General features: G+C 38.7%; 2 protein-coding genes, 1 long non-coding RNA gene and 1 other non-coding gene across 5 annotated transcripts; 2 read left to right on the top strand and 2 right to left on the bottom strand.

Annotated features, from left to right (window-relative positions):
* Positions 1–33,575: 33,575 nt before the first annotated feature.
* Positions 33,576–115,220, top strand: MAP3K1 (mitogen-activated protein kinase kinase kinase 1). 2 transcript variants are annotated; one of them, XM_060009474.1, is made up of 21 exons: positions 53,488–53,522; positions 54,979–55,060; positions 74,337–74,487; positions 75,133–75,333; positions 79,037–79,237; positions 79,660–79,776; positions 80,159–80,307; positions 89,662–89,783; positions 90,380–90,461; positions 90,576–90,759; positions 92,602–92,880; positions 102,447–102,568; positions 104,196–104,287; positions 104,559–104,748; positions 105,060–106,341; positions 106,715–106,867; positions 107,975–108,137; positions 109,281–109,412; positions 110,433–110,575; positions 111,192–111,323; positions 112,623–115,220. In XM_060009474.1, the coding sequence occupies exons 2-21, from the start codon at positions 55,011–55,013 to the stop codon at positions 112,770–112,772; spliced, it is 4,095 nt and encodes a 1,364-aa protein (XP_059865457.1). In that variant the 5' UTR covers positions 53,488–53,522; positions 54,979–55,010; the 3' UTR covers positions 112,773–115,220. The 2 variants fall into 2 exon arrangements, with proteins under 2 accessions (XP_059865456.1, XP_059865457.1); XM_060009473.1 differs by lacking the exons at positions 53,488–53,522; positions 54,979–55,060 and adding an exon at positions 33,576–34,065.
* On the bottom strand, positions 78,422–133,794 carry LOC132423573 (uncharacterized). Its single transcript, XR_009519005.2, has 4 exons — positions 133,706–133,794; positions 130,199–130,267; positions 112,044–112,185; positions 78,422–79,103 (listed from the first exon to the last, which is right to left on the bottom strand). It is a non-coding gene; the product is annotated as an uncharacterized lncRNA (long non-coding RNA).
* Positions 124,754–124,915, bottom strand: LOC132423778 (U1 spliceosomal RNA). The gene has a single exon (XR_009519086.2). It is a non-coding gene; the product is annotated as a U1 spliceosomal RNA (small nuclear RNA).
* A 116-nt stretch (positions 133,795–133,910) lies between the features above and the next one.
* SETD9 (SET domain containing 9) lies at positions 133,911–140,829 on the top strand. The gene is made up of 6 exons (XM_060009475.2): positions 133,911–134,014; positions 135,616–135,983; positions 137,198–137,321; positions 137,545–137,660; positions 138,375–138,480; positions 140,463–140,829. The coding sequence occupies exons 1-6, from the start codon at positions 133,917–133,919 to the stop codon at positions 140,548–140,550; spliced, it is 900 nt and encodes a 299-aa protein (XP_059865458.1). The 5' UTR covers positions 133,911–133,916; the 3' UTR covers positions 140,551–140,829.
* Positions 140,830–144,179: the final 3,350 nt, after the last annotated feature.

The following is a 144,179-nucleotide window of genomic DNA, read 5'->3' as shown; positions in this document are numbered from 1 at the left end:
CCTCTTCAAGGGTGTAAGGTAGGATTGACTCTTCAAGTTATTTCCTCTGGTATACCTGTCTGTACCACTCAGTTCGGTTCACTTGGACTTGGCAAGAATCAGGAGCTGATGAAAAGTACATAGTTACTAATATGCTTAGGATCTTCTTGGCACTTGAGGTAATTTATGTAAAGCATATATTATAAATTGTAAATTACAATTCTCTTCCGTATACAAGAATGTCATATACTTCAGTAATGCAATTATTTCTAAGCTTTTGATTGAGTACCAGCAAAAAGAAATTAACATTTACCCCCAAATCTATATGTGTGTTTAGTCATTCATTAATAAACTATACATGTATAATCTCTAATAATATATTATATATTATAAGACAAAAAATAGAAGTTGAAAATGGATAAGAAAATAAATAGGAATAGTTGCTCTAGTATTTTCTTCCTTCTTTCAATGGATAATCTTTGGAGACTACTGCTCTAATGGAATGTTAAATCTATCTTGAAAATAAGGGGTGATAACTATAATTAGCATTTAACATAGTGTAAGTAAATACTGCAAAAAATCATTAATTCTCATGCTTTATGTATATTAACTTGTTTTATCTTGGTATGAGCCTTATGCAAGCGGTATAATTATTATCTTCACTTCCCAAATGATGAAACTGAGCACAGACTTGTCACCTAACTTGCCTGTGGCCAAATAATTACAAAGTAAGAGGATGCGATTTTAACCCAGGCAGTCTAGAGCTAGATTCTAGCTGAAACTGAAGACCTGGCAAGTTATTATCATTCTAACCAGTGAGTGATAGAGGCCCCAATGCATTAATTTCCATAATACCTGCATAATGGCATGTATCCTACCATATTAAAATTGTTCTTTTGAGTGTTTCTCTCTCCCACTAGAATAGAAACTTCTTGAGTCTGGTGACTGAAGCATTTTTATATTTGTATCACAGCACTGAGCACAGTGCCTGATATCTAGAAAGCACTTGGTATAGACACTTGTTGAATGGATGGCTGGATGAAAGAAGAAAAGATTTTAAAAATGGATGGATCAAGGGGTAGATTTACCTAAAGCTACTAGATATCCACTGAAATTTTTTTTTTCTTTTCCTTTTTTTTTTTTTTCCTGCGGTACGCAGGCCTCTCACTGTTGTGGCCTCTCCTGTTGCGGAGCACAGGCTCCGGACGTGCAGGCTCAGCGGCCCTGGCTCACAGGCCCAGCCGCTCCGCGGCATGTGGGATCTTCCCGGACCGGGGCACGAACCCGTGTCCCCTGCATCAGCAGGTGGACTCTCAACCACTGTGCCACCAGGGAAGCCCTCCACTGAAATTTGGATGTCCTTGAAATAGGGACAGGAAGCTATCCTGCCAACAAAGATATTCTCAGACTTTCTTCTTAATGGGATATTGCTCCATTGCTAAACCAACACATAGGAAAAAAATATCTGCTGATGTTATCCAAACCCCTTCAGATAGGAGTATTGTCCCACCCATGAGCTTTCCAACTCTTGACCCTAGAGAAACTGAAAAGATGAAAGAAGAAAAGATGGGAATGTTGTTTATGGAAATAATATGTCTCTCAGGAGCCTTATTCACAGTTTCTCTCATGAAAAGAACAAAACAACAAGCAAATCTGCCCTCATGCTCTGGAGACAACAGGAAACTATTTCATTACAAACTTAGCCTGGATACCACTGGTGGGGGGGTAGGGCCATGTTGGGGGATGCATGGGTGAATGAATGAATGATGGGCTTGCTTCCTAAGAAATGGAATCCACATATCTAGGTCTCAATCCAGTCTCAGTCCAGCATATATGGTTATACTTCCTTTAGCAATATGTTTTGTCATAACACGAGCTACCCAAGCTGCAAACTGACATTTATCCTCAAACCATGGGAGTTAGTGTATTTCCTTCCCTTCATTTTGAGTGGCACAAATCAGCACCAGAATGTGTCAGCCAAGCCTTGAAAAGTTCCTTCTTATATTTGAAGCTGGAAAAACTTCAAGGCACTTTGACCCAAATGCACTTTCTAGTAAAACGTGTGTTTCTTTCACACCAGTTACTCTGTACATAGCTTAAAGCACAAAGGTCTCTGAATCAAAACAATGACTATGGAACTGCTTCAACAAATCAAACAATGTACATAATGTAATGTGATGGGTTCCATCTAAGTACTATATAATCTTGTCTGTTTTCCATTGTTTTATATTCTTTCAAAGGAAATGCAGTTTCATGTCAGTTGAATTCTGGACCTTCTTTGTTACAATTATATATATTGTATATATTAATTATTGAATATATAACATATTTTCTATATAATATATATTTTATTTAGGCTCATTAGTGTTGCTCTTTGGACCTTTCTTTTGTTTGAAGCAATCAGATACAACTATCACTGTTCTAAAACACTGCCAGTCAAACTCATCATTTCACTCTGAGAGCTGTGCCTGCCTGTCTTTATTCTTCCCTCCTCAGGACAATGTCCAGCACACCGATAAATTTTTATTGAACTGAGTAACTGTTGAACTACTTAGCAAAGGTAGCATTTTTCAAAGATGTTCATTTTAATGAGTAGGGAGGGAGTAGAGTCCTGCTAAAGTGTGGTTAAGAGGACCAGCAAAGCAGCATCAGTGTCACCTAAGAGCTTCTTAGGAATGCAGAATCTCAAAAACTCTCTTTCGTGTGCATTTGAACCAACTGGGGATTGTCGTAAAAAGCAGGTTCTGACCCCAAGAGTTGGGGTGCGGCCCAAGATCCCGCAGTTCAGTGAATTCCCAGGTGATGCCTATACAGCTAGTCCTCAGACCACACTAAATGGGAGGTGTAGGTAAGAAGCCCAGGAAGACACTGCACCCACCAGGTCTTCCGACAAAAACAAAAAGATTTAATGGGACAAGTAAGTAGTTGATAAATAAGGATTCACTTAGTATTGATATACAGTCTCTGACTAGACCTTTTATGACTGAGTTGCTATTTGACTTTAGTTAGACCATAAGATTTCTCTGCTTATTATCTCTATGTATTTAATGAAAGTAGGGCTTCAATTTGTTTTCTGATAATGTTTACATTTGTCCTTTGGATTCACTTTATGCATGCTATTCGTTGATACTACCAAGACCAGCTAATTTTTTTTTTTTTTTTTGGCGGTGCGCGGGCCTCTCACTGTTGTGGCCCCTCCCCTTGCGGAGCACAGGCTCCGGACGCGCAGGCTTAGCGGCCATGGCTCACGGGCCCAGCTGCTCCGCGGCATGTGGGATCTTCCCGGACCGGGGCACGAACCCGTGTCCCCTGCATCGGCAGGCAGACTCTCAACCACTGCGCCACCAGGGAAGCCCAGACCAGCTAATTTTTATTTATAGAAGAAATAATATAAAGATATAATTTTCAAGTAAAAAAGAGGACTGATCTGTTAAAAATCTTTTCAATCTTGTTATGATTTAATCTTAATTAAAAGTTGTGGCAACAAAAACCAAGAAATCTCAGGGTTCCCCAGGTCTATTTTGTTAGTACAAACCTCAGAAAATCATCTAATTGATTTCCACACTAGATTCCTCATCTATAAAATAGGTTTAAAGTTAAGTTTTCTCAAAGCATTAACGCTGAAAGATGCTAAGAAAATATATTGATTCCTCTACATAAGTGGGTCTCAGAGAGTGGTCCCAGGTGATGCCTACACAGCTAGTATGACTCCAAGGTCAGCGGCCCCAGCATCACCTGAGAACTTATTTGAGAAACAAATTCTCAGAGCCCACCCAAGACCTACTGAATCAAAAACTCTGGGGACGGGGCCTGGGAATCTATGATTTTAACAAGCTCTTGTGTGAATCTGATATATGCTAAAATTTTTAAAACCCCCGCTCTCTCTATAAAGTGTAACAATGATCATTCTTAGTCAGATTTTCCCAATTTTTAAAGGACTTTTATATTTAGTTACATAAGTTCATAGGGTTGCGTGGTACAAAGATTTTATTTCTCTTTTTAATTGATAAATTTATTTTTGGCTACATTGGGTCTTCGTTGCTGCACACAGGCTTTCTCTAGAGTTGCGGCAAGCAGGGGCTACTCTTCGTGAGGTGCGCAGGCTTCTCATTACGGTGGCTTCTCTTGCGGAGCACGGGCTCTAGGCGCATGGGCTTCAGTAGTTGTGGCACATGGGCTCAGTAGTTGTGGCTCGCAGGCTCTAGAGCGCAGGCTCAGTAGTTGTGGCGCATGGGCTTAGCTGCTCCGTGGCATGTGGGATCATCCCAGACCGGTGCTCGAACCCGTGTCCCCAGCATTGGCAGGAGGATTCTTAACCACTGTACCACCAGGGAAGTCCCCAGAGATTTTGTTTAACAGTATAAAAGCAATGTAAACTGGTTCCAAGAACATGGAAGACTGGGGTACTGGAGAATCTCTCATATCACAGCATATAGAAATGTATAATACAAAACTAAGCTCCAAAGAAATAATAGGAAATCTCAAGATGAAAAAAAGTGATGTGGGAACCCACAGGCAGAACAGTAAGCAAGGACGACAGAGTGTCCCAGGGGATGGGGTTTATTACCCACAAGGGAACAGAGATGTGGCCTGGGCCCAATGAAGTCAGGGACCTAAAATTAAGACTTCTTCAGAAAGCTGAGACACACACCCCCTCCCATATTGAAAGGATTAGAAAAACTCTGCTCTCTGCCCAAGGAAGCTTGTCTTTTCCTCAGGCTCTGAGGAGAAAAAAGAAAGATTATGTGGGAGACTTCAATCCCCAATGGGCCGTGTGTGAATGTGGAGACTGATTTAACACTGCAGGATGTGGAAATCCCAAAGTGAAATACCTGAAACTCCCGGGACCAGCGGAAGCAAAAATGAAACCTCCTTGCAGGAATGTTTCCACAGCCCAGAATAGCAGGCAAAAATGAAACCTCCTTGCAGGAATGTTTCCACAGCCCAGGATAGCAGACTGTCACGAGAAGACAGAGAGAGAAAAGGTAAGTGTAAAAAGAAAAAGACATTTTCAAACAAGGAAAGTCTACCATCCAAAAACCTTGGCCAAAGGAGCCACTAAAGATTGTACTTCAGTGCAAAGAAAAATGAACCCAGAAAGAATTTCTTACAATTCCACAATAAAAAGACAACCCAGTTTAAAAATGAGTAAAGAATTGGAATAGACATTTCTTCAAAGAAGATAAATGAGTGACCAATAAGCATAAGAAAAGATGCTCAACATCATTAGCCATTAGAGAAATGTAAACCAAAATCACAATGAAATACCAATTCATGCTCACTAGGACAGCTACAATTTTAAAAACCGATAGCAGTAAATGTTGGCAAAGGTGTGGAAAATTAGACCCCTCGTACATTTCAAGTGTGAATGTAAAATAATGCAACCATTTTGGAAAATAGTTTGGCAGTTCCTCAAAATGCTAAACGTATAGTTGTCATGTGACTTCACAACTCCATTCCCAGGTATCTACCTATGAGAACTGAAACATGTTCACATAAAAACTTGTACATGAATATTCATAACAGCACTATTCGTAATAGCCAAAGGTGGAACAACTCAAATGTTCATCAACTGGCGAATGGATAAATAAAGTGTGATGCATCTATACAATGAAATATTATTTAATAGTAAAAAAGGAATGAAGTACTGCTACATGCTACAACATGGATGAACCTTGAAAACATTACAGTAAGTGAAAGAAGGCCATCCCAAAACTTGGGAAAATGTCTAAAATCTTTATGGAGGAAATTATAAACATTTATTCCAGACAAAAATGAAGACTTAAATATTTGGTGGAAATCTCCCACCGTATTTTTCTGTAGTAACTTTCCCTGTAGTAACACTTTAGGCCTTGCTTCCCACTTCTTGAGTTTTTAGTAGAGAGTTTGTCTGACCTCCATGGGTCCCATTTTCTCTATTGGATGCAGCTAATCTATTAAATTGCTCCAAGCAGTGCAGATTCTCCGTCTCTGTCGTCCCTCTTCACTCTATCTGACCTTAAGTAACAAAGCTGGTTGGAGTGTTTACTTTGCAAGCCCAAACTTTCCCTAAATCCCAAGGTCTCCAAGACTGACTGGGGAAGAGAGTAGAGGAAACTATGTCTTCACAGATCTAAAGCACATTCCCTAACCACTTTTATCAACAATAAAAGCAATACTTTGATCACCATTTATCCATCTCTGCTAGAGCAATTTGGGAGGGAAAGGGGGGAATTATTTAATGATCTCCGAAAACCCCAACACGACATCATCATGTTGAAGGCTTACTATGTGCTGTACCCTATTCTAAGTGTGCTTTGTGAGTTAGCATTCTTAAGCCCCACCAAACTCTGAAATAAGCACTACTGTTAGCCTTTTTGCATATGAGGAGAGTGGGACACACTGAGTAAAAGGATGTATCACCTCATGAATGGAAAGATCCAATAAAATAAAGAGGTCAGTTCTCTCCCAAATGATCCTGTAAATCCAGTGCAAACTACAATCAAAATTGCAACAGGTATTTTCACTAAACTTGAAAGTGGATCCTAAAATACACATAGAAGAGGAGAAACAAGAATAAAAAGCAAGAATATTCAAGATTTTGAAGAAGAGTGGGGAGAGGGAGGTTAATCCTTCCAGATATTAAACTTAAGATAAATCAATGTGGTTGGTAGATAAATAGATCACCAATGGAGATTAACAAGTCCAGAAACAGAGCCAGTGTCCACGAGAACTTGGCGTGTGACAGAAGAAGCTTCACAAATCAGTGGAGAAAAGGGTGTGCTCATCTAATTAGCTGTCCATATAGAGCAATAAACTAGGCCTCACCTCACAAGAACATAGATTTATTTATTTTTTTATTTATTTTTGCTGTGTTGGGTCTTCGTTTCTGTGCGAGGGCTTTCTCCAGTTGTGGCAAGCGGGGGCCACTCTTCATTGTGGTGCGCGGGCCTCTCACTATCGCGGCCTCTCTTCTTGCAGATCAGAGGCTCCAAACGTGCAGGCTCAGTAGTTGTGGCTCACGGGCCTAGTTGCTCCGTGGCATGTGGGATCCTCCCAGACCAGGGCTCGAACCTGTGTCCCCTGCATTAGCAGGCAGATTCTCAACCACTGCGCCACCAGGGAAGCCCAAGAACATGGGTTTAAATCAACACTTATTAAAGATATATGTATGAAAAATAAAACATTTAAAACTTTAAAAAATTTTTAATACATTAAAATTAAGTGTCTAGACAACAAGAGACACAACATACAAAATTAAGACAACTACTAAGAGAAGATACATCCAATGTAAACTTCTTAAAATCCAGTAGCCCTAGTATAAATTTCTTAGAACTTTACAAATCAATTTGAAAAACACTATCCTTTTTTTTTCAAATGGGCAAAAGATAACAGCTAGTTCACATAAGAATGATCAATAAATATGTGAAAAGATTCTCATCAGCAGTCAATGAAACACAAAGGAAAAGAACATGGAATTCTATTTCTTACACAAAGGATTGGCAGGAGATCAAGTCTAATAATATAAACATTAAGGAGTTGGCAGAAAATCAAAAGTCTAATAATGTAAACATTGAGGGGTATGTGGGGAAGCAAGCACCCTAAGTGTAAATTATAAAATTTGGCAATATCTAGTAAAACTGAAAATGTACATATCCTACAAACTAGCAATTCTACTTCTAGGAACTAACCTAGAGGCTCTCTTTCACATTTTCACTGGAAAGCTATACAAGGATATTCCAGGTAGCATCCTTTATCTTAGGGAAAAACTGGAAGTAATCTAAATGTTCAATGATAGGCCAATAGATTAAAATAAAATTGAAGAATATTTACACCTAAGTGTCCATCAACACAGTGGAACACTATAGAGTCTTAAAATACATAAGATAGTTCTACATGCATGAAGGTGATTAAATCTCAAAAACATTTCAAGATAGATTCATATAAATTTTTACAAACCACGAAACAATATTATATTTTGTTTATGGATACAAACACATAGTAAGAGCATGAAAATATGGAACAATTTCAGGATGGTGATTACTTTTGGGGTTCAGGGAAGGGAATAGGAAAAGGAAGATTTCATCCTTATCTGTCATACTGTTTTATTTCTGCAAAACAATATTTGAAGCAAGAGCAGTGAAATATCAGCGCACATTAAAACTGGTTAGTGAGTATCTAACTCTTTACTACTGCCAGCAATTTTTGTAATTTTATATGGTTTAATAATTTAAGAAACAAAATATAAGCTTCATTTATTTCTGTGTTCCTCAAATTTTTTCTGTGCTCCTCAAATTTTTCTAAGTCATCAGCTACCTTTACGTCTCCTTAACTACATATGAGAAACATTAGCTTAAAAAACTAATAAAAAAGTAACAAACTTCATTTTTATCGATTGTCACTATGATATCAAATATCTATAAAATTGTGAAGAAAACAAAAATATATATACAAATAAAACCTTTCTAGTTGGTTTTGGAGTAGGGAAAATGCCAAAGTAGAGAATTTTCTGCATCTTTATGTGGTGTAGAAATGGACTTGAAGGCTATAAGGAAAAAATCAAGACCATAATTTATTCCCATGAATCCATCTAGAATGCACTGCTTGAATGAAGGAAAAAGTAGCTGTTTACCAATCCAAAAATGGGCAGAAGACCTAAATAGACATTTCTCCAAAGAAGATACACAGATTGCCAACAAACACATGAAAGGATGCTCAACATCACTAATCATTAGAGAAATGCAAATCAAAACTACAATGGGGTATCACCTCACACCAGTCAGAATGGCCATCATCAAAAAATCTACAAACAATAAATGCTGGAGAGGGTGTGGAGAAAAGGGAATCCTCTTGCACTGTTGGTGGGAATGTAAATTGATACAGCCACTGCGAAGAACAGTATGGAGGTTCCCTATAAACTAAAAATAGAACTACCATACGACCCAGCAATCCCACTACTGGGCATATACTCTGAGAAAACCATAATGCAAAAAGAGTCATGTACCACAATGTTCATTGCAGCTCTATTTACAATAGCCAGGTCATGGAAGCAACCTAAGTGTCCATCAACATATGAATGGATAAAGAAGATATGGCACATATATACAATGGAATATTACTCAGCCATAAAAGGAAACAAAATTGAGTTATTTGTAGTGAGGTGGATGGACCCAGAGTCTGTTATACAGAGTGAAGTAAGTCAGAAAGAGAAAAACAAATACCGTATGCTAACACATATATATGGAATCCAAAAAAGAAAAAAAATCATTCTGAAGAACATAGGGGCAGGACAGGAATAAAGACGAAGACATAGAGAATGGACCTGAGGACACGGGGAGGGAGAAGGGTAAGCTGAGATGAAGTGAGAGAGTGGCATGGACATATATATACTACCAAATGTAAAGTAGATAGATAGTGGGAAGCAGCCGCATAGCACAGGGAGATCAACTTGGTGCTTTGTGACCACCTAGAGGGGTGGGATAGGGAGGGTGGGAGGGAGACGCAAGAGGGAGGAGATATGGGGATATATGTATATGTATAGCTGATCCACTTTGTTATAAAGCAGAAGCTAACACACCATTGTAAAGCAATTATACTCCAATAAAGATGTTAAAAAAAAAGTGGCTGTTTAGTGCTTAGGGGCTTTTTTAGAGGATTTAAGAGACTTATTAGATGCTTAGATATTTGAAACAGGATAACCAGCTTTCAGGCACAGGTGGGCCTTAATTCCAGTTGGTTTCCTTCTGGTAGGACAAAGTTTCCATATGCCCAGCTTCTAAAATGTTATCTCAATTTTACCTGCAAAAATTAGGTTATCCAATTTATGTGTGGGGAGTTAGAGAATTGTCACTTGATTTTGTACATATAGGGTGTGGCTTCTCACAGCCAGGGCCCTTTGGAGACCACAAACACTGAAAAGATTATGGAGTCCTCTCACCCAATTGGTAATTCAAATTTCTATTTTGACACAAGACTTTCATGCATGCTGAAATTAAAAGAATCCCTCTCTCCATTTTTGAGTGTGAAATTCTAGAAAACTATGTCAAAGTTAACTTGTTTATTTGTAGAGGGAGGATGCCCTTGCTTTTCTGGTGCTCTGAACACATCGTAATCTATGGAGTAGTCCTGCACTGTCTCAGCTATCTGTAAAGCTAAAGGGCTCTTTAAGGCAACCCATTATTTTAAACCTTAGAAGTGACTAGAAAAAGCTACTAGAAGCTGTAAGTTTTCTCACTGGTTTCAGGACTCAGATTCTAGTCTGAAAAAGCAAACACTCTAGTAGTTGAATGAGTAAGTACCACAGGGTTGAAGCCTAATGTTGAGATAGATGTTCATTTACACTCTCCCGTCCTCTGCCACAAAACGAGAATGTAAGACATCAGTGGAATTTGGACCTAAAACCTTATGAATATGCTACGTGAACACTTTTTGAAAAAGGTATACACTTTAGCTTCAGGACTTCTTTTGTTGTGTTTGATAGAGTGCAATTACTGGAATAAGATTGCCAAAATGCCTTTCCCAACCAATGCTACAGACTTCTGCAAATAAAGGTCATGTAGACATGCTCTTTTAGGTTTCAAAAATAAGGTTAATTGTAACAGTAGGTATAGCTTTAAGCCAATTAATTTTAAGCCCATGCAATCTTACCAAAGAGCTTTATATTTTTATAAACTTGTTTCAGCAAACTTATTGAGAGCCGGGTCTGTCTATCTGTGACATTCTGCTCAGTGCCCAGTAAGGCGATGGGTAAAATGTCTAGTTGTTACATTACAAATCATAAGTCACCTGTTTTCAAGTTATGTAAAGACATTCAAAAGTATATGAGTTAGGGACTTCCCTGGTGGCACAGTGCATAAGACTCTGCACTCCCAATACTGGGGGCCTGGGTTTGATCCCCAGTCAGGGAACTAGATCTCACATGCATGCTGCAACTAAGAGTTCACATGTCACAGCTAAGGAGCTGGTGAGCTGCAACTAAGGGGCCTGCCTGCCACAACTAAGACCCAGAACAACCAAACAAACAAATAAGTAAATACTCTTTTAAAAATAAATAAATAAAATTTAAATAAATTTTTTAAAAAAGTACATGAGTTAAAATTCACATTAATCTAAAAATTTAACTTTTAAAAACACATTCGTGGAACTGTAGTAGGAAATACCACCTGAGACCTTTTTGTAAAAAGTCCTTTTTTTGTGTGAGTCTCCAAATCAGTTTAGTAAATCCAAGAACACCACCAATCAATCTGTCAATTAATCAATGTTCTTGAGTCCTTGTTATACGAAAAGAATCACAACAGTTGCTGTGTGGAATTTTTTTTTTTTAAGTATAAAGGGTTTGCCCTTAAGAGATTTATAATTTGGTCAGGAAGAAAAGGCTTAAGTGCATTAAAACATAAATTACCACATAAGAAAACAACACAAAAGCAGACAAAGGCAATGTATGATCAGTTGTCCAATCTAAATAAATGTGATTCTTTCATAAAAGGAAGAAATCATTGTGAACAAAATTTGGTATGTGAAAATTTCACTATTTAACCAAGAAATGCTAAAGGACAGGCCAGTCACAGACCAGTTGAGCAAGAGGGCTCCCTTGCTCCAATGTTAAGACCAAACTAGGTCAAAACTATTGGGTATTTACATGTCTTTAAGGTTGTGAACTGAGATTGTAAACAGGGGAAAGATTAGAATAGCAAGCTGAGGTTGGAGAACCAAAATGCTGAGAGCTCCTTGCGCACCTCCTGGGAACCCTTCTGGTCAGCAATTCTGACACATCTGACGTGTTTAATGTGGATGGTTACATTTGCGTGTGATCTCACAAAATGGATAGTATTGTTTTAACTGCAGTCAACTGTAACTCAACCTTAATGAGATATAGTTCACATACCATACAGTTCACTCATTTAAAGTGGACAATTCATTGGTTTTTAGTACATTCACAAAGTTGTGCAACCATCACCACAATAAATTTTACTATATTATCTTCCCACAAAGAAACTCTGTACCCCCTGATGAGTCACTACCTATTTCCCTCTGCCCAGCCCTTGGCAACCATGAATCTGCTTTCTGTCCCTATGGATTTGCCTCTTCAGGACATCTTGCATACGTGGAATCAGACAATATATGGCCTTTTGTGTCTCACTTCTTCCACTTAACATAACAAGGTTTATCCATGTTGCAGCACAAATCAGTACATACTTCATTCCTTTTTATGGCTATATAATATTTCACTCTATGAATTTACCATACTTTGTTTTATCCACTCATCAGTTGAATGGATAACATTTGGGCTATTATGAATAATGCTGCTATGAACATTCATGCACAAGTTTTTGTGTGAACATATGTTTTCAATTCTCTTGGGTATAAACCCAAGAATGGAATTGCTGCATCATATGGTATGTCCATCTTTAGCATGTTGAGGAACCACCAAACTTTTTCAAAGTAGCTGCATGATTTTATATTCCCATAAGCAATTTCTCCACAATCTCACAACACTTGTTATTATTTGTCTTTTTTTTGCGGCACGCGGGCCTCTCCCATTGCGGAGCACAGACTCCGGACACGCAGGCTCAGCGGCCATGGCTCACGGGCTCAGCCGCTCCGCGGCATGTGGGATCTTCCCAGGCCAGGGCACGAACCTATGTCCCCTGCATCGGCAGGCGGACTCTCAACCCCTGCGCCACCAGGGAAGCCCTATTTGTCTTTTTTTATTATAACCATCATAGTGGGTGTAAAGTGGTATTTCAGTGTGCTTCTGATTTTCATTTCCCTGATAGTTAATGACATTAGGCATCTTTTCATGTGCTCATTGACCACTTGTATATCCTCCTTGGAGAAATGTCTATTTCAATCTTTTCCCCCCTTTTTAATATAATTAATTAATTAATTTTTATTTTTGGCTGCATTGGGTGTTCGTTGCTGCTCACGGGCTTTCTCTAGTTGCGGTGAGTGGGGCTACTCTTCATTGCGGTGTGCCGGTTTCTCATTAAGGTGGCTTTTCTTGTTGCAGAGCATGGGCTCTAGGCGTGCAGGCTTCAGCAGTTGTGGCACGCAGGCTCTAGAGCACAGGCTCAGTAGTAGTGGTTCACGGGCTTAGTTGCTTCGCAGCATGTGAGATCTTCCCGGACCAGGGCTCAAACCCGTGTCCCCTGCATTGGCAGGCAGATTCTTAACCACTGAGTCACCAGGGAAGTCCTGCCCCTTTTTAAATCAGGTTATCTGTCTTTTTATTATTGAGCTGGAAGAATTCTTCATATGTATTCTAGATACAAGTTCTTTATCAGGGTTGCGTTTTCAATTCCTTAATAGTGTCCTACGAAACACAAAAGTTTTTCATTTTGGTGAAGTCCACTTTGTCTATTTTTCTTTTGTCTCTTGTGCTTTTGGTGTCACATCTAAGAAATGATTATGAAACACAGGTCACAAAGATTTACCTCTATGTTTTCTTCCAAGAGTTTTATAAGTTTAACTCTTACATTTAGCCCTTTGATCCAATTTGAGTTAATTTTTGTATATGCTATGAGGTAGGGATTCCACTTCATTCTTTTGCATATGGTTATCTCATCCCAGAATCATTTGTTGAAAATACTATTCTTTACCCATTTAATTTTCTTAGCACTCTTGTCAAAAATCAACTGACTCTAAATGTGAGGGTTTATTTCTGGATTCTCAATTCATTCTATTGATCTAGATGCCTGTCCTTATGCTAGTACCTCAATGTTTTGATTACTGTTGCTTTTTAAAATGTTTTGAAATGTTTGACTCTTTCAATTTTGTTATTTTTCAAGACTGCATATATTTTTTTATTTATAACATATTTCATTTTTTATCCACATATCCCTTTTATAGTTGATTTTGAAACAAAGTCCTAGTGATAATTTACATAAAATCTGTCTTTTCCTCTTTGTGGAGATGTCTTGTCATTCTCTTCTTTGGGTTGATGTTAAACATCAAGGCTCCTCTTGCTGGAACTGACTGAGGCAAAGCTCCTGAACAAAAGCCTTCTGTGAAGGTGGCAGTTCTTCCTTCTTCCTCAAAGTTCCTTCTTAAACCAGATCTTGTCTCTTTGCATTGTTTTTTTAAACTCTTTAGACCTTCAGGACAATTGCTCTATCTCTGATAATTGCAGTTGAACTGCCCAAACTGAAACTGAGTGAGTGAATGCCTTAATAATAGGCTTTTTAACCACACTATAAACTTCTTTGCTTTATACCTCTTTCAAATGCCCTCTTGGTTCCACATAGCTAGGGATATAATAGATTCTCTATAAACAATCCAAATAATCCATGGTTAATTGACGATGTTAGGCGAAACAATGCCAGCTTTAAATGTTGATAGCAGTTAGTGAAAAGAAATCCAAATCTATAATTTCTAAATTTCTTTACCTGTAACTACTTCATATATGTTGTTTTATATAGAAGTATAATAACTAACACTTATGTAGTACTCTCTGTGTTCCAGGCACTATTTAAGTGCTTTTCCTATTTTAACTCATTCATTCCTCTCACTGACACCACAAGTTTGGTACTACTATTAGTCCCATCTTACAGATGAGGAAAACAATGCACATGGAGATTAAGTAATTTGTTCAAGATTACATGACTATTAAGTTGCAGAGTCAAGTTCAAACCTGGACAGTCTTGCTCCAAAGTTTGTGTGTGTGTGTGTGTGTGTGTGTGTGTGTCAGTCAACATGGTATGATACCATTATGTGGTAGAGGTAATTAGAGAATAGCATGCCATACCATAATGTACAGTGTGGTTCAGAGAGAGAATGTAAAAGGGATCAGAGAAGAGAGAGGTCCTTATGCATAGAAATGACTGGAAAAGAATTTCCTAAGTAGAGAAGATATGAGTAGGCCTTAGGTCCGTTTGCTCTAAGTCAATTTACCAAATGATCAATTTGCCAAATGACAAATTAGCTAAAATTTGTCAGAAAATTCATTGCAGCTATGTTACTACAAGAGCCATCCACATGGCCAAGAGCAGAAAGGGACAGAGCTATCTAAGTTGCAAGACTGATAGCCAAAACTGATAGTCACTTGACAAGTCTAACAAGTCGCTATCTACAGAATCATTCAGTTTCCTTAAAGCTGAAGGAAACTGAAATGTGGGAAAAGTCCCCATTAAGGCAATGAATTGATGATTCAGCACATTAATCATTTGTGGAACTGATTTTTGGTGAACTGGCTTGTGGCAAATTCACTGTCAATGAGTTGATTTTTGCTGCATGTGCCTGATTCAGCATCTAGAACTGTAACGTATAAACGTTGGTTTGATCTTACAATCCCCAACCCAATGACCTTGAACCCTTTTTTACTGCAACCTACAGTAAGGAATACACTTTTACACTTTACAGTGTGACCACACACACACACACACAAGATTCACATTGCCCTTACCTCAGGCAATGCACTCTGGTATTTTCTATTCTATTCTATTTCTTTTTTTCCCCAATACTGATTACAACCCAATAACATGATTTCATCATCACTCAGTTGGTTATGACCTGCAGTTTAGAAAACCTCCTAACAGAAAACCTGTTGTAACTTTGAATATACAGTACAAGGCTAACAGTCCTATAGCACCAAACTAACATGTGTAATACTATTTTGGAGATAATAATGGATATAATTCCAATTCAGTGTTTCAGGATACAGTTCTCCACTTACAATGAAACCGGGAACATTCTGTCTACTCTAAATCCTGCTGTGGGGCTGTAGGGAGATCTTGCAGATCCAAATAGCTTGTATGGCTGCCATGGCCTGGTGGGTAGAGGTAGAGCTAGTTAAGGGGCTGGGGGGCATATGCCTTGACCACCAGATGCCTCACTAGTGGGGCCATTTTTTTCCCTCTACCAAACCTGCAAGTCTCACTTTCCACTGCTAGAACTTGCTATCTGGTGCCCATAGAAATTGCTCTTTCCCTTGTTCCACTAATAAACCAAACAGCATCTTTCAAGTCCTGGAATCAAGTCATCAACCCTTTGAGATTTTCTAGGGGGATATAGTGCTGGTGATAAGAAGGTAGAGATGGGATGGAAGTTTTCTGCTGTGTTTGCCTCATCCTTTTCTTTTTCCCTTGGGCCATGTAGGAACAACAGAATTGCACATAGATTCTTGTGGTGGGTTGTCAAGTACAGTAACATTGATTCATCATCATTTCAAGAAAAACCAGACTTGGGCGGGTCTGACTGGGCTTTCAGATCGTCTGGCTAAAATCACTATTTTATGATATTATTTCTAATTCAGTGACATATGTTAGAGGGAACAATAATTTTAATAAGTACGCCATGTGCTATTTTATAATGTCCTTTCATTTAGCCATGCATTTAAACAAGTTAGATGCTGATTATACTTCAAGTGTAAAATGCTGAAGGCCTATTCTGCTCTTTTGAGTCCAATTAAAATTTTAATTACTTGGTAAAGTGAAACACTTCAGGAAGGAGAGGTGACATTTCACCCAAAGATTTTTCTAAAGTTAAGGGTTGAAAAACAATATTTTTATGTGCTATTGTTCACTGATGACCAACCAGTGCTTTTCTTATGAGCTCATTTTGTTCAATTTTAACTCTCTCCATTTGTTCATCTCCAGTGGATTTGTATCAACGCTACTGAATGCTAATAGAAAAGATTCGAGTCAAAGACAAAGAATAAGGAAAATATCTGGGATTTGCAAATCTCTGGGATTACATACTTTGCAGCTGGAACTTCCCATATTGGCATCAACCCAAACTTAATTTAGAGAGAAAATTTGATTAGCATTCCTTCAGTTATGAGGACTTTATAAAGCAAAATGTTTTCTTGCCACTTTTGTTAGATTTTTTTTCCTTCTTCATCCACGTGAGTATCTTTAGAAGAAGAAGGAGAAAAAAGAGCTGCCCTTTGAAACAGACTTAAGAAGATGAATGTGGGGACCCCCTGGTGGTCCAGTGGGTAAGACTCCGTGCTCCCAATGCAGGGGGCCTGGGTTTGATCCCTAGTCGGGAAACTAGATCCCACACGCATGCCGCAACTAAGACTTTGCATGCCGCAACTGAGTCCACATGTCGCAATTAAGAGTCCACATGCCGCAACTAAGAAGCCCGCACGCTGCAACTAAAAAAAAGATCCCACATGCTGCAAGAAAGACGTGGCACAGCCAAAATAAATAAATAAATAATATAAATAAATAAGGAAAATGTGAAGTACTCAATTTGCAAAACTGAGAAAATACAAAACTGAGAGTATCACATTGGCATTTGAGTATCTCGAATGCCTACTGTGCGTGTTGGATGATCCTAGTGAATGCATGTGAATCTGTTGTGCAACTTCGGTCCCACGTTCTCTGGTGTGGCCCTGCTACCTCTGTGAATTAAAGTATAATGCTAATGAGGTGACATGGCAGGCATGGTCCCTGTTTGAGTTACTCAGCATCATTCAGAGAAATTTTACTTTTATCACCAGCTAAACTTCTAACTCCAGTGAACTGCTGGGACATTTTGTGCTACTACTGACAATAGCACTGGCCGAGGACTGTGAGTGATAACGCTATCGATACTCAAGAAATCTTCAAGTGCCTGGTACCTCATAGGCACTCGATAAATATTTGTTGACTGATTAAGTGGTGCCTGATTGTTATACGAAGAATACATTTATTCTTCCTGGAAGCAGTGATGTAGAGTGGGAAGAATACCAAATATAGGGTTAGCAGCCTACCCTGCCAATTTGCCAGCTAAGTAATTTGGGGCAGCATAAAAAAAAAAAAAATCTCCCTGAGGCTCCATTTCCAAGTCTGTAAAATGGGGGGAAGAACTCTGTCTCGAAAAAGAGTTGTGGGAGAATTAAATGGGGTGACAGAATGCAAAAACACCTGACACACAGGGGGGAACCTCAGTAAATGCTGGTTGAATCAAATCCAAAATTACTCATTCTCATGAATGAATTTGTCCCTAATTTTAGTCTTTCCACCAATAACTTTTATCTATATATTTATTTTGTTCTCTGCGTTATTTAGTATTCCTCCTCCCTTAAAAATAATCAACTCATTTTTGGCAAAGTACAGATGCAGGCAAAAATAATAAAAATATTAAATATTACAATGTCAATAAAAAAAGATTAAGACCTTCTTTGAGATATTAGTAAGCTCACAGAGCAGGCTCCTAAGTGTACATTAGTAAGGGAAGCAATGAATCCAACAGTAAATTCCCTGGGTAAAAACAACTGTGCTCTTCACAGAGAACCCAACCGATTGTAATTTTATGCCATCCTCTCATCAAGGATGGCCTCTTGGCAGTTACCTAAGCTGGCATTATTATTAGGTTAATATGAAAATTTATGACAGATGCTGAGATACTTCCCTTCAAATAAAATGAAAATAGCGTCCAAGGAAGAAGAAAGACATACATGTGAAGGGGCCAAAAATCAGCTGAATTAGAAAGGGGCCACTCTGAAGCTATGCTCTGCCTAATAGGAGACTGACAGCTCCAGTCTGTGACAGGCCAGACTGCTTGGGAGCTGCCTCTTCTCTTCCAGACCAGACCAGATGATAATCAGTAACTGTCACATGAATAGGCAGAGCTGGGCCTGGGCCTGAAACTGCAGTGAGGAACACCAGTTCCAGCCAACAAGCCTGCAAAGCAGTTGGGAAATAGGAAAATGCAAATGTCCTGGGTCTCCTCAGCCTTCAACGCAGAATCTAAGTACCACCCAACATACTGTCGGCTGTTTCAGGAACATAAAGAATTTCTTTTAGGGACTTCCCTGGTGGCACAGTGGTTAAGAATCAGCCTGCCAATGCAGGGGACACAGGTTCAAGCCCTGGTGCAGGAAGATCCCACATGCCATGAAGCAAGTAAGCATGTGTGCACAACTACTCAGCCTACACTCTAGAGCCTGTGAGCCGCAACTACTGAGCCCGAACGCCTAGAGCTCATGTTCCGCAACAAGAGAAACCACTTCAGTGAGAAGCCCATGCACCACAACGAGGAGTAGTCCCCGCTCGCCGCAACTAGAGAAAACCTGCCCACAGCAATGAAGACCCAACACAGCCAAAAATAAATAAATAAATAAATTTATTTAACAAAAAGAAAAGAATTACTTTTAGGAAAAGATGGCAATTTAAAATTGGCTTTGAAATGTCCTTAATTTCAGAAGCATTTGATTTCCAACGATATTCCCATATAATTTCCATCCCTGCAAATTTTAGTGTTTGAAAAGTTAAAAAACCTAAACCTTCTTGGAATTAGTTCAATTTACTTTGTCAGTATCTATTTCTAAAGAAGGAGATGACTCTTTTAAAACAAATTTTTGAGACCTTCTGAGATATCAAGTGATTTGAATAAGAGGAAGTGTTTATTTACATGGTCTCATTCTGCCTAGTCCACTGTTTTCTTATCTTAAAAGGAGTTGGCATTCCAATGTTTTCATATGTACTAATGAGCTATAACAACAATTGCCCACCCACTTAAATGAATCTATTTAGTAATAAAGAAGATAGTCTTGTGGTTTCCCCACCATTAGGAGCACTTCCCAAAGAAAAGCCGTTCTTAGTTTACCTTTGCCTCCTCTCTCAGACTGGGATAGGATACAACTTGCTTTGTAGACTACAAAGTTGAGGAGAGTAAATGCTCCTTTTTAAGCTTCCACATTTTGCCATATTCTCCTACAACCGGTCCTGCAGGCTCTCTGCCCACTAAATCATCTGAAGCAACAGATGCATTCTGCAATTGCCAGTAAATATGTGTGAGGGGAGGGCTGTCTGTAGGCGTTACCTGTGGTTTAGAGCCATTACTACATTGACACTTTTACTTTTTCATCTTAGAAATTATTTTTCTTTATAATTTAATTACAGATGGAAGTCAATGATAGGTGTCCTCTTAGGAAAGACAGAGCAGTACTAAACCAAGTCCCCAGATCAAGACTGTTTCCCCCACCTCATGAGTTGTATTTCTTTTTTACTTTGGTTTCTTTTTTTGTAACTTGGCAAAACCACTTTAATTACTTAATGTACTGAAGAACATACTGTGTCCACAACGTGCACTGAATATATAGCAAGGATCAGTCTCTCTGTGTTGTAATTTCAGACTGAAATGCAAAGTCTTCATAACCAATTCAAATGTTCACCACTAAGGTTTGGGGAAAATAAGTAAATAAAATCAGTTGTAAAGTTTATACTTCCAGAAGAGAACCTGGCATTCTAGCATTTATTTATATATATATATATATATATATTCTATTTATTTATTTGGCTGTGTCGGGTCTTCGTGGCTGCATGCAGGCTTTCTCTAGTTGCGGCAAGCGGGGCTACTCTTCGTTGCGGTGCGAGGGCTTCTCATTGCAGTGGCTTCTCTTGTTGTGGAGCATGGTCTCTAGGCGCGCGGGCTTCAGTAGTTGCAGCACGCAGGCTCAGTAGTTGTGGCGCACAGGCTTAGTTGCTCCATGGCATGTGGGATCTTCCTGGACCAGGGCTCAACCCCGTGTCCTCTGCATTGGCAGGTGGATTCTTAACCACTGCGCCACCAGGGAAGCCCATTCTAGCATTTAATGTCACCCTGGTTATTTCCTAAAATGTAAACTTTGTAATGTATGTAAATTGGGGGATTCGTTATAGAAACACTTATTTTCAAAAGTTAGGCAAGTTATATCAATCTAACTAAAACTTAGCCAAAACAATATCACTGATAATCAGGAACACTTTTTGGAAATATTTATTATGTTATGTTTATACATATTATTTAAATGTATTATTATTTATTATTGAAAAACTGATATATGTCTGTTTTAAAATGTACAAATAACACAGAAGTAAAAAGTGAAAATTCCTCCATCCAACTCCCAAGAGTACTATTAACCATCTTACATGTATTTGAAATACATTTTTAAAAATTTTATCATATCATATTAGCATTATATATAATATACATATATATAATAATATATGTATAGATTTTACAAAACTGGAATTATATAATGTTCTGCTGCTTGCTTTTCCACTTAACTACATTTCAGATACCTTTCTTTCTGCGTCAATACGATAAATAGGCAGAATGAGCTATTTCACTCTTCTTTATTACTGAATATTGATTCAGTTTGCATAATTTTTTTAATCTAGCCACTACTTATTGACATTTGGCTTATTGTTACTCTTTAATGAATATAAACACTGCCCTAAAGGACATTCTTGGTTTCTGTAGAATAGAAATTATTCTCTGCAGAGTAGAAATGCTGCTTCAGAGGATAGGTTTATTTCAATTTTTGAACAATATTTCACATTGGCCTTTAACTATGGGACTATATTGGATGCCTCTTGTGCCCACCTCACCTCTCGGCCCACCGTTTACTTCCACTATTGCTGCAGCTTGGTGCAGCTGTCTGCAGCCTGACAGCACCTCACTCCAGCCTCACCTCGTCTCTAACCTCTGTTCCAGGTTTCTTAGGCTGTGTGGAGGGTGCCTGTGGGACCCTGATCAGCTTTGGCACTTGCGTAAACCTTGGAATGTGAAAGGCTGACATCTCCTGGTGCAACCCTTGTCCAATGAGGACAGGAGCTTGTGGGGAAATGGTCCCCTCCCCTCTCCCATTCTTTAAGAGGGCAATTGGGAGGCCAGATCTACATAGCTCCTCAGTAGGTCCTGGAAAAATCCAGCCCTGATTGCCCACAAGGGTGGTGACCAGCTGGAAGAGGGTCCCCTGGACTGGTTTTTCTCTCACTTTTTACTCCCCTACTCCTGTTCCCCTGTCTCAGGCTCTACTTTCTGGGGGAACCTCAGCTAACACAGGAACAGATTAAATCTTACCACTGATGACTGGTTCTTCTTGTCCTCAGCCACAGCAGGCACTAGCTTCGTTTTTAAATATTGTCTAGCTGATAGGAAATCTCACTGTTTTAATTTGCATGTCTGATTAACAGTAAGTTAAACATAAAACATGTGTTTAAAAATCAGCAAGTGAACCACAATCAAGAATCAGTCATTTCGTCTAACATTAAAACCCTAAGGAAAAACACTTTGTTGCCTCCCTCCCTCCCCATCAGGGTAGTACTTTCTGATTTTCACATAATCATTGATATAACAAAGGCAATAGCAAGGAAACAACATGACCAGAAGTCTTTTCTTACTGCCTTATAGCCCTTGAAATGTTAAAAGAGGACCGGCAAATGATAACTATTTAATTTGAATTGGAGCTTTTGTCCATATGTGTTAGACTTTCATAAAATGTTAGAGCTACAATAGATGTTAAATGTCCTCTGGTTCAGGATCCTTACTTTGCAAATGGAGGCACTAAGACCCAGGGAAGGGAAGTGCCTGAACGACTCACCCTATATGACACAGACAGAGGTAGCAACAACTTGGGACTCATGGCCCTTGGTTTGGCACTTTTTCTACTAAATCATAATGCCCTCTCCTCGGAAACTGATCATTTGGCTTTTCCAAAACATCCTCAGTTCTGGTATCTGTTAGGACCCCATTTACTTTTGTTTTTTTTGTTTTTCTTTTAATTAATTAATTAATTAATTTATTCATTTATTTGGCTGTGTTGGGTCTTCGTTACTGCACGTGGGCTTTCTCTAGTTGTGGCGAGCAGGGGCTACTCTTCGTTGTGGTGCGTGGGCTTCTCATTGCAGTGGCTTCTCTTGTTGTGGAGCACGGACTTGAGGCATGTGGGCTTCAGTAGTTGTGGCTCTCGGGCTCTAGAGCGTAGGCTCAGTGGTTGTGGCACATGGGCTTAGGTGCTCTGCAGCATGTGGGATCTTCCCGGAGCAGGGGTCAAACCCATGTCCGCTGCATTGGCAGGCAGATTCTTAACCACTGTGCTACCAGGGAAGTCCCAAGACCCCATTTATTTTGAAATAAGAAATGTTATTCATACTTTCACCATAAAGACACCACAAAGGACTATTTTTAAAGAAAAATATCCAGAGAGGTTATATCTTTGTAAGCAACTTTGTAACAGTGACCTCATGAAAGAGCTTTCCGGTGGCTCCAAAATTGTGATTTATTCCTAGGATACTGGGATCCCGGCATACATCACTGTTCCAAGTTGACATAAAAATATGAGGTCAACACAAATCTCTAAAATAAAAAACAAAATAAAACGAAACTGACAATTGCTAAGGAAACATCAAGATCAATTAGAGGTCAGAGGCCTTAAATTTATTAGAAGCCTATAGCTACCAGCAATGTAAAGGGAAACTGGAGATCTGTATCTTGCAAGAGTAGATTCCAGAGTTAACTTTGTCTCTTTGGATGTATTAGAGATTTACCTTGAATTTTCATATGTGTAATTTTTATTTATTATGGTAAAACTCTATTTAAAATAATGAAAGTTTTAAAAAGTCATTGGAAGTGATTCATGTATTTGGGCAATTGAGTTTTTAATGCATACTTTCAATTCCTATTATGGTTAACTAACCTATAATAACTCTGCTGAGTTTGCTTTAGCCATATAGTATTTCAGCACAGGGAAGAGGTAATATTTGCGGTGCACCTACTAAGTGCTATGTACTTTGCATGATTTCAACTTCATTGCTAGACCCTGTCCTAGTTTGAGTTCCCATAAAAGCAGACCTTGAGACAAGATTCTAATGCAAATAGTTGTTTGGGAGGTGAAGGCAGAGTAGTGAAGAAGTGATACAGGGAAGGCAGCTAATAAAGGTTTATTTCCAAGCTGGCTACTACTATGAGTAACTGGAGCTTAGTCTTGCTGGGAAAAAATCAAGAAATCATTGTAGAACACACTCCTGGGTTATCCCACATCGAGGGTAAGAAAGCTGGTATGTTGGTCAATGTTTAACAAACAGCTCCGGGAGAGGGTGGGAGAGTTTTGATTTGTAGTATTTGTTTATTCCCGTGGTGTAAATACTCCCATCATGGCCAATTTTAAGCTGTCAACGTGACATCACTGAACTTGGAGTTGGGAAGACATGTGCATTCCAGGTTCTCATAAGTTGGTGCAAACCACCTGTAGTAGTATACCACTGCAACTTCCAACATTGGTTAAGGACCGCTCAGGATTGAAAATTGGGGCCCACTTCCAGCTGGCCACATGGTCAGCAAAGTGAGCTTCAGAGGCCAGAGAGATGCAGTGGCCAGCATGGCAATCTGGCTGCTGTGTTCCAAAGTAGTGGTAAGGGTGAGCGGAAAAGGGCGAGGTTCCAACAGTATAGCCCCGTATTGATGATGACTGAAGTGTGTACAGCTTGCCAAAGGTCACACAGCTAATAATGGAAGAGCAGAGATTCAAACAGAGACCTGGTTAATACTAGAGCCCTCTTGTCTCTATGGCATGCTGCTTCTCCTATAGAAAGCTGTAAGTATTACAATGCATTAGTGAACAAAGAAAATTATACTGTGTTACTTAGGGTAGATTAAACTGCTATAACAAATAGGTCTAAACAAGTACACTAGAATTCTATTCCTTGGTCAGCAAAATAGATTTTTTTTTCCCCTGGGAAGGAATTCAGGAGGTTGTCTAATGGGGCTGTCCTCTACCTAATCATTTGGGGACCCTTTTATTCTGTGGCTCTGCCATCCCATGGGGCATTATAGTCATCTGTATCCAGACAGTGCCATGGCGCATATCCTACTGGTGAGAACAAGTTGCATGGCCATACCTAGCTGCAAGGCAGGCTGGGAAACATAGTCCCTGGCTGGGTAGCTGCTTCCCAACTACAACTATATGGTAATGGATGGAGAGAGGGAATTTGGTGGGCAGCTAACTGTCTCTAACACATCTTTCCAGAGAATATTTAGGCTAGATATTAATTTCCATTTCTTTGTATAATAAATTTAAAGATCTATAGTAATTCAAAGGTAATTTTTATGTTTGATAGACAATGATTTTTTTCAAATATAAGATTTGAAACAGCTTGGAACTTTGGGTTAAAAAATAATACAGAGTATAATATCCTTTTTCCCATTCAAAGGGATGTGTTAGTAAAGATCCCCATGGTAAAATTTTCACTTGAGATGCTTAAATCATTGGGGAATAAAAATTCCCCATTCTCACTGAGGCAAGAACTCTGAAAGATCTCATGAATATTTTTATGGTCACTAAGAGAATGATATCTAACCAGTGAAAATCAACAAATATATTTAATATGTTATATTAGTATATATATTCAATATCTATAATGGATATATATTGCACTTTTAAGATTTGAAGAACAGGCTGTGCAGCCAGAGCATATAAGTTCAAACCCCACCTCCACCACTTCCTGGCTGAGTAAACTTGGTTAAGTTGCTTAACCTTTCCGTGGTTCAGTTTCATCTGGAAAATGCAAATGATGATAGTGCCTACTTCATAGGGTTATTGTGTACATTAAATAAGTTAACATATATGAAGCACTTATCACCATACTGGCATATAGTAAATGCTCAATAAATCATTTATAACTATAAACTTTCTAGGATCCTGTTACTACAAACTTTCAGATTTGTTTCATGTGTTACAGATATGGCTCCTTTTCTGCCATTCTCTTCTTCTGCATTTTAGATTCCCACTCCTCAGTTCTCTCTCATTTTCTCTCTGTCTCTCCCTTCTCTCCTTATGTCCCTCCTTCTCTCTCTCCCTCCCTCCCTCTCAATTATCCCCAATAAGAGACAATTAGAATGCATATAGAAATAAATTCTCACCTTCTTCTAAAGAAAGTGCAAAATTATATTTGCAGATGCATTCATATTCTTTTAAGGAAAGAGAACTTTTCCCCCATTAGGGATGGAATGTTGTGATTGAAGCTCAAATCCTAAGGAGTCTTGGACAGTTTGTGTTTTGTAACAACTGGAGTCAACTCCTTTTAATTGAGCATCTACTACATGAAAGGCACTGAGCTAGGGGCTCTGGGGAGACAAGGATGATGAAGAGGAGATGGTTCCTCTCTCCAGGGTCTCATGAGCTGGTGGAAAATGCAGACACGGACAAAAGTGGCTCTCCCACAAGGGCAGCCTCTGGAAGTTCTCTGAGGGAAAGGGCATCATCTCACTTTCTCTACTCCCAGCACCTGGAACAGGGCCTGCTCATTAGCAGGTGCTTAGCAGTACCTCCCTCAGACCTGGGCAGGAGAATACAGTGCACCATGCATCACAAATCTGAAAAACAAATGTATTAAAGAACACACAGCTACCCTGGTCACTCAGATCTGGTGTGCAGTGGTGGCTTAGCATGACCCATAACCCTAAACATCTGCTCTAGAGACCAGTACCTTTCAGGCCCCAGGGAAACACTGCTTCACATGTCTTGTCCCATGACCTTGACGTGTCGAGAAGGTCTGTGGTTGTGCTCCTGCCGATGTTGGACATCAACATTAATTTGCAGTCGGGGAGAATTTCACTAGTTGAAGTGTTCAGTAAGAGAAGAGATAAGCTAACTTGTCAAATCTGCCCCTCTGATAACAGGAATGCAATAGATTCCTGTATAACAACGTGTCATATCCTCTTCGTCTGAGTGCTCCTGTTCTTGCTTCTCTTTTTTTTTTTTTTTTTTTTTTTTTTGCGGTACGCGGGCCTCTTACTGTTGTGGCCTCTCCCGTTGCGGAGCACAGGCTCCGGATGCGCAGGCTCAGCGGCCATGGCTCACGGGCCCAGCCGCTCCGCGGCATGCGGGATCCTCCCGGACCGGGGCACGAACCCGTGTCCTCTGCATCGGCAGGCGGACTCTCAACCACTGCGCCACAAGGGAAGCCTTTGCTTCTCTTTTTGACCTATTTCATAGGTCCTGAGCTAGTCACCCATTAGGCCAGTATTCACAACAGTTGCTCACAAATGCTGAGAAAAAGTTTGCAGTATTAAGCAATATGTATGACTTAGACTTGTATTTATGGAGGTATAAATAAAACATGTGAAGTATGTTGCTATTCCTTACATTGACAACTGTATGGATGTTGAATGCTAGGACTGCAAATAGTTTTATCCTAATAAAATATTTGATGACATTTAATTAAATTTTCAGAGTTAAAGGCTCAGCTTTATTTGAATAATTTTTATTTAACATTTTGATATTCATCAAATTTGTAGTTTAAAATAGAATTTTGCCTTTTAATAATAACAGATAATTGGATTGTCTCAAGTGATCAAATGCCAATTATGTGAAAATCCCAATTATAACAACATAATTAGTAATTTTGTTGAAATAAAAGTAGGAAGTTAATGTATGTCTTTATTTTAGTCCTCATCCAAACACTCTCAGCCCATCAATGGAACACCAGATATAAATACAATAGTCTTTAATATTTTGTTGCCAGTCATATAAAAATCACAACTTTACATGTAACATTCAAATTTGTCTTTATATATATCCAGGTAGGAGCCTAGAACATATTTTATTTACTGTTGGTTTACAATTTGACTTTTAACTAATTTAAAATGTTGTATGGGGCCTTCATGTGTACTCACCCTGGCCCTCCAAATGTTAGGAATGGGCCAGGCCCAGGGGTAGTGGTGTCCAGACTTTGGGGGTGGGGTGGATATAAGGAAGTGTTTTCAGAAGAAGAGGGCTCATGGGTGAAAGCATGGAGGAAAGAGAGCATGATCTGTTCCTAATCTGTGGCTGGAGCCCAGGCGCAGGACAGGGTGAGCTGTGTTGAGAACTGAACAGTCAATGGTGGAGGCAGAGGGACGTGGTAGACTGGGAGTGTGATAAGGGCAGATGGTAGGTCTACTCTGATCTCTGTGACATCCCTCGGCCTTGCATGGTGCCCAGCACATAGGAGCTAATGCATTTAATACTCACTGAATGAATGAAAGAAGGAATTTGGACCCTATACTGTATGTAATGTAGAACCACTAAAGAGTTTGAGGAGATGGGACAGAATCAGAACCATAGTTTGGAAAGATAGCTGACAATGGTGCCTGAAATTTGTTTGAAAGTTTAGCTGCTGGAAGTAGAAAGATTAATATACTTAGTTATAACTAAGACTATACTTAGTCTTAGTTAAAGACTAATATACTTAGTTAACTAATATATTAGTTATATGTTACCAATTTATATCTATTGTGATTCTTTATCTCCTGAACATATAAATGTGGATATTTAAAATTATACACTAATCTGGCCTAACCAGACATTTAATGGTCCATGAAACTCCTAAGTCTTAGGTACAACGGCTCTAGGGCTGTGCTGTCTGATAACACTGGCCACTATCTACATGTGCTCTTTTGAGCACCTGAAATGTGGCTCAAATGATGTTCAAGATGTTCAGATTTCAAAGATCTAGTACAAAAAGAAATGGTAAAAGATCTCATTAGTAATATTTTACAATGTTGATTACATATTGAAATAGTAATATTTTGGATATATTGTGTAAAATAAAATATATTATTGAAATTAATTTCACTTGTTTCTTTTTAGTTTTTTTTAATGTGGCTACTAGAAAAATTTTAATTACATATGTGCCTTGCATTTGTAGCTTGCGTTATAGTTTATCAGGCGGCACTGTTCTAGTGGATGCCAATTTTGTATACATCTTTAGCAGTTTGGACCCCAAAACAATGCACATCAATTGCAAACTGAAGGTGCAAATGTTGCAAAAGATGCAGAAGTTGACTAAGCCACAGGAAGTGGTACTAAACTTCCCAGATTACATGTAAAGTCTTGTCAGCATAGGATTTAGCAGAGTTGGATCAGTGGACCACAAAGGAAGAGAAAACCAACAAGGACACTGATTCAAAGAAAGAAATTGAATATTACAGGAGGACCTTGGGGAAACACAGGAAGTCTTCAAATATTTTTTTGCAAAAATGATAGTCATGATTAAGACACAAAAGTTAAATGGAAAAAGAATATCTCATCATACATCAAAAAAAAGCAAGCAACAGGGCTCATGCAAAGAATTCAAAGAATCAGCGCAGAGTTGTAAAGGTAAGCAGAATTTTGCTAACTGTGAGACAAATGAAACTTCATTAGTTGTAGTTGTATTTTTAAATAAAAATCCCAATTCAACTGGCTTTCATTATTTACCATAAAATTAGTTTCTGATTTTAAATACAAGTAAATACATGCAAAATGTTTAGATGGCTGGTTAATAAAAAGGAATCTCATATATATGCATATATGTATATATAATATAAAATATTTTCTTTTAGCCTAAAACATAAATAACAGGGTTTTGTTTTGTATAGTTGGGGGGTTTTAACCAGTATTTGGCTGTAGGGCCTTGGTCTTTTGAGTGTGGGTCCACTATTCAGAGCCCTATGTATCTTTCTCCCATATCTCGTTGACAATTTTCACTTTTAATCTCTTTCAAGCAAAGTGAAAACTGATAGATACGTGCCAAGTTCTTACAGATTTGAATGCTTTTTTCCCCAATCTTTCACAATCATCATACCCACAACTAATGTGACAGAGATTCTTCTGTGTCTCAACTTCATTCATTCTTTCAAAGCATTTAACTTAGTTTTCATTGGAACACCTTTCATTTTGCACTTACATACTCATGTTTAATAGTATTTAATTAAATTCCATAAGGATAGTTATAACAGGTATAGTCAGATTTGTGAAAAAATATGATGGATTCTCTTGGGGTCCATAACTCACCTGGTGTGCAGGTGTCATGAGCATTCATTGTGCTGTGGCATCCCTCTGCCTGCTGCACACCACACCAGGAATGACAGGTATCTGTTACTGGATGAGTCAGCTAAGTGGAGGCTTGTTAAGAAACTTTTTACTATAATGTCACCTACAGTGTACTTGTAGAGGGACAACTATCCCATAAATGACAAGATTTCCTGACTTAGGACATCTGGAAATACCTGGGAATTATGGTGTCTGGAAAGAGCACAGAGAAACCAAGTTCCAGCCCCAATTCTCCTGCAAGTATTCCATAATAATATTGATAACTCTGATAGGACACCAGCTTTTCCTCTGTTCTCAAGGTTATCTTCTTACTCTCTATGACTACCTAAGACATAGATCTCACAGAGGAGTGAAACCACACACACTGTTGGATCTGAAATTCTATCAGAGTCAGCCTGATAAATGCCCACTAATAAAAATACTTGCAGATGGGAATGTTTTATTTATTTACTTTTATAAATATGAAAAACAACCAACAATATCCCCAGAGAAGAAGAAAACTTCTTGCATGTGCGTAATAGGTGTTTAATAAACACATGATGAATGATACATGGGCTGAAATATTTCTGACAGTGCATATTAACTCCATTCATTCTAATATCAGTGATGTTTATGCACGATGAGGAAATGCACCAATATTAAACTGGATCCTCCAAATGAATGTGATGTAGGAACTGAAGTGTGACTTAGGGATCCCAGAAGCACTATGTGGAAGCAGTGATCTGTAAAGCACTGGCGTAAAGGTTACCATAGCTGTCATGGCATAAATGAAATCACTGCAACATGTGTACCTGAGTGAGGATAGAAACAAAGAAAATGAAATCACTGCAACATTTGTATCTGAGTGAGGATAGAAATAAAGAGCTTGGAAATAGGAACCGAAATTTTCAGTGTACAAGCAACCTTGGAAGAGACACCATTATGTCATTAAAGAAATCAAATTAAGGCAATTTGACATATGCCTTTATGCATTAATATAAAGCAGGCTCCTACAGCACCAAACTAGAACTAGAATCTTAACCATGCTTAAGCTGCAAAAACTATGGTAGCAATTCGGTGGGTTAAAATCTCTTCAAAAATACGTTGTATCAACATATGGCAAGAACACCCTTTTCAGTCAAGCATGTCCTTTGATTATTTTTCTACCTTAAAAAAATGTCTGGGGCTTCCCTGGTGGCCGCAGTGGTTGAGAGTCCGCCTGCTGAGGCAGGGGACACGGGTTCGTGCCCGGTTTGGGAGGATCCCACATGCCGCGGAGTGGCTGGGCCCGGGAGCCATAGCCGCTGAGCCTGCGAGTCCGGAGCCTGTGCTCCGCAACGGGAGAGGCCCCAACAGTGAGAGGCCCGCGTACAAAAAAAAAAAAAGTTTGTCGGTGTATAGATGCATGATGACAACATGAATATTTACATAAAAGATTAAGGGGAAGGGCTTCCCTTGTGTCCCAGTGGTTAACAATCCGCCTGCCAATGCAAGGGACACGGGCTCGAGCCTTGGTCCGGGAAGATCCCACATGCCGCGGAGCAACTAAGCCCGGGCGCCACAACTACTGAGCCTGCGCTCTAGAGCCTGCGAGCCACAACTACTGAAGCCCGTGCACCTAGAGCTCGTGCTCCGCAACAAGAGAAGCCGCCACAATGAGAAGCCCGCGCACCGCACCGAAGAGTAGCCCCCACTCGCCACATCTAGAGAAAGCCCGCTCGCAGCAACTAAGACCCAACATAGCCAGAAATAAATAAACAAATTTTTTAAAAAAGATTGGGCTTCCCTGGTGGCGCAGTGGTTTAGAGTCCGCCTGCCGATGCAGGGGACACGGGTTCGTGCCCCGGTCCGGGAAGATCCCACATGCCACGGAGCGGCTAGGCCCGTGAGCCATGGCCACTGAGCCTGTGTGTCCGGAGCCTGTGCTCCGCAACGGGAGAGGCCACAACAGTGAGAGGCCCACGTACCGCAAAAAAAAAAAAAAAAAAAGATTAAGGGGAAAATGACTCAAAGTACCAAAAGCTAGATGAAAGACCAGCACTTAAGGTTTCTCCATAGTGGTGTGATGGATGGAGGTCAGAGAACTGTGGCTAGTTGATAGTGTTGTATTTGGTGCTCCTCTCACTTGGTTCCATTTTCATCACTGTACAAATGAAGAGGCAAAAGTAAATGTTTTGCTGGAATTCCATTTCCACTTTTCTACTCTGGCCAAACTTCAAAACTGGAACAAGTTTGAAAAGCTGAAGGCGTCTACTTACTTTTCTCATTTACAGTTAACTAAATATGTGTGTGCAAATTTAAAGGTTTTCTGATCTAAATAGGAAAGAAAAAAGTTTATCCTTTCCAATGTAGGATTTGGTGGGTGTGGCAATCCGGGAAGACCTGGGAAATAACTACTGTTTTCCTTGGATGATACACTTGGCTACCGTTAAAAGAGTGTATAATTATAGCCTAAATGTAGACTTAAACTTTTAACAGATTTATCTAAAGTTTCAAAATTTGTGCCATTGGATGTAATTATCTAAAACTATCTTATGGCAGATGTTGCAGTACTCAAAACACTGAGCTAATATGAAATCTGAACCCGCTTTAAAAATCCCTCGGATATCACCATCCTCCTCAGTTACCATTTATAGCCAGGAAGGAGGTTTTCATTTTATCTATTTCCAAAAAAATCAAAGGAATTATTTTGTAGACAGTTTAGACTCCTGTCGAAATATATGAATACTGACAGGATACCGCTCTCCTTTCTGTTCCTGAGGAGCCCTCTGCCTCCCCCCCCAACCCAGCCCCCGCCTTAATTCCTGTTTCACAAAATAAATCTAGGGACTCTGCTCCCGGGTTGTGGGAGATTTCTCATCACAGACAAACTGGCTGGAGGAAGAGAAGGGAGGGGAGAAATAAACGCGACACGGAAGCCTGAAGAAAGGTCGAAAATCATTAACATGTAAATGGTGCTTTTTCCATTCCAAAGCACCTTATCGCCAGACGCCCCCAGGGACTGGAAGGGTTCGGAACTCCGCGTTAGGCAGCTCGGGCACTGCAGGGGCGGGGGCGGAGGGAACCCGGACGGCGGCCCGACCCTGCTGGGAAGAGGGACGTGCAGCTAAAAGCATAGGATTCGGGGAGGGCCAGAACCTGGCCGAGGATGACAATAGCAAACACTTCCTGGTTCCTTCCCCAAACGTGCTCTCTGTGGTCCTGTATATCGCTGCCTTCCCCAAAGACACCGGAGGAAAAAATAGAAATCTGTAGAGATCCCCCGGACCCCCGCCGCCCGCTCCTGTCTCTCTCTAGCCGGGGGCGGGATAGAGGGTGAGAAGAGTGTCCCAATCGGTGACTTCAGGTTTTGAACAAGATATTCCAGGAAACTTTTATTTGTAGCATGATTTGGGGGGTGGGGGGTGGGCAAAAGATGAGGAAAGCTTTTATAAAACTTGTTTTTTTTGGTGCGCGGAACTAGGGCCGCTGAACGTTGGGTTTCTTTCGCTTTGCAGCAGGCGACACCCCTGGGCGCCACCTGCGCGCCCCGTACGGAGTGGAGGCGGGGTCGGGGGTGGGTTGGTCCGCGCCCGGGTTCTCCGACGCCCACTGCAACAGGCAATGCGAATGACAGGCTGCAGACCCTCTCGCCTGCGTCCTCTTCAACGGCCCATACACCGAAGTTCGAACTGCGGCTCCCGTGAGGCGAGCCCCGGCCAAGCCGGGCCGAGATTGCGGCGGAGAGGAAGCGGCGCTCCTCCACCGAAGCTCCTCCTCTCGCCGGTGCAGCCCGGGACTACCTGGCGGCGCGGCGGGTGCGGCGCGCAAACCGCAGCGCGCCCCCACGGCGGCCACCTCGGAGCCCACCTTGCTGGCCGGCGCGCAGGACGGAGCGCACAGCCGGCCCCCCACCAACCTGCAGCCGGCTGTCCTCCCTCCACTGAACGCCGCGCGCTCGCGCGTCAGTCCCTGCCGGGCGCCCAGAGGGCCGCGCTCACGCAGTTGGCGCAGGCGGCCTTACGCTAGAGGCGCAGCGCCCGCCCGTCCGCCCGCCCCCTGCACTCTCCCCGCCCCCTCCCTCCCTCGCAGGGGCCAAGCGAATGTAGCCCGCGAGAGAAAATGGCGGCGGCGGCGGGGAATCGCGCCTCGTCCTCGGGATTCCCGGGCGCCGGGGCGGCGAGCCCCGAAGCGGGCGGCGGCGGAGGGGCCCTCAAGGCAAGCAGCACGCCCACGGCAGCCGCGGGGCTGCTGCGGGAGGCGGGCAGTGGGGGCCGCGAACGGGCGGACTGGCGGCGGCGGCAGCTGCGCAAAGTGCGGAGTGTGGAGCTGGACCAGCTGCCCGAGCCGCCGCTTTTCCTCACCGCCTCGCCGCCGTCGTCCTCCACTTCCCCGTCGCCGGAGCCCGCGGACGCGGCCGCTGGCGGGAGCGGTTTCCAGCCTGTGGTGGTGCCGCCGCCCCACGGAGCCGCGAGCCGCAGCGGCGCCCACCCTACAGAACCGGCGGCCGCACCGGACAGCGGCGCCCCGAGCCCCGCGGGGGCCGAGCCCGGGGAGAAGCGGACGCCCGCCGCCGAGCCGCCTCTTGCGGCGGCCCCAGCCGGGTGAGCAGCGCGGCCGGGGGCGCGATGGGGACTTGGGGGGCGGGCGGGCGAGGGCAATGAATGAACCCCGGGCACTGCGCAGGGCGTCCCGGGGATCCGCGCAGCGAGGCTGCACGCCGCTCGCCGGGAGCCCTCTGGCACCCCCTTTGACCCTTCCGGCGTCGGGCGGCGCCCCGGACCTGGCCTGGGGTACGGGACGGGACGGGGGCCCGGGGCGGGGACATGCGGGAGAGTTTGTTATTGTTTGCAGACATGTGACAGGCGTGCGAGCCGCGCTGCGGGTACCGGTTGAGATAAGGTGTGGGGGCCCGGGCTGGCTTTTGGGGGCTCCCGGAATCGGAACTCTCCGAGGAGCCCCGGAGCGGGACCCTGGCGTTGCCCTCCGGGTCGGGTTGGGAGGCGGGCAGCCGTGCAGCGGCGGCGACCTCGGACAAGAGTCCTCGGGGGCGCCGGGGTGAGGCCCGACCCTGCAGGCGGGCGGTGTAGGTGGGCGGGGTAGGTGGGGAACCCTGCCCGAGGCCGGGGGTGGGGGGGCCAGAGCGCGGCGGAGAAAGCGGTGGGGTCCCCGCGGCTGTGACAGGCAGAGTCTCTCGGCAGGTACCGGGGGCCGGGCTGGGACGAAGGCTGCGCGCCCGGAGCGCGGCCGCAGGGGGCTCCGGGTGGACGGCTCCGTAACGTCTGTCAAAGCGGTGTGGGCTGATCGGCTGCAAATGCTCGGGGGCTTGCGGTCTTTTAGGACGTGGGGTTTTCTGATTGCGTCCCCCAATGTCCTTGGGAATGAAGACTGCACCACTAAGACTTGAGTGACTTCTGTTTGGAGTTTGAATTTGGCCTTTGAGGTTTGCATTTGGCGGAGTGGTGTAAGAGCCAGGACCGGATGTGTCAGCCATTCAGTTTCAAAGCGGTGGTGACTGCTCCCCGCAGCCTCTCCGGCGTGGTTGGGGACCGCGGCGCGAGTGCGGTACTTCCTGCTCCGTGCAGCTGCGCGGGCCGCCGCCGACTGCCGGCTTCCAGGGGACACAGTGCTGTGACTCCGGCTCCGTAAGAGCCGTACTGCCTGTGCGCTACGGTGTTTGTAAGGTAACTCAGACCAGCCGTTCCTGGCCTGACCCTTTTTGGCAACTGGAAATTTTTATGTTTAAGGAAGTTCTTTTGACTGTGACAGCCATCATCCTTGTTTTTAAAAGAATCTGACTAGTGTATGCAAAGCACAAGTTTGAGAGGTATTTTGAGTTGCTGGAAATGTTTTTGTGATAGTCACCCGTTTCCCTATAGGGTTTCCTGACCTTTATTCTGAGTATTTTAAAGACTGCCTTAGGTTTGTTTCCCTTGTGAAACGAATTTGACAGTAGGACTCATTGGCTTTGGTTAATTATCTAAAGTGATTTTGGGGGGAACTTGATTGTTTAAAACCACAGTTCGTTGATTCCTTGGAAGTTGCCCCTTTCCCTCTCCCCGCCTCAACCCTCCCCCCCCCCAAAAAAAACCAACTAAAAATATGGTCAGCACTGTGCCATGGCAGTATTGATAGGAAAGATTTGTGACTGTGGTAGTTTTCTGTGTGCTCTTGTCCATGTAACTTAGTCTTACAGGGTTATTCCTCTACACTACTGCTCCTGGGAAGATTGGATTAAAACTTGACTAGGATAATTCGTTGTAGGCAATTGTTACTACAAGTGAGCTCCAGATAAAAATGTTAAACCCAAAATTTGAGAGATTAATTTTGTCTGTTCTCATGAGACCGAATTTTTGGATACAGTAAATAGTTTAGCAAGTGTCAGCATTCTAGTCATCTTAATGAGCTATTGAATATAGCAGAAGAGGAACTACTGTAAAATTAACATATAGATGTTGTTTAGTGTTGTCTCCACACAAAATAAGAGGACGAAGGTGTAAGCAGATAGAATTCAGGTACTGAGTAATCCATGCTTAATTTTTGCATTTTGTAACCTAGGTTTTTCCCCTCTTTTGTTTAAGGGGTGGATAATAATTGCACAGTATATGAAATTATGGGCTAATCAGCATAATCATTTTTTAAAATGAATGTCACTAGCCAGAATGCTGTTTGTTCATCCCAAATCTTATACCTAAACATTTCATTTATAGTAAAATGTTGATTCCTTCTCCTCTTGAAATAGTGATTTTTTTTTTTTTTTTTACAATTTCCTTGTTAATGGGGTTGAAATTCATTTGATTCTATTGGTATAAACACTTTGATTGTAAGCAGTTAGTAAAATCTCAGTTGAACTTTACTTTTTTGACAGTAGTTGCATTCATACTTTCAGGAGGAAAATCTAACATTGAGATTTTGAAATATTTTTGTTTCAGTGGTACTATAGGTCTGGAGACCCCTTCTGTTTAAAGACTTATTGTATTCTTTTAAAGAGAATTCTGTGAGATTTTTAATTTCATAATTTCCTCCAATTTTTGATCTTCGGATGTAGAAATTTAAATTGTAGAAAATACATTTTTGTAGTATAACTTATATAAAGAATACTCATATTAAAACAGAAGATTTTAAGTACATCCCTCTTTTACAGATTAGTAACTGAAATCAGTGGAAGTTTTTTGCCTGTAAGTGGCGCCCAAGGGTTTGGGATTTTTCCTTATATTACAGAATTAGGGGCTTTTTCTTCCTATTTACGGTCTTTGAAGAGAAATTACAGTGTTACTCTCCATTGAACAGGCTATTGTGAGTTGGTAGATATAATTACTCCATTCTATTTTTGTAACTTAAAAAAAAACAACTATCAATTTGCTGGCCCCATGAAAGAACAAGATATGCTGTACTTGTTAATGTTAGTTTTTGTGTAAAAACTAAAGCTATTTCATAGGCTGCTTTTATATCCTCATAGAGCCCTTAGCTTTCACTTCCTTTTAGAAGCTGCTAGACTATAAATATAACTTAGTGAATTTTTACTAGAGGAGGTATAGGAACATTATTACCTAAAAACAAGTTCTTAAAAAAGTTAAGTTGGTGATTTTATAAAACAATAGAGGTAGTTACATAAGTTAGTCTTACATGAATTTGTAAGTTTTGTAATTATGAATTGTCTCCAAGTTCTGTTTTAAATTAGGTAAGGAAATTAATGCATTCTTCAAAGACTAACCTTATTAAATATAATTCTGAAAAAGAAATATCAGAACTAGAATTGTTGCCAACTTTTGTTGTCTTTTCATATCTGATTTTGGCAAGGGTGACTGGTTAACCAACATTCCTTAATATATTATCCCCAATACACTATAATAACTCCGTTTTGTTAGATACAAAAAACAGGAAGTAGCTCTGTTCATCTATATTCTTTCACATCTCCTGTAGCACCTCAAGCATATGTTGCATGTTTTAGAAATGGTCACGGACTTATTGACATAAAGATTCCAAAATATGGAATGAAAGGAGTGTTCTTTGCTTTCAACAAGAACAGAAGAACCAGCTACAGCTTGCCTAGGCTGTCTGCTGATCAGCCCTTGACAGTTGCTGTGAGCATTCCAGAAGAAGAAATGATGGGGTGGCAAGGCAGTTAATGGGGAGTGGATTCCCCTGAGGAAGAATGTGGGGCATTCAGAAGTGCTCTGAGTTAGAAGGCACAACTTTTGCATTTTGTACCCTATTTTCTTGGGTTGAGAGTTATTTCTTTATGAAGAAGGCAATAGGAGAACGTGGCATGGAAAAGTAATAGTCTCCAGAGGCTACTTAAGAGCTGCAGTATATTGCACTTCTAACCTTGAAATGCCTTGCTATATCAGATATACCAAGTATATTCCTTAGACTTGGTTGTTTTCCTCAGTCTTGGCCTCCTTTTATATCCTGAGTCAAAAATTAGAGCTACTTTAAAATGTAAACGGGTAAAAGATTAATGTGAGGAAATGTGCAGTATTAGGAATCAACCCAAGTTGTTTTTAAGAAATAATTTAAGAACATTTTTAAACACGAAAGAAATAATCAGGAACAGAATTAAATGTTCATTTACAAATGCTCATTGCAAAGCAGTGAGATGAGTTGGGTGTTCTTATTGCAAGAATATAAGAGGTTTTTTGCTGTGGCTAAACATGTACATTGAGCATAGAGATGTATTTAGATACCTTTTATATAGTCACTTTTTTTGCCTTCTGTGTGTCAGGCAAGTTATATATATTATCTCATTTCATCATCGCTGCAGCCTTCCAGTGCATTGTAGTTTCTGTTTTCAAGAGGTGGAAACTCATGTGCAATGCTAAAGCCCCATTATCACACAACTAGAAGACAGGCTAGGATTCAAACCCAAGTTAGTCCCACTCCACAGTCCATTTCTTTTCACCACTCTAACGTCTCCATTTTCTTTTTCAAGTTAATAATCAGATTAACTAATGATTTTGAAGGAGAAAGTTGTTCTTCAAGAGTCAATAAGCAATTGATAGGTTTCTACCCAGTGCCATTGCTAATACATTTGTCTCCTGATGTGTATGTAATGCATAGCTTTCTGTAACCTGGCCTCATCCATGTAATACAAGTAAGCTGTGCTTAGATCACCTTATCATGTTAGGCAGGGAGAATAATTGATTAGTGTTGAGTGTTTCTTAGGTTCCTTGATTTGTGCTGTTTACATCGTAAGTGGAAGGAAATAAAGAAGCTGAAATAATATCACATATTTATTTTTAATCATCACACATGGAGACAAGCTGTTGCAGTATAGCTAGACCCTATCCCTTTGTACTTGTTTTAGATTTCATGCATCCAGCATTTATGAACCTCTGCAAGGTGATGTTCTGGGTGGTAGAGAAAAATATCATCAACGCACAGCCTCTGTTTCTGTTGGCAGATTGTAGTATGAACATGTTTCACACCACCATGTTAAGCGTTGTAAGAGATAGGAATAGAGAGGGGCATCCAGATTAAAGAGTAGTGCTGTGAATCTCACCCATGACATTCCACACTGTATTCCTGCAGTGAATACAGTAGTACCTCACTAACTTTCTGAGGAATTAATTGACCTTCTAGGTTTGTGGTTAAGGGTGGTAGCTTTGTTCTGCTTTCTGCTTGTACATTTGGTCTGCTAGTTTTTGCTCTTTCTCTTTGGTCTCTTTACCTTTTCTTCGGACAGATATATGCTGTAGCTTTTCCATTTCCACAGCAATGGCAACAGGAATTCAGATACAGATTAGTTTCAAACTATTTCTGCCTACTCTTAGGAGGTATATGTATGGAACTGCAAGTTCAGACATGATTTTTTTCTTTCTTGAAAGAGAAAATTAAAATGGGGGTATAGGAGCAAGAAACCGAGTATCTACCAATGCTGGCTTTAGAATTCAGACTTTATTATTAGTAACAGCAACTCTGCTAGTTAAGAAAACAACATTGGGAAATGTAAAATATGCTCTAGGATGTAAGATAATCAAGAAGATACCCTTGTCTTCATTTACTCTGTGACATATCATGGTTGGTTCAGGTATGTTTGGTATGGAGAGGAGCTCTGTACTGTTAGTGATTGAGTCCTTTGAAATACTAGTCTGGTTAGTTTTGGTTTAATAGATTGAGATGTTGTAGACTGCCAAGAACTCTTCAGGTTCTTAAAACCCACCAAGCGTGTGTTTCTGTGAGTACAGTCTGTCACCTGGGAATTATTGATGAGACAGTCAGACTTCTTGAAGACTAGAGGAAGTGCCCGGAGCTCACACAGTGCTGTAGTTAGTGTGTTTACTAAGTTTATCACATGTAAGCATGATGATGATGAATATATGCGGAGCAAGGAGAGGGTAGATACTGGGCGGTGGGTGGAGGTGGTACTCTTGACAGATAAGATGTGATTATTACCTTTCTTTATTGCTAAATAGCCATTCGACTGATATAGCATCAAATAATCTTCAAACTGGTCTTACAGTGTTCTGAATACTAAATATCAACTGCTAACAGACAAGGAGCTCTGTCTTATTCTTTGTCATTGCTCAGCACCTAGGCTAATGTCTAGCACCCATGAATATTGGATGCACATGAGTGTTAGGATGAATTCATTTTCCCAAAGTGGTTATTTTTACATAAGTGTATAAGAAGATACACTGACTCATGACTTACTGTGATGTGATGTGATTTGAATCATAATCTAGCTTGAGGCAGGTTTTGAAGGCAGGAACTATTTCTTATGAGTTTTTGTGCATTGCTTGGTATTTTGTAGCAGTGGTTGGTATTTAGCAAGCAGTAGTTAATAATAATGACCAGTTTTATATAATGTAAACCAAACAGTAATTAGTTCAATAACTAAGTGTAGTTACAAAATAATTGGAGCCATGTATAAACTGTCAGATATTGAGAAAATTGAGTTTCTGGTATTTGAGTGTCTAGTTATTTGGGCTGATAGGTAAGCCCTGCTGATTTTCTTCTTAACCCTGTGACAACCCTTCCTGAATGGTGTCTCCTCATCTTCTTGAACATTAATATTAGAACATACTCAGGCCCAGGCCTTCTGTCATTCCCTGTCTTCCACCCCCCACCCCAGGCTCATTAATGCATTTAGATCAATTTTTGGCCATTCACGAATGATTGCAGAGTTTATTTTCCTAGCCATGATCTCTCCTAAATGCCACACCTATCTACATGACACATCCATACTCAGATATCTAAAACCAAATTTAGGATTTTCCCTGTACCTTGCCCTACTAATACATTCCCTGCTCATGAAATGGCAGAACCAGAACCTAGGGTTGTCCTTGACAACTTCTGGTCTTCAGGTGATTTCATCTATTATCACATCCCTAGTCCACCTTCCGTGATCTCTCATTTGGACTAATGTAATAGTAAGTAGCCTTCTAACTTGCTCACTCTCTCCTACTTTCTCCCTTCCAGTTGGTTCTCCATATTACGTGGCCAGAGTGATCATTTTACAATGTAAATCTTATTATAACAATTTTCCTCTAGAGAAGTAAATTAAATTGAATTTTAAAACTTTCAAATGCTTTCCATTTGGATAAAGACCACAGAATCCTTAACATGCCCCACAGAGTCCCTGCCTGGTTTAGCCCGTGCCTGCCTCTCCAGGCCCATCTCTGATCACGCTGGCCCTTGTTCTCTGCAGGATTGCCGTAAGTTCCTCAGACTCAGCACACCGCCTCCTGCCATAGGGCCTTTGCACGCACCGCATGCGCCCTCTGCCAGGAGCACTGTGCCTAGTCCCGAGCCAGCTCCTCAGTGTTCAGGTCTTAGCTCACTGATGCTTCCTCAGGGAAGCCTTCCTTCCCTGATCTCCCAGACTGGCTTTGTAGCTCAGTGTCCCTACTGTCAGTGTTGTGATTTTATATTTGTTATGTCATTTGGTGAATGGCTGCCTTCCCTGGAAGACTGTAAAATCTGAGTGGGCAGAGCCTTTGGCTGGTAGCAACCCAGCACCTAGCAAAATGCCTGGCACAGAGTAGACCCTCGATAAATATTTGTTGACTAAATGGATGAGGGTAATAATGACATGGCAAGTTCAACCTAGTCTATGGATTGTCTGTTCTTCCCCTTTGTCAGATGCAGTCTGGGACCTAGCTAAGACGAGGTTGAATGGCAAAAGCCTTGTCGGTTTGTGATAGATTCATTAGGCCGTATCTGGACTATTAAACCCAGTGCCTCAGGTGAAGTAGGACAGCTTAATGTGGTACAGAGGAAATAGCTATACTGCATGATTATATGCTGTAGGAAGAAGTGTTTGCTATGTGTATTTAGTTCTCCTGCTCTTACCAGGGAGTTGAGAGAGAGAGTATATGTGTGGGCTCATGTGTGTGTGCATATATATGAATAAATATACACCTGAAGGTGTTATGCATTAATATAATGATTCCTTCTTCCGAGTTCTCAGTGTTATCTAAACTTAGGGTACCACTTTTAGGATTTTTGTGCCAATAACCCTGCTTCATCCAAAATTTAATTTGTTATTGATAATAATTCAACTTGGGATAAATAGTTCACATTTGCATTAAAGAAGAGGTTTGCTAGACAAGTACTATATGAGATTTCAGGAGCCAAGAACCCACGTAACAGAAAACGATTTACCGGTGGTAACTAAACCTGGCAGCCTCCCTTATCTAGAACATGGTTTAGCACTAAGAAGTAAGTAAAAAAGGCTCTGAGCTGCCAAAGGGCCTGTAACAAAATCTGCACTTTGAAGTTCTTTGATTTTACACTTAGAAGAGTTCCAAGGGCATTCACTCAGAATTCACTGACATTTATTTAAGTTATTATTCTTGCAGTCTTGTCCATTTGGTGTCCCTAACATGCAGCAATTAAAAGCAGCCAATTAGAAGGCGAGTAGTGTGAGCAAGAGACAGGTTCCCTGAAGGCAGCATATAAGCAGAGACCTGACAGGTGAGGAGAGAGAAGGGAGGAGAAAGGGAGAGATAAGAGGACATTAAAACATTGCAGTTGGGGCCACCTGGTGTTTGAACGTTAGGTTCCACATACCTGGATTGCCTCTAAGATTATAAATTTATTAAATCACAGCACTTTCCAACATTACTTTTTGGGCATCAGCTTCCTTATTTGTAAAATGAGAGTGATCAAGGTTATATGATTGGCTTTGTTTTTTGTAATGCTGATTACTGTGGCTCATTATTGCAAGGTTGTTGTGTTTATAGTTTAGAAAGTATTTTGATCCTGAGTGGTAAACATCTAAATTATCTGGAAGGGGTCGTCCTGTAGCCTTGATGATGCTGGATAAATACAGTGCTGTTTGGAATTACATGAAATTGGATGCTGCTCATTACAAATGTCTTGTGGATTGGCTTTGTGGGAAAATCGTTTTGCTTTATTTGTTGGCCTGAGTCATTTTATATCCTGCAGTTTTTAAAAAATGCTTGATAGTTAACCACCACCACCAGTATGTACTGCCCTTTCTCCTAGCTAGACTTTGAGAAGTCAGGCAGTAAGCGCCAGCTTTGCAATGTTGACCAAGTTATTTAGTTACTGCAAGGACTTTGGTTTAATAAGATGGCTACTTGTGAAAGGATTCTTGATGTTCACATGCTCTTAAGATGCTTAGTGTTTTGAAAAAGACATTTCACAATTCTTTTTTTCTCTTTCAAAATAATTAATTGGCTCTACCTGTTATTTATGGTCTGGATTTTATTGGTATTCTTAAATTCTTCTTGGGTAATAAATAAAATTATTTTCACTGAACCTTAGATTTTAAAAAAGATGTGACATATTAATGTAGATGTTCATATTCCTGGAGAAGGTTTAGTGTCTTAATATAAATTTATTTTGAATTTTGAAAATATATTTCAGTTATTCTGGTACACTGGCACCTCCACACTGTTATACAAGGTCCTTATGATTTCTCTGGGATTCAGAATTTATAGAATTAAACTTCATTAATAAAATGATTAGACAGTCCTTTTGAAAGCAACAGAAGAATTTATTTTTTTACTTTATTTATCTTTTAACAAAAGAACAGTATTATGTAGACTGCTATATAGTTTGCTTTTTTCTTAATAGTATTTTGTTCATTATCTTAATGATGAACATAGAGCTGTCATTTTCCATGACTGCGTAGATTCTATCATTTGCCTGTCTCATTAACCAGTTTCCTAGTTTTAGACATTTATATTGTTTTGTTGTTATATCTAGCTGTAGTGACTACCATTGTACCTACATTTTCATATGTTTGTGCATTTGATTTTGTAAAATAAATATTCAGAAGTGAAATTGCTGAGTCAAAGGACATGTATATTTAAAAATTTTATCATATAGCCAAATTGCCCTGTAAAACACTGCCAGTTTACATTTTTCTCATGGTGAGAGTGCGCATTTGCCCCACGTTCTTGCCAGCGTTGGATATTATCAGTCTTTCATTTTTGCCAATGTGGTGGATGAAAGATGTTTTCTTATTTTAATTTGCATTTCTTAGCTTTTTAGCATCATAGTACAACTTGTGTTTATTAACAATTTCCTACTTCTTTTGTGTATTTCCTTTCACACATGGGAGAGAATTGTTTGTTTTTTCTTACTGATTTTTAAGCATCCTTTGTATATTAGAATATTAGCTCTGACATTTATTGGAATTGTTTTCTTCTACTTTTGTGTTATGAATTTCAATTATAGTATTTTTCTATAAAGCTTTAAATATTCCTTCAAATTTCAATCCCTTCCTTCCTTCCTCCCTCCCCCTCCTCTCCTCCCTCCCCCTCCTCCCTCCCCCTCCCCCTCCTCCCTCCCCCTCCTCCCTCCCCCCTCCTCCCTCCCCCCTCTCCTCCCTCCCTCCCCCTCTCCTCCCTCCCTCCCTTCCTTCCTCCCTCCCCCCTCCTCTCCTCCCTCCCCCTTCCTCCCTCCCTCTCTCCCCCCTCTCCTCCCTCCTTCCCTCCCCCCTCTCCTCCCTCCTTCCCTCCCCCCTCTCCTCCCTCCTTCCCTCCCCCCTCTCCTCCCTCCTTCCCTCCCCCCTCTCCTCCCTCCTTCCCTCCCCCCTCTCCTCCCTCCCCCCTCCCTCCCTCCCTCCCTTCCTTGCCTTCTAGAGAGGGTAGGTTGTGTAGTGGTTCAGAGTACAGATGCCTGAGTTCTAGTCAGAGTTTCACCACTATCAAGTAGTGTATCTGGGAAGCTACTTAACTTCTTTGCACTTAAGTTTCCTCAACTATAAAATGAAGATACTACTTCAGAGTTGTTGTGAGGACAAAGTGTTTGTATAGTTCTTAAAACAGTGCTTGGTGCATGGCAAACACTGTATAGGTAATAGCTATTATTATTCCCTACTGCAAGATTATAAAAATTCACCAGTCTTTTCTAATACTATTTTTCTAGGTTTTTTTAAAAAAATCTCTTATCTGTATGAAGTTTAAGGGGTGACACAGGGCCCTAACTTAATTTTCTCCAAATGATTGGCTAGGTGTCCCAGCACTGCTTATTGATTAAAAGTTTCCCCTTTATCATATACTAGATTTTCAAATATTTCAAAGTTCCCAAATACATTTCTTTAGATCTTGTTCTTGCACCAAGGGCCTAAATTCCTATATAACCACATTTCAAGTTTTGTACGAAGATTCTAAAAGAATGTCTTTGACTAGAGAGAAGAAGATCTATCAGAAGACTATTAGCTGTATCTTTGCTGAATCGTTCTTATTAATATTTTGGTGCCTAAAATATCTTGGCTTCAATGACAGAGCCTCTGGGATAGCTTCACCAGGAGGTACAGCTCTGCCAGGCACTGCAGCCGGCACAGTGTCCGAATTGAATCCCTGTCTTCCGCAGCCTCTCTGTCTTCCCCTTCAGATCTCCTGGTCCTTTGCGGTGCCGATGGTAATTCCTGTCACCATCTCCCTCATCACCGTGCTCTTACTCCTCTGGCTTTCTCACCCTCAGCTTCCAGTCAGTGTCCAGTTCTATTGTTGCCAGTTGTCTGCTAGCCCTGGAATCCACCCACGCAGCTGCTAACCCAGGGTCAGGCCTCTGTCACCTTGTCCCAGTTCTTGCAAACCTTCTTCCTAACTAGCCTCTGGCTTTTGGACATGTTCTCCTCAGTCATTTCTCTACACTGCAGGTAGAGTGAGGCTTCTATGATGCAAGTCTGATCTTGACACTTCAGTAGACAAAAATCTAATCTAGTCTTCTCATTTTAAAAATGAGGAAACTGAAACACAGGCTTAAACAGCTCAGATAGCTAATCAGTGGTAAAGCTGGGAAATCCCAAGTCCATCAGAAATAATTGGCACTTTTTCTGGCATTCAAAAATAATTTCTTTTCAAATATATGCATAATAGATTTTGCACCTTGTGAGTGGTGGATAATTTATGTGATTTGAATTGCTGGTGTTCAGCATGCCTTCTACACACAAACTGAGGCCAGGAGAATGATGAAATGCTGTAGAATGAACTCCTGCTTACAGTATACTATACAGTTCAAAAGATGCTTTTGCATTTGCTGCCATCTAATTGAAATATATAGGTTATTATAATCTTTCAACCTGAAAATCAAGCAGTATCACTCAACTTAGATACTGTTAGTTACTTGTGTCATTAGTGTCTTAATAAATCTTAAAATCTACAATTGTTTCTCTTAAGATACTTATTCATGTAAAGGAAATGTAACAATTCAATTTACTTCCCCAACTTTATTCTGTGTTGATATTGTGTTCCACACTTTCAAATGGCTGTGTTCTATCTTTAGATAAATGAATTCAGAGGAAAAAAAAAAAAAACAACTTTTCTTCATCCTGAGAATAAAGTCCAGACTCCTTAGTGTAGTTCAGAAGCTCTGGTAATTGGCTCTGCTCCCCTCTCAGCTCCCCCTTCCAGAACTCCCTGCTCCAGTCATTCAGTGCTATGTTCACATTTTTGTTTCCCCGGCTAACTCTTCTTTTCTTTCAATGGGCTAAATGTTGTTTCTTCTGTCTGGAACACTCATTTTGTCTCCGTTGTGAGATACTTTTTAATATGTTTTTATTCCCTCTGCAATAAAGAATTATTGGTATCCTACTAAATATAAATGTGTCTATTTACAGAAGTCAGTACTGTATTGTGAATTTTGCTGAACTCTTTGATTTAAAGTTCCTTGGTATCTGAGTTAGATATCCCACTTTTAAAACTTTTTAGTTTTTCCTCTGTCATTGCATACATAGTCATGTCTGACTGAACAAGTGTTTACGAAAAGTTCTTTTTAAATTATACATTATTGTAAAGTGAATCAGATTTTCTGTTAATTTGTGTTAAAATTTCAGAGGCAGGAAGATATTTTGGTGCCCAGCAGTGTACAGTCAGCCCTCCATATCTGAGGTTGCAGAACTCGCAGGTACCGAGAGCCGACGGTACTCAACAGTTTTATAGTATAAGGGCTTGAGCATCTGTGGATTTTGGTATCCGCAGGGGGTCCTGGAACCAGTGTCCCGTGGCTACCGGGGGACGACTGTATTGCTGTCATCCAGAATAATCCAAGACCATCTCAAGTCAGAGAACAAATATGCTCAAATGCTTCACGCACAGAGCTTGATCGTGGCCTAGGCACACCCATCACAAGGTTTATGTCAGCTGCGCAGCCTCCACGGGCAAGGTGCCGGGGAGCTGATAGGTTATAGGAAAACAAGCACGTCAGATGGAGGGTCATTCCAAATCTTTTTGTCTGGTCTGTGGGTGCTCTTTCTAGAAAAACGAAAGGGCAGAGTAGTAAACATGCCAGGATGAATGCCCATGGTCAGTGCTGTCATCGCTCCTGACACGGGCAGGGTCATGCCTTCATGAACACTCTTGGAGTGACTGCTGTGAGCCAGGCTCCAAGGTGCTGGGGACCCAGCAGTGGGGAAGCCCATGAAGGAGTTTAACAAGGTAACAGACTGCCTGGTGACAGCTGGGAACGAGGAGGGTATAGGGAGGGTTTTCTGGGAATTGGGAGGTCCACCGAGTCGTGAAGAATGCCGAGGAGTTAAACAAGTGAAAGGGACTTGGAGGGAGACTGTGGCCTGCGGGTGGGGTTGGGTGGAGAACACACACAGGCCTGGAAGTCCATGGTAGGCTTGCGCGCTGATAGGGAGAACTGTGAGTGTAGTTCAGGTAGCCCTGTCTGGGTGGGAGCAGGGTGCAGACAAGGCTCAGCAGCCAAGCCTGGGGTAGGGTTCCTGGCTCTGGCCAGAGAACCATGCAGAGCTCCCTGCCTCCTCATTGCCGCCACTGGGCAATCCTTAGATCGCCGTGCCTGGGACAAAATAAAAAGCCTTTGTAGTTCCGTAAGTAACTACAGTGCCCTAGGAAGTCGGTCAGGAGGCCCAAAGGGGAAGTTACATCAAAGCTGGTGCAAGACAGTCTGAGTCTGAGATCACAGTCTGGGAGCTGTGTGGCTCTTGCATTTCCAATAGCTTCCCATAGTTTCAGAGGCTCACAGATTGGGAAATGTAATCAGGCAAATGAATTCCATCCACTCTGGTCATGAATGTGTTTTGGAACTGCACGATTACATTTCAGGGGCAGCACAGGGTAGTGATGAGGATGCTGGACCCGAGGAGTCAGGTCCTCTTAGGCACTGACTGTCGCTGGACTCCAAAGAAGTCACTTAACTTCTCTGAACCTCACATTTCTTATCTTGAAAATGGGGTGAGTGGGGGTGATTAGACAGGATAATGAAGTCCGGTTCTTAACCCAGAAAAGCACTCAGTAAAAATTAACTGTCTATAATATAAGTGCAAGTAACTATGAAGACTCACTGCTTAAACCTTGACTGTACAGATGAGGATGAGGTAAAGAGACTCACAGTTCCCTTACTAGTTACCATTAATTTAACTAGTTACCATTAATTTATATAGATTATGCATCATCTTGGGAGCAGTATATTTTCCTTATTATTTTGAAATTATTAACGAGAATAATGGAAAATGCAACTTTCAAAATTATGTGATGTGGGATAAAGCATGTCATCGGTAGGACATAATGAGGGTTCTCATCACTTTGTGAGGACCTAAGGCTGATCCCCTGGGTCTCTTTCTCATCTGTGAAAAGAAGAGGTTGGCTTACATAATTTTTTCGTTCCCTTCAAGCTCTAGCAAATTATATTCCAAAATTTTAATTTGAAAATTATTTTTTGTGGCTAGATTTAGTTCTAATTATTAAAACAAGTAGATTTTTGAACTTATAAACTCTTGAAATTTTAAAGCTGGGTACCAACTATAAAAAGAAATGCAAATGAAAAGTAATGAAGGCTCAGAAAAGAGATAATCATATTTATTACCTGACATTATATGATGAGAAGTATTTTTTAGAAAGCATATAACTGTCGGGAGAACAGTATTTTGCAAAATGGAGAAAATAAATTAGGGTAAGGTCGTTTGCATGTTTGTGTTTAGCAAATATGCTTAGAGAGTAGTTTTGAAAATAACTTTTTACGCCTAATTTTTAGCAACTTTACTGCTGTTAAAAACTATCTTTTTTTCCTCAACTTTAATTATATAAGGAAAGGACATTCCCTAGGGATAACCTGTAATAAGCAAAGCAATCCTTTGACTTTTTCCTATGTTTATAAAGACCTTTTTGTAAACATGTATGTGTATGCATACTCTTTTGTTTAACTAAAACTTTTAAAAGACAGTTGTATTGTTTCCTAATTGTGAAAATTCATATTTCGTTCTGTTTCAGGAGTTCTTTTCACATGATTTATATAGAGTTGGCAGTTGCTGGAAAGTATGAATTTCACTATGAATTTTTTTTCTTTTTAATCTAGTAATTTGGGGCTCAAGTGGTAGAAAATCTTGAGTTTCAAATAGTTTTGGAATTGAACTTTTAAACTGATTTAATCATTGTGGTTACACCAATTTGAAGCATATTCACACAAAACTCTCTTGCCCGTCACTATTCTTCATATATAGAACTGAAGCTGCTTATAATTCATTGCAGAGCACCCGGACATCCAACAGTAATTACTGTTTTAGATTCCTGGTAGTGAAGAATACTTGACCCTTCCTCCTTCCATTAAAACCCACACAGCTCTCTAATTCTGATTGTGAGCTGAATAACTGTGATCAGTTATTCAGATATTTGGGAGCACTTACTGTATGCTACCAGCACGTGATTTCCAGACAAGGCTGTGATAAGAAATAGAGCAAAGTCCTTTTGAGCCTTGGTTGCCTTAGCACCATTCTTCCATCCTATCGTGACTGATTATGGTAACTAACTGGCTATAGGTTTTGTCACCAATAAATACGGCAGCTAGACTGTCATTTGCACAATGCAAACTGAAATCATCCTGCAGTTTTATAAGTGGATAGTAGAACATTCCCTCCACTGCAAGAAGATTTGCTAGGAGAGTCTTAAATAATGCCCAAAACACATGAGAACAAAGCTTTCCCTTTTGGCACTTAGGTCCATAAAGGCAGTTTTGGCATCGAAGAGAAAAGGTTTATGTTCAAGAACTTCTTGATTTCTATTCTCCCTCTTACTTCCTAGGCCAAGTTTTGGTGATAACATATAAAACCATTAGTGTGTAAAGTCAGCTTATCTGTAAGTACAGCAACTTGAAAAATAAATGTGTTCAGAATTACATTGTATAATATAATGCTTTATTCTTGTTGAAGATTCACCAAAATAATGTATTTTAATTACTAAAAACAAATTAGTAGAAATTTCTTATCTACGTAGAAAATATGGTCAGCCATGCACTGAGCCAAGATGAAATTGTTTTTTCTGAGTTGTGTTTTTGTTTCTTATTCCCCCAGTCCCCAACACATAGACTTGCCACCTCCCCCCCCCCCCCCACACACACACACACGTCTTGCTAAAGTACTGACTTTTCATTCCATGCTGACAAGTTGTGCTGGAACTTGCCATTACAGGGTCTTCAGTAAGCAACTTACACAGAATTCTGTGCTGTAGCAAGGCTCGTGTAGTGCCAGTGCATTCACACTTTTTCCTATATTTCTCTGTTCTTTATTAAAAATAAATCTCATTTTATAAATTATTTATTGAACATTTATAGGGTTTGCATTTTTTATCAAATCTGCTTTACACTTTAGATTACCTATACCATACTTTTACTCCTAGGCTGACTTCCCGTCCTTATACTGTTGGGTTACCCCTGCCCTGGTATATCATTTCTTGTGAATGTAGGGCATATACCCTGAAAAACCATAATTCAAAGAGAGACATGTACCACAATGTTCATTGCAGCCTATTTACAATAGCCAGGACATGGAACCAACCTAAATGTCCATCAACAGATGAATGGATAAAGAAGATGTGGTACATATATACAATGGAATATTAGTCGGCCATAAAAAGAAACGAAATTGAGTTATTTGTAGTGAGGTAGATGGACTTAGGGTCTGTCTTACAGAGTGAAGTAAGTCAGAAAGAGAAAAACAAATACTGTATGCTAACGCATATATATAGAATCTAAAACAACAACAACAAAAATGGTACTGATGAACCTAGTTGCAGGGCAGGAATAAAGATGTAGACATAGAGAATGGACTTGACACAGGGTGGGAGGGGAAAGCTGGGGCGAAGTGAGAGTAGCATTGACATATATACACTACCGAATGTAAAATAGCTAGTGGGAAGCAGCCGCATAGCACAGGGAGATCAGCTCGGTGCTTTGTGACCACCTAGAGGGGTGAGATAGGGAGGGTGGGAGGGAGGCTCAAGAGATAGGGGATATGGGGACATATGTATGCATATGGCTGACTCACTTTGGTGTACAACAGGAAACTAACACAGTATTGTGAAGCAATTATACTCCAATAAAGATACATTTTAAAAAATACATTTTATTTAAAAGCCAGAGAGTTTTTAAATCTGTGGCAAAGGTTAGCCCAAAGACATAGAAAATTGCATACTATTAATTATTCATTTTTTAGATACCTAATCTAGGATTTTTTTTTTTTAGTGTGCTGTGGAGATTGCCTACATTAAAAACATTGAAAATAACACACAAGTTTTGTAAAAAGTTTTTACGTAAGGAATAATATATTTAAAATGTTGATTCATTCTTTACCATATGCTTAGGCAGCCACGTGTCAAATCTTTTTAAATACAATACTGTCTTCTTTCCATAAACCATTGAAACTTCAGCATTCCAGCTCTGTCTTCCAACAACTCTTACCCATGAAAATGAGATAAAATTTTGGTTTCTTAGGATCATGTGTGTGAATTTGAGGTTCAGAGACTGTGGTCACTATGGTGATCTGACAGCCATCACCAGCTCTCCTCCAGGATTATGTCACCTGTAATTGTCATGGGGGAAATGGTGACATCAGCACTCTTAGCTGCTATAATTTCAGAATCACAGCCCAGTAACTATTTTGGAGTCACTCCTATAGGTCTGGGAAGTGAAACATCACTAGGCTCATGTTGGATCCTGGGTAGCAGAGGGATCCCCTGCTGTGCTGCAGCTGAAGCCAGGGTGAATTCCTTGGCATGGATCATTTCAGATGTCTCTAAGAGCTGCTCCTCCTGAATAAGGCTGGCTCAACAGGATGCTGAACTGTTCTTACCTGCTGGAGCATAGAAGCAGCCACTGGGACGTTTTTTAGGAGACAGGTCAGGAATGGGATGGAGAGCAGGAAGGGCGGGTTGTGGTGGCAGCTAGAAATCAGTCTCTAGAACCAGTGAACTCCGAAACCTCATCGGGCTGCTTCCAAGGTAGTTAGACTCTGAGAGAGGGAGGTGGGCCACAAAGACCTAGGCCTAAATTAGCTTTAACCCCTGATTTGTAACTTAAGTTTTCCTAGTTGTTCATTTTGTAATTAAAGTTTAATTCGACTAACCACCAAGTGGGTCTTTAGACTGCCATTTCAAAAAATTGGTAGCATGCTAACTTTCACACTTATTAAATATTTAGAATCATTGACCATTTGTTTCCCTTAGAACTTTAAATATTAAAAAAAACACTTTTGAACATTCTAGTCTATTCAGAATATCTATGATTGTTTATGTAGGACTAATAAAAAAATTAGAAACAAATGAATTCCATGAGAATTCTTTTTTTTTTAATAACCATGAGAATTCTTTTTTGACCTCTCAGTAGTCAAGTAGCGCTACTTGAAGATGAGATAATGTGGATAATACTTTAAAAACCAAAATTATTCTGATGCAAAACTTCTGTCTTTACTGTCTCAGGTAAAATGAAAAGCCTACTCAAATTGCAGTCCAAATTCAAGAGTTCCTTATGGACATATCTGATTCCTTCTTTCTCCCTTGTAACTGTTGGATAGGGAATTGCCAGGTGTCTTTAGTTGAAAGGTACTTAACCTGCTTTCCGACTGCTTATTGTGGTGGACTAAGTGTTGGCATTGGCTCAGGCCCATCAGGCCCTTCTCCAGTATTATCTTACCACTTCTGCAGGACATTGAGTAAAGTTATTTAACTGCTTTGAATCTGACTGTCCTCATCTGTGAATTAGAAATAATGATACCTTTCCTACTACCAGAATTTGAAAAGATTGAATGAGATGGTGGATATGAAATTACTTTCAAAGGGTGAAAATAAAGCCCTAAGGGACTTCCCTGGTGGTCCAGAGACTCCGTGCTTCCAGTGCAGGGGGTGCAGATTCGATCCCTGGTCGGGGAACTAAGATCCCACATGCCACGTGGCACAGCCAAAAAATTAAATTAAATAAAAAAAAAAATAAAGCCCTAGGATTTATGGTCACAGTATTTTAGAATTCAAGAGTACAACCTCCTGACTCTTAGAGTGGCATTAGAGAGGTTCCGTCATTGAGCACTGAAGTGCAGTGTGGGGCTAGGGTGCCCCTGCGTAGCTCACCTTAGTCCATCCTAGTTTAGCTGCATTCTCCTGCTGTGCTTGTCTTATTGGAAATATCAATAGTAGTTAATTTCCTCTGTGCCTGGTACACTGGTACATTATATAGCTTGTCTCATTTTAAGCCTTGTACTATCCTTGTGAAGTAAGTGCGGTTTTTATTCCTATTTTACAGATGAGAAAACAGAGACCCTGAGAGGTGAGGTAACCTGGCACCTAGTGGGTGGGTGAAGCCTGGGTGTGAACCCTGGCAGTTTGACTCCAAGACTGTGCTCTTTAACCTTATGGTAATCTTTTATGCATATTTTAATATTTTTTTAAATCAGGAGATGGGTTTGAGTTATATCAGAGAACAAATTTCATTGTCTATTAACTCATTTTCCCTGTCTTGGCTGTTTAGGTCCTCCAAAATATACAGGAAGCATCAGTGAAATGTTTTAACATTTTTCGTTGTTATGTGAAGTTCTTATAAAAGAAGACCGGTTGTAAACACAAATTTAGACTTCAGTATGTTTACTGTACCAGAAAAGAGAGTAGGCTCAGGGTGCAGATGTGGCTGAACTTCCTTCATGCGCACACCTTTGCCAGCAGAATGGGAGATGTGCTTGGAGTGCATGGTCAATGTTAACACTTGTGGAGCCTTCACCCTTTACAGAGTGCTCGCACAGGCTGTCTCATCCTCGCCCTGCGACACAGGCATCTTCCCATTTTACAGCTGGTGGGAATACCTCAGAAATGTTAGGGGGCAATAGGCAGAGTGAAAACTCCTGACCCTCTGCTCTGTATGTACACACGTTCCCTCCTCTGGGCTTCTCCTAGGCTCACACCTGCATGTCCTATTGCATGCTCTGAGGTAGCTGCCTTGGGTAGCTCAGGCATTTAAAATTTATTTGTTTACAACTAAACATAGCTGTTAGAGCTCTTAATAAATGGGTCATGAGAATAATAGCTAGTTTTCATTTCCAGTGGTTTCAAATTAAAGCTCAATTTAGACTTCGGCATTCTTTTAATTGGTGTGTTTTGAATGTTGGTTGTGCCTGTTTACTCATTAGAATAAAGATACTAATTTCTAAGGCACACATCCAATATAGCGTTATGCCTAAATGGGCTTCAGTTCATTTATTCTCTTACTGTTATTTGTTCTCTACTAGTAATATAAGTTAACGAATGCCTGCCTATCAAGTATTTTGTCTTCAGCAGCCATCTTCTATAATTAAAAGAGCTTAGTGGCTCTGAGAGAATTCAGTAATTTCCCTGACCCTATGCCTCCCCAACAAACAAAGGAGATTATCTTTGAGTTTAACTGCAGAAAGGTCACTCAGGTAAAACTGAAATCTCCTTTAAGGCAAGATAAATATCTTTGCCCTTAACTGGGTCTCTAATATTCCATTATTTTGTTTCTTAAATAACAGTAGTAATGTGTTTGCAGTCCCAGAAATCTTACATATGTGCTGCTTCTGGAAAGTTTCACTATCATTCCAAACTCAGTAATGTTTACTGATATACCATGTGGCTACTACTGTTCTAGGAACTGAGTTATCCCCAGATAAGAGCTGGTAGGTAACAAGATAATTCAGTTCTTGTGTTCTCTAGCTAGTTACTGATTACCAGTAGTTAGTTTCATGAGAAACTCTTGGAGAAAACTGAGGAGTAGTTGTAGGTTCTACCTGGGTTTGACCATTTTCATGTACACACTGGATATGAGACAACTTCATGAATGCTGCCTGTTGATTGTCCTTTTAGGGTACAAATGATGTAGGCAATGAAGAAAAAAGATGAAGAAAGAAATACTGTTGCGCTTTAAGAAAGCCCTCTTAATAAAAACGTGAGTTGACACCCCCCCAAAAAAAATCAAGAATGATTGTGTCAGACTCCTGAAAATGATTTTATTATGTGTATTGTATTTATATACAGCTTTTAAGAAAACAACTTGTAGAAAGTAAAATATGCTTAGCTTTATATCTTATTACATTGATAGTAATTCCACCTCTGGGATTGAAGTTTCCTGGCTGAGATGCTTCTCTTTAATGGTGCCTTTGCTCAGTTCAGTCTTGGGTTTCTCCGAATCTCTCACAATGGCCAAGAATTGAGGAATGAATGGGGACTTCCTATGGGCAATTTTGATTTCCTGATAGGCAGGCCCCGGCTTATATCCATACCTCTGAAAGGATAGTGGGGAATTCTAGCTCAGATTCCTCCGAGCAGTGCCAGGATTTCCTGGAAGAGAGCAGAGAAGAACCTGCAGGAAAATGATACCTGAGAGGCAGAGGAGACTGTTTTACCCAAGGAGAAAATGGTCAGCAGTAGTAATGCCACTGGGCAGGATGCAAGGGTAGCTGTGACTGCCTCAAGGCCAGAATTAGTGGAGTATTGAGCATTGGAGCCACTGAGCTTCCTTAAGGGATGACAGGGCAGTGAGGAAGCCCAGGCTCCTCTTGAGAAGCTGGAGGAGGACGGAGTGGGAGAGAGGCAGAAGCCTAAGGATTTGCAAAAGCGGGGAAGCGTTTTGGGGTTGGTTGGGTTGGTTTTTGTTTTAAGGCAAGAAGGGAGGATGCTCATAGGCTGAAGAGACGGAGCATAAGAGGGGAGGTTTGTTGTTAAAGTAGTGAGTGTGCTTTCCTGGAACACTGACATTTCTTAAGGGAGGGGCTTGGAGGGTGCTTGACTGCATAGTGAATAGGAAGCCAGTCTGTGATGAAGTTTGCCATGGTTATGAAATATGTTGGTAGGGGTTTTCTCGGTGTTTAAATTATTATTGCTCATGGTGTAACAAAACATTCATCCACCTGGCAAATTTATTAAGAAGTGGCTACATGCCAGGCACTAGGAATATAGCAGTGATGAAACAGACAAAAATCCCTGCCCCCACAGAGATTATGTCTTCACAGAAACATGGTTGTAAGTATTCTTGGAATCCATTTCATGGTTTCTGCTTGCACTTTTTTTCATGTTTTGTGGCCTTCCCTTAGAATGACATGAACACTAAAGTGACCTTCCTGCACCAGATGTTCAGAGGATTGCTTTCTGTCCAAGCCTTCCGGGTGGCTCTTGGATTTTTCTACCCTCTTCCTAATTGCTGTTAGTAGTTACCTTATGGAAATACTGTCCAGGTCCCATTTTAACTTAGGCAGCACGTCTACCTGACTGGTAGCCAGTCAGATTTTGATGTCAAAGGTGTGGGTGTGGCGATAGTCTGGGGAGGTAACCCAAGAGTACTTTCTTAGTAATAATAAAATATCAAAGTTTTAAAATGATTTCTTTTTAGAAAAATAATTGAGGACATATTTAGAAATATCCTTGTACATATTGCTTATTATCTTGCATAACTGATAGACTTTCTTGGATGGAAAGTGGTAGAGATATGGCTGATGCTTTGGCACTTAGGCGGTTTATCTTTGCTTCAGGTAGAGGGTGACTTGTTACTTATATGTCGCTAGTGGTTGTGCCATTGATAAACATTTGTTTATGTCCCCTAAGCAAATTTTTGAAGTTTTGTCATACATATGTGATCGTCAGATTGTGAGAAAGTTGTTGAGAACAGCTGCTTTAGCTTATTGGTGAACATCCATTTGGCAAACTTCTGTTGAAGAGAAAGGACCCGGGAGCATGCTCTGCAGCCTGCCATTCTGGGAATGCTTACTTGGAACATTGAACAAAATTGATTCAAGTCCCTAGTCTCATAGTTTACCTTAATTCATTTGAGTTTTATGTTTTAGTCATACTTGTTTTTTGTTTTTAGTTTCTTTTTGCGGTACACGGGCCTCTCACTGTTGTGGCCTCTCCCGTTGCAGAGCACAGGCTCCGGACGCACAGGCTCAGTGGCCATGGCTCACGGGCCCAGCCGCTCCGCGGCACGTGGGATCTTCCCGGACTGGGGCACGAACCCGTGTCCCCTGCATCGGCAGGCAGACTCCCAAGCACTGTGCCACCAGGGAAGCCCCATATTTGTATTTTTAACACAAAACTGTCACTGCACCGCTCTCCCAAATCTTGGAATAAAATTGACATTCTAGAAGTAGATGCTTTATTTTTTTCATGCTTATGCTGTGGTTTCAAATGCATCCTGCTAGCCGTATCCCCTCCAAACTAGGAGAATCCAGGTTTGAGGAGTCTGGATTGGGGGTTCTAGCGCTGTCTCTTCCCTGGAGACACCCCATTCATTGACCTCCTCAGCTAGTTCCCTTTCTTCCACTCAGGTTTCTTCCTAATAGGATGTAGTCTTGTCTTCTGCCTCTTCCCTCCCAGGCACAAAATCTTTTGGGATTTTCTTTAGAATTCTTTCTTCCTGTTAACTACAGGAAAATCAATAGGTATTAACAAAATTAGAGATATGGACAAGTCCCAAAGTTATGGAAAAGTTTTTTCCACTGAAATACATGTGTCTAAGCTTATGGTTTTGGGCTTCCTTTACTGACCATCTCAGTGTTTTACTGGGGGTGAAATCTGTCACTCTTACTACAGCTGGTATTCCCAGCTCTTCTCTCTTTCTGCAGTGTTCCTAAAACTAATGGTGGGGAGTTAGTTTACACAAAGGCCTCAGTGAAGCTTATTTACATCTTAGAGATCTTTCGTATTGGAAGGGTGTTACTTCCTCGTCGCCTGCTGTGTACAAGTACCAGGCATTTCAGAGTCAGTACTGTTAGAGTGGTGGATGAGTAGGACATAGGCCTTGCCATCAAGAAAAAACACAGCCCGAGGGGAAAGATCAATCTCTTCCTTTATTCAGCACATATTTATTGAGTGTCTGCCATATGCCAAGCTTTCTGCTAGGGCAAGGAGCATAAAGTTAAGACTCGTTTCTGCTCTCAAGGATTTCACAGTCAAATGTTGGAGACAGACAAGTAAGAAGCCATTATAACAGAGTGCTATTTGCTGAGTTGGGACTGAGGAAGGACCCCCCGCCCTGACTGAGTTAGAGGGGCTGTGACCAGTGGGGAAGGCTGAAGGCAGCTTCTGGGATAGTTTCTCCAAGGAAGGGAGGACCCTAGAACTTGTGATGAGGTGGGAACCACAGGATATACCTAAGGAAAATTAGACAAATTTTATTTTTATTTTTTGCTTCTTCTGTATACTAGATAAACTCACATTTTATTAATTGTCAACATTGTTTCTGTTTTTCAACGTAAAAGTTTTGAGTTTCAGCCAGAATGATAATGAAGTTTTTTTGTTTGTTTTTTTGCGGTACACGGGCCTCTCACTGCTGTGGCCCCTCCCATTGCGCAGCACAGGCTCAACGGCCATGGCTCACGGGCCCAGCCGCTCCGCGGCACCGGGGCACGAACCCGCGTCCCCTGCATCGGCAGGCAGACCCCCAACCACTGCGCCACCAGGGAAGCCCTTAGTTATTTAATTAAAAAGAATATTAATATGCATGCTTATGAAAGAGTTGCTGTCATGTTTTAAAACAGAAAACAATAATACAATTTATAAAGTACAAGTATAGTTCTTTGCCCCATTTCCATTCAGGTTATTCTTTTATAATTGAAGTCTTTAAAATTAGAAAATGGTTAGGAAGAATGGCTTTTGAAGCATATATCAGGCTAAACTGTAAGTCAAAACCTGCCAGTTTAAAATAAATGCGATTCTTTGGTTCTCCTAAATTGTAGCTTTTGCTACAGTGAAAAGAAATTAGCATATTTATGAACATCTGCAAAATTCCATTGAAATGAGAAGACATTATTCAGGTAGACAGAATGTAATGATTCAGACTATATTTGGGACAGGATATCGGAATTAATGTGGCTTCTCTTTCAAGGTATTTGTGGGCAGATGACATCTTTAATATTAATAATTGCCTGTTACATTTTTAAGGAAAGAGTGCCACCTATTGAATGAAGGTTTTTTTCTCTCCTCCCATTCCATTCCTAGAACGTTCTGTTTCACTTTGAATCCTTGGTTTCTCCAACTGTGTACTATAATTAATTCCAATAGGTAATTTATGCCAGACAGTGAACAAAGAAGTTAGATTCACTCTTGATCCTATCTTCCAATGGATTAACTAGGGTGGCTAGTATTCTTAGAGGGAGTTTGTGCCTCCGAAACCAACTGTAGAAACAAAACCTAAACATAAGCATGATTCAGCTCTTTGCAAGTTTCAAAACCTTCCCATTATTTTAATGTATTCTCTAGCTGAAGGGTTTTTTGTTTGTTTTAAGATGGGTGTATGGGCACTCAGTGAATAGGAATTATTCCGGAATAATTGAAAGGGATTGAGGAATTTATGACATTGGTCAAGATCTGCTGGGGAGACCTCAGTCTCCCAGGGGATATTGTTGGATTGTTGGATCACAACTTGGCCATAGGTCACTTGGGGAGATTCCTGAGGTTCAAATCCAAATACCTACTTCAAAATAAACCACGTGGTACTTTTCGGTAGTTCTTATCTGTGAAAGGCTGAGAACATGAACACTAGCAAACACACCAGTATCAGAAGTAAAAGATTTCATTTGAGAATTTACGTGGCCATTATTTGTAGTTTATTGGCACGTTTGTGGTGTATCGGCTTAATACATTGCTAGGCATCGATTGTCTCCAGCTTTTCCACTTGTTTATTGGACTGTGCAAGTAGGGAGTGATTTTTTTTAAAGGAGGTGAACTGTATGCTAAATTGATTTATACTTGCTGATGTAGACAGATTAATCGTACAGCCCACTGAGGGATGATATTTTGTATTAAAATCCTAAAGTCAAAAACAAAAAAATAGGGCTTCCCTTCCCTGGTGGCACAGTGGTTGAGAGTCCGCCTGCCAGTGCAGGGGACACGGGTTCGTGCCCCAGTCCGGGAAGATCCCACATGCCACGGAGCGGCTGGGCCCGTGAGCCATGGCCGCTGAACCTGCGCGTCCGGAGCCTGTGCTCCGCAACGGGAGAGGCCACAACAGTGAGAGGCCCACGTACCGCAAAAAAAAAAAAACAACCAAAAAAATATATTGTGTAAGGTATTAAAATTCATTCCATATAAAATGTTTAAGTTGTCTAACCCAAATATGTCAAGCTTATGTCCTAAATACCAGATGTAATTAACCAAAGATGTCACTTTTTTTTTTCAGTTTAAAGAATAAATTGCATCTAAGAGAGTAGATCTTAAAAGTAAAATAAGTAAGTAAATAAATTGCAGTGACATCTATTCATGTTACTTAAATAAGGAGTACTAATTGGCTGAATGGCAAGCATTCTCTGAAAATATTATGATTTTCTAGTAATACAAAAGCAAAAAAATTTTAGCAGTAATTGTGTTTTCATATTAGCAGTCAGAATGACTCATTAAATGTTAACACTGTATCCCAGCTTTTCTCCATTTAAAAAAAGCAAACTCTCACCTCTCTGACTTGACACAGATTAAGCATTTCTGAAATGATGATACCACATTATGGGAAAAGCAGGCTTTGTGGCCGCAGAGAGCCCTGGACTCGGGAGTTAGAATTCAGATTGGAACATTGTCACAACTGAAGCTGAGACTTGGCCAGAAAGCCACCATGCTTCATTTCTCATTTCAGGCTACTACTTCACATCTTTTTGACTCAGAGCACTTAAATACGCAAAATGGTTATGTGTCTTTTAAGGAAGAGAAATCTGTGGTTCTTTCATTTAAAAAAAAAAAAACTAGAAAAGTTAATGTTTTCAGTGTTTTAAAAAAAAACCTTGAAATCCATGTTTTGTGGTCTCTCCTTTCTTGAATGTTTCTCCTAACGGTTGTTTTATCTTTCTGAGAGAGCTTTGATAGAGTCCCTTGTACATAATACATACCCTTTTAATAATTAGATTTGAATTGCTTTTATCATAGTGCCTATCAGGGGTACTGAGTCTAAAAGTTTAGTAATTTCTAGTCTGAGTTTCCACAGGGTCTGTGGATCCGTATTTGTTCTATGGTGTTGTTAATGTTGAGAAAGGATTCTCACATTTTAAAACACCAGGAGCCACTGGATTATAGATGTACAAAGAATATTTTATACAAATAAACTGTTGGGAGGTATTCTCCAGATACAACAATTAGAGGGAGTTTGTGGATCCTGTTGAGCTTTATATTTTTTGATATTATTTCTCCCTCACAGAACTATAGCATTTACATAGTGGCATTAATAAATGAATCATGTTCATTCTAGATGGCCCTGAATCTTGTAGTCTGATCTGATTTGGTAAATTCTTGAATTCCAGAAAGGTTGTGAATCGCTTAAAGATTATGTAGCTGGCTAATGGCCTAGTTATGACTTGGCTCTTAATCTCAAGACTCCCCAGTCCTGTTATTTTTCTTTGGTTTTGTGAAGCCTCCCACAGTGTAGAGAAGAGTAATTCAGTAGCACATGTTTATTTTTAAGGAATATATCAGCCATACAGAGGGAAAATATTAGAGCATAATATAACGAACAGCCATAAAACCATTGCCTGTATTTAATAAATGTTAATATTTTATCATATTTGCTGCAATTGGGTATCTGTGCTTTAAAGAAACGAATATTCAAGACACAGTTGGAGCCTCCTCCTTTGTCTTCTTACCTCCCTCCTTGCACCCCACCGGTAGTGGGCCACATAGTAGCCTTGTTTGGCAGTCTTCACATTCCAGATGTCTCTAATCAACATTGTTACCTCCTGAAACTAGAAAAAAATAGTTGTATTTTGCTATTTTCATCTGTTTTTCAACTAACATATTGTTAAAAGAAATTATGTGTAACATAGACTAGAAGGAAGAGCACAGGGCTTTGAAGCCAGAGAGACCTGGTTTTGAAACAAAGAATTCCCACTTACTGTGGATCCTTAGTCAAGTTACTTATCTTTCTGTAAGAGTTTCTTTGTCTGCACAAGGGAGACAATGTGTCTTACTTACATTGTAGCCTCGTGTGAGAGTTGGAGCCCCTGTAAGGATAGCACCTAGCATGATACCCAGTTCAGAGGAGGTCTCCATAAAGAGTAGCAGATCATAAATAATGATCATAGTAATAGTTGTAGTAGTTGCATTTATTGTGTGCTTACCATATACTTGGCACTATGTTAAGTGCTTCATCCATGTTCATTCATTTTAAAACTGTGAGATGAGAACTATATGCTAAGGGCTTAAAACAGTGAAAGGCACAGAGAGGTTAAATAACTTGGGCCAAAGCCATACAGCTAGTAGGTGTCAGACCTTGGATTTTCACTCAGTCATTCTAGCTCCAGAGCTCATGCCACTGATCACCATGCCATCCATCTTGATGATGTTTGTGGTATGACTTCTTTATCTACCCTGTCCTAGGAACATGTCCTTCAAGTTACGTCATTTCTGTTGAATAAGAAGCCCTTTTGATTTTGCTGTGTATACAACCAAGATTTTACTGGTTTGGGTGGCTATTGCCCCATCAATGCCCCTAACAAACCCCACCGCCGTACTTTCTAAACTCCCCAGTGTGGGCCTGGCATGACTAGTGAACGAATTTGGTCAGTTCCCTGTAGCCATCTCTGGACAGCTCTGCCTCCTCGGCCATTGCCCTCGCCTCTTTCAGCCACACTGGTCTCACTGCCTCTGCTGAGCACTGATGCTGCTTCTGCCCTGATCTGCTTCCCACCAGTCACTGCCAAGAGTGCTGTCATCAGTGCTGAAGACACACGAGTGCTTCCACTGTGCCAGAGCTCCAGGGGTTTGCAGTGAAGTGAGGACCGTGCCCCAGGCCCCTTTTTTATTTCAGATTCTGGGGCTTTCCTCTAGGCATATAGAGCTATTTAGAGCAAATGGCTTATCGGGTTTTCGGCTTTGTTTTTTTGGCTGATACCTTCTTTGTCTTCACCCCGGACCTAAGTCCTTGGCAGAGAGTGAGCAGACTGGGCCTGGGGCAAATCTTAGTGACAAACTCTGGCCTCTGCTAGCGGTTAGATTGGGCCACGTTTGTATGTCTGACATCCACTTCTCTTAAGATGAGTTTGTACCAGGTGAATTTACTCATCTCAAGCTGGCTGTCAGGTGATCTTTTTCCCACATATTTTGATTCTTGGAGGCTTAGTTGCACTAAAGACAATTGCTGAATTTTATGATAGCTCGTGAAGCCTTATATTAAGACATTAAAACAGCTGGTGTTAGTTTCTTCTCTGGATTTTTCTTCTTAGACCTATTGACTCAGTTGAGCCAGAAAGGATATAGAGATGATCACATACACATTTCTCTCTAAGGACCACTACTACCCTGTCAAAGATGTTTTGCTTAAAGGACTTCTGTGCCAAATGAGTGCAAGGAATACTGTGTTACCTTCTTTTTTCTTCCCTCTTGGAAAAATATGATGCACATAGGTCTTTAAATTAACGTGTTTATTTTAGTGTTTCCTAAACAGCAGAATCATAAACTGTTTAATATTCTATAGGACATTATTTTCACCAGAGCTGTTTCTTTTGTCAAGAAAATCTTTCAGCCTTCATTGGCTCCAAGCCTGCCAGTCCTGTTCTTTCATTAAATATTATTCAGGCGGGCTTCCCTGGTGGCGCAGTGGTTGAGAGTCCGCCTGCCGATGCAGGGGACACGGGTTCGTGCCCCGGTCCAGGAAGATCCTACATGCCGCGGAGCGGCTGGGCCTGTGAGCCATGGCCGCTGAGCCTGCGCGTCTGGAGCCTGTGCTCCGCAACGGGAGAGGCCACAACAGTGAGGCCCGCGTACTGCACACACACACAAAATATATATATATATAATTCAGGCATCACCTCCTCTGTAGATCTTTCTAGGACTCTCCTAGATAAAATTAAGATGGAGATCCACTCCATCCTTGCAACTATTTATGATATATTAAAATACATCTATTATAGCAAGGTTGGCATCTGTTTTCTCTGTTCTGCTAGACTAAGCGCCTAGAGGGATAGAGATCCTGTCTTACTTTTCTTTATCCCACTTCGTATTTGTATCTCTGTTGCCTAGCCCAGAGCTTACACGTAGTAGGCGTGCCAACATTCATTGAACAGAGTGGTTTTCTAGCATTAAAAGCATAGAGAAGAAAAGCTACATTTGTCAGGAAGTCATTCTTCCTCATTCTGAGCATCCCAGTTAACATGCCTTTCCACCAGCTAGGAGGAAGTACTGTAGAAATAGTGCTAGCTGTTCCACGGGGTTTGAAAGAAATCATTCTCCTAGCAAAAAGGCTGTAAGAGGGCTTTGTGCTCTACTTCAGCACTATATGCCTTCTCATCCATTAATCTGGGAATGTTAAAAACAGTCCAAGGGTTTTTATTAACACAGAAGGTACTCAAAATGTTAACATTTTTAACTTTAAACCACTTTTCTTAAACTGTGGGAGGGAAAATGTGCAGTAACATACCACTTTTGCGATTATTAGTTTTGTTCATTTGATCTTTTAGAATATTCAAACTGAAGCTGCCACATTTCTTTCAAGGTAATTGACTTAGTAAAAATGTAATCACACACCCATTGGAGAAGGTTCCAAAGAAAAACATACATCAGAGCCCCCCATAACACTGACTTGGGAGCTTTTTGATGAAAACCAAAATGGTGAAGGAGCAGCCATCTTTTCCCCCTGGAATACCAGCTTTGTGCCATGGATTATGTACCAGAGCCCTTAGATGGAGGACAGGACACATGGCTTTTCTGAAAACTGCCCCAATAGTAGTAGTGTAGGGAGTTCCGATATACTTTTATAATGTAGTATAAAAGCTCACTTACATTTATGCATCAGTTGTCTTTTACACATTCCCAACCCTAGGTTTGTCAAGTAGCATGAAAGAGGAATTCTTGAAAGCAAATACACATTTAGCCAAATACTGTAAAAAATTAGCATCCTTTTCCTTGCTTACTGATCTATATTCAACAGTTAAAGAAGAGGATGTTCATACGTCCCATTTTTTCCCCAAAGGTTTCTAAAGGTTCTTCGTCAGTTATCAAGGACACAACAAAGGAAGGAATAAACAGTGGAATTTTTAGCACTGAATATTAAAAGAATACAGGCTTACAGAGTAAAAAGTATTTGAAGCTTTCATGGGTTTTTATTGGAAAGGAACAAATGAGAAATGCAACCATATTGGTTTTAAACTCCCCCTGTAAACAATGGCTCTTAAAAAATAGTTTACATTAAACCTGTAGATTTTCTTGAGTTCATGAGTGAGAAGAAAAGAATAGTGTGAATCTTATCCCATAGGAAGATGGGTAGAAGAATAGTAGTACTTAGAAATTTTGTTACAGAAGTGATTACTTTGATGAGTAAATAAAGTATTTTTGTAAAATATTTAGTTTAATAAACGTTCCAGGGACACCTAGCAACTTTTCAGTCCATTTGTTTTATCAGTGGTAACAGAACTGCATTCAGTTTTTCTGTCACTAAGATATTCATATATTTTGTGACATGATGAATCTTACAAAATCACAAAACTCATTTCTGTCCAGTTCTATTTTTACAATTTTCACTTGTCTGCATAAATATTGCCATCAAATTTCAGTTCATAATTTGTGACAAGTCAGTGAATTTCATTGAACTTGAATCATAAGACATTATAGAACTGACGTGTTGGTTTCACTTTAGTCTGATTTGTTTTCTTTTATGCCCACACATGAGGGGTGTTCACTTGAAGAGACACCTGCCCTCACCATCTCTGGTTTTCCTCCTTGACTACTTTTTAAAAAATAATATTTTTTATTTCAAATTGCTAAATCTTCTAGGATGTTCATTTCCTTACTAAGCTAACTTGATTACTGACTTGATTCATCTTATTTCCTTTAATTTTCTTTAAATTTCTTATCAATTTTAATAGTCATTGCATATACTTGATTGTCTCTACATAACTACTTCCCTCCTGAATTTGCTGTATGTTTGAGCTGTCTGAATTATCTTTTCCTCCTGATGAGTTTTTTTTTTTTTTAATTTACTTATTTTATTTATTTTTTGTCTGGGTTGGGTCTTCGTTGCTGCCCACAGGCTTTCTCTAGTTGTGGCGAGCGGGGGCTACTCTTCATTGCGGTGTGCAGGCTTCTCCTTGTGGTGGCTTCTCCTGTTGTGGAGCACGGGCTCTAGGCACGTGGGCTCAGTAGCTGTGGCTCGCAGGCTCTAGAGCGCAGGCTCAGTAGTTGTGGCGCACGGGCTTAGTTGCTTCATGGCATGTGGGATCTTCCCGGACCAGGGCTTGAACCCACGTCCTCTGCATTGGCAGGTGGATTCTTAACTACTGCGCCACCAGGGAAGTCCTCCCAGATGTTTGTTGATTTGAAGTGATAACCAGCTGCTCTGACTCCAAATCATTGGTTGCTTATCAAGTCCGTGGCATCTGTTGCTCTGGGTGCTTTGTTTGTGGCTGCAGGACATGCCAGGGGAAAGGACCTGCCCTCAAAGAACTTGCACTTTCCTTGTCTAGGCTGACCTAGGTCAGCTAGAGAGCGAGTATTTGCAGTATGATTATCCACTAATTTTTTGGTTTAATTTTGGTTAATTTCAAACATACTTATCACGATTCTATACCATGTTCTACTTTTCAGAATTCTGTAATTTTTAGTGGAGAATAATTATAATCTTAAAACTCAAATGGGGTGATATTTTAATAGAACGGAATCCTTGATATCAGGTAAGTTGATTTTTAGTATGTGCAAGACAATTTAGAATAATTTATAAATATGAATCAATCAGAATAACTAAGGTGGTATTAAGCTGCTGGTAATCATTGTTGATAGTAAGCTATATTGTCATCTTTGTTATTTGACCTCCATATTATTTAATTTTTGATGTAGTTAACCAGAACGTGAGCTTTTTGAGGATGAAATTCTGTGCCTGTATCCTTCAAAGGACTAAATAGGAAGGTTTGCACATAATACTAGAAATAGTTTTTCTCACCCTGATGAAGATTTCTGATAGAGATTCAACATATTATAAAACTGATTATACCATGGCCATACCCATATTAAGAAATCAACAGTCCTTTGTTGTGCTAAAGAGAGGATATTTACTCTGTATTGAGGGAAAAAAAAGTAGTTGCCTGTTTCTTGGTAAAAATAAATAGGAGTTGTGCCATCTTTAGTTCTTAGGGCCAAACATTACCGAGCACAACCTGGAATGAAATCTTCTGGGGACTAATTTTCATAATGTGAGCCACCTTTATATATTATTTCTTATGTAAAATTAGACGTGTTGTAAATGTTGCATTACATAAAGATGGAAGGGTTGGCCTTACCAATGATTTTATCTAATCCTTCTTGCTCAGAAGAGGGAAAAGGCCAGCAGTTGCCAATGACAATATATCTCTGGAGGAATTATCTTAAGGAAAAACAGAGTTGTTCCACCACTGAGATACAGATTTTTTGGCCTCAGATCTAGGTGTATGAATTTTAAGCAGTTGTAAATACTAAGTTTGCTTTTGCCCTGGAAATCATTCATATCTGAGTTAAATCCAGTATTTTTCACAGACTTTATCACCTTGGACACATAACCTCCCTGCTTTTTTTCTTATCTGCCAGTGGGATAGTTAAGAGTCCCACTCTCATGAGAATTGACTGAGATGACCCACTGTTAGCACAGTGCCCTGTCGATGGTAAGGGATGGTTAGCCTCTGTTGTTAGCCTTCATGCTTCACCACATTCTCGTCATCCTTTCCGAAGTCATTCCTTCTCTTGCCTTTTGCCTGGCAACTTAAATTTTAAGGGTCCCAGAGTGGTCTAGTTTTGTTTTGGGAGATAGTTCCTCCCTTGCTCTCTCTCCTCTTGGTAACAAAGCTTGTGGGTTTTAGTATGTGAATTCCTGCTGCTAAGATAACTTCCCAAGCAGACCTCAGTTGGGTGGCTCTGAACTGTGCCTGTCCCAAATAATTCAGTGCATTTTCCAGGGTTCTTTGAGATTGCTTGGACACTGAGAGAATTGAGATTCTCCCTAAATAAAGTTATCCATAATCTAAACTGTTCTGGAAATCTTTATGTATACTACGGTTAAACCCCATTAATTTCCAGAAGGGTTTCATATAATCATTATACTCTTTGTTACTCCTATTACAGTGATGTACTCTACTAATGAATAAAATTAATGTGCTTCTTTAATTCTTATAACGAAAGTTACCATTTAAAAAACTTGTTTAAACTTCTTTGAATCCTCATCAAGTAGATATCAACTTAGATATCTGATGCTGACTCGCTGTAAAGACAAAATCAGATTTGACAGTGACCTGCTAGACCAGTGAAGAGCACAGGCTTCAAAGTCAGATTGAGTGGGGTTTGAAGCCTGTTCCTACCACTTAAAACTGTGTGACCCTGGGCTTGTAACCCAGCCTCTCCAGACCTCAGATGGTAAAGACCTGATAGCGTTGTCGGGAAGATGAAATGAGTTAATAGTCGTAAAGCACCTAACACCTTGCCTGACACATAACATTCACTTTTTCTGTTATGACATAAGTCTGGCAGTTACTTCTCCAACCACTAGTTGTTGACTAACATTATATTTTCATGCTAAAGATGAACCATTTAAGAAATACCTTAAAGAAATTATAGTAAACTTGTAGGATTCTGTTTTTCAGTGTTTATCGAATGTCCTCTGTGTGCCAGGGAATGTGCTGAGTTAGTGTTTTCATCCGGCTCTTCGGGGTTGCAGGGAAGAGAGACATGTTAGGGTTTATTTCAGTGCAAAATAAAGGACCCGTGAAGTTTCTGCACATACGTGTGGCCTCTGGAGAACATGGTGATTCACCACGTGGGGAGGTATGTGTAAAAGTAGCTCCGGCTGGCTGGCATCATGGACAGGGACCCAGGTACAACTCTTAGGTTTATTGCTTATTCCCTTCTCCCTGTTGCTAACTACATCTTCCTTCTGACTAATTTCTCTCTTCTGCCTTATTTCTGTCTCATTGATCCTATTTACTACTTTGCTCTTTTTCTCTATTTTGATGCCATTCTTCCTGCCATAACACTCTCCATGTATCTTGTACTCAAACTCCCATAGAGAGAAGGTCTGGTGAAGATGTATAGCACCATCCAGTGTAGAGGGTGTTTGGATCAGGGCACATTCTTACACCAGCCAGCTGTGGACTTCAGGATGGGTTCAAATATACAAAGCATGGTGCCCCGGGTGTCAGACACCACCCTGGGAAGAGGAATTGGCTATGGCTGGATAGGCCCTCTGGCTTCTTGTAGGGTGCCTTTTGTGGCCTGTCCAGGACATTTGGCACTGATGATAGAAGAATGAATAAGATGTGGCAACCTGTCCCAGAAGAGCTCCCAGTGTGGTGAGGGAAGCAGATATTTAAACAAATACTTGAGTTTATGCTGTATGATAATTAATACTAGCATACGGGGAGGGAATGGCTAACTGCTGTAGAATGGCGGTAGGAAATTCTTTACTGAAGGCATATGAGATGACAAAAGGCGTATTCCTTTCAGGATATAAATCATCTGCAAAGACAGAGAGATGTGAAATATCTTGGTGTGCTTAAGAAGAGAGTATTTTAGTGCTGTGAGAAGAGGGCAGTGGCTGGCATTTAAGGGGTTCCAGGAAGAGGGTCTAGTATATGATACCAGTGAGGCTAGTCAGAGTGTTAGAAACAGAACTAGGGAAAAATCATCTCCTAGAAAACAGGTGGGGGAGAGCTACAAGAGTGGCAGTCTCATCAACAATGGCTGGTACCACAGTGGGTCAGATAAAGGCAGGACTGAGTGGCTTCACTGAGAAGGGGCCATTGAAGCATCTCATTTTATAGCAGGTAAATTCTGTAGGTCTAGGAAGAGTCTAAACTAGCAACCTAACCTCAGGGGAAAAAGGTTTTTTGAAGCTCTAGGTCAATCACAGATTCATTCTGAGGAATGTTTAGAAACCAAAAAATGCAAGAAACCTCATGTTTTCTAAATAAATAGGAAAGGAGGATAAAGCTTAATCTGTAACAATGTTAAGTTTCTCATAGTTATCTGAATAAAATTTTATTAGGTCTTCAAAGTAGTTTCTCAAAATATATATGTTTGTTTTGCTAAAAAGTCAGAAATACACAAGCTACTATTTTAGTTAAAATAAGAAGTATGGTTCTAGGTAATAGGGCAAGAATAACTCTCTTATTCATGTTTAACCAAAATGGATTAGAGGCCCTCTAATCTCACAGTGATTTTACAACTATCTGTTTAGATTAGTCTGTGTTTAAAAAAAAAAACAAACAACTTTCCTGCTATAGCTATGATATTAATTGGATAAGATGCCTAATCACTGCTATATACATGTAGACATACACACATAGCTGGTAAAAATAAAAACCCTGTTTATGTCTGATCTGTGAAGACTATATGTTAAGGTTATAACAAAACGGTAAGTATGTAAGAAAAACTTGTTTTTCTTCCCAGTTTGGTTTTCTTTTCAGAGATAAATGAAGCTAAGTAGGTATGATTTTTTTTTTTCTGGCATGTAGAATAGAATTTACTGTATATTTCATTGAATCTGAGATTCCATTGGTTATAAATTGTACCATTATTTTCTATACCATGAAGAAATTTTTAAAACCCTGTCCATTAAATTATAACAGCATTTGATTCTAAGAGGCATTCAGATTTCAGAGATATTAAAATGTGAGGCACAGGCATGGGAAAGTTGAACTAAGAAAGGAAAGTTTATACAAGTTTATTGGAGATGGCAATGGGGCCGGGGACCAGGTGCCCCCATGGCAGGCTTGGAAGAGCCGGGGCTCCAGGAGGACACGCTGAGGGTCCTAGCTGCCTTCCTTAGGCGGGGTAAATTTTTTTTTTTTAATGTGAAAAAATACACATTTTAGAATTAATGATATATAGTTATTACTTATGAAGACATTAGAAAAAACACTTAGGTTTATATTTGCAGATCAATTTAGGAACAATAAAAATTGTTCTACTGAATAAGATCTAAATTACAAACTGAGTCTTAATTAAATACAGAACTGTAAAAAGATTAACATGAGTAATCATTAAATTTTAAAACTAGGAAGATCCTTACAGCTGCCAAAGATGTTAGTAAATGATCATTTAATATTTATTTTAATACCTACTGTAAGCCAGACATTGTTAGATGTTGGTTGTATAGCCATGGATGAAACACTCACTGTGCCCTCCCTTTGTGGAGCTTACATTTTGGGGGGGGGCGGTGGTTTATAGGTTTGCAAATTGCAATGAGCACTTTAAAGCAAAAGTACAGAGCTGTGAAAGAGTGGAACTCGAGATTCCTAATTTGAGATTGGGAAGGTCTGTAAGGAGTTGAAGAAAAGCCAAAGAGTGGGTAGAAATGAACAAGGTAAAAAGTAGACAAGTAAGAAACAGCCTGTGCAAAAAACCCGAGCAGGAAAGATGTTGGAGCCAGGCAGTGAAAGAAACAACAGAAGGGGGTGGGCGGTCCGGGTGACTTCAGTTGAGGTAAGACTGGATGATGCAGGGCCTCACAGGCCATAACATTCTGGATTTTAGTCTAAGCCCAGGGGGAAGCCACCGGAGGGTTTTAATGGGGGAGGTGACCTTGGCTGCTCTGTGAAGCCTGGATTGGAGTAAGATTCAAAGTGAAGAAGCTGTTGCTAGTTCAGACCAACTAAGTTGGCAACTTGGCCTGGGTGTTTTGAATGGAAGATCTGTTTTCTTGAAAATAATTTGTCAGTATTACCTGAAGTCTTAATTTTGTGTACATTTGGACCCAGCAGTTCCACTTCAGGGCATTTATTCTAAAGAAATAATCTTAGATGTGTGCAGAAGTTGAGCTACTAGTATGTTTATCCTCTATTATTTATAATAAGAAATTGGTTGGAAAGATGATAGTATTTTGAAAACAAGTGGAAAGGAAAGAGGAAAATCATACTGACTTTAAGGAAGCCACATCATCCAGGAAGATTTGTTTAGATAAGGAGAGTTCTCTGCGTGTTTGAGCGGGTACTAGGGAAAAGACACTGAAAATACAGAATTGAGAAGAGATGCTCATAAAACAAATTTGGGGGAGGAGAGACATCTAGGACCAGGGGAAGATAAGCATCTTTGTCAGGGAGTGCTGCACCATCTGGTGTAAAAATGCACTGCAGTTCTGCAACGGGACTTACTAGCCTGGGAACCTAAGCCATGCCTTGCAACATTGTTACAGGGGGGAAAGTGCTTTTCAAACCAGAGTTGTAAGTGAATTTGTAGTATGCAGTCAGCCCATGAATTTGATTGCCTATAAATCTGAGCTTCCCTGGGTAAGTACTGACTGAGCAGGATGAATTTTTGAGAGAGTATTGCTCTGTCTCTACCCTCCCCGCCCTCTTTCCCTCTCCCTTACTTTCCCCCTTCCCTTTCCTCCCTCCCTTCCTTAGCCTCTCGTCCCTCCCTATTCCTCTGACCACCCCTAACATTTACACTTCATGATATATTTAGGGAAGGAATAACAGCCAAACACTTAAGTGTTTTATTATTTAAGTAAATAATAAAATCAACTTCCTCCCTCCTTCCCTCCCTCCCTCCCACATTGCCTCTTTCTTAGTGACAGTTTTTGTACCTGTGTGGTGGAAATATTTTACTATACGGTCTTAATGCCCCTTTGCAGGTTTCAAATGTTAGTGTTCTTTGCATTACTTAAAAATATCTAGGCCAGTCTCTGGCACAGAGGTATTTAACATACTGGTTTTCACTCCTCTCACAGTGTTGATGCTTAAGTAAAACCAGTTAACTGTTATTTCCTTTCTAGTGCATATTTAGTTTTAAGTAGGGTTTTTTTGTCTTGTTCTTTGGGTTGTTTTTTTTTTCTGGTTCTTTGCAAATACTGCTGCTTTATAGTTATGATTAGCTGGAAAATTCCTAGAGGAGTTTAAATTTGACTTTTTGGTAAGCTTGCAGTTATCATCTCTGGTATTTCCTTGAGTATTTCCTTTTCCTATCAGTGTAAAGAAATAACTATTCTGTAGCTCTACAGAATTTCCAAAATAGTTACTGAAGTTAGCTTAGTATTTTTAAAATTGTTACTTCTCCCAGAATGCAGTTGCTTTAACTCTTTCCTTATGAACCAGTTTTAAAACCCATGGCTGTATATATTGTGTGTTGCATATATCCATGTATGGATATGAGTGTATTTTGAAGTTAGTGGATGTTTTACCTATTAGGCTTTGTAGAAATAGTTCTCAAAAGTTACCAGCCTGCAGGTTATTTTATTATGGTAACTCCACAATATATTATGGAGTAAAGGTCAAAATGTTTGTACCAGGTAATTTTTACTATTTATATATGGAGTACCCCAAGTACTATATCATGTTCTGAGAAAACAAATTTAATCATTGAGGTGTTGAAAAAATATTGTGGGATCACAGAAGATGTGGTTAGGTTTCACCTAGCTTATTAAATATTTAGCTGATTTCAGCAAATGAGCATATCCACCAGATTTTATCTATATTGACTTAAATTGTTGGAATTCCTGGGATAAATAGTAGTAAAATACTCTTCTAAATATTTGTCTGTTATATACTTGAGTATGTTAGAATGGTGTAATTAGAAACAGTGCAGTTTTCATGAATGTATTTGTTAATGCAATGCTTAATGTCTTAGGATGCTTTTTATTAACTACCTAGAAACAAAGGTCTGCAGTAATATTACTAGTAAGCCTGCACCTTCTAAATAGAACCTTTCTTTTTTTTTTTTAAATAAATTTATTTATTTATTTATGGCTGTGTTGGGTCTTCATTGCTGTGTGCAGGCTTTCTCTAGTTGTGGTGAGCGGGGGCTACTCTTCGTTGTGGTGCGTGGGCTTCTCATTGTGGTGCTTGTTGCAGAGCACGGGCTGTAGGCACACGGGCTTCAGTAGTTGTAGCATGCAGGCTCAGTAGTTGTGGCTCGCGGGCTCTAGAGTGCAGGCTCAGTAGTTGTGGCGCACGGGATTAGTTGCTCTGCGGCATGTGGGATCTTCCCAGACCAGGGCTCGAACCCGTGTCCCCTGCATTGGCAGGTGGATTCTTAACCACTGCGCCACCAGGGAAGTCCAGAACCTTTCTTTTTAAAGGCTAATATTATTGAACTCATGTTATCAGGCAACATTCAACACTATCCATGTTATAATTTCAACAATATAATGTGATTCACAATGATATTTTCATATCTTGCTTAAATCATTTAGGGGTTTTAGCAGTTATCTTTTTAGTTACATGTCCATTGAAAGTATGAAATAGAACCGTATTGTTCTTGGAAATTTTTTTTCATATATAAATCTCATTCTCCTTCCATTTTAGTCGTGAGATGGAGAATAAAGAAACTCTCAAGGGGTTGCACAAGATGGACGATCGCCCAGAAGAACGAATGATCAGGGAGAAACTGAAGGCAACCTGTATGCCAGCCTGGAAGCACGAATGGCTGGAAAGGAGAAACAGGAGAGGCCCTGTGGTGAGTGACTGTGGGTTACCTGCTAATAAGGAAGAAAGCATAGGAGGAAATGAAAAATTAAGCATAAATAAATCCTCTTGTAAGCTTTTTTTTCCTTCTTCATTTTATATGCAGTGGTTTTATTTGCCTTGATATTTTCTAGACAATTGAACAAAACATAGCTAAAACTATTCTCATTAAGCAACTTAAACTGTTCTAAGAACTAATCCCTTTGGTTGAGTGGGAGAGGTAATGCTTAAAGCAACACTGCCCTCTAATGTTAGTATCTAAAATCCTTTAATTAGAGATTTCCATTGTACTTAAAAAAGAAAAGCAATTTTTCCAATTTTATTTTGATGTTTTATCTCTAAGGTAGGATCTAAGGATCTTAATTCCAAATCTTCTAAAATCATGTATGACAGCATTTTAAAATGTATTATGTATTATCAACATTTAGTTGATAAAGCCTAAATGACTAAAATCTGTGTGGGTAAAAAATAGTCTTCATTTATGGCTTAAAGTAATAATAAAGAGAAGCTGATATATTGTCTGTTGTATTTGTATAATACTGCATAATAAAAAACTGAGCTCATGCCTTAGTCTGATGTTCAAATTCACTTATTTTTTAATTTTTTAACTAATAAAAATATTGGCATTTTAATTTAGGTGGTAAAACCAATCCCTATTAAAGGAGATGGATCTGAAATTAATACCTTGGCAGCTGAGTCTCAAGGAGAGGGCCACGCAAGCGCTGCTTCCTCAGCTCCCAAAGGCCGACGCAGTCCTTCCCCTAGCAGCTCCCCATCAGGCCGCACAGTGAAATCTGAATCTCCAGGAGTAAGGAGAAAAAAAGTTTCCCCGGTGCCTGTAAGTTGATGACTTAGCAAATATGTTAAGTTTCTACAATCTTTAAACTTATTTATAACACGGAAAAGATTGGCTAGCCGTCTATTAGAGCAACAATTCCCAAAGTATGGCCCACAGACCCTTGCTTGGGGGAACCTGCCCTGAGATGCTTCCTGTGGATCCATTAGGTCAAAACTAACTTTGTAATAAAACTGAGATGTTATTTGCCTCTTTTACTGCATTAACATTTACAGTGGTGGGTAAAACTGCTGGTGAATTTGCCTGAATTAAAGCTATGACTGTAGAAACTGTATTCTTCACTTGGGTATTTGGCAAACATTTTCCTTAAGAAGAATTAAGTAAGACTCACTTCAAGGAAAACAACTGATATGTTTCTTCACTAGTGGTAAAATTTGAGATTTCAAGCAAAAATTAAGAGTTTTGGAAAACTCATATCCACCACTGTAAGCTTGAAAGCTTCCCAATACTTAGACTTTTCTATAGGCCAGTGATATTATCAAATGTGATTTTTTTTTGTATATTGCACAATGAAATGTATGAACTTTTAGAAGATCTGCATAACTTAGTGAACCAGAATTTTCCATATGACCAGTGAATGATGAAACAAAATCATTCTTTAGTAAATGATCCATTCCAAGTATATAAAATAAACCATCTAGATTTAATGTAACAGTAGGAAAAGTTTGTTTATGTGGTTTCAGATTCCACATTACAGCCTCCTTTAAGGAAACCACTCCTTTGATGTAGTATCAAAGAAGAATATTCATCATTATTTGAAAAGGATTTTCCAAATACGTATCTGTGTGAGGCCAGATTTTCTTCATGTACTTTAACCAAAACACCATTATCACAGCAGATTGAATGCAGAAGCATAGATGAGAATGTAGGTGTCTTCTGTATTGAGCCAGACATCAAAGAGACTTATAAAAAGATAGGTGCTAACCCCTCTGAGAGAGACAGACAGACTTCCACTGGCAGAAAGCAAGTTAAACATTCTAACCTTGAAGAACAAATGAGTGAATGGCAAAATGACTGAGATATAGTGACCACAATGGGAGATTTGGTTTTCCTCACATCCGAGGTTGTTAAAGCATATAAATACTTCAAAAAGTAAATTTTAAGTAAAAATTTTTACAGTAAAGCCCAAAATTCTCAATAGTATTTATTGGCTTTATGTGGACACACCTTTAAATTAGCTGCTCAAAACAGGATCTTATTAGCTCAAGAATCTACAAATTGGGCAGGGCTCAGCAGGAGTGGCTTATGTCTGCTCCCCATGGCATCTGCAGAAGCTGGAATATCCAAGACTGCTTCTTCACTCACATATCTGGTGCTTCACCTCGAATAGTTGGGGGCTGTTGGCATCTCTTTCTTACAGTATGGAAATTGGGTTGCAACGAGTGTTTCAAGCTAGGAGAGCACAAGGAACAGATTCTCTCTCACAGCCCTCAGAAGGAACCAACCCTGCCAGCACCTTGATCTTGGACTTCAAGCCTCTGGAACTATGAGACAATAAATTTCTAAGTCCAAAAAAAAAAAATATGATTCAAGAGGGCAAATCTCAGCGTGGAAGCTCTTATCAAGCCACCACTTGCATCATGTTTACTAATGCCTTATTACCCAAAGCCGGTTACATGCCCAAATCCAGAATCCACGTGGTAGAGGACTACAGAAGGGTGTAAATACTGGGAGGTGTCGTTCATGGGGGCCATTCAAAGTAAAAGTCTACCACAAGTAAATACAGAATTGTGTCTCCCCTCCCCCTACACCTGTTTTGGGATATGTGCTAGACAAAGTTACTTCCTCATTCTTTATAACAGCTACCTAACATTTCATTATCGGGATAAATCATGGCTTATTTGGTGAACTACATCCTAATGGACATTTATATTCCTTCTTAACTTCCATTACTAAAAACAATGGTGCGAAAATATTTTTTATGCATACATCATTTTGCACATCTTTGAGCATATCCATAGTCTGAATACTTAGCAAGTCCAATAGCAGATGCATGTGTACTTGTTTTTGGTTTTGTTTTACTTTTTAGTAATTGCCTGTTAAAAAATAATGGTTTTATTAAGATATAATTCATATAATGTACAATTCACCTGTTTAAATTGTACTGTTCATTGAGTTTTGGTATATTTACATAGTTGTAGCCATCACTACAATAAATTTTAAAACACTTTCACCACCCCAACAAGGAACCCCAGGCTAATTAGCAGTCTCTCCCCAGCCCTAGGCAACCACTAATCTACTTTCTGACTATATATAATTTGCCTATTCTGGACATTTTATATAAATGGAATCATATAATATGTATGGTCTTTTGTGACTGGTTTTTTGCAGTTCGCATCATGTTTTCAAGGTTCATCCGTGGTATAACTCCATTCATTTTTAATTGTAGAATAATATTCTATTGTATGGATATACATATTTTGTTTATTCACTTATCAGTTGATGGGCATTTTGTTTCCACTTCTGGCTATTATGAATAATGCTACTGTGAACATTTCTGTACACAGTTTTGTGTGGACATATCTTTTCATTTTTCTTGGGTATATACCTAGGAGTGGGATTGCTAGATCATATGTTTCACAAAGCAGCTACACCATTTTACATTCCCGCCAGCACTGTATGAGGCTTCCAATTGCTTCGTTTTCTCGCCAACTTTTATTACCTTTTAACTATTTAGTTAGGCATCAAAAAGAACTAGAATTTCCAGTGGGCACTGATGGAAAGACCAAGTTCTAGGGGAATCAGTGAAGTGGAGTGAGAGCGACATATATCACCCTCACCACAGGAGAGTTTTTATCAGCCTCCAGTGAGATGTCTTAATCTGGGAAGAGTCACTTGCCACTAGTTCTCTACAGAGTGTACCATGGGGGGAATTCCATGGAGCTGTTTGTAAATTACCAGTCACAAAAGAGCATTTAGTAATCCCTTAAGTGGAAACCAGGAAATTGGATGCTTAATTTTTATCACTAGAAACAAATCATTTTACCTGCTTATAAGGCGAATTTTCTGTGCTTTTTATTTTGATTTACATAATACTTTTCAAAGAAGTCAAGTACTTACATAGTACCACATGGTTGTCTCTCTAGGCCAAAGATTTATTATTAGTTACAGGGATGACAGATTTTAGAAGTTTACTCGTAATGAGTATATCAAACAAATGCATTTGCAAAATACATTTTGTCCCATCATATTATATAGGCATTTTTTCAGAATATGAGAATGGTGTCGGCTATGACCTTTTTTAGGTAACTTTTTTCTAATGGAGAAGTGAGCAATTTACCTAATTTTTGTTTTTTTAAAGCATTTCTTAATTTTTTAAAAAATTTATTTATTTTATTTTTGGCCGCATTGGGTCTTTGTTGCTGTGTGTGGGTTTTCTCTAGTTGCGGCCAGCGGGAGTTACTCTTCTTTGTGGTGCGCAGGCCTCTCATTGTGGTGGCTTCTCTCATTGCGGAGCACAGGCTCTAGGCGTGTTGGCTTCAGTAGTTGTGGCACGTGGGCTCAGTAGTTGTGGCTCGCGAGCTCTAGAGCTCAGGCTCAGTAGTTGTGGTGCACGGGCTTAGTTGCTCTGCGGCATGTGGGATCTTCCCGGACCAGGGCTCGAACCCGTGTCCCCTGCATTGGCAGGTGGATTCTTAACCACTGTGCCACCAGGGGAGTCCCCTAATTTTTAAATGTTGTGAAGTTTCAGAGCGGGAGAATCACACCACCTCGAAGAGCCCCTTCACCAGATGGCTTCTCACCATACAGCCCTGAGGAAACAAACCGCCGTGTAAACAAAGTGATGCGGGCCAGGCTGTACTTACTGCAGCAAATAGGGCCCAACTCCTTCCTGATTGGAGGAGACAGCCCAGACAATAAATACCGGGTGTTTATTGGGCCTCAGGTAGGAATTGTCACCATTTTACTTTTTATTAGGATGTGGTACTAACTCTATGCACTGTAACATTCTTAAATTTAGATCAGTTGTGTAATTCTCTTTAGTAAACTAAAGAGAATTCAAATTATATTTTGGGAACTAATAAACACTTTTACTTAATGTGTTTATGAAGGGTTTTACTATGATTTAATATACTTCAGAATACAAATTTGGTCTTTTTAAGAAACCAAAAATAAGAGATTAATTCATGGAGATAGCTGTAGCCTTTTCTTGCGTATCCTTATATATCTTATTATATAAGGATAATGAAGAAAATTATAGAAAGTTTAGTATAATAAACTTGGAAATATTTAAAAGTGATCAACTTAGGAGTTCTAATAGAACACAGATTTATTAAACTGTGTTTGTGTTTTTTTTAAACTCTTTAGAACTGCAGCTGTGGGCGTGGAACATTTTGTATTCATCTACTATTTGTTATGCTCCGAGTGTTTCAGCTAGAACCTTCAGACCCAATGTTATGGAGGAAAACTTTAAAGAATTTTGAGGTAATTTTTAAATAAATGCTTTATAGTAAAATTGTCAACAGATTTTTATGATATTCCTGACATTTTTCCATGAGCTTTAAATTTAAATAGACAGTGGTCATTTTAAAGGTGTGAAGGTATGTAAGGATTACTTGATGTTTGTAAATAGTTCTCTTATAGTCTATTGACTAATTAGTTTTTTCTTCTAGACTAAAAAAAAGTAAACACTGACCTGCTGTAAAAATACTATCCTTAGTAAGCTATATGTATTCTTATTTTTGAAGCCCTTAAATTGGCTTTGTGAAAAACTTAGAAAATAAAAGGCAAATAATTCAATCTCTAGAACTCTTCATATGTATATTATGGCACAAATGTCATTGTTACTGTCTTTTTTCAATGTTAGGTTGAGAGTTTGTTCCAGAAATATCACAGTAGGCGTAGCTCAAGGATCAAAGCTCCATCTCGTAACACCATCCAGAAGTTTGTTTCACGCATGTCAAATTCTCATACATTGTCATCATCTAGCACTTCTACATCTAGTTCAGAAAACAGGTTAGTACTTTTTAAGGAATTAAAAGCATTAATCCAGTGTTACTTTTTAATTTTAGGGATAATTTTTATATATATACTTGTTAAGTTGCTCTAAAATGATATAATTATTGAATCTTGGCTTTCAAGGTAAAATCAAGGGTAAAAAATAGTAAAGGTCATCTAAGTATATATATTTGGATATTTTGTCCTGAAAACTACAGTGTTGAAAACGGCACCTTAAATATCAGAATATAATAAATGTCCATTTCACAAGAAAAATCAGGTGGCAGGTATAAAATAAGTGGCTACTGTTTATCAATCATTACTTTGTGCCAAACACCTTATATGTTGGTCTCATTAGGTAGGTTTTATCACTTTTGCAGATAATGAACCTGAGGCACTATATAAAGAATATGTCTATAATTTTTTTGATATAAATAAATTATGTACAAGGCAAAGTGGTTATCCAGAATCACTTTCAAATATAGGATGTTTAAATTTCATGACATCACTACTTCTCTCATAGATACTCTCAGGGAATCCTCATTACAGCCTATTTTACATGTGAGAACATAAGCAGGCTCTTCTGAACAAAGAGACTAATAAGCTGTAATTAAGAGATACAATAGCTGTTAATCATAGTTGTTAATTAAAATCTGCAGTGCTTCTCAAACTTTCCCATTGCTTAGTTGCTGATAAGAATAAACTCATGAAGGATCTGAGATGTAGCCCAATATGACAGGTGTGAAAAAATTAAGAGTATTATCATAAAAAGTCATGTCAGTTTTCTTTCTTTTCCAAGATTTCTTTATTGCTTTAATGAAAAAATGAGGTTCTTAAAAATTACTCCAGAAAGGAGTGCTGCTTCTCTTAGGAGGGCACCCCCTGTGTGTTCCCAGGAACCTCAGTCTGAGAAGCACTGGTGTAAGTGCTTTTAAGTCTCATTCTCATCCCATCAATCTTTTAAGTATTGTAACTACTTCAAAATTCATGAGGAATAGAAAGTGATGATATCAGGACAAGGGCATGATGAAGTAAAGAATTGAGAGAGAAGATTTTTCATCTATGGAAAAAGTAAATGTTTGAATTTTATTATTTTATATTAAATGAATTGATTTTAGAATGAGAATTTTATGAGTTTTTTTGGACATTAGAGATTTTCCAGTTTACATGGTTCAGTGATAAATAAAGCCAGAAGAGGTCATTTGAACAAAGGCAGAACTGGAACCTGAGTATCCTGATTTCTAGTTCAGGGCTCTTTCTCTTACCTGTTATCTCTTCTAAATAAATGAAAAAAATAGCTTTACTTCTCAAGCTTCCTTACCCAAACTTCTAGAGCCTTTCTCCTTTTGATTGATATTTCTGTAGCTTTTTATTTTGGAAAAAAATAATAACTGCTTTAAACCAGGTGGCCAAAGTTAAAATAGAAAGTCTCTCTCTCTAAGATGAAAAAAAGTACCCTTTCAATATGGGCTGGCCATAATTTGGGGTTTTTATTGATTCATTTGAATTTTTTGTATCCAAGGGGGGAAACCAAAGAAGTTGTAATCTTCCTAAGATTATACTGTGTAGGTAAGTAGGTTAATGTTTCATGTAATCACAAATTTTTATGTCTAAAATAAATATTTTAAGACTAAAATTAATTAAAAAAATTATCTGGAGATCTTATTGCAGTATATTAATTTTAAATGGTATATAAGAAACAATGAAAAACAGAATTGGGACAGATTGAATATGCATATAAAAAATAATTAACAAAACCTTACCAACAAAATAAAAGCTGCAAACAGAAACCTATGGTCCAGGACATAAATTGGCAAAGGACGTGAAGAGAATTTCCACAAAAGAACAATTTCAGGGTGCTGACAAACATGAAAACTGTTCAGGCAACCTAATAACTAAGGAAATGCTCATTTAAAAAATATATATATATCAGATTTATTTACAGAATTAGTAGATCCTTTGTAATGCGACAGTTCAGTTCTTATAAGATGCTTTACTGTATGTAGTGGTATAGCCTTTCTGGAAAAAAATAAATGTGACTTTTTAAAACGTTTATAGTCATTGATCCAGTAAATGTATTTTTTTTTTAAGAAAAAAATTTTAATTTGAGAAATGTACAAGACTTACATATATGACTGTTTCTCACAGTACTATGGTGAAAAATTGGGAACAACTTAAATATCCAGCAAATGAATGGTTAAAATATACCCATATTATGAGTATTTCATGCAGCCATTAGAATTATGCTTTTGAAGAATACTGAGTGGCATGAAATAAAATCCAGATTATAATACTGTCATGCATGAACCCATTTTTTATATATAAAAGGTATTATAGGTACATAAATATTGAAATGAATAAAAAAATTAATGGTTATTAATGGGTGGTATTATGACAGGTGACATTTTTATACTTTAAATACTTCGGGCTTTGAGGGTCATTGGGTCTCTGTCACAACTATTCAGCTCTGCCCTTGTAGCTGAAGTAGCCGTAGACAATATGTGAATGAATTGGTGTGGCTGTGTTCCAATAAATCTTTACTTACAGAAGCTTGACTAATTTGATCCCCCTTTAGTTCGCTAATCCCTGTTCTCTACTCAAGTGATTTTACTTCTGAAGAAACTGCTAGAAAGAAAATCTGAAATGTCAAAAAAGAGGGCACAAAGAGGTTTCTAACGGTTTCTTAAAATGTGGAAACAACTCAAATGTCCAGCAATAAGTGGGTGCTTAAGAAGTTAGGATCTGTCTAATCAATGAAAAATTATGCCACCACTTGAAGAGTTTAATAAGTAGAATTTTTACGATAAATCTCTTAACATGAAATTGTACATGTATATAGATAAATGATCTGAATAATGTTTACAAAATATGTACTTGGAAAAAAGGTAGAAAATACCCCAGAATGGAATATTTTTAAGTCAGAAAAGCATTTAAGAAATAAGTTGCACTTACAATTTGACTAAATTGTGGAACTTTATTTTTCCTGTATTTAAGTCTTTTGAATAAGCTAATTTTGGTGTAATTATTTGAAAAATTATTTGATCTTGGGTCATCTTTGCCATTAATATTTTTATTTTAGATTGTTGTGTAAATCATTTCTGCAGTGTTTCGTTAATTTTTGTCATTAATACATGCATATTTTAATAGCTTTTCCCGCCTCCTCATAGCTCCATAATTATGAAAAGAGATAGACAGGATAGATAAATGGGAGGGAGAGAGACTAGTAAGTGTGCTTCAGCTCAGGAATCACACATCGTGACATTGATGACATATTTGTTCAGCTTTCAGGGAAGTTTTTTGGGGAACTGTTATTTGCTGTCAGTCACTCAGACCTGTTTTTCAGGAATTATAGCTTAAGATAGTAGAAGTGTAATATTGAGCCCAGGGGAAAGCCTGAGCTTAGTAGAAGCACGAATTTGTAGGGATAAGTAGGTTATGGGATATTCTCCTCAGGTTAAAGCCAAATGATAGATTTGCCACGAACTGTTCTGTGATCTTGGGCAGCTTACTTATAATACCCCAGAATCTTGTCTTTATGTTGTAATGGAAATATTGTTATTTTATTTTTTTTCTTTTTCTAACATCTTTATTGGGGTATAATTGCTTTACAATGGTGTGTTAGTTTCTGCTTTATAACAAAGTGAATCAGTTATACATATACATATGTTCCCATATCTCTTCCCTCTTGCGTCTCCCTCCCTCCCTCCCACCCTCCCTATCCCACACCTCCAGGCGATCACAAAGCGCGGAGCTGATCTCCCTGTGCTATGCAGCTGCCTCCTGCTAGCTATCTACCTTACGTTTGGTAGTGTATATATGTCCATGCCTCTCTCTCGCTTTGTCACAGCTTACCCTTCCCCCTCCCCATATCCTCAAGTCCATTCTCTAGTAGGTCTGTGTCTTTATTCCTGTCTTACCCCTACGTTCTTCATGACCTTTTTTTTCCTTAAATTCCATATATATGTGTTAGCATACGGTATTTGTCTTTCTCTTTCTGACTTACTTCACTCTGTATGACAGATTCTAGGTCTATCCACCTCATTACAAACAGCTCAATTTCGTTTCTTTTTATGGCTGAGTAATATTCTATTGTGTATATGTGCCACATCTTTATCCATTCATCTGATGATGGGCACATAGGTTGTTTCCATCTCTGGGCTATTGTAAATAGAGCTGCAATGAACATTTTGGAACATGACTCTTTTTGAATTATGGTTTTCTCAGGGTATATGCCCAGTAGTGGGATTGCTGGGTCATATGGTAGTTCTATTTGTAGTTTTTTAAGGAACCTCCATACTGTTCTCCATAGTGGCTGTACCAATTCACATTCCCACCAGCAGTGCAAGAGTGTTCCCTTTTCTCCACACCCTCTCCAGCATTTATTGTTTCTAGATTTTTTGATGATGGCCATTCTGACTGGTGTGAGATGATATCTCATTGTAGTTTTGATTTGCATTTCTCTAATGATTAATGCTGTTGAGCATTCTTTCATGTGTTTGTTGGCAGTCTCTATATCTTCTTTGGAGAAATGTCTGTTTAGGTCTTCTGCCCATTTTTGGATTGGGTTGTTTGTTTTTTTGTTATTGAGCTGCATGAGCTGCTTGTAAATTTTGGAAATTAATCCTTTGTCAGTTGCTTCATTTGCAAATATTTTCTCCCATTCCGAGGGTTGTCTTTTGGTCTTGTTTATGGTTTCCTTTGCTGTGCAAAAGCTTTGAAGTTTCATTAGGTCCCATTTGTTTATTTTTGTTTTTATTTCCATTTCTCTAGGAGGTGGGTCAAAAAGGATCTTGCTGTGATTTATGTCATAGAGTGTTCTGCCTATGTTTTCCTTTAAGAGTTTGATAGTTTCTGGCCTTACATTTAGGTCTTTAACCCATTTTGAGCTTATTTTTGTGTATGGTGTTAGGGAGTGATCTAATCTCATACTTTACATGTACCTGTGCCCAGGTACCTTTACATGTACCTTTGCCCAGCACCACTTATTGAAGAGGCTGTCCTTTCTCCACTGTACATTCCTGCCTCCTTTATCAAAGATAAGGTGACCATTTGTGCGTGGGTTTATCTCTGCGCTTTCTATCCTGTTACACTGATCTTTCTGTTTTTGTGCCAGTACCATACTGTCTTGATTACTGTAGCTTTGTAGTATAGTCTGAAGTCAGGGAGCCTGAGTCCTCCAGCTCTGTTTTTCGTTCTCAAGATTGCTTTGGCTATTTGGGGTCTTTTGTGTTTCCATACAAATTGTGAAATTTTTTGTTCTAGTTCTGTGAAAAATGCCAGTGGTAGTTTGATAGGGATTGCATTGAATCTGTAGATTGCTTTGGGTAGTGGAGTCATTTTCACAATGTTGATTCTTCCAATCCAAGAACATGGTATATCTCTCCATCTATTTGTATCATGTTTAATTTCTTTCATCAGTGTCTTATAATTTTCTGCATACAGGTCTTTTGTCTCCTTAGGTAGGTTTATTCCTAGATATTTTATTCTTTTTGTTACAGTGGTAAGTGGGAGGGTTTTCTTGATTTCACTTTCAGATTTTTCATCATTAGTGTATAGGAATGCCAGAGATTTCTGTGCATTAATTTTGTATCCTGCAACTTTACTAAATTCATTGATTAGCTCTAGTGGTTTTCTGGTAGCATCTTTAGGATTCTCTATGTATAGTATCATGTCATCTGCAAACAGTGACAGCTTTACTTCTTCTTTTCTGACTTGGATTCCTTTTATTTCCTTTTCTTCTCTGATTGCTGTGGCTAATACTTCCAAAACTATGTTGAATAAGAGTGGTGAGAGTGGGCAGCCTTGTCTTGTTCCTGATCTTAGTGGAAATGCTTTCAGTGTTTCACCATTGAGGAGGATGTTGGCTGTGGGTTTGTCATATATGGCCTTTATTATGTTGAGGAAAGTTCCCGCTATGCCTACTTTCAGCAGGGTTTTTATCATAAATGGGTGTTGAATTTTGTCAAAAGCTTTCTCTGCATCTATTGAGATGATCATATGGTCTTTTATCTCCTTCAATTTGTTAATATGGTTTATCACATTGACTGATTTGTGTGTATTGAAGAATCCTTTCATTCCTGGAATAAACCCCACTTGATCATGGTGTATGATCCTTTTAATGTGCTGTTGGATTCTGTTTGCTAGTATTTTGTTGAGGATTTTTGCATCTTTGTTCATCAGTGATATTGGCCTATAGTTTTCTTTCTTTGTGACATCCTTGTTTGGTTTTGGTATCAAGGTGATGGTGGCCTCATAGAATGAATTTGGGAGTGTTCCTCCCTCTGCTATATTTTGGAAGAGTTTGAGAAGGATAGGTGTTAGCTCTTCTCTAAATGTTTGATAGAATTCTCCTGTGAAGCCATCTGGTCCTGGGCTTTGCTTGTTGGAAGATTTCAATTTCAGTGCTTGTGATTGGTCTGTTCATATTTTCTATTTCTTCCTGATTCAGTCTTGGCAGATGGTGCATTTCTAAGAATTTGTCCATTTCTTCCAGGTTGTCCATTTTATTGGCATAGAGTTGCTTGTAGTAATCTCTCATGATCTTTTGTATTTCTGCAGTGTCAGTTGTTACTTCTCCTTTTTCATTTCTAATTCTATTGCTTTGAGTCTTCTCCCTTTTTTTCTTGATGAGTCTGGCTAATGGTTTATCTATTTTGTTTATCTTCTCAAAGAACCAGCTTTTAGTTTTATTGGTCTTTGCTATCATTTCCTTCGTTTCTTTTTCATTTATTTCTGATCTGATTTTTATGATTTCTTTCCTTCTGCTAACTTTGGGGTTTTTTTGTTCTTCTTTCTCTAATTGCTTTAGGTGCAAGGTTAGGTTGTTTATTCGAGATGTTTCCTGTTTCTTAAGCTTGTATTGCTATAAACTTCCTTCTTAGAACTGCTTTTGCTGCATCCCATAGGTTTTGGGTCGTTGTGTCTCCATTGTCATTTGTTTCTAGGTATTTTTTGATTTCCTCTTTGATTTCTTCAGTGATCACTTCGTTATTAAGTAGTGTATTGTTTAGCCTCCATGTGTTTGTATTTTTTACAGATCTTTTCCTGTAATTGATATCTAGTCTCATGGCATTGTGGTTGGAAAAGATACTTGATACAATTTCAATTTTCTTAAATTTACCAAGGCTTGATTTGTGACCCAAGATATGATCTATCCTGGAGAATGTTCCATGAGCACTTGAGAAAAATGTGTATTCTGTTGTTTTTGGATGGAGTGTCCTATAAATATCAATTAAGTCCCATCTTGTTTAATGTATCATTTAAAGCTTGTGTTTCCGTATTTATTTTCATTTTGGATGATCTGTCCATGGGTGAAAGTGGGGTGTTAAAGTCCCCTACTATGAATGTGTTACTGTCGACTTCCCCTTTTATGGCTGTTAGTATTTGCCTTATGTATTGAGGTGCTCCTATGTTGGGTGCATAAATATTTACAACTGTTATATCTTCTTCTTGGATTGATCCCTTGATCATTATGTAGTGTCCTTCTTTGTCTCTTCTAATAGTCTTTATTTTAAAGTCTATTTTGTCTGATATGAGAATTGCTACTCCAGCTTTCTTTTCGTTTCCATTTGCATGGAATATCTTTTTCCATCCCCTTACTTTCAGTCTGTATGTGTCTCTAGGTCTGAAGTGGGTCTCTTGTAGACAGCATATATATGGAAATATTGTTATTGATTTTACAAGCTGTTCATCACATCATGAAGGTTCAAACAAAAATCTGTAAAATAGAAACAAACCTCCTCCCACTCCAGTCTCGGCTGCACACAAAATGACTACTGTTAACAGTTTTTAATACATCTTTTAAAATTATATAAAGCAAGGAATATAAAACTCTTCGCTGCATTCTGGGTATGCAGACACACACACACCCCAATACTTCTCTCATCTTTCCTATTGTTAAGCAATATAGTCATGATGTATATTTTGATCTGCAACTTGCTTTTTAAATTAAAAAAAAATTTTTACTTTATATATCAAGAACATTTTCCTCAATACAAAAAATATACACTACTTCAGCTATATAAGATTGTATGGATGTGACACAATATATTTTGCCATTGCCATAATTAATGGACATTTAGTACACCTAATTTTTTGTTGGCCTATTAAATGCAATAAATTTTATATTTTTTGTTTACTTAATATATTTCTGAAGGATAGAATTCTAGAAAATAGGTTTTTTTAGGTCATGGATATATACATTTAGTATTTTAAGAAATACTAGCAAATTCCTTTCTAAAAATTTCAGGGTTTTTTTTTATTCCCACCATTAGTGTATATGAGAGCCTGTTTTCCTATGCCGTTATCAACCTACTTAATTTTTGTCAATCAGATTATCCCATTCCCCCCGCAAAGACAAATAAAATAAGATAGAGCTTTATTAATTTAACATGTTATTTTGTACTTCTGTTTTCACATTTATTGGCTATTGGTCTTTTTTATTTCAACTGCCTTTTTATCTTCTTTGCTTGTTTCACTGTTGAGTTGTTAATATTTTTCTTACTGATTTTATATTCACTTTGTATATAATAGGAATAGTCAAATATATACAGTATAATTCAGATACACATAATAAAGTTACAATTTTGCCATAAATGGAACCATTCTATACAAGTTTGAATTCTGTCAGGTTATCTGCTTTTTTTCACCATATGGTATATTATGGATATTTTTCTTTGTCATCATTTATGGATCTCTGATCCTTTTCAAAGGCTTCATAGTGTCTGGGTGTACCATTTTTTTAACCTTCTTTTGATGTTCCTTTGGTTGAATTTTTTCCTTATGCTAAATAGTTCTGCAGTGAACATTCTCACACATATATCTTTATTATGTCTCTTTATTTCCTAGAAGTCTAGTTGAAAGGTTGTGTGCATTAAAAATGTGACATACTTGTTTCTAGGAAAGTTGGACTATACATGCACCAAAATTGTCTGAGATGGGTCTTCATACTTAAGGATGTGGAATAGATGAGTTCTACAGTCCTTCTAATACTTGAAATCTTGAAACTGTTGGCATGTAGTATGTTTGTACATAGTCAAATCTTATAGCAGTTTGTTTATTCAAAAGGTACAATAACAGAATTTGGGGGATACATATCTCTCTATGGTTGTAGTTCATATATTGAATTATATTCATAGCAAGGAAAGGTTAAACCATATCCACAACCTATAAATACGTGGTGGTATGAGTCTGATTCAAAATTACTGTATATTAATAAGAGAAATATTTCTCAAATAGTTCATATACAAGACGCTCCTAAACAAGAATTTCTAATTAATTTTTTCATAGTCTAAAGAAGCCACAGTTGTTTTTAGCATATGGCATTAATTCTGTTCTTTTGTGGTTAATGCTTTTGTTTCCCCTTCTTTATAGTATAAAAGATGAAGAGGAACAGATGTGTCCTATTTGCTTGTTGGGCATGCTTGATGAAGAAAGTCTTACAGTGTGTGAAGATGGCTGCAGGAACAAGCTGCACCACCATTGCATGTCAATTTGTATGTGGCTCTTTTTCTCAGTGTGCTTACTCAACATGGTTACTCTATCAGCTAACTATATTATTTAGGATTTTAACGTGGCCTTCAGCGAGACTGGTGAGAGAAGAAAAGAAGTATAGGCCCTGTAAGAAGTTTTCAACAAGTAGGAGTTTAGGTTCTCTTAGGGATGAGCAAAGAAATGTTATAAAGTGTGACGCGTGGTAATGGAAGGCGTGCACAGAATTAGAAACAGTTCTGATCTGGAAGGTGCACATGGAGGGAAGGAGGTGGAAGAAGGTCTGGGCAGGCCTTCCAGAGAGGGTAACGCCAAAGCAAGTTTTGGAATAACATTACCAGGTTATCAAGTGGGCAGAATGTTTTGAAAAACAGTAAACAAAGTACATGTTATATATAGCATGTTTAATAAAATAGCATTTGCAACAATTACAAGCATCAGAATAATTTAACCTTCCGTGTTTGCCTGCGTTTAGGTAAACATATAACGTTTTGAGGTTCCTTCCATATAAATCCTATACTAGCCATTGTGAACAATTATTACATAAATACTTAATGGTAAACGTTTATACTTTTCTAAGTTTTTTTCCATAATTTTTCAGGGGCAGAAGAATGTAGAAGAAACAGAGAACCTTTAATATGTCCCCTTTGTAGGTCTAAGTGGAGATCCCATGATTTCTACAGGTAACAGTTATGACTTAATGATTTGGGTATGTTTAATAAAGAATAAAAATGCTCTCAAGGTGTTATTTAAATCTGTTAATTATTTTTAGCAAGCTTTGTTAATTTTTCATTTAGCCACGAGTTGTCAAGCCCTGTGGATTCCCCTTCTTCCCTGCGAGCTGCACAGCAGCAAACCACACAGCAGCATCCCTTGGCTGGATCACAACGAAGGAATCAAGAGAGCAATTTTAATCTTACTCATTATGGAACTCAGCAGATCCCTCCTGCTTATAAAGATTTAGCTGAGCCATGGATTCAGGTAAGTAGTTCTGATTCTTCATTTCTCAAAGAAACATTTAAAGACTAATTAATGTAGTTGTCGCCCCAGTTGTTTATAATTTAAGAAAGTACTTTTGCTTGCCTCCATCATGACTCGTATTCCATTGAAAATTTTAATTTTACCTTTGATGTTAATAATATGCCACTTATTATAGAGCTTAAACTTCAAAATTTCTTTGTAATCTCACCTCCCATCTCTAGAAACATCTTTCTAAACTAACAGACATGAAAGGTTATTCAAGGATAGACACTAGAACCGTTTAATGCTAAGTTGCTCCAATGTTGCTATTTAAACTCAGTTTCTCCTATTCATATTCTCATGGCATATGTTAGGTACTCAGTAATTGCTGAGTGGATGAGTAAGAAAAGAATGTGGTATTTACCTTGATTTAGTAATTTTTATTTGTAAGGACAGTTTCCATTCCTTTACTTTCTCTTCTGCTTAAATACTTTTTCATCCTTAGTTAATCAGAATTTCGGTTGGTTGGTTGGATTCTAATGATTTTCTTTGTTGTTATCTGCTTAGTCCATATGTAGAATCCAAAAGCAGACAACATCTCCAGATTATAGTGAAGTAAAATGTTTTTGATAATCTGGTAAATTCTATTAAATTCGTTAACAGACACAATAACTCATTAAGCTTATACATCAGAAGGATTTATCTCCTTTTTCTTTTTGTGACCATTATAGTCCTGCAGCTTTTGAATTCTTTTCTTAGCATGTTAACAGCCTAATAGGAATCTAATAAAATTTACAAACTTAATAAATATATTATTTATTTTATCTAGTTCATTAATGGTATTTAACATAGGCCCTCACCTGCCCCTTCATGAGTCCTCAAGAAAACTCTCAATTTGATACTGAGCTATTGGATGCCATTTTTTCAAGGCAGTGGTTCAGGTTTGTTTTGCTTAAGCTTTAGGTTGGCCTAGGCTATATATTCCTAGTTTTTTAAATTAGGAATATCATATAAGACATAATTGAGACTTATTGATATGCTGTTTAACAGTGCCAGGCATACAACAAATTCACTATACTCTAATTGATTTATTCTCCTTTACTATCACTTTAAAACAGAACACATAAAGTCATGATTTATTTTCCCCAAAAATGTGTTTATTCATCCCTAATATTTAGAACTTTTTCAAATGATACATTATCTTAGATATTAAGTTTACTTTTGGCTAACTGGTCCATAATGTCAAGACCATGCACCCTTTCTTTTCTTTAGGGATTCTCTGGCTTTGCAGATGTGATAATGATGACTATAATCACATGCACTTTAAGTATTTCATTATCCTTTGCTGATTTGAACACAGTGTTTTTCTTTAGTCTTGATTTTTCCACTCCATTCATTATATTTTTTCTAGTTAACCAAATAAGAGCCTTTGACTTACTCTATCATTGGTAGGAGAAATACTCTTATCTCTAGAACACCTGCCCCAGTGCCTTTCTTGATTTGGCTTTTTTTAATCTTCAGTTTTTTTCCTGTAAACTACCTTAACACAAATACAAATTTGAGGTTCTTCACAGATATGTTTATTTTGTTTTGTGGTAAGCGCCGGAGTACAGAAATGCATATATATCCATCTAATTACTTAATGGTGTTCACTCTTAGTTTTACTTGAGCTAATAAATGTTAAGGAGTTTTGCTAATTACCAGTTAAACTTGAGTATGTCCTTACGGACACAGTTGAAAATTGTATAGTATGGTGAAGACTTAAGAAATGTCCAATTTTCCTTTAGTAACCAAAAATCATACTTAATTCAAAACACTTCAGTTTTTCTTCACATTGAATTCATTTTGTTTGTCTGATTATAGGTATTTGGAATGGAACTCGTTGGCTGCTTATTTTCTAGAAACTGGAATGTAAGAGAGATGGCTCTCAGACGTCTTTCCCATGATGTTAGTGGGGCTCTGCTGTTGGCAAATGGGGAGAGCACTGGAAATTCCGGGAGCAACGGCGGGAGCAGCCCAAGTGCTGGAGCTGCCAGTGGGTCTTCCCAGACCAGTGTCTCAGGAGATGTGGTGGAGGCATGCTGCAACGTTTTGTCAATGGTCTGTGCTGACCCTGTCTACAAAGTGTACGTTGCTGCTTTAGTAAGTAGCTTTATTCTACAACCATAGCGTTATGGGTTTCTTGGGTTTTTTTTTTTTTTGACAGTTGGCAGATATCATTTTTAAGATTCAGTAAAACTACTTTACCTAATTTAATTTTGGAAAATCCAAAATTTTTTTTTATTCCATAATCCCAGGAAATTGCAGTCTTCCATTTAATCTCTTCACTTGGATTTTACTCGTTTTAACCTGGTCAAGATTTCTTATATGCTGTTTACTTTTCTCTACTCTAAAGTAGCAATAGTAGGACTTCCCTCATGGCGCAGTGGTTAAGAATCACCTACCAATGCAGGGGACACGGGTTCGATCCCTGGGCCGGGAAGATCCCACATGCCGCAGAACAGCTAAGCCCTCGAGCCACAACTGCTGAGCCTACGTGCCACAACTACTGAGCCTGAGTGTCTAGAGCCTGTGCCCTGCAAGAAGAGAAGCCACTGCAGTGAAGCCCCTGCTCGCCACAACTAGAGAAAGCCCACGCACAGCAATGAAGACCCAACACAGCCAAAAAAAAGCAATAGCTTGCTATTCATACCTTCACGTTTGCCTTACATTATACATGACCAAATTAAAGATCCTTTATGGGATAGCAAAGTAACCAGAGTTACTTTGATTTTTTTAAATTTGATATTAGACATTTATTTTTTATTAATTTGATATTAGACCTTAAAAAGAACTGATTTGGTGGACTTCCCTGGTGGTCCAGTGGTAAAGAATCCGCCTTGCAGTGCAGGGGACACAGGTTTGATCCCTGGTCAGGGAACTAAGATTCCACGTGCTGTGGGACAACTAAGCCTGCATGCCACAACTACTGAGCTCACAGGCCTCAACAAGAGAGCCCATGTGCTGCAAACTACAGCTGACACACCCTGGAGCCCGCGAACCACAGCTAGAGAGAGAAAACCCACATGCCACAACTAGAGAGAAACCCGAGCACTGCAACGAAAGATCCCACGTGCCTCAACGAAAGATCCCGCGCGCCGCAACTAAGACCTGACACAGCCAAAAATAAAATAAATAAATATAAAAAAAAGAACTGATTTTTAATGAACGTTGTATGGAAATTCAGAAACCTTTTCACAAAAGAGGATTCCATGACATAGACTACTGAGTTGTTTTTCTAGTTTAACCTGTTAGAAGTTGTCTTTCATGAGTGAGATGGAATGACAAGGAGGCTGTTCTGTTTGTAATTTTGTATGCTAAAATTTGACTTTCTCCATTACGAGTATATATATCTTTACAACAGGGTTTCTCAACCTCAGCACTTACTGACATTGACACATAATTATCTGTTGGGGGCAGGGGTGCTGTCTTATGCATTATAGGACATTTAGTAGCATCCTTGGACTATACCCACTAGATACCAATGGCCACCCTATCCTCCCCTTAGTCATAACAACCAACAATGTCTCCAGGCATTGCTGAGTGTCCCCTGAGGGCCAAAACTGCCCCCAGTTCAGGACCACTGCTTTATTTATTTATTTATTTTTACAGCAGGTTCTTACTAGTCATCAATTTTATAATTTTATCCACATCAGTGTAAACATGTCAATCCCAATCTCCCAATTCATCCCACCACCACCACCACCCCGCCCCCCTGCCACTTTCCACCCTTGGTGTCCATATATTTCTTCTCTATATCTGTGTCTCAATTTCTGCCCTGCAAACCGGGATCTGTACCATTTTTCTAGATTCCACATATATACGATAATATATGGTATTTGTTTTTCTCTTTCTGACTTCACTCTGTATGACAGTCTCTAGATTCATCCACATCTCTACAAATGACCCAATTTTGTTCCTTTTTATGGCTGAGTAATATTCCATTGTGCATATGTACCACATCTTCTTTATCCATTCGTCTGTCAATGCGCATTTAGGTTGCTTCCATGACCTGGCTATTGTAAACAGTGCTGCAGTGAACATTGGGGTGCATGTGTCTTTTTGAATTAATGGTTTTATCTGGGTATATGCCCAGTAGTAGGATTGCTGGGTCACATGGTAATTCTGTATTTGTTCTTTAAGGAACCTCTATACTGTTCTCCATAGTGGCTGTATCAATTGACATTCCCACCAGCAGTGCAAGAGGGTTCCCTTTTCTACACAACCTCTCCAGCATTTGTTGTTTGTAGATTTTCTGATGATGCCCCTTCTAACTGGTGTGAGATGATACCTCATTGTAGTTTTGATTTGCATTTCTCTAATAATTAGTGATGTTGAGCAGCTTTTCATGTGCTTCTTGGCCATCTGTATGTCTTCTTTGGAGAAATGTCTATTTAGGTTTTCTGCCCACTTGTTGATTGGGTTGTTTCTTTTTATAATATTGAGCTGCATGAGCTGTTTATATATTTTCGAGATTAATCCTTTGTCCATTGATTCATTTGCAAATATTTTCTCTCATTCTTGAGGGTTGTCTTTTCGTCTTTGTAGTTTCTTTTGCTTTGCAAAATCTTTTAAGTTTCAGTAGGTCCCATTTGTTTATTATTTTTTTTTATTTCCATTACTCTAGGAGGCGGATCAAAAAAGATCTTGCTGTGACTTATGTCAAAGAGTGTTCTTCCTACGTTTTCCGCTGAGAGTTTTATAGTGTCCAGTCTTACATTTAGGTGTCTAATCCATTTTGAGTTTATTTTTGTGTATGGTGTTAAGGAGTGTTCTAATTTCTTTCTTTTACATGTAGCTGTCCAGTTTACCCAGCACCACTTATTGAAGAGACTGTCTTTTCTCCATTGTATATCCTTGCCTCCTTTCTCATAGATTAGTTGACCATAGGTGCGTGGGTTTATCTCTGGGCTTTCTATCCTGTTCCATTGATCTGTATCTCTTTTTCTGCCAGTACCATACTGTCTTGATTATTGTAGCTTTGTAGTATAGTCTGAAGGCAGGGAGTCTGATTCCTCCAGCTCCTTTTTTTTCCCTCAAGACTGCTTTGGCTATTCGGGATCTTTTGTGTCTCCATACAAATTTTACGATTTTTTGTTCTAGTTCTGAATAAAATGCCATTGGTAATTTGATAGGGATTGTATTGAATCTGTAGATTGCTTTGGGTAGTACAGTCGTTTTCACCATATTGATTCTTCCAATCCAAGAACATGGTATATCTCTCCATCTGTTTGTATGATCTTTAATTTCTTTCAACAGTGTCTTACAGTTTTCTGCATACAGGTCCTTTGTCTCCCTAGGTAGGTTTATTCCTAGGTATTTTATTCTTTTTGTTGCAGTGGTAGATGGGAGTGTTTCCTTAATTTCTCTTTCAGATTTTTCCTCATTAGTGTAAGATTTCTGTGCATTAATTTTGTATCCTGCAACTTTACCAGATTCATTGATTAGCTCTAGTAGTTTTCTGGTGGCATCTTTAGGATTCTCTATGTATAGTATCATGTCATCTGCAAACAGTGACAGTTTTACTTCTTCTTTTCCAATTTGTATTCCTTTTATTTCTTTTTCTTCTCTGATTGCCACAACTATGACTTCCAAAACTATGTTGAATAATAGTGGTGAGAGTGGACATCCTTGTCTTGTTCCTGATCTTAGAGGAAATGCTTTCAGGTTTTCACCATTGAGAATGATGTTTGCTGTGGGTTTGTCGTATGTGCCCTTTATTATATTGAGGTAGGTTCCCTCTATGCCCACTTTCTGGAGAGTTTTTTATTATAAATTGGTGTTGAATTTTGTCAAAAGCTTTTTCTGCATCTATTGAGATGATCATATGGTTTTTATTCTTCAATTTGTTAATGGTGTATCACATGATTGATTTTCATATATTGAAGAATCCTTGCATCCCTGGGATAAATCCCACTTGATCATGGTGTATGATCCTTTTAATGTGTTGTTGGATTCTGTTTGCTAGTATTTTGTTGAGGATTTTTGCATCTATATTCATCAGTGATATTGGTCTATAATTTTCTTTTTTTCTAGTGTCTTTGTCTGGTTTTGGTATCAGGGTGATGGTGGCCTCATAGAATGAGTTTCGGAGTGCTCCTTCCTCTGCAGTTTTTTGGAAGAGTTTGAGAAGGATGGGTGTTAGCTCTTCTCTAAATGTTTGGTAGAATTCAGCTGTGAAGCCATCTGGTCCTGGACTTCTGTTTGTTGGAAGATTTTTAATCACAGTTTCAATTTCATTACTTGTGATTGGTCTGTTCATATTTTCTATTTCTTCCTGGTTCAGTCTTGGAAGGTTATATCTCTCTAAGAATTTGTCCATTTCTTCCAGGTTGTCCATTTTATTGGCATAGAGTTGCTTGTAGTAGTCTCATAGGATGCTTTGTATTTCTGCAGTGTCTGTTGTAACTTCTCCTTTTTCATTTCTAATTTTATTGATTTGAGTCCTCTCCCTTTTTTTCTTAATGAGTCTGGCTAATGGTTTATCAATTTTGTTTATCTTCCCAAAGAACCAGCTTTTAGTTTTATTGATCTTTGCTGTTATTTTCTTTGTTTCTATTTCATTTATTTTTTCTCTGATCTTTATGATTTCCTTCCTTCTGCTAACTTTGGGTTTTGTTTGTTCTTCTTTCTCTAGTTCCTTTAGGTGTAAGGTTAGATTGTTTGAGATTTTTCTTGTTTCTTGAGGTAGGCTGGTATTGCTATAAACTTTCCTCTTAGAACAGCTTTCGCTGCATCCCATACGTTTTGGATCGTCATGTTTTCATTGTCATTTGTCTCTACGTATTTTTTGATTTCCTCTTTGATTTCTTCAGTGATCTCTTGGTTATTTAGTAACGTATTATTTAGCCTCCACGTGTTTGTGTTTTTTATGTTTTTTTCCCCTGTAATTGATTTCTAATCTCATAGTGTTGTGTTCAGAAAATATGCTTGATATGATTTCAGTTTTCTTAAATTTACTGAGGCTGATTTGTGATCTATCCTAGAGAATGTTCTGTGTGCACTTGAGAAGAAAGTGTAATCTGCTGTTTTGGGATGGAATGTCCTATAAATATCAATTAAATCTATCTGGTCTATTGTGTCATTTAAAGCTTGTGTTTCCTTAGGAATTTTCTGTTTGGATGATCTGTTCTTTGGTGTAAGTGAGGTGTTAAAGTTCCCTACTATTACTGTGTTACTGTTGATTTCCTCTTTTATAGCAGTTAGCAGTTGCCTTATGTATTGAGGTACTCCTATGTTGGGAGCATATATATTTATAATTGTTATATCATCTTTTTGGATTGATTCCTTGATCATTATGTAGTCCTTCCTTGTCTCTTGTAACATTCTTTATTTTAAAGTCTACTTTATCTCATACGAGTATTGCTACTTCAGCTTTCTTTTGATTTCCATTTGCATGGAATATCTTTTTCCATCCCCTTACTTTCAGTCTGTATGTGTCCCTAGGTCTGAAGTGGGTCTCTTGTAGACAGCATATATATGGGTCTTGTTTTTTGTATCCATTCAGCGAGCCTGTGTCTTTTGGTTGGAGCATTTAATTCATTCACGTTTAAGGTAATTATCGATATGTATGTTCCTATGACCATTTTCTTAATTGTTTTGGGCTTGTTTTGTAGGTCCTTTTCTTCTCTTGTGTCTCCCACTTAGAGAAGTTCCTTTAGCATTTGTTGTAAAGCTGGTTTGGTGGTGCTGAATTCTCTTAGCTTTTGCTTGTCTGTAAAGCTTTTGATTTCTCCATCGAATATTGCCGGGTAGAGTAATCTTGGTTGTAGGTTCTTCCCTTTCATCACTTTAAATATGTCATACCACTCCCTTCTGGCTTATAGAGTTTCTGCTGAGAAGTCAGCTGTTAATTTTATGGGAGTTCCCTTGTATGTTATTTGTTGTTTTTCCCTTGCTGCTTTCAGTAATTTTTCTTTGTCTTTAATTTTTGCCAATTTGATTACTGTGTGTCTCGGTGTGTTTCTCCTTGGGTTTATCCTGTATGGGACTCTCTGTGCTTCCTGGACCTGGGTGGCTATTTCCTTTCCCATATTAGGGAAGTTTTCGACTATAATCTCTTCAGACATTTTCTCGGGTCCTTTCTCTCTCTCTTCTCCTTCTGGGACCCGTATAATGCGAATGTTGTTACGTTTAATATTGTCCCAGAGGTCTCTTAGGCTGTCTTCATTTCTTTTCATTCTTTTTTCTTTATACTGTTCTGAAGCAGTGAATTCCACCATTCCGTCTTCCAGATCACTTATCCGTTCTTCTGCCTCATTTATCATGCTACTGATTCCTTCTAGTGTATTTTTCATTTCAGTTATTGTATTGTTCATCTCTGTTTGTTCTTTAATTCTTCTAGGTTTTTGTTAAACATTTCTTGCATCTTCTCGATCTTTGCCTCCATTCTTTTGCTGAGGTTCTGGATCATCTTCACTGTCATTATTCTGAATTCTTTTTCTGGAAGGTTGCCTATCTCCACTTCATTTAGTTGTTTTTCTGGGGTTTTATCTTGTTCCTTCATCTGGTACATAGCCCTCTCTGCCTTTTCATCTTGTCTTTCTGTGAATGTGGTTTTTGTTCCACAGGCTGCAGGATTGTAGTTCTTCTTAGGACCACTGCTTTAGAATAATTCTTATCTGGTCTGTTTTTATTTTTATTTTGGGGGTAGGAGTTTATTAATTAATTTATTTTTGCTGTGTTGGGTCTTAATTTCTGTGCGAGGGCTTTCTCTAGTTGTGGCAAGCGGGGGCCACTCTTCATCGCGGTGCGCGGGCCTCTCCCTATCGCGGCCTCTCTTGTTGTGGAGCACAGGCTCAGTAGTTGTGGCTCATGGGCCTAGTTGCTCCGCGGCATGTGGGATCCTCCCAGACCAGGGCTCAAACCCGTGTCCCCTGCATTAGCAGGCAGATTCTCAACCACTGCGCCACCAGGGAAGCCCTTTGGTCTGGTTTTTTTTTTTAATTCTTCCACTTCATTTTTAAAATTTATTTATTTTATTTATTTGTTTTTGGCTGCATTGGATCTTCGTTGCTACACACACACACTCTCTCTAGTTGCGGTGTGCGGGCTTCTTGTTGCAGAGCATGGGCTTTAGGTGTGCAGGCTTCAGTAGTTGCAGCACGCAGGCTCAGTAGTTGTGGTTCGCGGGCTCTACAGCATAGAGTCAGTAATTGTGGCACACAGGATTAGTTGCTCCACGGCATGTGGGATCTTCCCAGACCAGGAATCAAACCTGTGTCCCCTGCATTGGCAGGAGGATTCTTAACCACTGTGCCACCAGGGAAGTCCCTGGTTGTTTTTAAAACTCATTTCATTTCTCTGCTTCCACTCTTAATCTTTTTCTAATCCATCCTGTAACAACTATGCCTAGCAAATCTTCTTTTTGAAAGGTAGTATAGTATAGTGTTTATGAACATTAGTTTGGAGTCAAAATTGAGTGACCTCATAATTTATTATCCCAACTGGGATACTTGGATAATCTGCTAAACTGGGCCTAGCCTAGGCAATCTGGATATATGGTCAAAATCAGAGAGACTTTGATTCGAATTCTGGTTCTCCAGTTTGCTAGCAGTGTAACTTTTTAGGACTCGTAAACTTCATCTTTTTCACCTATAAAATAATGAAAATATGTACCTCTTAGGTTTGAAATGAGATTGTGTAGATACCTCTAACTGTAATGTCTAGTACATTGTGAGAACATTGAATATAATAGTCATCATTATTCCTTAAATGCCGCTTTATTCCCCAGCTCAGAAACCTATAGAGGTTTCTGTTTCTTCAACAACATTTCCTAAGGCATATTCTGTGGAAGTTTGGCTGGATTATGAGAAGTTCCTTCCCTTTCTTCCCTGAAGAAAGAGTTCTGTGTTCAGTTAAAATTGGTGAATACTAAATTACATGAGGTTAAATGGGTCTGTTCACTGAAAGTCTTCTAGGAACCTTCATAAGTTAACGTACATTGGGAATCTCATCATGGCATAAGATGCATTATTTCCCAAATTTATCTTAACCGTGGTCTTTTTTTTTATATAGCATCTTGAGGGACCAACATACTATAGAATACTATAGAATAAAGACCAGCATACTGTAGAATAAAGACCAGCATAATATAAAGACCAGTGTTCTTGGCTCAACTTTTTACCTCTTTCTTCTTACTATTTTCCAACACAAACCTTCAGACATATTTGACTGTTCAGTATAATGCCTTACTATCTGGTTGTTTATGCCTTACTATCTGGTTGTTTATTATCACTTCACATGGTTTCCCAATGTGTTAATGAGCTCCTAGAGTGCAGGGACTCTGAATGATACTGTATTCTGATTCCTCTACAGTTATTTAGTGTGCCAGGCACAGTGAGGGCAGACATGGTTCCTGCCCTTAGAGCTCTCCCTTCCCTTTCTCCCCTCCCTCTTGCCCTTCTTTGTTTTCCCTTCCCCTTCCTCCCCATATATAATTTTTTGCTGAACAATTTGAAAGTTATGTGCAGGCATCATGACATTTCACTTCAAATACTTTAGCATGTATCTCTTAAGAATAAATAACATTCTTTTGTATAATCACCATGCAATCAGCAAACTCTGAAAATTTAGCATTAATTACAATATTATTATGGACTATAAAGTCCATATTCAGATATCCCCAAACTGTCCCAACAGTGTCCTTTTCAGCTAAACTACAGACTTTATTCATATTTCACCCATTTTTCCATTAATGTCTTTTTTCTCTTTTAGGATCCAATCCAGAATCTCACATTGCACTTAGTTATCATGCCCCCCTAATTTTCCCATCTGTGACAATCCCTCAGTCTTTACTTGTCTTTTGTAGACCTTGACACTTTTGAAGTGTATTGGCCAGTTATTTTGAAGAATGTTCCTCAATTTGGGTTTATCTGGTATTTTCTCATGATTACATTATGCATTTTTCGCAAGAACACCAGAGGTGATGTGCCCTTCTCAGTGCATTGTTATCAGGGGGTATATCATGTCAGTGTGTCTTATTATTGGTGATGCCATCCTTCATCACTTGCTTAAGGTGCTGTCTACTGGGTACTGTAAAATTACTATAATAAATGTCTTGGGGGAGATACTTTGAGACTATGCAGATATCCTGTTTCTATTCACAGATTTTAGCATTTGTCAGTGGATCTTGCCTACAGCAATGACTACTGTGGTGTTCTAACGGTGATCTTCTATTTCCCATATTCCTCCTTTATTAGTTAATTGGAATTTGTCTATAACGAAGAGCTGTCTCTTCTCTCCCATTTATGTATTTATTCAGTTTTTTTTATTTCTATCACCATAGACTCATGGGTATTTATTTTATTCTATGGGTTATAATTCAGTACTATCATCATTTACTTTGTGCCCAAGTTATTCCATCTTTAGCCATTGGGAGCTCTTTCAAGTTGGCTCCTTTCCTCATTTTCTTTTTAAAATAACTTTTTATTCTGAAATTAATTCAGACTTTTAAAAATTACAGAAATAGTTGAGAGTTCCTTTCTACCTTATCTATTTATTTATCCAGTTTTTTATTTGTATCAGTATCAACTCATGGATTCTTATTTTATTTATGGGTTATAATCTGTTCCTATCATTATTTTATTTCTCAAATTGTCTCAGATTAGGCCATTGTCTCTGATGCTTTTTAAATGTAGTTAAACTGACCTTCAGTTTTTTTCCCCCAGAAAACGTTGAGAGCCATGCTAGTATATACTCCTTGCCATAGTTTGGCAGAAAGAATCAAACTGCAGAGACTTCTCCGGCCAGTTGTAGACACCATCCTAGTCAAGTGTGCAGACGTCAATAGGTAAGGCCCTATAAATGAACTGCTTCAAACCACCTTGTCCTGAAAGCCTAGCACAGAGCCTCAAACCTAGTGAGTATTTGATACATACTTACTAAATGAGGCTTTGAATACTGTTTTATAATGTGAGATTTGAAATTAACATGTAACATTTAAAGCTCTTAAGGACTAGGAAGAACTAATGGCAAGTAAAAACCAGGCTAACAAACTGCGTGGACCTCCACATTATTGTATGGTGATTGATTCTCTTTTATTTTAAAGTAATATTCTTAAAACTGAAGTCCAGTTGATAAGAACAGCAGGTGATATATGAGATATTATCTCATTTTAGAGAATGAGTTACACAGGATAGGAACCAATAAAATCATTATACATGCTTTGCATTATCAGGACCAAAAAAACAAAAACCCCATTCCATTATTTTCTTTGTGATGGAATTTTACTCTGTGATAGTTTTGTCAGATAACAACAACAACAATTCCATATATCCCTGCAATATCCTTAAAAATCAGCAAGGAACGAGAACAGCCCTCACTGGAGGTAGAGAAATGAGGGTATGGTGATTGGGAAAATGAGCACAAGATATGCTTTTATTAGACCGCTGGTTCTCTCTCTCTCTTTTATTTTTTCCCTTTCCATAAAGTGGGAGGAAAAGACCACTTTTCATATAATGAGCATAGCCACAGTAAACACTTTTTTGGCAGTTCTCATCTCTTCGTGTCCCAGCAGATCTCAGGTGGTAAGAAGCACTGACTCTCCCTTGGTTTGCCTCTGCCATTACCTCCTTTTGGAGCTCTTCTAGTCCAATTTTGTCTTCCTCCCTAAGTCACATGATGTAGTCTGTAGAGGATCTCAGAAATTAAGCACTTAACTTTGACTTGTTTCTCATCTCATAAAGTCTGTCTTTTGTCTCCATTGTTTCTCTACACAAGCCTACAGATTGTAAGTATTAGAGGTTTCCTTGTTGCTTAGAGAGAATACTATAAATATCTGAAAAAAATTAACAAGTAATTTGAAAAATGCATAGAAAAATCATTTCATTTCTTAATATTATAATAGGGTTTTTTCCCCTAAGAATTTCAATGTTTTTATGGCATTTGTTTTGTTGTCCACTTTCTGAAATTCTAAAGTTAGGTTGTTTACTTGGTCACTTGAATGACTGAACATCATAAGAAATATGGTAAAGAGATTTTATGATATTTAGAAGTCATTCTGGCTATATAAAGAGAATATAACGGTTTTGGATGGGAAGACTTTGTTTTTAATTCAAGAGAACTTAATGAAAATTCAGAAATCAAAATGTCTGAGTCTTTTCTTTCTTATTTTAACAAGATATGATAATGAAAATAAGCCTTTTATCTGGTTTCATATTTAATACTTGCTGTTTATAAGAGCCAGTAGTGAAGATTCTGTGCTTAACACAGAAGATAAGGTAAAATTTATGGAATTAGACCTAATAATAAATATTATTACTTATAGTGACATCATTAATGCAGTTTTAGTGGTTGAGAAGCAAACACTCCTAAAAACATTTTTTCCCACCTTTTCACAAGGCATTACATTACTACTGTCCTTTTAATATGTATTTTATCCAAGATTAAAATCTGATGTTGCTTCCTTTCATTTTTAGTCGCACAAGTCAGCTGTCTATATCAACGCTATTGGAATTGTGCAAAGGCCAAGCAGGAGAGTTGGCCGTTGGCAGAGAAATACTTAAAGCTGGTAATAACTTTTTACTTAAAATTAATATAATATGTTTTATCATTTTCCTTAGACGGTCTAATCTCATAATCTCTAATAGGGCAGTTACAGGATTTTGAAATAATTTTGTAAATTGACTCAGCTAACATTAGAAATAGGAATTAATCTAAAAGGGAGATTCTTGAAATTAATATAATTCAAGTATTTTTGTTAACCTTAAACCATTTGATCATGTTTTGTTTTAGATTTTAATATCACTGTTTTTCATTTATTTTTACTTTCCTTTCTGTAGGATCCATTGGTATTGGTGGTGTTGATTATGTCTTAAATTGTATTCTTGGAAACCAAACTGAATCAAACAACTGGCAAGAACTCCTGGGCCGCCTTTGTCTCATAGATAGACTGCTGTTGGAATTTCCTGCTGAATTTTACCCTCATACTGTCAGTACTGATGTTTCACAAGCTGAGCCTGTTGAAGTCAGGTAATTTTTCTTCTGAAAATACCTTTCTTTCCTCCTTTTACCTACCCCATCCCACCGCCCCCCGCCACACCCATCCAAGAAGGACACATTTTAGATGAATGAAAGACTCAAATTACAGCACACATGTAGGTTACTGATACCTTAATATTTGATTGGCGAACACCTGAAGTCTAGGCTATTTAATTAAAAATTTTTAGATCCTTTATACTGATTTTTTTAAATGTAAAAGTTGTGAATAAGTACCATTTTATTTGTATATATTTTGCAGTAATTTTAATTTGTTTCATAATTGAATGTGTTTTTTCTTTCAGGTATAAGAAGCTGCTGTCCCTCTTAACCTTTGCTTTGCAGTCCATTGATAATTCCCACTCAATGGTTGGTAAACTCTCCAGAAGGATATATTTGAGTTCTGCAAGAATGGTTACTGCAGTACCCCATGTATTTTCAAAACTGTTAGAAATGCTGAATGTTTCCAGTTCTACTCATTTTACCAGGATGCGTCGTCGTTTGATGGCTATTGCAGATGAGGTGGAAATTGCTGAGGCCATCCAGCTGGGCATAGAAGACACTTTGGATGGTCGACATGACAGCTTTTTGAAGGCATCAGTCCCTAACAGCTGTCCAGAAGCCACAGAGAACAGTTCCTTTGAGCGCACAGACCATTTAGAGAAAACTGGAAAAGGATTGTGTGCTACAAAATTGAGTGCCAGTTCAGAGGACATTTCTGACCGACTGGCCAGCATTTCAGTAGGACTTCCTAGTTCAACAACAATGGAGCAGCCAAAGCCAATGGTTCAAACAAAAGGCAGACCCCACAGTCAGTGTTTGAACTCCTCTCCTTTATCTCATCATTCCCAGCTAATGTTCCCAGCCTTGTCAAGCCCTTCTTCATCTGCCCCATCTGTACCACCTGGCACCGTAACAGATGTCTCTAAGCACAGACCTCAGGGGTTTGTTCCCTGCAAAATACCTTCTGCATCTCCTCAAACACAGCGCAAGTTTTCTCTACAGTTCCAGAGAAACTGTTCTGAAAACAAAGACTCAGATAAACTTTCCCCAATCTTTACTCAGTCAAGACCCCTGCCCTCCAGTAATATACACAGGCCAAAGCCATCTCGACCTACCCCAAGTAATACAAGTAAACAGGGAGATGCCTTAAAAAATAGCATGACACTTGATTTGAACAGTAGTTCCAAACGTGATGACGGCTTTGGCAGCAGCAGCAATAGCAGTAATGCTGTTATACCTAGTGACGAGACAGTGTTCACCCCAGTAGAGGAGAAATGCAGATTAGATGTCAATACAGAGCTCAACTCCAGTATTGAGGACCTTCTTGAAGCATCTATGCCTTCAAGTGACACAACAGTAACTTTTAAGTCAGAAGTTGCTGTGCTGTCTCCTGAAAAGGATGAAAATGATGATACCTACAAAGATGATATGAATCATAATCAGAAGTGCAAAGAAAAAATGGAAGCTGAAGAAGAAGAAGCTTTAGCGATTGCCATGGCAATGTCAGCATCTCAGGATGCCCTCCCCCTAGTTCCTCAACTACAGGTTGAAAATGGAGATGACATCATCATCATTCAACAAGATGTAAGTATAGTCTTTAAAAGGTTAGAGAGTTTCCTCGGGCCGTGCTAAAATAAAACTAATTCAGAAATGCAGCTTTTAACATGAGTTAACTGTTAGAAGCAGAGTTTTCACATAGAATTAATTATACAACAATTTTTGTATCATTATTTGAACAGAAATACTCATTGCCTATTTCAGAGGCCCTTCTGGTTGATTCTACAGTGGTGATCACATGCGTTTGACATTGGTCACCAACACTGTCCACTCAGAGGTCAAGTTTATAGGTGATTTGGGGAAGCCAGACTGAACAAGAGTAATATTTTGCCAGGCTGATTTCACAAACTCTTACTCTTTTAACTTAACAGTAAAAGGATTGCTCTCATTTAATATGCAGACACCAGAGACTCTACCAGGACATACCAAAGCAAAACAACCTTATAGAGAAGACACTGAATGGCTGAAAGGTCAGCAAATAGGCCTTGGAGCATTTTCTTCTTGTTATCAGGCTCAAGATGTGGGAACTGGAACTTTAATGGCTGTTAAACAGGTAAATATCTAGTGAGCTTATAAATGATTACAATTATAAAAGTGAAAAGTGAGCAAATAAAGGATATATCCCCATATGTATATATTTTAGTTTTTAAAGTTTTCAGAAACCTAAATTTCTTTTTTTAAAGTATTCTATTTATTTATTATTAATTTTTTTGCTGCGCTGGTTCTTAGTTGCAGCATGCGGGATCTTCATTGCGGCACGTGGGCCTCTCTCTAGTTGTGGCTTGCAGGTTTTCTGTCTCTAGTTGTGGCACGCAGCCTCTCTCGTTGAGGCATGCGGGCTCAGTAGTTGTGGCGTGAGGGCTTAGTTCCCTGACCACGGATCAAACCCACGTCCCCTGCATTGGAAGGCAGATTCCTTACGACTGGACCACCAGGGAAGTCCTGAGAAACCTAAATTTTGAAGTAGATGTTGCCACAGCACCAAAGGTATCATGAGTTCTATTTGAAAGTTGAAGCGTGATTATTGTCATGGTTCATCAAGATGAAACATCAGGATGGGCCCTATAAAGGTTGCAGTTTTTGTTTGCACTTTTTAATATTTATTAGAGGTATGGTTTTATACTCCCTTCAGCAAAGTTACTGGTGCAATGTCATCTTGGGATTTCTGTGGTTTACTTTTTATAATGAGCATGCTTATCAAGATACGACAATAGTTGGGAACTCCCTTGTGGTCCAGTGGTTAGGACTCGGCGCTCTCACTGCTGGGGCCCGGGTTCAGTCCCTGGTCGGGGAACTAAGATCCCACAAGCCTCATGGCGAGGCCATAGTAAAGTTTTCATGTTTAAGTCATGTTGGTTCTTATGATTGGGCTTTTCTCATTTTTTTAGTCTGCCTTCAGACAGTTTGGAAAGATTGGTTATGTCTCAGTCTTCTTTCATCTCCTGATTTTTTACTGCTGCTTGTTAGATTCTTATTATTTAAAAGAGTTTGATTTGGTTTTTTTATAAAGTATCTACATTGCATCCATGAGCATAAATGCCTTCTACTATTGATATATAAGTTAATTTGGGTTTGTCCATTTTAGATTAGATTGTTAGTGAAAATTATAAATAGAAATTCATCAGAATTCAAAACTTTGTAAACATGTTTACTGAAATAGGTGACGTATGTCAGAAATACATCTTCTGAGCAAGAAGAAGTAGTAGAAGCATTAAGGGAGGAGATAAGAATGATGAGCCATCTGAATCATCCAAACATCATTAGGATGTTGGGAGCCACATGTGAGAAGAGCAATTATAATCTCTTCATTGAATGGATGGCAGGTATGTTCATGTTTTAAATTACAAATAGTGATACATAGATTTAACTTTTGCTTGATATTAAATTTAGGAAAAACCGTTTAATGAACACTTATTTTTATTAAATAGTTCAGATTCCTAAAAGTAAATTGCCTCAACATAGTAGTATGAACTGTAAATAGTTTGTCTTTCATTTAAATATAAATAAAATATTCATTACCTCTAACTTTTAAACTTTTTCAGTGTGTCTTTTAAAATGATTGTGTACCATTGTTTTATAGGAATAATTTTTTTAAACCTGCCATGGTAAGATCCGTATTTGTCCAGTTGGCCATCATTAATAGGACAGGTTTAGGAAATATTTTAACATAACAATATAAAAATAAAATTAGTTAAGATATAGCTTTAAAAACTAACAGGTAAACTAGCACTGAAGCGTAAAGTTGAACCTTGTCATCTACTTGAACAAATAGAGACTGAGTTTTATTTTGTATTATACCGTATATACAGTAAAATAAATGACTTGGGACGTAATGAATACACAAGCACTTGGTTTCTTATTTTTTTGTGTTTGAAGAGTGTATTTCTATTTACAAATCAGTTCTTTAGTACATTCTCTGATGTTGGTTGTTACCTGGGTTGATGGTTGTATATAGGTTGACTATTATAAACAATTTTAGATGAGGCTTATTGAGTTTGTGACTTGTCCTAGGTCAGAGCTGGTAAACAGTAGGATATGAAGCCTAACTCTGGGTCTTCTGGCTCCTCCCATTCTTTTTACCTTCTGTTAAATAACATGTTACCACTGTTTACTTACATCATTAAGAAAGAGATTTTATATATCTTGGTCAAAAAGACAGAGAGGTGAATTGTACATAAGAGGAATAGTTCCATCCAAAATTGTTAACTTTTAAAGCTTTCTGAAATCTTGACCTTCCAGAAAACCAGTTAATGAGGGTTCCATGAAAATGTCTCCTAATTGATAGGTTTTAAGATTACTGGAATGTGTTAGTTTTTAAACCAGTTTCACTTCTGAAGCAGATGATAAATTTAATATTTCAAATGTGAATGTGAGCTCATGCAGTGCAAGCTTATGTAACCAAAGTGTAATGAACAATTTTAATTTTGGCTTAAGTTTATGACAAATTATTATTATTACATGTTTAGGGGGATCTGTGGCTCATTTGCTCAGTAAATATGGAGCCTTCAAGGAATCAGTAGTTATTAACTATACTGAACAATTACTTCGTGGCCTTTCATATCTCCATGAAAACCAGATCATTCACAGAGATGTCAAAGGTAGGAATTCTTTTAATTATTATCTTCTTTTTATCAATAAGCAGAAAACAAATGTAATTTTAAAACTTAGACCTTTGTTGATAGTTTCTAACTTGAAATCAACTATGGGATTGTTTCTCCTGAGTAACTCAGATCACTAGAATTATCATAAGTGAAAGGAACTTTTCAGGGTAATATATTCTGCCTTCCTTAGGCTGAGACTTTTTCCACAGTCTTACTGCTAATTGATGGCAAACCAAGTACCGAATCCAGGTCTCTGATTCCCCTGTCTTGGTCTCATGATGTACTTACTGCCTCCCCAAAGGTTCCTATTCCTGGCTTTATTTAAAATAACTGGGATACTGTAAACTCCTTTTAAGAAAAATCCTCTCGAATCTTTTGCAGTTTGGTTTATTAAAGAGCAACTTCGGGGAATTCCCTGGTAGTCTAGGTTAGGACTCCATGCTTTCACTGCCGGGGTGCAGGTTCGATCCCTGGTCAGGGAACTAAGATCCTGCAAGCTGCGTGGCCAAAAAAAGAGAGCAACTTTGGTTTTCTGACATGAATGCCTTTAGGATTTGATATAACACATTCAAGTAATTTTATAACATTAATTTTTTTAAGCTATAATTATGAAATTACAGTATAAAGTCTGAATTGGGCTAGGTCAGTATGTTTCAACAGAGCTTTGTCTCAAAGTGTAAACTACACTAAAATTGGAACTTTGAGTAAAGATTTTGCTAAGAATCATTATATTAAAGGTTTAACACTTACTATTTAAAAGTTTTACGAAATCTCTGCTTTTGTTCCTTATGCCTTGATGCTTTGTCTGATTTTCCCTCTGAGGCTTTGGATTTTTTTTACACTGCAGAGACCTATGTGCCTTTACGAATGAAGTGAATTGAGAGGAAGAGTAGATTTCTCTGACACACAGTCTACTTTCTTTTGTCATTATCCTATTTCATTAGTAGTATTTTACTGAGTTTTTAATCTGTTCTTTTGTTTTTAACATATAAGGTCATTTGCTGTTTTTGTTGACAGGTGCCAATTTGCTAATTGACAGCACAGGTCAGAGACTGAGAATTGCTGATTTTGGAGCTGCAGCCAGGTTGGCATCAAAAGGAACTGGTGCAGGAGAGTTTCAGGGACAATTATTGGGGACAATTGCATTTATGGCACCTGAGGTGAGAAGCAGCTTTGAGTGTGATGAAAAAAAATATTTTGGAGTTCTGTGTGACAGCATTACACCAAATAATTTTGCAGTGTTATCCACTGTGTGACTACTAATTAGAAGTCCACGGCCCTAAAACTAAGATCTTAATGATATCCTTGATTTCAGACCCTTCATCCCTGCCTTTCCATAGCCTTTAAGCAAATCTATTAAAACCTATTTCTAACAAAGAATTATTCGGTAATTTATAGTAGTTGTTTTCTAGTAAACCCAAGGTGCATAATTGCTCTTCTGAACTCGGCCTCTTCTGTTATGTTCAGAACTCTTCACGTTCATATGTAGTGATAATTGGTTGTCCTCTTGCTCTGTAGTTTACTACGCGTACTGAGGCAGCTTTGAAATTCTATGATATGCCTCTCCTTCAGAACCTCACAATTCTCCAAAATATTTTTGTCCCACATAGAGATTGAGCATGTTAATGAAATAAATGAGACATCAGGTAGTCTGTGGAATTGTTCTTTGTACATTGTTTTGCTCTGAAGTAAAAAAACCAGAATCCATAACTACAGAATGGCTTTCTCTTTTTCTAATGAGTCATATTTCCAAATTAACTCTCTGCTTTATTTTAGGTCCTAAGAGGTCAGCAGTATGGTAGGAGCTGTGATGTATGGAGTGTTGGCTGTGCTATTATAGAAATGGCTTGTGCTAAACCACCTTGGAATGCAGAAAAACACTCCAATCATCTTGCTTTGATATTTAAGGTAATCATGAGATAAAAATTACTTCTTTCTGCTAAAATTGGCAGAAGGCAAATTTTCATGGGTTCTCCTTCCCTATCAATCTAATGTGAAGGCATATCTTCTTTGAAATAAATGTATGTGTATATATCTCCAGGAATTGATATGGTGTGGTGAATGTTGGCAGCATGAACAGTCAGTTCTCATTATTCACGGTAATCATGCTCTATCAAGTCACTGAGAACACTGAATTAGCAAATACTGAATCATTGCTCCTGGGTGAAATATGTACATATATATATGTATATGTATATATATATATACACACACACACACACACACACGCACACCAAACTTTTAAATTAAAATACTTGAAGCTCTTTATGTATTGTACTGTCACAAATTTTTTAATCTGTTATTTCCTGTATTTAAAAAATTCACACCTAAGTCAGAGGCCAAGGCTGTTCTACCTTTCTGACAACTTCCAAATCCATTCTCTCTACTTCCACCAGAGAATAATGTAATGTTTGAGATTTTTAGCATTTGAGTTGCACATGTGCTCATTTAAAAGCTTGGGCTTTGTAGTTATACAGACCTGGGCCCAAACCCTGGTTCCATCCTTTAACAGCCATGTGACTTATTCTGTCTACTGTCCGTTTTCTTGTTTATAAAATGGGTGTAATAATAGCACCTCCTTGATGAATTATTTATATTACATCATATTATGAGGATAAACAGAATTACCTCTGGGCCTGAGAGTAAAGCACTTAAAACACACAGTCTGTGCAGAGTGGGTAGTATTAGTCCTCCGAGCTGATCCCCAGCGCCTCTCCCCTGCTGTAATCTTCTCCAGGTCTCCCCATGCTTATATAACTTCCTCAGTCACCTGAAAATAAAAAATCAGTGCAGTTGTGTTTCTGATATACTAAATTGACTGACCAGGTTTAGTCTTACTTACTCTGAATAGCTCTCTGTGCTGAAAAAAACAAAAAATGTGCAATGAAGGAAGGAGGACAAACCATTTTGGAGAGTATGAGGAAAGCAGAATTGATTTGAGTGACTATTTCACCTGCCTCATCATTGTGATGCACTTCGCCTTGTTCATTTGAGACAATAAAGAGAACTGTAGCTCCATCTGATCAGCATGTATTTGGTCAAATTCATGAGTTTTTCCATAGACACCGTGTTAGCAAAAAGTCCACCCACTTTTAATTCTTCTATGTATAGGATGCATATATAGAGGTTATGAAATATATGCACGTGTACTTCTGTATCAGAAGCTCCAGCTGTGGAGAACTTTAACCCTAGTGTTTTCTCTTACAGATTGCCAGTGCAACTACTGCTCCATCAATCCCTTCACATTTGTCTCCTGGTTTACGAGATGTGGCTCTTCGCTGTTTAGAACTTCAACCTCAGGACAGACCTCCATCAAGAGAGCTACTGAAGCATCCAGTCTTCCGTACTACATGGTAGCCAATTATACAAATAAACTGTAATGGAGACAGGATGCTCAACAAGAGAAAAAACTTTTGTGGGGAACCACATTGATAATCTGCTGGCCTTCATGCCACTGAACAGCTATGAACAAGATCAGTGGGGAACCCTTACCTAAGTATGTGATTGACAAATCATGATTTGTACCTAAGCTTAGTATGCAAAAGTCCACAATTTGTGCAGAAACTGTAAACTGTGCCTTTCAAAGAACTGGCCCTAGGTAAACAGGAAAGCAATGAAGTTTGCATGATTAATTAACAGAAGCATAATTTTTTGGAGCACTTTTTCAGCAATATTAGCAGCTGAGGGGCTCAGGATCTGTTTTAATGTTTCAGTTATTCTTCCATTTCATATTGTGATCACAAGCAGGGGGTTCTGCAGTTCGTTTTTTTGTTTTTTTTTTTTTGGTCACTGGCTATAAAAATCAGTATCTGCCTCTTTTAGGTCAGAATATGCTATAAGTAGCAGTAAATATATTTTTAAAAGTTGATAACTTCTTTATGACCCACAATTGACCTTTATCTTTTTAAATGCCTGGGCAATTGTGGTTCATTGTGCATTTTACTGTTGGCCCATTCATTTCGTTTTTGGAAATTATGGTTCTATATTTTCATTTCACCTTCATTTATGTTTAATATTCAGGGAAAGGTGATCTTTTCAAACCACAAAAAAAAAAAAGAACTAGATGTGAACCAGAGTTTATTAAATATCTTGCTATTGCAAGAGTTTTTTAAAATATAGATGCAATTTTGTTTGTTTTTAAAATTGGAATATGATAAAATACTACCTTCATTGAGTCAGTCACTGCTCTTCTTATGCAGGTTAAATATAAATTAAGTGAAAATCAACTGTTCTCTGTGATGCAGCTCACAACCAAGATCAAGATGACCTTGAAATGTATTTGAATTTTTTTAATGTATCGGTTTCTTTTGTAGGAAACTTCACACCATTTAAGTCTTACTCTGTATGTAATTATCCATCATGCATCATCACCACTGATAACAACATTAACTGCTGTTTTCCTTCTACCATGCATTATCTCTTTATAGTAGGCCTGGCTGATAGATAGATAGATAAAGAAAAATTAACTTACTCAACTACGAATGAGTGTTTCTAAACAATAAATTTGCTTTGAACTTGGAAAATGTGTTCAGAAAGATAAGTGAAACAATTTCATTTACACACTAATTCCTTGGATTTTGCACAGTTATCTAATGGTTTTTGTCTAAACTGAATTCAGATGCATGGAATCCTGAAGGAAAATGGCAGCTCTTTTACCCTTTTTTCTGTGAGTCTTTTAAATTAAGTACTGATTAAGTATTTAATACAGCTTTTTGAGATGTTAAGTTTTAACTCTTCAGAAGCCAGTTGAATTGTTGCAGAGTTAAATAAAATTGGTTATTCTCAAAGACTCAGGATAAGCTAAATAAGCTATATAGAGTACATTTTAAATGTACAACACAAATTGGAAGTAAAATAAGTTACAAGATAAGTTTACAGGGATATATTGCATATAATTTTTAAAAGGCAGTTTTTTTATATGAATGTGTTTCTTAGTGAAATTTTACATTCCTTTGGTTGGAAGATTGGCAATATTTGAAGAGTTAAACATAGTACAGAAATGTGAAGTTTGGTAGCTCTAAATGTGTTGTATTTTCTTTCTTTTTTTTTTTGACTACTTAGAATTTTCACAGTTCTAATAAGATTGTTTCCAAGTCTCTCATGTGCAAGCTTTAAAGGATGCACTCTTGCCATTTTATGTACTGGAAGATCATTGGTCAGATTAATACTGTGTCTGACAGAGATGTAAACTGTATAAACTGAGGAACCTCAGCTAATCAGTATTACTTTGTAGATCACCATGCCCACCACATTTCAAACTCAGACTGCCTCTAGATGTCAGAAATCCATTGTTTGAGTTTGTTTGCAGTTCCCTCAGCTTGCTGGTAATTGTGGTGTTTTGTTTTTTGTTTTGTTTTCAATGCAAATGTGATGTAATATTCTTATTTTCTTTGGATCAAAGCTGGACTGAAAATTGTAATGTGTAATTATTTTTGTGTTCTTAATGTTATTTGGTACTCAAGTTGTAAATAACGTCTACTGCTGTTTATTCCAGTTTCTACTACCTCAGGTGTCCTATAGATTTTTCTTCTACCAAAGTTCACTTTCACAATGAAATTATATTTGCTGTATGACTATGATTCCTAAGACTTCCAGGGCTTAAGGGCTAACTTCTATTAGCACCTTACTGTGTAAGCAAATGTTACAAAAAAAATCTCTGGGTTAAGATAATTTGGCTTAAATGTATCCTTTGTTATTTTAAATATATCAAGATATTTTAATTAAAATTTTTACCCCATTGAACCACTTTTATAGTATTTGTACCTATTTTGGTGTTTTGTCTTTATAGTAAATAAAAGTTTTTGAACAAAGGTTGTTATTTTTATTTATTTTGAAATAATTTCATACTGACAAAAAAGTCCTAAGAACACCACAAAGTGCTCCCATGTATACCATTCACCCAAAAGCCCCATTCAGATTTTGCCAGCAGCCCAGTTATATCCTTTATAGCAAAAGGATCCAAACCAAGATCAGCTTTGCTCTTGGTTATGTTTCTTGAGTCCCATTCAATCCAGAACCATTCCTTATGCCTTCCTTGACCCTGACGACCTTAATTTACTGTTTTATAGAAGTCCCTCAATTTGCATTTGGTGATTCCTCATGATTCAATTCAGAGTGTGCATTTGTGACAGGAATATCTCAGAGATGATGGTGCAGGCAGTGTTCTTTTCAGTGTCTCCTATCCGGAGGTATACAAGGTCAGTTTGTCCCATTGCTGGTGATACAAACTGTGATCATCTGAGAAGGCTTTGCCACTGTAAAGTTACTCTTTCCCTTTATAATTAATATCTACCTTTATATTAAATATTTTGTGGAGGTGACACTTTGAGGCTACATAAATAGCTTGTTATTCATCCAACTTTAGCTCTCTGCTCTTAACTTCCTTGCCTGAATTATTACTCTGATGGTTGCCAGACACTGGTTTTCTGGTTCCTGCACTCCTTCTGTATTCTGTTAATGGGCATTTTTCTATAAGGAAGACCTTTCTCTTCTTTGTTATTCATATATATCAAAATGGGTTTGTGGATTCCTATTCAGTGAGATAAAATCCATTACTGTCATCACATATTTCCTCAAATTGTCACATTTAGCCATTGGGAGCCTCTCAGAGCTAGCTTCTCTATGGACTGACAAGCCACCATTATTCTTTGAACACTTCTATACTTTCAGACCCATATCGTGAGTTTGGTTCATCCCTGGGATCAGCCATTTTTCCAAAGAGCCCTGACTGGTATTTAAAAACTGGGTGCTAGATACACTCATTACTCCTGGGTATCACTGCTCCCAGGCCCTCTTGGTAGACAAAGCTAGAACATATGTTTTTTTGCATACGTATGCAAAATACATATATATATATACCTACCCATACACACACATAAACCATGAGTTCACACTAACCTTTCCATTTCAATATACCACCATCCAGGTTCATTCAAGCTTTCCCTCTTTCCATATTTGTAACTCCTTTTCTGGACAGTAAGAAACCTGGCTCCCATTTGCCTCAATAAGTTGACTGACTTGCTCAAGCTCTCCACCCACCCATGTAACCCATCTTCTGATCCCCGTTAGGCTGCCACCTCAGTCGGCTGCCTTCTCTGCATGGGCCCCAACCCCTGCTGGACTGCCCTTGTTCCAGCTTACCTAAAGCCAGACATATACGTATGTATACTTTATTTTTTAGGGCAGTTTTAGGTTCACAACAAAATGGAGCAGAAGATTCAGGGATTTCCCCTGCAACTCCTGGCCTCACATACTGCACAGCCTACCCCACTATCAACACTGAAGGGCTTTTTGACAAAATAAAGGAAAGCTTTATTTAAAATTGTTCTTTAAAAAAAAAAATTAACTGAAAATTATACCTTTTTTTAAAAAATCTTATGTGGTTTGACATGTTATATACTTGCACATAACTACTACTACTGTTTCCAGACAGCACAGATTAAACTTAATTGATCCTGTTCATATAACTCTTTTTATATCAGACATAAAAAAAGCATAAAAACCATCCTCTTATGTTAAACTGTTGGCAATAGGAATAAAGATTTATTCAACAGCTACTATTTGTCAGGCATACTTTACAACACAGTGATTATACTCCATTTCACAAATGAGGAAATAAGGCAATTTCAATCATTCTGCAATTCAGGCTGTACCAAGGAACTCACTTGGCCTACGCCAGAGTTTTACTCTTAGATTGTACCTTGTGGTTGTGTGTTACTGTTTTCTACTTTCATCCTTCGTATTTCTGCTCAGTAGTTGTTTCTCACATGATCACCCTGCAAGATGGGTAATGTCACTGAAAACTGTGAGTTCAGAAACTATCTTGTGTCTCTACATTTGTTTTAAACTTTCTGTATAACGTGATTTAAAATGTACACCTTTTAAATAGGCTCTGGATATTTTCCCTAAAGGGCACACTTCAGTCATTTCAGGAAAATATTAACTTTGAGAAAAGCTTTCTGTTTCAGAGGAATTAATAAATTAGTTCTCTTCCTTGATTTTACTTCAATGATATTAACAGTTTTACAAAATGACCAAATCTGCAGGTTAGATGGAATCTAGAAAAATGTTGGGGTATCATGCCCACATGGAAATGCCAATGAATGCATTTGTGAACTGATACAGTAATTCACTTGTTATAAAACAAAATGCATGAAATACTGCAGTCACTGGAGAACACAGTGACAAACGTATGCAAACTGCCATATTTCCATGTCATGACAATTTTTAGGTTTGTCATTTTAAAAATTTCTGCTATAAGCAAAAATCGCATGTTGAATTGAGACGTAAGGTAGGAAAGGATGGGTCTTTTAAAGTAGGTGATGATGATGGACTTCGTGACCACAGAGCCTGAGACATCACCTGGGTCAAGTCTGGCTCTGCCACTTGCTAGCCGTGTAACCCCACAACAGCTTTGTAAGAAGTAAGAGAACCTATGTAAATGGCTAAGAACAGTACCAGGCACAGTGGATGCACAATATGTATTTTATGAATGAATGAGTGACCCAAAAGTCACAGACTCAAATGCCTGTGGACCTAGAAGTGTCCTTAGCAGAGCTTTTGGCTGACCTGAGAGTTCATGCCAAATTCATGTCCAAGTGGGGTCCATGGTTACCATGTTGGAATGAAAAAAAAAAGCCCAGTGTTTCCAAAGCCTCTGAATTTTCAAAAGAAGCTGGAGAGATCTGGATTTTACATGCCATTTCTTGTTGTTTACACATTGGAAACTAATTTTAAATTTTATAAGGAACAGTAGGCTAAACAAAACTCATATGCTTGATCTGGCCTGTGACTAGCTGCTTTTTGACCTCTGACCTGGGTCCAGGCTTATAAAACAAAAAATGAAGTAGAAAATCAGAGTGAAATCTCAGCTTTAGGAAACTGGATCCAGGACTTTTGTCTTCTGAGATATATGACATAAGGGGGAAATGGAGATGCTGATTATAGATGCTAGAGAACTAACCTATGAAGAGAAAATTAATGTCTAGTTTTATGCACTAATGTGAAATGCTTACCGCTAAAGCCTAATTATCATGTAGCAAACTATGTATATAGCATTCAAATATGCAGGACTTCCCGGTGGTCCACTGGTAAAGAATCCACCTTACAATGCAGGGGACATGGGTTTGATTCCTGGTCTGGGAACTAAGATCCCACATGCCGCGGGGCAACTAAGCCCGTGGACCACAACTACTGAGCCCACACGCCTCAACTAGAGAGCCTGCATGCCGCAAACTACAGAGCCCACGTGCTCTGGAAACTGCACGCCACAGCTAGAAAAGAGAAAACCCACACACCACAACTAGAGAGAAGCCCGCATGCCACAAGGAAGAGCCCGCACGCTACAATAAAAGATCCAGCATGCCTCAATGAAGATCCCGCATGCTGCAACTAAGACCCAACACAGCCAAAAACAAATAAGTAAAATCTTAGAAAAACAAACAAATATGCCATCACAGTGGTATAGCTAGTCTGTGAGTTTCATTTTACAGTAGGTACTCTGCATGATCTGTGACTAAAGAACTTCATCCACAACTGAAGCCAGTCTCATCACTTGAGATCAACCTGGTATTACTGTGGCCCATGCCCCATGGCCCTCAGTTCAGAACTTTGCCAAACCTGTAGAGATAAAACTAGGCTAAGCTGATGACATAAGAGGCAAAGTCTTCATGCCCCAAAGTTCCTTTCCCACAATGCTGAAATTCGTATTGGAGTTTATTTTTGAGATAACTAAGTGCTATTTTCCCTTAAAGTCAATTTGCTTAATGAGATCTCACAACATCTACGTAGACATACTCAGAGGATAAGAGTTGTAACTAGGATGAAAGGGAAAGAAAAGGAGGAGGAATAATGAGGTATGGGGAAATATTGAAAAATCTTTGGCAGGGAGTAGCACAACTATATTTGCATTTTATAAAGATCACTCCAGCAGTATCTTGAAGAAGGAATCAAAGGGGTGGTACCAGAGGCAGAAAGAAAGTCCGAAGACAACTGCATTATCTAGATAAGAAAGTGTGAGGGGAGGGCTTCCCTGGTGGCGCAGCGGTTGAGAGTCCGCCTGCCAATGCAGGGGACACAGGTTCGTGCCCCGGTCTGGGAAGACCCCACATGCCGCGGAGCGGCTGGGCCCGTGAGCCATGGCCACTGAGCCTGCGCATCCGGAGCCTGTGCAACGGGAGAGGCCACAACGGTGAGAGGCCCGGTACCGCAAAAAAAAAAAAAAAAAAAAAAGGAAGTGTGAGGGGAGAGTGATGTCAGCATCAGGGCAGAATACAATGTCCCTAACAACACTGAATCATGAAGAAAGAGAAAATCTGAACAGACCAATAACAAGTAAGGAAACTGAATCAGTAAACAAAAACCTCTCAACAAAGAAAAGCCCAGGGGGGCTTCCCTGGTGGCACAGTGATTGAGAATCTGCCTGCTAATGCAGGGGACACGGGTTCGAGCCCTGGTCTGGAAGGATCCCACATGCTGCGGAGCAACTAGGTCCGTGAGCCACAACTACTGAGCCTACGCGTCTGGAGCCTGTGCTCCACAACAAGAGAGGCCGCGACAGTCAGAGGCCCGCGCACTGCCATGAAGAGTGGCCCCCACTTGCCACAACTAAAGAAAGCCCTCGCACAGAAACGAAGACCCAACACAGCAAAAATAAATAAATAAATTACTAAACTACCCCCAACATCTTCGTAAAAAAAAAAAAAGAAAGAAAAAGAAAAGCCCAGGACCAGATGGTTTTGCTGGTGAGTCCCATCAAACATTTAAAGAATTAACGCCAATCCTTTTCAAACTCTTCAAAAAAACTGAAGAGGAGGGAACACTCCCAAGCTCATTTTATGAGCCCAGTGTTACCCTGATATCAAAGACAGAATCGGACACTACAAAAAAGAAAACTACAGGCCACAGGTGGTCCAGGATGGCCGTGTAGGAAGATCCTGAACTCACCTCCTCCCACAGGTACACCAAATCTACAACTACATATGGAATATTTCCCTCTGGAAAAGACCTGAAAACTAGCTGACCAGCTCCTTCACGACAAATGATAAAAGGGCCACATTGAGGCAGAGGCAGAGAAGTGATCTCACTAAAACCCCACCCTCAGTGCAGCGACCCACAGTCAGGAAGATGTCAAAAATGCAGAGCTTCTCCCTGAGGAGTGAGGGGTTTGTGCCGCACATCGGGTGCCCCGACCCTTGGGACCTGCAGTGGAGAGATGAGCCCCCAAAAGGTCTGGCTTGGGAAACCAAGAGGGCTCACGTCCAGGGGACCCAAAGGGCTGTACAGAACTGAGACATTTCTCTTAAAGGGCTCACGTGCAGACTCACTTGCCCTGGGGACCAGTGAAAAGCAGCAGTTTGAAAAGTGCCTGTTCTCCACCGTGGCTGTATCAATTTACATTCCCACCAACAGTACGAGAGGGTTCCCTTTTCTCCACACCCTCTCCAGCATTTGTTGTTTGTAGACTTTTTGATGATGGCCATTCTGACTGGTGTGAGGTGATACCTCACTGTAGTTTTGATTTGCATTTCTCTAATAATTAGTGATACTGAGCATCTTTACACGTGCCTGTTGGCCATCTGTATGTCTTCTTTGGAGAAATGCCTATTTAGGTCTTCTGCCCATTTTTTTGATTGGGTTGGTTTTTTTGTTTTTGATATTAAGCTGTATGAGTTGTTTATATATTTTAGAAATTAATCCCTTTTTGGTCTCTTCATTTGCAAATATTTTCTCCCATTCTGTAGGTTGTCTTTCTGTTTTGTGTATGGTTTCCTTTGCTATGCAAAAGCTTTTAAGTTTAATTAGGTCCCACTTATTTTTGCTTTTGTTTCCATTAATCTAGGAGACAGATCAAAAAAAAAAATATTGCTGCAATTTATGTCAAAGCGTGTTCTGCCTATGTTTTCCTCTAGGAGCTTTATAGTATCTGGTCTTACATTTACGTCTTTAATCCATTTTGAGTTAATTTTTGTATACAGTGTTAGTGAATGTTCTAATTTCATTCTTTTACATGTAGCTGTCCAGTTTTCCCAGCACAAATTATTGAAGAGACTGTCCTTTCTTCATTGTATATTCTTGCCTCTTTTGTCATAGATTAATTGACCATAAGTGCGTGGTTTATTTCTGGGCATTCTCTATCCTGTTCCACTGATCTATGTGTCTGTTTCTGTGCCAATACCATACTGGTTTTTTTTTTTAACATCTTTATTAGAGTATAATTGCTTTACAATGCTGTGTTAGTTTCTGTTGTATAACAAAGTGAATCAGCTATACATATACATACATCCCCATATCTCCTCCCTCTTGTGTCTCCCTCCCACCCTCCCTATCCCACCCCTCTTGGTGGTCACAAAGCACCAAGCTGATCTCCCTGTGTACCATACTGTTTTGATTACTATAGCTTTGTAGTAATTTACAGTATAGTCTGAAGTCAGGGAGTGTGGTTCCTCCAGCTCCATTCTTCTTTCTCAAGATTGTTTTGGCTATTGGGGGTCTTTTGTGTTTCCATACAAATTTTAAAATTATTTGCTCTAGTTCTGTGAAAAATGCCATTAGTATTTTGATAGGGATTGCACTGAATCTGTAGATTGCTTTGGGTAGTATAGTCATTTTCACAATGTTGAATCTTCCAGTCCAAGAACATGCTATATCTTCCCATCTGTTTGTGTCATCTTCAATTTCTTTCATCAGTGTCTTTCTTTTTTTTTGGCTGCACCAGGTCTTAGTTGCAGCATGTGGGATTTTTGTTGCAGCATGTGGACTCTTTAGTTGTGGCATGTAGGCTCTTAGTTACGGCATGCAGGTGGGATCTAGTTCCCTGACCAGGGATCGAACCCAGGCCCCCTGCATTGGGAGCACAGAGTCTTAACCACTGGACCACCAGGGAAGTCCCTCATCAGTGTCTTATAGTTTTCCAAGTATGACTCTTGTAGGTAGGTTTATTTCTAGGTATTTTATTCTTTTTGATGCAGTGGTAAATGGGATTGTTTCTTTAATTTCTCTCTCTCATATTTTGTTGTTAGTGTGTAGAAACTAACAGATTTCTGTATATTAATTTCCTTCAACTTTACTGATTTCATTGATACGAGTTCTAGTAGTTTCCTGGTAGCGTCTTTAGGATTTTCTATGTATAGTATCATGTCATCTGCAAGCAGTGACAGTTTTACTTCTTCTTCTCCAATTTGGGTTCCTTTTATTTCTTTTTATTCTCTGATTGCTGTGGCTAGTACAAAAGTGGCGAGAGTGGGCATTCTTGTTTGTTCTGATCTTAGAGGAAATGCTTTCAGATTTTCACCATTGACTACGATGTTAGCTCTGGGTGTGTCATATATGGCCTTTATCATGTCGAGGTATGTTCCCTGTATGCCCACTTTCTGGAGAGTTTTTACCATAAATGGATGTTGAATTTTATCCAAAGCTTTTTCTGCATCTATGATCATCTCCATATGAGATGATCATATGGCTTTTATTCTTCAATTTGTTAATGTGGTGTATCACATTGACTGATCTATGGATACTGAAAAATCCTTGCATTCCTGGGATAAATCCCACTTGATCATGGTGTATGATCCTTTTAATGTATTGTTGAATTTGGTTTGCTAGTGATATTGTGAGGATATTTGCATCTATGTTCATCAGTAATATTGGCCTGTAATTTTCTTTTTTGTGGTATCTTTGTCTGGCTTTGGTATCAGGGAGATGGTATCCTCATAGAATGAGTTCAAAAGTGTTCCTTCCTCTGCAATTTTTTAGAATAGTGTTAGAAGGATAGGTGTTAACTCTTCTCTAAACTTTTGGTAGAATTCACTTGTGAAGCCATTTGGTCTTCTGTTTATTGGGAGTTTTTAAATTACTGATTCAATTTCAGTATTCATAAAAGTTTTAGGTCATGAAAAACAAATAAAAGCAGAGGTAGATTAAATTAGACTAGATTAACTTTGACCCAGTTTAAAAAACAAATAATAAAAGAACAGTTATAAAAGGTATTTTTGAAATTAGAGAAATTTAAACATGGGCTATATTCATGATATTGAATTACTGTTCACTTTTAAAGATACAATGGTAATGTGATTATGTAGAAAATGTCATTCTTATATATGTGTGTGTGGAGAGAGAGAGAGAGAAAGAGAGGAATTGTTACAAAATGTTAACAACTGGTGAACCTACATAAAAGATATATGGCTGTTCACTGAACTTTTCTGTAGGTTAGAAATTTTCAAAATAAAAAATTGGGAAAATATTTATGTTTGTATATTCTTTGGTTTGTTGTCATTTATTTTTTTGTATTTTACTTTGATTTCCTTTTTTTTTCTTTTTTTTTTCCCTACAGCTGGGCTCTTGTATTTCAGTGGCAATTCAGCCTACACTAATTGACCACCAGTGAAAGAATTATTTACGGAATTACACAACATCCAGAAGAGGGCAGCAGAGTAAAAGTTTTCTTTAATTAAAGGATGATCTTAACAGTGTACTGACTTTGCCAAATATCTGAAAATCAGAGTTTATATCACCTTTTTCTCAGGAATAAGCAGTTAGCTCAGTATTCCTCTTAGAAAACTGAAAAAACTAAGGCAATTCACTGATAACTCCATTGTTCCAATCAAAAACTTAGACTCAGTTTAAGAATAAGAACAGGACATTCTTATTCTCCTATCCCCTTCAGACAAGAGTAACAGTTACAACCAAGGAGAGGCTCTAAAAAGACACCTGATGCCTTTTTCCTGGTTTCCTGTTCTCAAGACCACCTTGCTCTTGAATTGCCACCCACCCACCCATCCAGCCATTCACCCATCCATCTTGCCAACCACTGTTCGTCTTGAGCTTCCCAAACTATCCCTACATGCTAGTGCTCTGCTTAAGAACCTTCAATGACTACCTACCGCTTACCTCAAGATTTCCTAATGGTCTGATCTTACTCTGCCTAAAAATTTTATTTCCTACTATTCCTAATGCAAATTTTTGCTCTACTCAGATTGTTACACTCTTGTTCTCTGAACCCACAGTATTCATTCCCACCTCTGCAGTTTTGCTCATGCCAATGGTTCTCAAACGTTTTTTTGGTCTCATACTGTGGTCTGAGAAGCAGCTGAGAGCCAATGCCATAGAATCTTCCAGTTGATATATTCAAAACTGCCATAACGAACTGTGTACTAATACACAGCTCTCTGGGGCATCATTCCTAAATATTTGTATGTTTATTATAATCATTTTCCACTAGATGGCAGTAAAGTGGCTGGAGGCAGAGGTGAGTTTTGCTAATTCAGACTAGCAGAGACAATTTTTTTCTTCTCCTTTTTAGGCAGTATGTTATTTTCTTTTACTTTTACTTTTTTTTTTTTTCAGCGGAGAGCATGAACACAGTCCCCCACTACCACAAATTATGCAGTCGAGTTTTCCATATTTGGGGAAATCGCAGGAGTCAACATATCCGGAGTACAATGGATAAGTCTCGCCCTGGGAAAACCACCTTTGAGATCATGGTATCTCCCCTGCCAGGTAAGTATTTCATGCAGTATTTTATAAATTTATTTATTTATTTATTTATTTTTGTCTGCGTTGGGTCTTCGTTGCTGTGCGCGGGCTTTCTCTAGTTGCGGCGAGTGGGGGCTACTCTTGTTGCAGTGCACGGGCTTCTCATTGTGGTGGCTTCTCTTGTTGCGGAGCACGGGCTCTAGGCGCGCAGGCTCAGTAGTTGTGGCTCGCGGGCTCTAGATCGCAAGCTCAGTAGTTGTGGCGCACGGCCTTAGTTGCTCTGCAGCACGTGGGATCTTCCCAGACCAGGTCTCGAACCCGTGTCCCCTGAATTTGGCAGGCAGATTCTTAACCACTGCACCACCAGGGAAGTCCCTCATGCAGTATTTTAGACCCTAAAGCACAAAATAACTTTGAAATACGTTGCGTCTAATTTTATCAATAGGCAATATACTACTGTAATTCATAGAATTGACATTAACTTCAATATCCAAAGTTAATGAAATGCCTTGTCACAAACTTTCCTTCTCAAAATTTTGCATCACAGTATATACGTGGCTCTAACACTCAATTCTCAAACATTTTTGTCTTCAGACCCCATTATACCTTTAAAAATTACGAGAATCCCCAAGGAGCTTTTGTTTATGTGGGTTATATCTATTGATATTTATTGTATCATATTAAAACTGATAAATTTTTAAATATTTACTTATTAACTCATTAAAAATAACAATTTAAAAATCTATTACATGTTAATATAGGTAACTTATCTTTATGAAAAATAGCTAACCCCCCCAAATAGTGAAAAGAATGGCATTTTAATATTTTTGCAAATCTATTTTATTTCTGGCTTAATAAGAGACAGCCAGATTCTCATATATGCTTCTGCATTCAATCTGTCTTACCACATATCATGTAACCCCTAGAAAATGCCACTGTACCCTTGTGAGAGAATGGAAATAAAGGCAAATAACCTTTTAGTACTGTTATGAAAATAGCTTTGACCTTGCCAATCTCTAAAAAGATTGTAGGGACCCCCAGCGTCCTTAGGCTACACTTTGAGAACTGCTGGTTTATGCTATCCCTTCCTTTCCACCTCTCTTCTACCTATTTCTCTTTGAGGCACTCCTTACTTCAGTAACTCATATTCAAATTCTATAGTAATATTTAATTTTTTCTAAATTATATGTTTTTCCAACTACACCATAATCTTTTGAAGCTGTACCTAGGCACACAGTTATCAATGAATAAACATTTGCCAGTTATGTTACCCACATTAGATGATGTACCTATTCAAATAGCCTCCAGAATACCCACTAACTTTAAACATCCACTCTCTTACAGCAGAGAACTGTGAAATCATGATTCATGCAAAGTAAGCCTGTCCTCCAGTTTATAGTTTGAAAAACAGTTCTTTCTTGAACGAAGTCAAAGCTCTTAGTTATTTACTGATCTTGCCCATAAAGAATATTAAGCAGATAAATACTGCCAAGAATTCATAAAATGTTTGAGTATCTGCTCGTTTGTCAACATAAACTCAGTCTTTTCATCACTTTCCACAGAGAAAAAACCTTAATGCCCTCCTCTAAGGGTGGGAAGAGGACCCTTCCTTGCTTGCCCAGGAGCAGATAAACATTGGTGGGTTCACTCAAAGTAGTTCAGCAGTTCCCTCCTGCATTTCCCTACAAGACTGGCTTTCCAATTCTGGGCTATTTTAAATCTTACCTTCTCATCTCAAACCTCCAATATTCCCCTATAACTATTCTCAGTTGAAGATCTTGCCTCATAGGTCAGTGAGAAACTAGAAGCCATCAGATTTAGCCCTCAACTTTCTCCAACCAAATCCCCTAGTATCCACTGAGTGCACATTCTCCGCCTTCCCTCTTACTACAGTTGAAGATGTATCCCTGCTCCTGTCAGAGGACAACCTCTCCACTTATGCTCTAAATCCACTCCCACCTTTTCAAAAACTTTATTCGGGAAATCACTCATACATCTATATAAATTTCTTTCTTTCTGTTGGATCATTCTCACCAGCACACAAATATGCTATAGGATCTTTCATCTTACAAAATTTCCCTTCACCTTTGGCCCTATTTCTCTGCCTCTCTTTCAGTAAAACTTACTAAAAGAGTTGTGTACATTTGTTTCTCCTTCCTCACCTCATATTTTCTCCCCAACACACTCAAACTTTTCACCAAAACTGCTTTTAATCAAGTCATCATGGGCCTGCATCTTGTAAAACTCATGGGCACTGATCCATCTACGTTTTTGCCATCTCCTTTTTCTTCATGTCCTCTGGCTGAAGACTCTGAATTTTATCTCCAGCTATGGCTTCATTTCAAAGCTCCAGATACGGATATTCAACTAGTTACTTGTCATTTCTCACAGGTATTTTAAAACTTCACCCTCCCACATCCAATCTATCATCAAGTCTGGCCAGCTCCTCCAAAATATAATCCTAATCCACCCACTCTCTCCATCTCCACAGCTACCACTCTAGTCCAAGCTATCATTATCTGTCACCTAAACTACTATACTAGCCTCCTAATTAACCTTCCTTGTGTGGTAACTGCCCATCTAATTGTCCATAAAATACTCAAAGTGATCTTTTAAAAACAAGAATCAAATCATGTTACTTCTCTGCTCATAACCCTCCAATGACTTCCCACGCACACTAAGAATGCTAAATATTCACCCAAATCTGCAAGGCCCTCCATGATTTGGCCACTTCCCTGACATCACCTTTCCCCTCTCCTTTACTACCATGTTCCAGCCACGTGGCCCTCTTTTCCTTGCTTGAATATATCAAGCTCTTCCCCACCTCAGTGCCTTTGCATTTCCTATCCAGAGACTCTCCCCATAGATCTTCCCAAGTTTGGTGCCTCCTTGTCATTTAGGTCTCAGTCACACATGGCGCCACCCTATCTAATGCTGCTACCCCTATTCCCACCCCAAGTGACCCTTAAGAGGGTGAAGTCCCAGGAGGAAACAGAAGACACACACAAAATTATCCACCCCACTCCCTTCTCAGTACCCTACCTCATTTTCTTCAGGGCACTAATCGCTATCTGATATTATTTATGTGTTTAATATCTGTCTCCTACACTAGAGCCTGGGATGCAGTAGGTGTTCATTAAATTATTTGTTGAAATCTCATTTTGAACTCTGGAAGTTACAATCCATTTAGGGACACTATTTGTGGATTTTAAGGATATTAATAATAAAGTTTATCTATCCTACATGGCATTTTTGTGATTAATAGCATAAATGGCCTTTAAATGAAAAAATACAGCACACATATCTTTAGTTGGGTAGAGTATTTCAAGAGACTGGAAACAATAGGAAGTAGGGGTAAAGAATCAGCAAAGAGGGCAATTTTGGACAGCAGCACATCTCTATGCCTACCAATGCTAACCTTTTGCTTGTTGTATATTATATATTAGAAAATTGTCTGCCTGTCTGTTGTTTCTCATTTATTTGTATTTAAAATTTTATGTAAATCATTAAAGGCAAAATAACTACAAAATATACACTCTTTTCAACTGCATTTGGTATGTTCATCAAGAGAGAGCATATCCTGGGACATAAAACAAGTCAATAAATTTAAAAGAACTGAAAACATACTTGTTCTCCGACCACAACAGAATTAAGAACCAATTACAACAAGATATCTAGGAAAACCCAAAATATTTGGAAATTAAAAACACTTCTAGGGACTTCCCTGGTGGTGCAGTGGTTAAGAATCCGCCTGCCAACAGGAATAAAGACGGAGACATAGAGAATGGACTTGAGGATACGGGGAGGGGGAAGGGTAACCTGGGATGAAGTGAGAGAGTGGCATGGACATATATACACTACCAAATATAAAATAGATAGCTAGGGGGAAGCAGCTGCATAGCACAGGGAGATCAGCTCGGTGCTTTGTGTCCACCTAGAGGGGTGCGACAGGGAGGGTGGGAGGGAGACGGAAGAGGGAGGGGATATGGGGATGTATGTATATGTATAGCTGATTCACCTTGTTATACAGCAGAAACTAACATACCATTGTAAAGTAATTATACCCCAATAAAGATGTTAAAAAAAAAAAAAGAATCCGCCTGCCAATGCAGGGGACATGGGCTCGAGCCCTGGTTCAGGAAGATCCCACATGCTGCAGAGCAACTAAGCCTGTGCACCACAACTACTGAGCCTGTGCTCTAGAGCCGAGCCACAACTACTGAGGCCGTGTGCCACAACTATTGAAGACTGTGCACCTAGAACCCATGCTCTGCAACATGAGAAGCCACCACAATGAGAAGCCTGCGCACCACTACGAAGAGTAGCCCCCACTCACCACAACTAGAGAAAGCCTGAGCACAGCAATGAAGACCCAACGTAGCCAAAAGTAAATAAATAAATAATAAAATATAGTTATTAAAAAAATAATAAAATAAAAAACACTTCTAAATAATTCATAGATCAAAAAATAAATCACAAGGAAATTTAAAAAACATTTTATACTGAATGCTAATGAAAATACAATATATCAAAATTCCCAGGATTCAGCAAACATAATGCTTGGAAGGAAATTTTTAACTTTAAATACATATATTAGAAAAGAAGAGAATTACAGTAAATATTAAACTCGATTAATATCAGTGATGTTAAGGTTCTACTTTAAGAAGCTAGAAAAAGGGCAAAATAAACCCAAAGTAAGTAGGACATATAAAATAATAACAAAGAGAAATGGCCAAAATAGAAAATAGACAAACAACAGAGAAAATTATTAAAGTCAAAAGCTGTTTCTTTGAAAAGATCCACAAACTTCCAGTTACAATGATAAAAGAAAAAAGAAAACATATCACCAAAATCAGGAATGAATTATCACTACAGATCATATAGACATTAAAAGGACAGTAAGATTATATTTATGAACAATTTTATGCTACCAAATTTGACAACTTAGATGAACAAAATTCCATGACTAAACTTGAAACAAGATGAAACAAATTCTGAATAACCCTACATCTTTAAAAGAAATTGAATTCATTATCAAAGAAAACTAGAAACCCACAGTTTCACCAGAGAATTCTATCAATATTTAATAAAGGAATAACACCAATCTTATATTAAAAAAATTTTTTTTAGAAAGTAGAAGAGAAGGAAACACTTCTTAACTCATTTTAGGAGGTCAGCATAAGTCTAATACCAAAACTTGAAATAAAACTACAAACAAGCCATGAAACCAAAAATTTTAAAATACTTCAAAATAAACATGGTATGACAACAAAAGCATATAAAAACCGATAAGGTATGACCAAAGTGTTACTCACAATTGAGTAGGGTTATCTCAGGAATCCAAGGATGGTGCAACATTTGATAGTGTGTCATTATAATTCACTCTATTAATAGGAAAACAGAGAAAAGTCATGTGATCACCTCAATAAATAGCAAAGAAAAGCATTTGATATTCATCATTCATTTAAAACTTAAGACAAAAATTCCTGACAAATCAAAAATAGAAGAGAACTTTTTAAACTCTATAAATTATACCTACCAGAAAATTACAGTAAATATTAAACTCAAAGGTGAAACCTCAGAAATAGAAGAATGAAGTATATTCATACAAAATAATAAGGGGAGATTCCAAAATATATCTTTAATAAATAAAAGTTGAATATACAAAACACACTCACACACAATTCTATGATTTTCTACAGGAACATACACAGAGAGGTACATACACAGAAATAAGATTGGCAGAAAACACATCAGCCTGATAACCTCTGAGGAGAGTGTTAAGGACCAGGTTGTTGGAAGCACAGGTTACAGGGTGTGGTTATAGGAGACTTTTTAGCCTTATCTACCATGTTTCTATTTGTTAAAAGGAGAATGCTGTTTTCATGAATTACTTAGATAACCAACAGGTAATTTTAACACCATAAATTTAAACTCAACATAGTATTGGAAGTCCAAACCAGAGCAATTAGGCAAGGAAAAGAAATAAAAGACAGCCAAATTAGAAAGGAAGAAGTAAAACTGTCACTATTCGCAGATGACATGATATTATATATAGGAAACCCTAAAGACTCCACTAAAAAACTGTTAAACTACTAAACAAATTCAGTAAACTTGGGGGGTACAATTTCAACATGGAAAAATCTGTTGCATTTCGATACACTAATAAAGAACTAGCAGGAAGAAAAATTAAGAAAACAACCCCATTTACAATTGCATCAAAAAGAATAAAATACCTAGGAATAAATATAACCAAAGAGGTGAAAGACCTGTCCAGTGAAAACTATAAGACATTAATGAAATAAACTGAAGATAACATAGATGGAAAGATATTAAATTATCATTGATTAGAAGAATTAATATTGTTAAAATGTCCATATGACCCAAAGCAATCTAAAGATTCAATGCAATCCCTATCAAAATCCCAATGGCATTTTTCACAGAAATAAAACAAACAATTCCAAAATTTGTATGGAACCACAAAAGATTCCAAATAGCCAAAAGTATTGAGAAAGAAGAGCATAGCAGGAGGCAAAATACTCCCTGATATCAAACTATATTACAAAGCTATAGTAATCAAAACAGAATGGTATTGTCATAAAAACAGACACACAGATCAATAAAACAGAATAGAGAGCCCAGAAATAAACCCATGCATATAAATAAATTTACAACAATTAATTTACAAGAAAGGAAAGAAGAATATACAATGGAGAAAGGACAGTCTCTTCAATAAATGTTGCTGGGATAACTGGACAGCCAACATGCAAAAGAATGACACTGGACTACTATCTTACACCATACACAAAAATTAACTCAAAATAGGTTAAACTTGAATGTAAGACCTGAAACCATAAAACTCCTCAAAGAAAATATAGGCAGTAAGCTCCTTAACATCATTCTTGCCAGTGATTTTTTGGATCTGACACCAAAAGCAAACGCAACAAAAGCAAAAATAAATAAGTGGGACTACATCAAACTAAAAAGCTTCTGTACAGCAAAGGAAACCATCAACAAAATGAAAAGGGAAGCTGCTGAATGGAAGAAAAGGGGTTAACGTCCAAAATATATAAAGAACTCATACTTATCAACAGCAGAAAAACAACCTGATTTTTAAAATGGCCTCAAGATCTGAACAGATAGTTTTCCAAAGAAGATATCTAAATAGCCAACAGGTACATGCAAAGATGCTCAACATCACTAATCACCAGGGAAATGCAAATTAAAACCACAATAGATATCACCTCACACCTGTCAGAATCGCTATTATCAAAAAGACAACAAAAAACAAGTGTTGGTGAGGATGTAGAGAAAAGGGAACCCTTGTACACCATTTGTGGGGACTGTAAATTCGTGCAGTCACTATGGAAAACAGTATGAAGGTTCCTCAAAAAATTAAAAATAGAACTACCATATGATCCAGCAATTCTACTTCTGGTTATGTATCTGAAGGAAACCAAATCACTGTCTTGAAAAGATTATCTGCACCCTCACGTTCATTGCAGCCTTATTTACAATAGCCAAGACATGGAAACAACCTAAGTGCCCATCAATAAATGAATGGATAAAGAAGATGCAGTATATATATATACAATCAATACTACTCAGCCATAAAAAGCACGTTATCTTGCTATTTGCAACAACATGGATGGACCCTGAGGGCATTATTAAGTGAAATAAGACAAAGACAGACAAATAGCGTATAATCTCACTTATATGTGGAATCAAAAAAAAACCAAAACAAGTTCATAGAAACAGAGAACAGACTGGTGGCTGCCAGGAGTTGGGGGGTGGAGGAAATGCATGAAGGGGGTCAAAAGGTACAAACTTCCTTTTATAAAATAGTAAGTCATGGGGATGTAATGTACAGCATGGTAACTATAGTTAACAAAATTGTATTGTACATTTGAAAGTCACTAAGAGAGTACATCTTAAAAGTCCTCATGACAAGAAGAAAATTTTCTATATATGGTGACAGATGTTAACTAGATTATTGTGATCATTTTGCAATATATACAAATATCGCATCATTATGTTGCACACTTGAAACTAATATTATGTTATATGTCAATTATACCTCAAAAACGTAAAGAAATAAGTAAATAAGTAAGGTCTGGGCAAAACGGTCCTTTGTACCAGAGGTACATTGTAGATGATTAAACTATATGGTAAAAATTTTAAAAGCACTGGAAATATATACAAAAACTACTTTTTTGTTTTTAAAGATAAGTATATTACTATAGGTAAGAAGTCAACTAGTTCCTTTTAGTTCCTTTTAAGTTTGGAGACCTTAAAGTTACTCTTTGAATGCCATTTGTTGCACATCCTGGAACTGAATTGCTCCCATTTAGCAAATCAGGTAAACCTGGAGGATGTCAATTTACCAAACACAACACCTGACAGCACAGCCTCTAGAGTTTGCCAACTATCCTATATAGTAGAGTGAAATAGAAACTTTGACAGATATTTTTTCTTTTTATTCCTTTTTTGGAATACAACAAATTAGTCCTAAGGCTACTTGAATTTGCCTGAATTTTCACTAGATCTGACTAGTTCAATTTAGACGTTTAGGTTAGGATTTACCCTCACAGGCAAAGAACAGGAAAGCTGACTTTCCAGACTGAGGAAGCGGCATCAACACATTTATTTTTTAATAAACACCTGATGTGAAGATGGCTGAGTTATTCTAGTAGTTTACCCCTCCTGCAACTAAGCGTGGTCTAATTAATCCTCTCCTAAATGTGAACGCGTTGTGTGTGAAAATACACGAGCGAATGGAGAAAGGAAAAGGGAACAAGGAGCCCTCCTACAGCTCTACGCACCTCTGTTTCAGCGAGCTGGGGGTCAATAAAGCAGAGGCACGGAGACACGGCGATAGGAGACCAGGAGGTACCGGGGCCGCCGAGCGCGGCACTGAGTGCTGAGACCGCGAAGGGGAGGGACGGCGCAGCCTCTGCTCCTCCTCGGGTCGGGGCGGGCCCGAGAAAACCCGCCTCCCCAGTGCCGTCCTCTTCACGGCACCACAGGACAGCCATGCCGGGCCGCCTGCTGCGCGGCCTCTGGCAGCGATGGCGTCGTTACAAATACCGCTTCGTACCCTGGATCGCGCTGAACCTAAGCCACAACCCGAGGTGAGAGAGCTGGGCGGCTCGACCAGGGCCGTTTGCCTCTAACCCGGCGACGCCATCTAGACCGCTGGGACTTGGGTTAGAGGGCCGAGGTGGGCGGAGCTTCCGGAGGGCGAAGCCTCAAGCAGGCGGAGCCTAAGACGACCCAGGGACCTGAGTGGGCGGGGCCCGAGGTGGGCAGCGCCCGAGGTGGGCGAGGCGGAGGCTGATGGAGTCCGAGTTGGGCTGGGGGCCTGAAGAGGGCGCGGGGCTTTTAGGTGGGCGGGGCCTAAGGCCTATTTCCCGTCGTCCCCGGCGCGGCGAGGTCCGCTAGGACCTGATCGCCCGCGGGTTTTGGCTCGAGTTCTCGCTTTTGCTTCTGCAGGGGCTGGGGTTCCTGGGCTTGGGGGAAAAATGGGAACTTTTGGAAAAGAAAAAAACTTGTACAACGTGAGGGTGCGTGGCCTTCTCTCCGCCAAGGCAGTTAGGAGCTTGAAGTTCCTTAGAAAAGCTCCTAACTCCGTAGTTGGTATGGTCACAGCTCCGTAGTTGGTATGGAGAAAACAGCGCAGCTCGGCTGTGAGGATAACAGCTTGGAGTAGCTGATGAATAAAAACGAGCAAAAAGCCAATAAAAGCATGTCGGAATATTGGATTTAGAATACGGATTCAGCGCTTTAAGAAGGGGATCTAGCTGAGTGGGTGGCCGTAGGATCATTGTTATTGCCGGCTTTAGTAAGTGGCCTGCTTGTGGTCTGGAAGAAGTCAACGTAATGCTCACTTAAATAGGCAAAGAAGTCAACGTAATGCTCACTTAAATAGGCAAACGAGCTCCGCTGAAGGCTGGTTAATAACCAGAGAGCTTTCCCAGAGTTTCATACTACGGAAACGTGAATTCAGCTGCATCATTACTAGAATTGTGAGGTGGAAATTGGTTCAAGTAAACCAAGAAGTAAAAATAATACTTAAAAACTATTTACGGAAATAAAAAGTGATCTTTAAAGAAGTAATTACTGTGGTGGTGTGATGAAATGGGAGATTGGGATTGACATATACACACTAGTATGTATAAAATAGATAATAACCTATACATAAAATTAAATTAAAAATAAAAAGTAATTACTCCTGGGAGAGAATGTGACAAAATATATAATGTTAACTTAAATTTGTCTTTGAAACTACACGCGTGTGAAAAGAGCCATTGCAATATGAGGATTCTCATTATGTAATAACATTCACATAATGGCTTTGGGTGTAGTGGGAAACTAGCCCTGTTTCTGCTTCTGGCTCTCCCATTTACCCGCTTTCGGACCATGGGCAAGTTCCCTAACATCTTCAAGCTTGAGTTTCCTTGTCTGCAAAAATGGCGTAATGAATGTAAGGACCCAACAGAATTTGGTATGTAATGGGCCTTTCATAAGCATTAGCTGTTGTTGACTTGTGTAGGTATTGTTGGGAGTCAGGTAACTAGAACTAAACCTAAAAAACTCTTTTCTGAACTTCTTAGTTTTATGCCCTTCAAACACATGAGAATAATCTTCATACAGGCCAGTAACCCAGAAGACATCAAGACAGTCTGGCTTTTATCAGTTAAGGGTAGTGAATAGAAACTTTTCCCATTTTCAGGACCCTCCGATACGTTCCAGAGGAATCCAAAGACAAAGTTATCTCAGATGAAGAGGTCCTAGGAACATTACTGAAAGTTTTCCAGGCTCTATTCGTAAATGATTTCAATAAACAATCAGATATCTTGACTGTGTTTCCAGAACCTGTTAAATCAAAATATCAAGACCTGCTGTCAGTTCAGCATCCAGGGGTGAAACAGCTTGAATACAGACATCAACAGCAAAATACCTTTACACCAGAAGAAATTCTTTATAAGACATTGGGTTTCAGTGTCACCCGAGCACCTAGCACATTGATTTCGGCTGGAAAAGGTGTCTTCGTTAACAAAGGATTAGTACCAAAAGGCGCGGTTGTATCTATGTATCCTGGTAATGACATAATTAGTACTTGGCCAAGAGTTTCTTATAAAAAAATATAAGTTCAACAAAGTGCCTATCCCTGTAATCCTTGGAGTAAGGGGTTGTATTGGAAACTCTGATTTCCACAGATTTTTCTTTTTTCCACAGATTTTTAAACCCTGATTTGGAAATTAACTGTTTGTAAATTATCTCATGTATTAGAAAGTATCCTGGAGTATTTGTTGGGATAAATGCATTTTTCTTTTAAGGAAATTTTTCTAATGAATGTTTAAATTTAGGAGATTATAGTGTGGCCTACTTTGATAAGACTGATTACTTAGAAATCACTAGAGAATAAGGCAGTTTGGCTTAGCTAATTAATAATTAAAGGTAAAAAATGATATGGGTTAAAACATGAAAGATAAAATTTAAACCTATAAATCACTGAATAAAGATCTTCCTGCCATTTCTAAACTTGAAAAGTAAAGAAGCTTCTTTTCAAAAGATCATTGACTAGCATGCTAAGTAGAATGTTACTTGTTAAACATATTATTTGGTGTAGTGGAAAGTATGCGTGAATGTTTGTCAGATAGACCTATGTTTTTAAAAAGTCATTCTACTATTTTTTAATTCTGTGAGTCTCAGTTTCCTCCTACACAACTATCCTAAGTCCATAAAGACTAAATAGGACAAGCCAGCAACAAACAAATTAATAGTAAAATAAATAGATTAACATGCCTGGAACATAGGAAGCACCCTGTAAGTATTAATTTTCTCCTTTCCTTCATTGCCAACGAAAGGAAAAACAACCTGAATGTCAGACTCATCTATTCCCGTATATATCTACATTATTTAATTATTAATAAAAATACTTTTCTTAAAAGGCTCTTTAATAGATGACAAATCACACTCTACTTTAAAAAATAAAAATAAAAACAAAAACACAGCTTTGTAAAACTGAACCTAAAATGTGGTGTTCACATTTTTTTAACCAAAATAGTCATATTTTATTTGGCTGTGTGGACAAGTTGGTGCTGTGCTCCTTCTGCTATTGGCCACTCTTTAATGAGGGAAGGTAGCCAAAGAGAATCTGATGGTCTAGACGGGAGGTGAAACTTTAGAGAAAGGCAGAGAAATTAAAACAAATTCTTCCATGTTATGTTTATGTTCCAGAGAAAGGTCCTTATCATGATGTTTATGATTTTTATAGGTTGCTATAATAATGTCTTTGTCTTGTATACTAGGTACAGTATATCAAAAGTACGAGCCAATCTTTCTCCAGTCCATTGGAAATCCGTTTATTTTTAGATGCCTGGATGGGGTACTCATTGATGGAAATGACAAAGGAATATCAAAAGTCGTGTATAGGTAAGTTGGTGCCATGTTCAAATTTAATTATAGGAGGTAGAACCGCACCACAATGACTCTGACCACTAGCGTTTGTACTTTAAAGAAAAATCATTTAGGCGGCTGCCCTATTGATTAGACAAAAGTTTTTTTAAGAAAAATTTCACTGTTCAATTCTAGGGTTAACTTTCAATTTTAAGATACAGAGGAACAATGTCTTAGCTAATGCTTTCACCTGTTTCAGATCTTGCAATGGGAGGGATCAACTTGGCCCTTTAAAAATGAGTGATAGTACATGGCTAACGTCAGAAATTCATAATCCACTGGCTGTAGGACAGTACGTCAACAATTGTTCAAATGGTAAGTTGGCACCTTGGGGCTGTGAGATATAAATACAGCAGTGGTAATGCTCCTCCTTTGCCATGTGACTGAGTGCCAGAGGCAGTTGAGTTAACATTTCAGCTATCGTAAGCCCTTGAGTAAACTCTAACTTTATAATAGCTGATATCAAAGAGAGAGTTCGGGGAGATAATGATATACATTAACTGGAATTCTTAAACTTACTATTTTTATTCTGATTTTTCAGTAAATATAGGCAATTGATAACTGCCCTTTTGATCATTATTATTTTAATACTTAACTTAGAGATTATTTTGTCAGTGCCTCAACATAGCCTTATAGATTACTCACTAGACACTAGACTGGTATCCTCTTTCTGTTGCTAAGTTTGTGAGTTACCTACCTTCTCTAGGACTTAACTTTCCTACAAGTTTGATCATCTGGCTACATTTAACATAGACTTTGGTGTTAGGGAGACATGAATTTGAAGCCTGATTCTTCTACTTAACCTTTACCCTTTCTGAACCTGTTTCCTGATCTTCAAAAAGTAAATAAAACATCCAAACATATGTATATAGATATATAATCTAGCAGTGCCTGGAACATAATAGTGATTATTAATTTGAACGTTTTCTGAAAATTTAGAAAACCATACATCAAGTGCCATAATTCAGTACATAATTCATGACCTTATAAAATGTCTCTGTTTCTAAAAAATTCTGTACTTGTTCCTAGACAGAGCAGCTAATGTCTGTTATCAGGAATTTGATGTGCCTGCAGTTTTCCCTATAGAACTGAAGCAGTATCTTCCAAACATTGCGTACAGCTATGACAAACAAAGGTTAGTCTTCTGTTAGAGCTTTTCCTATCTTCTGTCTTATGCTGTACCTAAAAATATATATATTTTCTATGAAAAAACTATATAGAGATTGGGGTTTTTTAGTGAAAAATTATAACAGATTTTTATGTGCATCACACTTTAGTGTGTTAATGTAGGTTATCTGAAATTTAAAATTTTCCATTAACTTAGCTTATTCTGCTTATTATTACCCACTTTTATTCTGTGTAGTATTTTATAAGTTATCAACCTTAAAGTTTGTTCCAGGTGACTCTTGTTTTTCCTACCTACAAAATCTTCAAATAAATTTTACTTTATTTTAAGGATCCTGTTCTCCATTTTACATGGAAGCACCCAGTTGAAGAAAGGGACCAAATTAGACTATTACTTCTTTTGCCTACTTCACTATTAGGTTCAGAAACTTAGTCAAAAAAAGGGAAATATTCAGAAGATATGAATTTTTAAATCTGCTTTTGTTTTTACCATAATTTATTTATTTTTTATACAATTGTTAAAGGTTACTTTCCATGTACAGTTATTATAAAATATTGGCTATATTCCCCATGTTGTACAGTACACCCTTGTGGCCTTACACCCAGCATTTTGTACCTCTCATTCCCCCACCCCTATGTTGACCCTAGTAACCACTAGTTTGTTCTCTATATCTCTAAGTCTGCTTCTTTTTTGTTATATTCACTGGTTTGTTGTATTTTTTAGATTCCACATATAAGTGATAAGAATATATGTATTTTTTTAAATAATGTTATTTATTTTGGGCAGCATTGGGTCTTCATTGTTGCGCATGGGCTTTCTCTAGTTGCAGCGAGCGGGGGCTACTCTTCGTTGCAGTGCGCGGGCTTCTCATTGCGGTGGCTTCTCGTTACAGAGCATGGGCTCTAGGCGTGCGGGCTTCAGTAGTTGCAGCACATGGGCTCAGTGGTTGTGGCATGCGGGCCCTAGAGCACACAGGCTTCAGTAGTGTTGGCACGCAGGGTCAGCAGTTGTAGCTCGCGGGCTCTAGAGCACAGGCTCAGTAGTTGTGGTGCACGGGCTTAGTTGCTCCGTAGCATGTGGGATCTTCCTGGACCAGGGGTTGAACCCATGTCCCCTGCATTGGCAGGAAGATTCTTAACCACTGCGCCACCAGGGAAGTCCCTGTATTTTTATTGTAACATTTCTTCTCTGATCAATCATTAAGTGGAAAGTCTACCGAGAATACTCAAGTAACAATTTTTAAATATAAGTAATTCTGTAGAGCTAAGAGTTCTTTATTAACAATGCTATAGGAAGATATTGTCTTTATATCATTTCACTGAGCTGCCAATTGCTAGCAAACTTTATTTTGTACAGGTCCTATTAAATTGTCTTTTGAAGATGAATGATATTTAAAACTTAGACTATTCCCTGTACTTAAACCTTGATAACTTTCATGTCTATGTGTGTGTATTTAACAATGAGGTTTTTTTAGCCTTATACTCTGGGGCATAATATTATTACTGTTCAACAAGTACAAGAAAAGTTAAATGAATAGGAACATTGAAGGTGTGCATTATGTCTTGTGTCCATAAAAACTATTTTTTTAATTCCCATAAATTATAAAGTAATGTTTCCAGCTTTGCAGAATACAAAGATACAAATTAATTTTTTTAAGTGTTGAATTATAATAAATTATAATAAATGTCATTTTAAAATGCTTTTTGTGATACCAGTTTTGAGGGCTTGAACATAGAAACAACATTTTCAAAAGAAGTAGTCAGTTGTATAAACAATTGACTTGTGGTCTTTTTAAATAATACAAAATAAACATACTCTAAAATGCCTTCATCAGTGATAAGAACTATTTCCTCATGGAAATCAAATACATAAAGTAAGATGACAGTAAGGAATCTGAATAAAATTCTCTAAAATCCATATTGGTTGTATTAAAACATGAGCTTGTATCTGTTAATACTTCTAATTTTGTCTGTGTTTCTTTTTGTTTTCAGTCCACTTCGATGTGTCATTCTTGTCGCACTCAGGGACATCAAACAAGGAGAAGAGCTTTTTTCAAACTACTATACAATTGTCAGCTAACTGTATGAAATTAGGTTTTCTATTCAGCTACTGAGTTAATTCTAAATGTTTTTGTTGTTTCTCTGAGTTCCACCTGCAGAGCAAATATTTTGAAACCTAATTGGAGTGGGAACTTTTTAGTTTTTATTGATATTTGTGTTTCAGTTCCATCATGAAAACTATTTGCTTCATTACAATTTCAAATTTGTAATGCAATTCCAGTGTTAATTGGTTTTCACCTAAGTACACAGTAGTTTACTAAATTAAAACCCACTGTCTGAACTTACAGTTTCAACTTTTCTTTTGTATATTTTGATTATCTCTGTGGTGGTTTATCGAATTTTAGCCAAGTCATCAGCAATTCTTGTACTATTGATGTGTACTAACTTCCATAAAGACTTAATTTTTCCAGAATATTCTAAAACCAAAAATATTTGTTGTGTTGTCATGAGTTAATTGGGGTGTGTTTGTGTGTGTGTGATTTAAAGATTGTTTTAGGGACTTCCCTGGTGGCACAGTGGTTAAGAATCTGCCTGCCAGTGCAGGGGACATGGGTTTGAGCCCTGGTCTGGGAAGATCCCACATGCCGTGGAACAACTAAGCCCGTGAGCCACAACTACTGAACCTGTGCTCTAGAGCCCGTGTGCCACAACTACTGAGCCCACGTGCCACAACTACTGAAGCCCGTACACCTAGAGCCCATGCTCCACAACAAGAGAAGCCACCACAATGAGAAGCCCGTGCACTGCAATGAAGAGTAGCCCCGGCTCGCTGCAACTAGAGAAAGCCCATGTGCAGCAACAAAGACCCAACACAGCCAAAAATAAATAAAATAAATTTATTTTTAAAAAAATTTAACAGAAACAAAAAAAAGATTGTTTTAGCTGGTTAAGGGAAAAATGGGGGGTCATCATACTATTTACTGTATGTGAACATTTACACACACACACACACACACACACACACACACATAGTTTAAGAGTGTAAGATTGTTTTGGCATGGAATTATAGTTAAAAGATGGTGGTGGGAGGAACACCTATCCCCTATTCCACACTTCTCATATTTGGACAGCTTCCATAAGTAATTCTCCTGCCTCTTTCTCCACCCACTGGCGAAAGAGTGATTTTCTGAGATTATCTTTAGGGAAGAACTAGGCACCCATGGCCCAAACCCCTCTAGTTCCTTTTCTGTGGACTCTCCCAGCTGAGTCTGTTCTGGGCTGCTCTCTGCCCTGTGCAGGGAGTAGCCTGTAGTCAGCCCAGCCAGTGAAGGAGTGAGTTTAGTTCAGAGGTAGAGTATTAGTGAGCTGACCTGGCCTCAGCTCTGAAGCCACATTCTCCAGTTTTATTAGTAAGAGTTACTTTGATCTCCATCAACCTGACTCCTGCATCCAACCCTCAGTTCCAAACTTGGATAGGGAGGAGGGTGTTATTTTTTGGGCCCCTCAAATCCTAACATGGCACCTATACAACCAGATTCTGACCATCTCCACTGCTACACCAACAGCTTTTCTCAGTTTATTGCAATTTCAGTGGCCTCCTAATTGCCTTCCCTGTTTCCATTCCTGCCCCTTTTACAGAATAGAACACCAGAAGGGATTCTTTCAAACACAAATCAGATCCTAACCCGCCTCTGCTCAAAACTCTTTGATTACTCTTGCTTTGGAGTAAATGCCAGTCTTTCATTACCTCTGATCTCACGTCCTGCTCACTCCACCCAGCCACACCTGCCTCCTTGCCACTCCTAGAGCCTGCCGGGCACACTCCCACCTCAGGGCTTTTGCACTAGTTCTGCCTCCAGAAACCTCCCCCCAGATAGCCATACAGCTCATTCCCTGTCACCTTGCCTAACCAACCTATGGAAATTTACAATCCCCAACCGCCAACCCCTAAAATCCCCATCCATTTCTTCTCTGTAGTATTTATCATGTATGTCCATGTAAATCCATGGAAGCATCTCTTTTTCTCAGGCTCATTTGTTTTTTATTTGTGCCGCCAAGATTCTGAGATGCCGGGGGACTCATATTATTAAAAAAGCCACGCCACTTGATCAAGAAGATCCTATTGGGCTTCCCTGGTGGCGCAGTGGTTGAGAGTCCGCCTGCCGATGCAGGGGACACGGGTTTGTGCCCCAGTCCGGGAATATCCCACATGCCGCGGAGCGGCTGGGCTCGTGAGCCATGGCCACTGAGCCTGCGCGTCCGGAGCCTGTGCTCCGCAACGGGAGAGGCCACAACAGTGAGAGGCCCGCGTACAGCAAATAAATAAATAAATAATAAGATCCTATTACTCAGAACTTTATGTAAGATACAGAAACTTAACTCCTGTGGCCATATTAGGTATTTAGGAGTGAAGTATTGCAATGTAAAAGACTTTTTAAAAATAAGTCAGAGGACTTCCCTGGTGGCGTGGTGGTTGGGAGTCTCCCTGCCGATGCGGGGGATATGGGTTCGAGCCCTTGTCCGGGGTGATCCCACATGCCGCAGAGCGGCTGGGCCCGTGCACCACAGCTGCTGAGCCTGCGCTCTAGAGCCCGTGCTCCGCAGCTGAGGCCGCCGGAGTGAGAGGCCCACGCACTGCAACAAGGACCCAACGCAGCCAAAAATAAATAAAAATAAAACAAATTTATAAATAAATCAGAAAAAAATGCATATTATATAGAAAGAGAAATATGGTAAAAAGTTAATTGTTTAATCTGGATTGTTCTTCATACTGTTATTTTAACTTTTGTCTTAAAAGTTTTATTATTTTAAGTTGGGAGAAACGTCACCATCAGCTTAAGAGTCATCAAACATTTAGTGAATGCCTACTATGTGAAGGGTCCTGGAAGATTCAAAGAATAAAACACAGTTCCTGCTGATAAAATGCTTACAATGGGACTATAAAGCGTACCCAGTACCATGACTTGGTCTGGACTGGAGAGGTGAAGATATTTTTAAAAAATAAAACATTGATTTTTTTTTAAAGAACCACTTTTTCCTTACTAGAATATTTTTTTAAGGTTTATAAATGACATATCATTTCTGACATGCTTATGAAATGCTTTTATTAATTCTACACCAGGAAACAACTTTGTGGCAGTATTGGCTTTTTGTGTAAAAACAATCTCATCAAAATCGAGGTACACTATAGAGCATGTGTCTCTCTAAAGTGAATATGCCAGCTATAGTATATTAAACCTTGAAAAATGTGAGCATTTCTGGTCTAGGACTATGACTTCACCGCCCTGTGCACTGTTTTGTCAGAGAACCCAGATAGCCACAGAGAAGAGAATAAAGGTCAGAGATCACTTACCTGGGTGGGAAACTGTAAACAGTGCTATATCCCAGGGACTAATTTAAATTAAAAATGAAAGTGTGGGGCTTCCCTGGTGGCGCAGTGGTTGAGTCCGCCTGCCGATGCAGGGGACACGGGTTCGTGCCCCGGTCCGGGAAGATCCCACGTGCCGCGGAGCGGCTGGGCCCGTGAACCATGGCCACTGAGCCTGCGCGTCCGGAGTCTGTGCTCTGCAACGGGAGAGGCCACAACAGTGAGAGGCCCGCGTACCACAAAAAAAAAAAAAAAAAAAATGGAAGTGTGTATAATGAAATACCCAATTTACAGATGACATGAAATCTTTAAGTCAGAGAAGCAGCTGGCTCAAAAAGTAT

The sequence above is a fragment of the Delphinus delphis genome, chromosome 3 (assembly GCF_949987515.2).
Source record: "Delphinus delphis chromosome 3, mDelDel1.2, whole genome shotgun sequence".
Lineage (NCBI taxonomy): Eukaryota > Metazoa > Chordata > Mammalia > Artiodactyla > Delphinidae > Delphinus > Delphinus delphis.
Note: the sequence above shows the minus strand (reverse complement) of the source record. Positions and strands in the feature narration are given on the sequence as shown.

Bases quoted from the DNA above. Each gene is read 5' to 3' on its own strand.
- SETD9 (XM_060009475.2), top strand. From the start codon at position 133,917: ATGCCGGGCCGCCTGCTGCGCGGCCTCTGGCAGCGATGGCGTCGTTAC. The intron at 135,984-137,197 runs GTAATGACATAA...CTTGTATACTAG, and splicing joins GGTTGTATCTATGTATCCTG to GTACAGTATATCAAAAGTAC. The intron at 137,661-138,374 runs GTAAGTTGGCAC...ACTTGTTCCTAG, and splicing joins CGTCAACAATTGTTCAAATG to ACAGAGCAGCTAATGTCTGT.
- MAP3K1 (XM_060009473.1), top strand. From the start codon at position 33,584: ATGGCGGCGGCGGCGGGGAATCGCGCCTCGTCCTCGGGATTCCCGGGC. The intron at 104,288-104,558 runs GTAATAACTTTT...TCCTTTCTGTAG, and splicing joins CAGAGAAATACTTAAAGCTG to GATCCATTGGTATTGGTGGT. The intron at 106,342-106,714 runs GTAAGTATAGTC...TTTAATATGCAG, and splicing joins TCATCATCATTCAACAAGAT to ACACCAGAGACTCTACCAGG.